This window comes from Pelophylax lessonae, assembly GCF_965119305.1.
Source record: "Pelophylax lessonae genome assembly, chromosome: 2".
Classification (NCBI taxonomy): domain Eukaryota; kingdom Metazoa; phylum Chordata; class Amphibia; order Anura; family Ranidae; genus Pelophylax; species Pelophylax lessonae.
The window spans coordinates 729,577,745-729,721,923 of record NC_138769.1 but is presented as its reverse complement, the minus strand read 5'-3'; the positions used below and the strand labels follow the sequence as shown (position 1 = coordinate 729,721,923).

General features: G+C 44.4%; 4 protein-coding genes across 5 annotated transcripts; 2 read left to right on the top strand and 2 right to left on the bottom strand.

Moving 5' to 3' along the window:
• Positions 1-57,448: 57,448 nt before the first annotated feature.
• On the top strand, positions 57,449-79,248 carry LOC309545661 (ecto-ADP-ribosyltransferase 5-like; the record flags this gene model as incomplete). Of its 2 annotated transcripts, XM_082244933.1 has the most annotated exons (3): positions 57,449-58,133; positions 70,641-70,673; positions 79,116-79,248. In XM_082244933.1, the coding sequence occupies 3 exons, from the start codon at positions 57,449-57,451 to the stop codon at positions 79,208-79,210; spliced, it is 813 nt and encodes a 270-aa protein (XP_082101059.1). In that variant the 3' UTR covers positions 79,211-79,248. The 2 variants fall into 2 exon arrangements, with proteins under 2 accessions (XP_082101059.1, XP_082101058.1); XM_082244932.1 differs by lacking the exon at positions 70,641-70,673 and having other exon boundaries at positions 57,476-58,133.
• A 16,434-nt stretch (positions 79,249-95,682) lies between these two features.
• LOC309546886 (ecto-ADP-ribosyltransferase 5-like) lies at positions 95,683-112,140 on the top strand. Its single transcript, XM_082246580.1, has 4 exons — positions 95,683-95,751; positions 97,650-98,340; positions 107,503-107,535; positions 111,844-112,140. Exons 1-4 carry the CDS (start codon positions 95,695-95,697, stop codon positions 111,936-111,938), a joined length of 876 nt encoding a protein of 291 aa, XP_082102706.1. The 5' UTR covers positions 95,683-95,694; the 3' UTR covers positions 111,939-112,140.
• A 9,793-nt stretch (positions 112,141-121,933) lies between these two features.
• On the bottom strand, positions 121,934-122,314 carry LOC309546581 (histone H4-like; the record flags this gene model as incomplete). Its single annotated transcript, XM_082246329.1, has 1 exon — positions 121,934-122,314. The coding sequence occupies exon 1, from the start codon at positions 122,243-122,245 to the stop codon at positions 121,934-121,936; it is 312 nt and encodes a 103-aa protein (XP_082102455.1). The 5' UTR covers positions 122,246-122,314.
• Positions 122,315-126,391: 4,077 nt separating this feature from the next.
• Positions 126,392-127,003, bottom strand: LOC309548321 (uncharacterized protein; the record flags this gene model as incomplete). The annotated part of the gene is made up of 1 exon (XM_082248260.1): positions 126,392-127,003. The coding sequence occupies one exon, from the start codon at positions 127,001-127,003 to the stop codon at positions 126,392-126,394; it is 612 nt and encodes a 203-aa protein (XP_082104386.1).
• Between the last annotated feature and the right edge of the window lie 17,176 nt (positions 127,004-144,179).

The following is a 144,179-nucleotide window of genomic DNA, read 5'->3' as shown; positions in this document are numbered from 1 at the left end:
ACAGCCTCTGACATCTCCTGTACCATGCCCGCAGTTCCTGCATCTCCTGTACCATGCCCACAGCCCCTGCATATCCTGTACTATGCCCGCAGCCCCTGCATGTCCTGTACCATGTCTGCAACCCCTGCATCTCCTGTACCATGCCCGAAGCCCCTGCATCTCCTGTACCATGTCTGCAGCCCCCGCATCTCCTGTACAGTGTCCGCAGCCCCTGCATCTCCTGTACTATGTCTGCAGCCTCTGACATGTCCTCCTGTACCATGTCCACACAGTCTATGACCACTTCCTGTACCATGTCTGCACTTTTACCACTTTTAACCAGAATGTGCTCTTATATATATATATATATATATATATATATATAAAGCCCTATGTGCTTTCATATCTGCCCTATCTATATATAATACACTCTTCAAATGTGCTTTAAAATGCATGGTTTTCCCTTTTATGAACAAGAAAATAATGATGTTATGCTGTTGGGCTGGTATAATAATGCTATGGGGCTGGTGTGAAATTATTTCCAGGGCTGAATTTTATTCCCAATCCGGCCCTACACATATCCTCCTACAACCTGAGTCCAGAATAAAAGGCCATGCGGCAAGAAGTATAACACAGATGATAACACAAACGATTATTCCTCAAGAAAAAATAGGTTAACTAATATTAATGAATATAGGAAAATGGTCCCTCTAGATCGCAGCTGACTTGGTGTCCATTGACAAAAAACAACATATAACTACACAATGCAGGAGACTCAGAGGTTCTTCTGAGAAAGTCAACTATGGGCACCAAGAGGATTGAGGAAAAAAAGTTAATTTTATTGAATCAAAAATTACACACATGGAAGACTCAAGATGTAACACACATCACAGTTAAAAAACATAAACCATAAAAACATAATGGGGTGAGCTGCAACAACCCGGGTTGTAGGAAGGTGCACACTGGTGGGATCTGCTGTAGGGAAGGGGGGGAGGGGGCAACACAGCCTTGCTCAAAGTGAAGAAACAGTCCCAGCAGCCAAAATAGCACCCAGGGCAGCAGTGCATGAGGAGAAGGGCTTCATCGCTGGAAGGGCACGTCCAGACAGGTCAGGAACAGGGAAAGCTAAATTGATTGCAAGTGGCCAGAATATGTGGCTGGCCAATATATGTCCCGAGGCGGCAGTCCTGGAGATGTATCGGTGCTGTAGGGAGGAGGCAAGTCGGGGCTTGCTAAGTAGGTTGCCCCGTTTAGAAGGGCATAGTAGGCAGCACCAAGACCTCTATGTGGCAGGGGAAAAGGACACAGTACCTCATGTATCGATGAAGGACAATCAGTTGTGCATGCCGGCTGGAAGGAGTCCCGGGTTATAGCAGCAAGTTGGCGGTGAGTGCTGCCCGGCCAAGCGTTCCCTCGTTACCTCCTTAGCTCATCCGAGCGTATCTGGGAGGGGGCGGGCTTGCAGTCTGCGACCCGACGTCACGCCGGGCGTGGGTGGCGACTTACGCTTGTCACCGCCGTTGGCCGCACGACCAGCATCCCATTTGGAAAGTCCGAATGACGCGGTGCTGACGCGTTTCACCAGCCTATTGCTGGTTTCCTCAGAGATTATTCCTCAAGCAACACCTGAGGTAGCATGCTAAACATAATCTGGCAGAGGAAATAACACTCTTTGCTTAGGGATAGTAATATCTAGGCTGACTGCAGCTCTGTCTACAACCTACCTACAAATCACTTGAAAATGTAAAAAGGGAATTGTTAACGATATATATACCCTATACTTCAAATCCCTCTTACTATAAAGGTAATCTGGGTTGTTCAATACTAGGAGTGAATTAGTTCTTACTGCCTCAAGGCTTAAGCAGCTGACTGTCAATAAGTTATTTTCCAACCATTTTTGTTGTTCACAGATGAGCCATCGACTAGTAGTTTTGGACATGATGCCAGATACATTTGATGACCAGTATATTGGCTGTGGAGAATTAATGGAGTTTGAAATGCCAAAAATACTAGAAGAAGAGCTGAAATACGATCAGTTTGCTGAAACGTGGAGAGAAGCTAGTGAGACATGGAAGAGAAAAAAAAAAGTTCTTCTAAATCAATATGATGACAAGTATGGCACAGCAGTCGTATTGTACACAATGGGAAAGCCATATAATATATACAAACAGTTTAACGGAAATGTATCAATTGCTGGAAAGTCTAGAGATTTCTACATGAACAATTTCCATTTTAAAGCTCTTCACTTTTACCTGACCCGAGCCTTACAGGTTCTGAGAACAGGCTGTGCCAAGGAGACTCGGGTCTACAGAGGTACACATATCGGTAATGTATCTGTAGCTAAGGAAATGCGTTTTGATCGGTTTACATATTCCTCTAAAAACATAACTTTTTTTTCAACATATCAACCTGCTATGGTGTGGACATTGAAGATCTATCAGTGTTTAAACAGAAGGAAATCCTTATTCCCATTGGAGAAAGGTTTAACTTGACAAACCAAATTGAAACCACGTATGAGCTGGAGAGCACCGGCAAACTCTGCAGCTACTTCAACTGTGCCTACTTAGGAGGTGAGGGCTACAAGATCTCTCTGTCTGCGGGCCTTCTGTTATTCTAAACTATTCCAATCTGTGCCTGTCAAGGGGTAGAACTTCACAAATTGGGTGTGGTGGAGTAAATTAGGACAATATGCATTTACTTTGAAGATGAAGCCAAAGATAACATTTTTTTCCTCATTTTGGATAAGGTAGGGAAGGGTGAGAACCATTGCAAGGTTTTATTTTCCGGGCTTGTAGAAATAGTGGATCCAGACCAATAGTTTTGGAGTCAAAAAGTATGACATCATAAAATCCAAGGTTGCAAACCAACACCATTCAGGGGCTGTCAAATTACCAAGGGTTCAAATGGCTGGATAGGAAGGAATGGTGGACACTGGAGGATGATTGGATTTAGTGGTGAAATTAACCACTTTACCACCGGAGGATTTTGCTGTCTTACGTCCAGGCCACTTTTTGCGATTCGGCACTGTGCGATTTTAACTGAAAATTGCGCGGTCGTGCGACGCCGTACCGAAAGGAAATTTACTCCTTTTTTTTCCCACAAAAAGAGCTTTCTTTTGGTGGTATTTGATCACCTGTGCGATTTTTACTTTTTGCGCTATAAACAATAAAAGAGCGACAATTTTGAAAAAATAACAATATTTTTCACATTTTTTTATATGAAAAAAATGTAAAAATCTAAATTTTTTAACATTTTAGGCCAATTCGTTTTCTACTACATATTTTTGGTAAAAAAAAACGCAATAAGCGTATTTTGATTGGTTTACGCAAAAGTTATTGCGTTTACTAACTAAGGGAAAGATTTCTGTCATTTTTGGTGTTTTTTTTTTAAACGAGTAATGGCGGCGATCTGCGATTTTTTTTGCGGGACTGCGACATTTCATTTTCATTTGCGACAGATCGGACCCTTGACTGACATTTTTGACACTTTTGGGGGTACCAGTGGCATTTCTACAGTAATCAGTGCTATACATATGCACTGTTACTGTAAAAATGACACTAGCAGGGAAGGGGTTAATTTTATTGGCGAGGGAGGGGTTAATGTATGCCTGGTGCTTACTAACGTGTGTGTGGGGGGAGGTGACTGAGTGACACAAGGACAGATCCAGGGTTCAGCTATGCTGAACCCTGCAATCTGACCCTGTCTGTCACTTACGAGATCCGCCCGCTTTGTTTACACAAGCGGGCGGATCTCCACACTTGATTCCCCGACGATCGGGGAAGAGCGGCGGTGATCATCGCCGCTCCTCCCCTGGCCCGACTCCCGCTGTGACTGAATAAAGTGGGAGCGAGCCTCCGGCGGCGAGCGCGCACCGCCTACAAGGGGAGGATTCCAGCGATGTAGGTCTACGTCGCTGGACGATAACTGACCACTTTGCCGCAGTACAGTCAACGTGACTGGTCGGCAAGTGGTTAATCATAGTATAATCCCTTACAAAAAGGTGGCCAAACCAAGCAGGGCTTGTTGCAATGCCCAAAGTGCAAAATAAAAAAAAATACAAAAATTAAAAAATTGAAGGCACTACATTACAATTCGTCATGTGGAGCTTTATTGTTCCAGACAAACAAGAAGCCCTGTCTGGGACCTCTTCTAATGTGTTTAATCAATAAACTGGGCTTAACACTATAGTGATCTCCAGGGCTTTTTTTCTCAGAGAAAAGGTGCAGGAACTCCCCTTTCTAAGTTACTTTGTGTCTCCGCCCCCTACCCACCTTCGAGCACTAACCCTTGGTTCCACCTCTGAGCACCGACACTTGGATCCACCCCCTACCCAGCTCCCAGTACAGCCCCTTAAACTTACCTTAAAACGAAGCCCTCCCATGCCGAGATCTCAGAGCTTCAGTGGGCTCCCATCTTCCCCTGTCTTGCTTCCAACATGTGTGCATGAGCCGCCGATCACGGCACAGGGCTCGGAAGAAACTTATACCACCCTATACTACCCAAACCTTCCACTATACCACCCTCTACTACTCAAACCTTCCACTATACCACCCTATACTACCCAAACCTTCCACTATACCACCCTATACTACCCAAACCTTCCACTATACCACCCTATACTACCCAAACCTTCCACTAAACCACCCTATACTACCCAAACCTGCCACTATACCACCCTATACTACCCAAACCTTCAACAATACCACCCTATACTACCCAAACCTGCCACTATACCACCCTATACTACCCAAACCTTCCACTATACCACCCTCTACTACCCAAACCTTCCACTATACCACCATTATACAGCCTTATATTATCCAAACCTGGAACTAAATTGCTTTATACCAGGGATCCTCAAACTATGGCCCTCCAGCTGTTACAGAACTACACAACCCATGAGGCATTGTAAAACTCTGACATTCACAGACATGACTAGGCATGATGGGAATTGTAGTTTCTGAACAACTGGAGGGCCATAGTTTGAAGACTCCTGCGCTATACTACTCAAACCTGGCACTTTACTGTGCTATACTACCCATACCTGCCACTATACCACCCTATACTACCCAAACCTGCCACTATACCACCCTATACTACCCGAACCTACCACTATACCACCCTATACTACCCAAACCTGGCCCTATACCACCCTATACTACCCCAACCTGCCACTATACCACCCTATACTACCAAAACCTGCCACTATACAACCCTATACTACCCAAACCTGCCACTATACCACCTTAACTACCCAAACCTGCCACTATACCACCCTATACTACCCAAACCTGCCACTATACGGCCTTATATTATCCAAACCTGGAACTATATTGCTCTATACTACTCAAACCTGGCACTTTACTGTCCTATACTACCCATACCTGCCACTATACCACCCTATACTACCCAAACCTGCCACTATACCACTCTATACTACCCAAACCCTCCACCATACCACCCTCTACTACCCAAACCTACCACTATACCAAAATCTGGCACTATACCACCCTATACTACCCAAACATGCCACTATACCACCGAAACCTGCTAAACAGTGCCTATAGTAGCCGATCATTATTTATCCTTATTCTATTTATCACAGGCAGTTTCAAGAAATATGCTTTATGCTAATATTGTTAAAGTGGTTGTTGTTAATGTTTAATATATAATATCACTTTATATTTACAGGTGAGAAGAGAGACAGTCCTGTGTGCAATTCTGGTAAGAGAACTGAAAATGTATTCATTGAAATCTATAGGGATATGTGCTAAAGAGGCAAATTGCTGTCCGGGCTAGCATGGGCGTCCGCAGAACATTTTTCAGGGGAGGGGGGGGGGGGGCATCATTTTAAGGTCACCCATGCTACACCCTTTTTCAAAAATGTCATGAAGGGGAGGGGCTTCCTCATTATACATATTTTGAGTCTTTATTTTAAAGCGCAAACAGCAGCATTTATTTTTAAAGCATTTGTTAACCTAAAAAAAAAAAAAAAAATGATCCTGTTCCCTTAAAGCATGTTATATAGCACAGTGCTTTGTTGTGTAATTTGGCCCCTTCTATCACCTAAAATACCTGGCTGATCCTGCCTGGCTATGTCCTCCCCTATGTAAACTGACCACGGTATACCATGAATGCTGAGTCCTGACAACGTGGTCAGTTTATGTGTCTCCATCCTTTGCAGCTCGCCTGTCCTCCTCTGTCCTCTCTCCCCCTCCCGCCCTGCCTGTCTGCTCCTGTGTTAGTGCCCCCCCCCCTCCCCTTCTGCTGCTGTAGTTTTATTTAAAGTTTTAAATCCTGTCTACAGTCTGTTTAATAACCCTGTGTGCCCCTTTGTCTGTGTTTTATAAAAATAAGCCATTCTTTACAAGTTTTCAGATGGTGGCGGAATTAATTAGAATGTAAGCTCCCTTGGTGCAGAGACTGATGTGACTGGCTCAGTGTTCTCTGTACAGCAGGGTGGTATATGCCAAAGCTATATAAAATTAATATAATATAATTATATTATTTTTATAATATTGTTTGACCAAATAAACACTATTATAATATTTAACAAGAATATGAACAGGGGCAGGGGATTTATTATATTATTATTAATAATATTATATCATATATATATATATATATATATATACACACACACATATATATATATATATATATATATATATATATATATATATATATATATATATACACATACACAGTGTATCCGGAAAGTATTCACAGCGCTTTACTTTTTGCACATTTTGATACAGCCTTATTCCAAAATGGATTAAATTCCTTATTTTATTATTTTCCTCAAATTCTACAAACAATACCCCATAATGACAACGTGAAAGAAGTTTATTCGCAATCTTTGCAAATTTATTAAAAATAACAAACCAAAAAAACTCCCATGTACATAAGTATCACATCCTTTGCTCAACACTTTGTTGAAGCACCTTTGCCACCAATTACAGCCTCAAGTCTTTTTGAGTATGATGCTACAAGCTTGGCACACCTATTTTTGGGCAGTTTCTCTCATTTTTCTTTACAGGACCTCTCGCTCTCCATCAAGTTGGATGGGGAGCGTCGGTGCACAGCGATTTTCAGATCTCTCCAGAGATGTTCAATCGGATTCAAGTCTGGGCTCTGGCTGGGTGCAATCAAGGACATTCACAGAGTTGTCCCATAGCCACTCTTTTGTTATCTTGGCCAGGTGATGAGCGGTGCCTGGTTTCCTCCAGACATGGCACTTGCCATTCATGCCAAAGAGTTCAATCTTTGTTTCATCAGACCAGAGAATTTTGTTTCTCATGGTCTGAGAGCCCTTCAGGTGCCTTTTGGCAAACTCCAGGCGGGCTGTCATGTGCCTTTTACTGAGAAGTGGCTTCCGTCTGGCCATTCTACCATGCAGGCCTAGTTGGTGGAGAGCTGCAAAGATGGTTGTTCTTCTAGAAGGTTCTCCTCTCTCCACAGAGAAATGCTGGAGCTCTGTCAGAGTGACCATCGGGTTCTTGGTTAACCCCCTGACTAAGTTCCTTCTTCCCCGATCGCTCAGTTTGGTCAGGCGGCCCACTCTAGGAAGAGTCTTGGTGGTTCCAAACATCTTCCATTTATGGATAATGGAGGCCACTGTGCTCATTGGGACCTTCAATGCTGCAGAAATGTTTCTGAAACCTCCCCCAGATCTGTGCCTCCATACAATCCTGTCTCGGAGGTCTACAGAAAATTCCTTGGACTTCATGGCTTGGTTTGTGCTCTTACATGCACTGTTAACCGTGGGACCTTATATAGACAGTTGTGTGCCTTTCCAAATCATGTCCAATCAACTGAACTTACCACAGGTTGACTCCAATCATGTTGTAGAAACATCTCAAGATGATTAATGGAAACAGGATGCACCTGAGTTCAATTTTGAGTGTCATGGCAAAGGCTGTGAAAACTTATTGTTTGTACATGGGACTTTTTCTTTTTTTTTTTTTCATATTTAATAAATTTGCAAAGATTTCAAACAAACTTCTTTCACATTGTCATTATGGGGGATTGTTTGTAGAATTTGGAAGAAAATAATGAATTTAATACATTTTGGAATAAGGCTGTAACATAACAAAATGTGGAAAAAGTGAAGCACTGTGAATACTTTCCAGATGCACTGTACATATATACATACAGGTGGCATATTTTGATCTTATGAATTATTATATCTCATCAGGTTCGGCAGGATTTCTGTTGACTGGGCCCAGGACTCCCTTCATCGTCACCGGACTGACTGTTCTACTTAATCTAAAGTTTGCCATCTTTTTCTGAGGTCACCCAATGCTAATGTATCTCAGCACTGCGTGAACTCCGCTATCACCACCCCATCTTGTGCTGATATGGTGCCCCTGTGAAACTCCATCCAAAACTTCAGTTCTAGTCTTGTATGGCGCTGAGAAGGGTTATGACCTCTGTTGTGTTTTTGTTGATATTTTCCAGCAGAGACAGATAGAGGAGCAAAAACCCTTTGTTATTAGATTGTGGATTGTGCATCATCCTCTCCCAGTGACTTCTGCCCCCCTCATTTCTTCTCTTGGACAATCATTTTATTTTTATTATTTAATCATATTTTATATTTGACTGTGACCAGCATATAAAGTTTTTACTGGTAATTATTATTATTATCAGGGCTTTTTTTCAGCGGGAACGTGGGGGAACGCAGTTCCGGCACCTCCAGTCTGAATGTATGCAATGGCAAAGGGGTGCTGGGGTCAGTGGGGTGAGCTGAATGGCCTATTGATGCTGGCTGCTGGGGGATCTATTGTTTCTGGGGTGAATCTATTGTTGCTGGGGGGCATTTTGTTGTGGGGGGGGCTATTGTTGCAGTGAAGGATTTATTGTTGCTTGGGGGAACTATTGTTGGGGGGGTTTCTGTTGTTGCTGATTCCAGGGGATCTATTTTACTGCTTTTCTAGTTATCATTAACAAATTCTATAAAAATTACCTAGAACCACAACATGATACTTCTTTCTTTATTCTCTAAAAGGGTGGGTACTGGGAGGTGGGTAGGGGGTGAAACCAAGGACAGCGCTCGGAGGTGGGTAGGGGATGGAGACAAGGAGTGACTCGGAAGAGGGGAGTACCTGCACCTATTCTCGGAGAAAAAAAGCCCTGATTATTATTATTATTATACAGGATTTATATAGCGCCAACAGTTTGCACAGCGCTTTGCAATATGAGGGAAGACAATACAGTTACAGCACAATTTAATACAGGAGGAATTGGAGGATCCTGGCCTTTAGAGCTTACAATCTAGAAGGGAGGGTGAAGCGAAACAAAAGGCAATAGCTGTGGGGGATGAGCTGATGGAGAAAATAAATTATATTACAAAACTGCCCATGCACACCACTTAAAGCGGTTGTATACTACCAAAAAAACAAAACAAAACAAAAAAACCTGCAAGACAAAGGCATAATGAGCTTAAAGTGGAGTTCCATCCTAAATTTATACTTACCTCCATCTTCTCGCTCCGGGTCACCTGAAAAACAAATGGATAATCGCAATTTTTTTTTTTTTTTACTTACCTTGTAGAGAAAATATACTTACCTTACTTCCTTCTTCCTCCCCTCGGCGGCCACGGCGATTCGTCACTTCCTGGCTTTTGCAATGATTCCTGGGAGCTGAACGTCATCGCTCCACAGGAATCATTGCGCCTGCACCGGCCCTGACGTCAGTTCCGGTGCAGGCACCGTCATACCTTGCAAAACAGCTTCCCAGAAGCTGTGGAGGGATGACGCTGCGGCACCGGAAGTGACCGCGGGGCCGGTGCAGTGCATCGTGGGACCGAAGAAGAAGGAAGAGGACGCAGAAGAGGATCGCGCTGGCTTCAAGCTGCCCACACCTGAGATGGCAGCGCTGGAGAATACTTTTTCAAGGTAAGTATTTCTACTAAAAGGTAAGTGCAACCCGGGACAGATCAGAGGCTAGCCATTGTGGAATGTACTAGCCCTGACTGTCCCGGGGGTATTTTTATTAAAAAAAGTATCCCCTGGGTGGAACTCCGCTTTAAATACTAGCTCATTATCAAATACTGACCTTAAAACGAAGCCCCAACACAGACGCCCGGACACCGCTGTGGGAGCTCTCATGCTCCCTCGGTGTCTCTTCCGGGTTCAGCGGCTCCGGCGCTGTGAGTGGCCGGAGCCGCGATGACGTCACTCCCACGCAGTGTTAATTTTGGCAGCAAATTTCAATTAAGTTTTAGTCTTAGTCTTAGGACTAAAATGGCATTTTAGTTTTAGTCCCATTTTAGTCTTCTGCAAGTGTTTTAGTTTTAGTCGTATTTAGTCGACTAAAACTCCAGTATATTTTAGTCGACTAAAACGCCCTACATTTTAGTCGACTAAAACTCATTTTAGTCATCTATAATCAAATGGGTGTAGTTCAATTGTAATTTGTAATGCATTATTTAAGCATTTCTCTACAATTTCCAAACTCATTATATACTACTGCTGGTCCTGGAGTAAAAAATCTAATATGTTATTATTTATCCTTTGAACATGCACCAGTGTTAATTTTTGGCAGCAAATTTCGATTTAGTTTTAGTTATAGTCTTTTGACTAAAATGCCATTTTAGTTTTAGTCGTATTTTAGTCATCTGAATTGTGTTAGTCGACGAAAACGTTTTAGTCAGTTTTAGTCGACGAAATTAACACTGCTCCCACGCATGCGCGCGGGAGTTCACTTTCCGGCAAGTGGCCGGCAAGGAACTCTGAAGGTCCGCCGGACCTTCAGAGCGCATGCACTGCTAGTGTCAGCGGCTGCATGCAGGGCGAATATCTCCTAAACCGTGTAGGTTTAGAAGATATTAATTGTACCTACAGGTAAGCCTTATTATAGGCCTTATTATAGGCTTACCTGTAGGTAAAAGTAAAAACATTGAGTATACTACCACTTTAAAAGTGAACACCACTAACAACTAAACTCAAGTTGCCAGCACAATAAAGTTTTCACACTCTTAAGATATATATATAAAAAAATGGGCTAGAGACCTAGCAATAAGCTGGAGCAGAATGCAGGATTTCTGTACAAGGGTATCGGGTCTGGAGAGGGAGAGTCTCACTCACTGGACCGTGTCTGGAGGAGGCTGGAAGGAGGAAACTGTCCTGGGGACTTGTGAGTAAAGACCCTAATGTTGTCCCTAACATTGCCCTAAAATCATAGCTCCCAACTGTCCCTGATTTCGAAGGAAAGTCCCTCATTCAGAACAATGTCCCTCTGTCCCTCTTTCTTCCTCATTTGTCCCTCATTTTTACCTGATCTATATAGTTAAATATCCAGTTGCCAACCACCCAGAGTATATATATTTGGCACCGCCCCCTAGAGGACTGCTGAGTATTACACTTTAGGGATTCCCCTGGGTTACCCGTGGTAACTGGTTGCAGAAACGTATCACTTTAAGTTCTTGGCTCAGTCAAGGATCAGTCTAGGGGTTGTTGTTTTTGTGGTTTTATTTAAATTCGGATGGGAGAAGGGATGAGTGGGATACTCCAACTGTTAACTATTCACAATGCTAGGGACTTCTGACTTGAGAATGGGGCAAGGCCGCTACTTCATCCTGCCACTTGAATGAAGATGAGGTAAGTGTTTCCATTACATCTCTCCTCTCTTCAGGGCACTCCCCTTGTACCCCCTCTCTCACTGGGCTAGCTGGCACCCCTCCAATGACTCTACACTCCGGAGTGGTCCCCTTCCTGGGCAGACCCCTGGGCAAGTTCCTCTGTACTCACGGACACTGTTTTTCCACATTCTGCTGTGCCCCAAATCCTGTAGTCAGCTTCTCCTGGACCTCTGGGTTCAGCCTCACACCCCTGGTACACCAGGCCGACTACCTGTGGCCACCACCAACTGTTGCAGAAGACGAGGCAGCCACCACCCTCCTTCTAGGACCTGGCTTCCCGCCCAAAGACCTCTACCTCATGTGCCCGTGGCTTTTTATACCCTGTCCCATAATGCACCACTCTCTGTGCCAACCCACTGGAACAGTACCAAAAGTCTGTGTACCATTGGTCAAGTTTCCTTCAGCATCCAACGTGCCTCCCCATTGGATCAGCTAGGGACACTCCCTAAGACCAAATGAATACACACTGCGCACACTGAGCAGACCTGACTACAAATCCTGCTCCCTGATAAGCAGAGTGCACATAGGTTTCGCCTGCTGCTCCTCTGATAGGCAGACAGAGCCAAAACTACACTCTATGACTATCACCTGACTAGGAGGGTGCTACATATATATCATTACTTTGATGTTTAAATACCGGGGCTATGGCAGCAGCTAGCTACATAACCCTGGAATCGTTTTAAACTGTGGGCGATTTGGCATCTAATGAAAGTGATCCCGGTATTCTGTCAGAAAACCGCTACCTATCAGATTCTGCTACGTGAAGTGACATATGGACTAGAACAACTTATTGCGCATATTACGCTATGCGTTCCAATAGGTTTTCTAATGTGACAGAACATGAAGCTGAGGTGGACATCTTCTTACTACCACGCAAGTCCTGAATTTTACATTTATTTTAGCAGTAAATTCACCTTATACACTGAATCACAGTATTACATTTGTACTATTATTGCATTCTAGTAAGTATAGCGAGAAACCTGCAGGTAGAAGGTGGTGACGGCCATCTTGCTACACCCCGCACTGCTCAGGGACAAACTGATTATATAGTGAAATAGTCTATTTCAGTCTATAAGGTGAGTTTACTGCTAAAATAAATGTAAAATTCAAGAGTTGTGTGGGTGTAAGAAGATGTCCGCCTCTGCTTCGTGTTCTGTCACATTAGGATACCTATTGGAACGCATAGCTGCCATGTTGGAACACATGGCGCATGCGCAGTAAGTTGTTCTAGTTTGTACGTCACTTCCGGTAGCAGAATCTGATAGGTAGCGCTATTCTGACAGAACACTGGCAGCAGATTCTCCACAGGACTACTTTTACATGTGGCGGCAGAGGTGCCCCCCTCCCTGTCATCCCTGGGCTTACCAGACCTGTCGGTTAGCCTGGAGCTGATCCTATCCTTTCAGTGGCTGGGCAGCATAGCCCTCCTTCAGCTCTATCCCCTTAGAGGACCAGAGAGACGTCCAATGTCACTTCTGCCTTCCGGCCTTAAAAGGATGATTTTTTTCATCTCTTAAAAGGCAAAATTACTTTTTTTTTTGCTTTTAAGAATAGATGTGAGATGTGAGGTCTTTTTGACCCCAGATCTCGGATTAAAGAGGCCCTGTCATGCTTATTTCTATTACAAGGGATGTTTATAATCCTTGTAATAGAAATAGAAGTAATCAAAACAAAAAAATTAAAAAAATGTTTACAGTGTAAAAATAAAATAATATACTGTAATAAATAAGAAAAAATAAAAACGAATTTAGTGCCCACATATGTAAATGGTGTTCAAAACCAGACAAGTGAGGAATTGCCGTGATTGTTAGAGTGAGAGCAATAATTCTAGCACTAGACCTCCTCTAAACTGGTAACCTGTAAAAAATGTTAAAGTGTCACCTACGAAGATTTTTAAGTACCGTAGTTTGTCGCCATTCCACGAGCGTGTGCAATTTTATAGCATGACATGTTAGGTATCTATTTACTCTTTCACATTATAGAAAAAAATTGGGCTAACTAATACTAATTGGGGTAGAAAAAACAGTGTGACAATAAATATTGCAATGACCGCCTTTTTATTCTCTAGGGCCTTTGCTAAAAAATTATATATAATGTTTTGGGGGTTCTAAATTTTCTAGCAAAAATACTGATTTTCACTTGTAAACAACAAGTGTCAGAAAAAGGCCTGGTCCTTAACCACTTGCCGACCGCCGCACGACTATCTACGTCGGCGGTCAGCCCCTCACAGGCAAACTAACGTAGGGCTACGTTGCTTGCTTGTGAGGGTCTAGGGAGCGAGCGCGCGCCCCCGGGGGCGCGCTCCCGCTCCCGCGTGGTCACGGACCCCCCCGCGCGTGTGACCAGCGGACCCGATGTCCGCCGGTCACTCGGCGATCGGCGGGGGAGAGGGAGAATGTCAGGCAGCTTGTGTAAACAAACTGCCTGTCATTCTCCTCGCTGCAAAGACACTGATAAAACGGATCTGGTATGTAGATCCGTTGATCAGTGTCCTTACAGCTAGAGCCACAGCCAATCACAGTAGAAACCACGCCCCTAGGGACACACACAGCCCCTCCCTTCCAAATAAAGTTAACCCCTTCACTACCAGTGTATTTTTACAGTAACAGTGCATATGTATAGCACTGATTACTGTAGAAATGTCACTGGTAACCCCAAAAGTGTCAAAAATGTCAGTCAAGGGTCCGATCTGTCCGCCGCAATGTCGCAGTACCGCAAAAAAAATCGCAGATCACCGCCATTACGCGTTAAAAAAAAAAACAACAAAAATGACAAAAATCTTTCCCTTTGTTAGTAAACGCGATAACTTTTGCGCAAACCAATCAAAATACGCTTTTTGCGATTTTTTTTACCAAACATAGGTAGCATAAAACAAATTGGCCGAAAATTTTTAAAAATTTTGATTTTTACATTTTTTTTTTGGGGGAATTTCATATAAAAAAATGTGAAAAATATTGCTATTTTTGCAAAATTGACGCTCTTTTTTTGTTTATAGCGCGTGATCAAAAAATCGCACAGGTGATCAAATACCACCAAAAGAAAGCTCTGTTTGTGGGAAAAAAAGGACGTCAAATTCGTTTAGGTACAGCGTCGCACGACCGCGCAATTGTGCGTTAAATTCACGCAGTGCCGAATCGCAAAATACCCCCTGGTCGGAATGGGGGTAAAATCTTCCGGGGCTTAAGTGGTTAAAGGGATTGTAGAAGCAGAAGATTTTTTATCGTTATGCATTCTATACATTAGGATAAAAAAACCTTCTGTGTGCAGCAGCCCCCCTAACACTTACCTGAACCCCATCTCTATCCAGTGATGTTGCAGGAGTTTCTCAGCTGCCCTTGCCTCCCCTCCTCATTGGCTGAGACAGCAGTGTGGCGCGATTGGCTCCTGCTGCTGTCAATTAAAGTCAGTCAGCCAATCAGGAGAGAGAGGGAGAAGGGCTGCGTCGTGGCTCTGTGTCTAAACAGACACAGGGAGCTGTGACTCGGCTCGGTTGCCCCCATAGCAAGCTGCTTGCTGTGGGGGCACTCAACAGGAGGCAGGGGCCAGGAGCTGGAAAGAGGGACCTGAGAATAGGAGGATCTGGGCTGCTCTGTGCAAAACCAACTGCACAGAGGAGGTAAGTATAACATGTTTGTTACCGTATATACTCGAGTATAAGCCGAGTTTTTCAGCACATTTTTTTGTGCTGAAAACGTCCCCTCGGCTTATACTCGAATCAAGGGGAAAAAAAAAATTCCCTGGCCGCTCCGACGGGCTTAAGCTTTAAAAATGGCGCCGCCCGTTGCATACATGGCACCGCGCACGCGCCGCCTCTCGGGAGAGGCCAGAAATAGCCGAAATTATACGAGCGGCGGCGGCACGTGCGCAATGACGTGTCGGCGCCGGGCGGCGCCATTTTTAAAATGAAGGCGCCGCTGGAACAGGTAAGTGAAACAGCTTCACTACCTGCCATTATGCAGGGCTGCGGGCACACTACAAGGGATGCAGTGCTGTGGGCATGGTCCACCTGTACCATGCCCACAGCACTGCATCTCCTGTAGTATGCCCACAACCCCCGGATCCTCTTGTACCATGCCAGTACCCTGCATTCTCCTGCACCATGCCAGTACCCTGCATTCTCCTGCACCATGCCAGTACCCTGCATTCTCCTGCACCATGCCAGTACCCTGCATTCTCCTGTACCATGCCAGTACCCTGCATTCTCCTGCACCATGCCAGTACCCTGCATTCTCCTGCACCATGCCAGTACCCTGCATTCTCCTGTACCATGCCAGTACCCTGCATTCTCCTGCACCATGCCAGTCACTCTGCATTCTCCTGTACCATGCCAGTCACCCTGCATTCTCCTGTACCATGCCCGCCGCCCTGCATTCTCACCCTAGGCTTATACTCGAGTCAATGATTTTTCCCATCTTTTTGTGGTAAAAGTAGGGGCCTCGGCTTATACTCGGGTCGGCTTATACTCGAGTATATACGGTATTAAAAAAAAGAAAATCACTCCCGACAAAAGGCCCCCACATCCATTATTTTATATAAATATAAAATGTAGAAAATATATATACTGTTATCTTCTTCCATAACTCACCACCGCACCGGTCCACCAAACACCCACTGTCTGTCCTCAGTCCTCCTGTCACTCCTGTGTCTGCCACGCCCACCCCCCTAGAAGATCCAGCCTGCCCTGCGTGAGATGGAGTACGCTGATGTCTGATGTCATTAAGCACACCACAATCACATGAGGGATGTTCCCCAGAGGAGACACCTCTACCACCTCAGACTCATCAGTTTTCACTATGGGTGGCAGCATGAGATGGGGAAATGCCGCCAGTAATGTACCGCAAACTGATGACACACAAACTGCTGGAAAAAAAAAAAATCTTGGGAGTCAATTTGCTGCCCCTCTCCAAGTTCTGTCTGGGTCCAATGGACCCTGCGGGACCCATGGTAGGGCCGGCCCTGCTTATCTATCAAAAAGTGTTTCCCAGTGCCAAACCTTTCATCTAATTTCTAAATTGCTGCATCTGTAAATATCAAAAGCCGATATAAAGGAATAGTAGTGGTAAAAAGCACTTGTGGGTTTAACCAATCAATTTTTTTGTACAATTCTCCTTTTTTTTTCTTTTTGATCCAAGAAAGTTTAATTGAAAGAAGTAAAATAATAATCAGCATAAAGGAAATAAAAATTAATTGAACACAAGAAAGGTTCACATTGTGGGTATAACAATTACCACTTGTGTTACACCGTGTTTCCCCCAAAAAATAAGAATGGGTCTTATATTAATTTTGGCTATAAAAAACATGCTAGGGCTAATTTTCAGGGGATGTCTTATTTATTTATGGTATGTACAATGACGATCTTAAAGTGATTGTAACAAAAAAATTTAAAAAATATATATATATGTGTATATATATATATATATATATGTAATGTGTGATAAATGGTGCGCTTTATCTGCGTGATGATGTACAATAAAATGTGCAAGTGACTCACATATACAAATCAAATTAAACAAATTGATACAATGTGATTAAACAAAAGTCCCAAACACAATGTGTCTATATGCTGGAATGACAATCCAGTGATATAAATGATGACAGATGGTGATGAACTCAAATAGTGATATAAATTCCCTCCACCTGTTGGAATTCCTCCTTACCGGACGGAATGAAAGTAAGTGCTTTTCTTTGCAAAATTAAACAATCCCTGTGCTCAAACCAAGATAAGTGCTCTCCACCGTGCATGCAAGGTAGCCCGCTGGGCCTCTTACCAGATCAGCGCACTCTGCCACAATACACTAAGGAGAGTATATCTCTTTATCCAGATGATAGTGGTAGCCACTTAGTGAGATTCTCCAGAAGGTTGTATGACTCCAGCGTCACATGTAAAGGAAGGACCACTAATAGTGTATTATCCTCGATACATCATTTTATTATATTAAAATTGCACTTACATGGTATGCTGACAGAATTCGCAAGTTGATGTAAAAGCGGTGAGGGATTCCTATATTGCCCGGGTTCGGCTGCAGCCCAGATCCCGAGCGACGTGGTGACGGCACGCCTCCTATCTGACGCGTTTCCACCGATTGGTTATCTTCAGAGAAAGGAGGTTCTCACGCGCCGTCACTTCCGTCCTATTTATTCTAAAGGGAGCCGCGTCACTTCCGGTGTCAGCAGAAAAAGGCTCCGGAAGTCTCTCGTGGGTCCCTTTGGCTTAAGTTTTCTAATGCATCTTTTCAATTACGGCCAAATATCAGACTTATCTACTGTATGATGTTAAAGATGGAGCAGTATATTTACGGTATTGTAATAAATCACACGGAATTAAATGTCCGCCCCTCATCTATCGACTCCTTCTTATCGGCCTCCAATATCAAAATTACGGTATTGCTAACTCAAAAACGGGGGATAAATCATCCCGCTTCTACTCCAATGCATCAATTGGGATTAAAATTGAGACCTTTATATTGGACCCATATAAAAATGTAAAATTCCAACCTTGACACCGGAAGTGACTGGCATGGTACTTCCTGTTTATGGTGACACCTATATAGCAAATGGCAATACTATTCATGCATTATATAAGCAAAACCTTTTAGCTAAGAATGTATATGTCACCTTAAAAATATACTACACCAGCTAAAATGTATAAAATTAATAAAATACTTAAAATATTAAAATAACATTTAAATCGATTATACAAAGTAAAATATATACATTATCACAATATTATGAAATTGTCAAGATGTGTATATATGGTGAATAAATATACTATAAATCTTGTGCTAATTGTTACTTGTGAGGGGATATACTGGCTATATGTTTAGCTGTTATTAATGTGTGAGTTGATATCCCAATCTATGTTATGGCCTCTCGGCCTATAACATTTGAGCTCGTAGATCCAAAAAGTCTCACGTCTCGAGATCGACCTTTCCAAGTTACTACCTCTCCAATGAGGGACATGTTTCTCGATAACCGTGATTTTCAATTTCCTGGAACCTTTATGATGGCATGTGGCATAGTGTTGGGAAACACTGTGCCCTGGAAATCCATTATGGATATTGGTTAAGTGCTCTCCTACGCGAATGCTTGCTGTTCTTATTGTTCTCCCTACATACTGGAGGTTGCACTCACATTGTAGCAGGTAAATGACCCCTTTGGTGTAACACGAGATAAACTCTCTAATGGGGTATTCTTTCCCTGTCACAGTGGAGATAAATTTGTTGGTTCTCACTGTAGTGGCTTCTGTGCATATCCAACACCTTTTACAAGGATAGAAGCCTTTAAGGTTTGGGAACATCCCTGTCCTAAATGGTCTTTCGACTGGATTTCTGGCTATTAATTCCTTTAAATTAGTCGCCTTCCTGAAGATTATTTTTGGTTGGGTAGGTATAACTGGTCCTAGGATTTTGTCTTCCTGTAGGACCCCCCAGTATTTCTTAACGACATAGTTGAGCCATTTGTAATTACTGGAAAACCTAGTGGTGAATGCATGCTCAAAGTGAGGAGTTGTTTCTTTAGATTTGTTTTTTGGTTCCACAAGATTCTTCTGTTCCATGGGGGTGACATTTTCAATCTCTCTGTCTAATTCCGAAATGTCATACCCCTTTTCAACAAATCTCTGTTTTAGAGTTCCCACTTGTTGTTGAAAATCTTCCTGTTCGGTGCAGTTCCTTCTGATCCTCCTAAATTGGCTTCTGGGTACCGATCTGAGCCAATTGGGATGGTGACAGCTGTCTGTGGCTATAAAGCCATTTCTATCTGTTGGCTTAAAAAAGGATCGTGTTGCAAAGCCCGAATTCTTTCGATAGATCACCAAATCCAAGGAATTGATGGAGGTTTTGCTGTATTGATAAGTGAACCTGATGCCCCAATTGTTGCAATTCAGGTTTTCCATGAAATTCTTTAATGAATTTTCATCTCCTTGCCACACCAGCAATGTGTCATCAATATACCTCCTCCAAATGACCAATTCCTTAGCTCGATTGGTGAAAATATTTCGGTCCTCCCAGAGAGCCATGAACAGGTTGGCTAAACTGCGGGCAAACTTTTCCCCCATAGCCACACCTGTTCACTGGCGATAGAAATTCTGATTATAGTAGAAATAATTATGATCCATCCCAAAAATCAAGAGATCTAAGATGAACTGCTTTTGTTTGAATGGAATGTCATGGTTAGCATCAAGGAATATACTGACGGCTTCGTACCCCATTTCATGCGGTATGATAGTATACAATGAGGTCACGTCTGCCGTAACAAGTAGTACATCCCCTTGAACCTCTACGTCAGTGATATCTTTGATGCATTGGGATGTATCTTTGAGGAAGGCAGGTGTTTCTTGTACCAACGGTTGGAGGAAGTAATCAACGTATTTTCCTATCCTCAAAGTTATAGATTTGACTCCACTAACTATAGGCCTTCCCGGTGGATTATTCAAACATTTGTGCACCTTCGGGAGGTAGTATATAGTGGGTATTCTAGGTGAGACTGGGACCAAGAACTCTCTTTCTTTCTCATTCAAAATCCCCATGCTGAAACCTTTATGTATTAATTTTTCCAGCTTTTTCTTATAAGTGAAAGTGGGTTAACAGATGAAGTTTGATAGGATACATAATTCCTCTCTCCTGCTTTTGACAAAAAAATGTCTCTTCACGTTGAGCTTCCTCACATATTAGCGTTTCTTGAGAAATATGTCCAGGAGAAAATGGTCCCTAGGAGTCTGAGGTGGAGCATATACCCAGACCAAGGTGACCAAGACCTCAAAGAATGGTTTCATTTTTTCAATGGAGCAGGCATGGGCCTATTGAATTTTCTCATTGATAGAAAGAGAAAGAAAGTTTTAAAACTGAATTAAGAGATACTAGAAATAAAGGAGAAATTATTACCATCCATGCAGGAAGAAGCATACAAAGTATACAATCAGGAATTAAGGGAGATACTGGCTATGGAAGATGAAGAACAAAAGGCCAAAAAAAGGAGAAAATACCTGAGGGACTTGGAGGATTACCAAGTTTCAAAGGTATTCAAATGGCAACTAAATCTTATAGTAGAGGAAGAAAACAATATGGAAATCCAAAATTCACCAGGAGAAGGGACTTCCCAGAAGAGTCTGGAACCGTTTGGTTTCAAAGAACCGAAGGATGTACCCAAGAAAGAGGTGAAAATACATGAACCCTCTAAGAAAGGGGTGGAACAACAAGGGTATAAAGGATCTGAAAAATTCAAACCCCTAAAAGAAAATGTCTCTGGTCAGAATACGAAACATCAGAATGGGGGAGATAATTACAGCAATAAAAAAGAGAGAGTGAGACCTGCAAGACATGACTCTCATAGAAGAGAACATGAGTATCGAATGAATTCGAGGGAGAGACATTCTAGAAGATCGAGATCTCGGTCACCAAGAAGAGTCCCTATGGACTACTTGGGAAATTACAATGATTCTCCCCATACTCCCAGGGTCTATTCTCAGTACACCCAAAACAAATTCGAACCCTTACAACATAATGGGTACGATGAGAGGGAAGAGGTCTTTGAACCCCCACAGATAAGAACGCCTATTAAAGCCAATAAGAAGAGTTTTTTAGGGCAGGGCCCAAAGAAGGGCAAAAAAAGAAGAAAATAACCAGAGGATGTAGAGGAGGCTCAAAGAAAAGAACAAAGAGCCATGAGACTCAAGGAATTTTCAACCTTAGTAAGGTGGATCTTTCCGATTCTGAGAAACACACACTGGGTAAAGGGTTAAAATACACCCCAAGAAAACCCTTACATAAATTTGAGACCTTTGTGGACATCCATAAATATGTGAGGAAGCTCAACGTGAGGAGACATATTTTGTCAAAAGCAGGAGAGAGGAATTATGTATCCTATCAAACTTCATCTGTTATTCCTTCTGGCTTGAGAAACGCTTCATTATTTAATCCTCCAGGAGCCCCAAGCCATCACGTTACTGTTTTTAGGGACCTAGTTCTGAAAGAGCTGGAGGAGAAAAAGCTGGAATTTAAACCTCAAGGTGATCTACAAAAAGGTATAAAATCCCTATGTGAGAAGAAGAACCTAGTAATTAGGCCAGCGGACAAAGGTGGGGGGATTGTGCTATTGAAAAGGATGACTACATCCAGGAAATGGACCGTCTAGCAGCAGATCCAACCACATATGAAGTCCTGAAGAGTGACCCCACTTTCACTTATAAGAAAAAGTTGGAAAAATTAATACATAAAGGTTTCAGCATGGGGATTTTGAATGAGAAAGAAAGAGAGTTCTTGGTCCCAGTCTCACCTAGAATACCCACTATATACTACCTCCCAAAGGTGCACAAATGTTTGAATAATCCACCGGGAAGGCCTATAGTTAGTGGAGTCGAATCTATAACTTCGAGGACAGGAAAATACGTTGATTACTTCCTCCAACCGTTGGTACAAGAAACACCTGCCTTCCTCAAAGATACATCCCAATGCATCAAAGATATCACTGACGTAGAGGTTCAAGGGGATGTACTACTTGTTACGGCGGACGTGACCTCATTGTATACTATCATACCGCATGAAATGGGGTACGAAGCCGTCAGTATATTCCTTGATGCTAACCATGACATTCCATTCAAACAAAAGCAGTTCATCTTAGATCTCTTGATTTTTGGGATGGATCATAATTATTTCTACTATAATCAGAATTTCTATCACCAGTGAACAGGTGTGGCTATGGGGGCAAAATTTGCCCCCAGTTTAGCCAACCTGTTCATGGCTCTCTGGGAGGACCGAAATATTTTCACCAATCGAGCTAAGGAATTGGTCATTTGGAGGAGGTATATTAATGACACATTGCTGGTGTGGCAAGGAGATGAAAATTAATTAAAGAATTTCATGGAAAACCTGAATTGCAACAATTGGGGCATCAGGTTCACTTATCAATACAGCAAAACCTCCATCAATTTCTTGGATTTGGTGATCTATCGAAAGAATTCGGGCTTTGCAACACGATCCTTTTTTAAGCCAACAGATAGAAATGGCTTTATAGCCACAGACAGCTGTCACCATCCCAATTGGCTCAGATCGGTACCCAGAAGCCAATTTAGGAGGATCAGAAGGAACTGCACCGAACAGGAAGATTCTCAACAACAAGTGGGAACTCTAAAACAGAGATTTGTTGAAAAGGGGTATGACATTTCGGAATTAGACAGAGAGATTGAAAATGTCACCCCCATAGAACAGAAGAATCTTGTGGAACCAAAAAACAAATCTAAAGAAACAACTCCTCACTTTGAGTATGCATTCACCACTAGGTTTTCCAGTAATTACAAATGGCTCAACTATGTCTTTAACCACTTGCCGACCGCCGCACGACTATCTACGGCGGCGGTCAGCCCCTCACAGGCAAAGTGACGTAGGTCTACGTCGCTCGCCTGTGAGGGTTTAGGGAGCGAGCGCGCGCCGCCGGAGGCGCGCTCCCGCTCCCGCGTGGTCACGGACCCCCCCGCGCGCGTGACCGGCGGACCCGATCGCCGCCGGCCACTCTGCGATCGGCGGGGGAGAGGGAGATAGTCAGGCAGCTTGTGTAAACAAGCTGCCTGTCATTCTCCTCTCTGTATGAGAGCTGATCACATGGATCTACTATGTAGATCCATTGATCACTCTGCATACAGTTGAAGCCACAGCCAATCACAGTTAGAATCACGCCCCTAGGGACACACACAGCCCCTCCCTCTCAAATAAAGTTAACCCCTTCACTACCAGTGCATTTTTACAGTAACAGTGCATATGTATAGCACTGATTACTGTAGAAATGTCACTGGTAACCCCAAAAGTGTCAAAAATGTCAGTCAAGGGTCCGATCTGTCCGCCGCAATGTCGCAGTACCGCAAAAAAAAACGCAGATCGCCGCCATTACGCGTTAAAAAAAAAAACAACAAAAATGACAAAAATCTTTCCCTTTGTTAGTAAACGCAATAACTTTTGCGCAAACCAATCAAAATACGCTTTTTGCGATTTTTTTTACCAAACATAGGTAGCATAAAACAAATTGGCCGAAAATATTAAAAAATTTTGATTTTTACATTTTTTTTTGGGGGAATTTCATATAAAAAAAAGGGAAAAATATTGCTATTTTTGCAAAATTTACGCTCTTTTTTTGTTTATAGCGCGTGATCAAAAAATCGCACAGGTGATCAAATACCACCAAAAGAAAGCTCTGTTTGTGGGAAAAAAAGGACGCCAAATTCGTTTCGGTACAGCGTCGCACGACCGCGCAATTGTCCGTTAAAGTCACGCAGTGCCGAATCGCAAAATGCCCTCTGGTCGTTTAGCAGCCAAATCCTCCGGGGCTTAAGTGGTTAAGAAATACTGGGGGGTCCTACAGGAAGACAAAATCCTAGGACCAGTTATACCTACCCAACCAAAAATAATCTTCAGGAAGGCGACTAATTTAAAGGAATTAATAGCCAGAAATCCAGTCGAAAGACCATTTAGGACAGGGATGTTCCCAAACCTTAAAGGCTTCTATCCTTGTAAAAGGTGTCGGATATGCACAGAAGCCACTACAGTGAGAACCAACAAATTTATCTCCACTGTGACAGGGAAAGAATACCCCATTAGAGAGTTTATCTCGTGTTACACCAAAGGGGTCATTTACCTGCTACAATGTGAGTGCAACCTCCAGTATGTAGGGAGAACAATAAGAACAGCAAGCATTCGCGTAGGAGAGCACTTAACCAACATCCATAATGGATTTCCAGGGCACAGTGTTTCCCAACACTATGCCACATGCCATCATAAAGATTCCAGGAAATTGAAAATCACGGTTATCGAGAAACATGTCCCTCATTGGAGAGGTAGTAACTTGGAAAGGTCGATCTCGAGACGTGAGACTTTTTGGATCTACGAGCTCAAATGTTATAGGCCGAGAGGCCATAACATAGATTGGGATATCAACTCACACATTAATAACAGCTAAACATATAGCCAGTATATCCCCTCACAAGTACCAATTAGCACAAGATTTATAGTATATTTATTCACCATATATACACATCTTGACAATTTCATAATATTGTGATAATGTATATATTTTACTTTGTATAATCGATTTAAATGTTATTTTAATATTTTTAGTATTTTATTAATTTTATACATTTTAGCTGGTGTAGTATATTTTTAAGGTGACATATACATTCTTAGCTAAAAGGTTTTGCTTATATAATGCATGAATAGTATTGCCATTTGCTATATAGGTGTCACCATAAACAGGAAGTACCATGCCAGTCACTTCCGGTGTGAAGGTTGGAATTTTACATTTTTATATGGGTCCAATATAAAGGTCTCAATTTTAATCCCAATTGATGCATTGGAGTAGAAGTGGGATGATTTATCCCCCGTTTTTGAGTTAGCAATACCGTCATTTTGATATTGGAGGCCGATAAGAAGGAGTCGATAGATGAGGGGCGGACATTTAATTCCGTGTGATTTATTACAATACCGTGAAAATACTGCTCCATCTTTAACATCATACAGTAGATAAGTCTGATATTTGGCCGTAATTAAAAAGATGCATTAGAAAATTTAAGCCGAGGGACCCACGAGAGACTTCCGGAGCCTTTTTCTGCTGACACCGGAAGTGACGCGGCTCCCTTTTGAATAAATAGGACCAAAGTGACGGCGCGCAAGAACCTCCTTTCTCTGAAGATAACCAATCGGTGGAAACGCGTCAGATAGGAGGCGTGCCGTCACCACGTCGCTCGGGATCTGGGCTGCAGCCGGACGCGGGCAATATAGGAATCCCTCACCGCTTTTACATCAACTTGCGAATTCTGTCAGCATACCATGTAAGTGCAATTTTAATATAATAAAATGATGTATCGAGGATAATACACTATTAGTGGTCCTTCCTTTACATGTGACGCTGGAGTCATACAACCTTCTGGAGAATCTCACTAAGTGGCTACCACTATCATCTGGATAAAGAGATATACTCTCCTTAGAGTATTGTGGCAGAGTGCGCTGATCTGGTAAGAGGCCCAGCGGGCTACCTTGCATGCACGGTGGAGAGCACTTATCTTGGTTTGAGCACAGGGATTGTTTAATTTTGCAAAGAAAAGCACTTACTTTCATTCCGTCTGGTAAGGAGGAATTCCAACAGGTGGAGGGAATTTATATCACTATTTGAGTTCATCACCATCTGTCATCATTTATATCACTGGATTGTCATTCCAGCATATAGACACGTTGTGTTTGGGACTTTTGTTTAATCACATTGTATCAATTTGTTTAATTTGATTTGTATATGTGAGTCACTTGCACATTTTATTGTACATCATCACGCAGATAAAGCGCACCATTTATCACACATTACATATTATTTTTCATTCGGGAGCAGCTTATCACGGACCAGCGCACTTTAATTTTCAACACATATATATATATATATATTACAGGATCAGGATAAATATATATATATATATATATATATATATATCCTGATCCTTTAAAGCACGATAGACAGCACAATGCTTCTGCTGTGTCATTTACCCCTCTCTATGTTCCAAAAAACATGGAATAAAATAAAAAAGGTTTTAAAAAAAGTTCCTGTGTCCCCTGTTGTGACGGTACTAACCCGTCACTATGAGTAAAAGACAAATACTTAATAGTTTGGATTGCTTCAAGTGGGACAGTAATATTTGTCAGCAATATCTCTCCTGAACTATGGAGATTTAATCCCACTTTACACTGTGACACCTAGATGTGTATTCCATGTATTTCAAGGAAGGAGACACACAGACTGTCCTTGGCAGTTTTGTCCCATTGTCTGTTTTGAGATGGAATGTGGATTGTGCCTGTCCCATTGTTCAATGTTAATAACCTCACATTGTTCTGTCCAGATGGCCAGCAAATGAGTTCAGGTTAATTCTGTTTCTGTATACAATTTCATCTGCATATGATAATGTAATCATTTAACCCCTGACCTGTGTGTAGTAATTTGATCGGGGGGGGGGGGGGTGTGCTCATGTGTATATAAATTCTGTGTAACTGTTCAATAAAGAGTTCTACTTCACCCTCAATCTAGAGTCCTGTCTCTTATTGGGGGAATCTGCTACAAGGGACTGCTATGCTCTTCATACTCCCTTGAATAATCACTAAGCTCTTGTAAGAGCTTGTTCCTGTTCCTGCCGCACTCTCTGGGGAAAGAGAGGTTCACCCACTGGAACCTTGTTATAGGTCCAGGGTGGGTAGGAGATGGCGAGACCCCAACCAAGCTGCGGCGGTTCGTGGGGTCTAAGGTGGTTATGGTGGAGTCCTTGGAGCCCTCGGGAAGCACTAGGAGCATCCGTCAATGGAGGTACCCAGTTGGGGTGCCGGTTGATCCGTTACAACTGTCTTCTCTCCCCCTGTCAGCTCAGGAGTCAGCAGTATGACATTCTGTAATCCCAAAAATAAACCTTGGTTAAAGTCATTGTAAAATGATGTAATTGATATTGTAAAAAAGATTATGTAATGTCCAGTGTGTCTCCTTTTGCAACTTTATTGCGGAAAATACCTTATTTACAGCGCCGCTGAGCGCTCAAGTGATCCGCCGTAGCTCTTCTTCCCCACTCAGAGCACTGCAGAGTAAAGGGCCACTGCCATCAGCCGGGAGGAGAGGAGAAGATCTCCAGCGGGTCACGTGAGCGCCCAGCGGCGCTATAAATAAGGTGTTTTCCACAATAAAGTTACAAAAGGAGACACACTGCACATTATATAATCTTTTTTTTTCAAAACGAATTACATGATTTTACAAGGACTTTAACTAGGTCTTATTTTTAGGGTAGGGCTTATTTTGAGGGAAACAGGGTAGTGAAGCAATTTAAACAGCCAACAGTTCTAACAAAGAATTGGAAGAAAAAGAAGATGGGGTTTGAGGGCCCTAATGAGATGATCAAAATATATTGCAACACAACATATTTATTAAAAACACGTTTAATGAGTTTCCATACATAAAAGCAGCATGCTCTCTAGACGTACATACATTTAACATATAACATAACAAAATATAAAAACACAAATTGGATAACCAAGTGGTGGGTCTCAATAAAGAAGGATGGAATTGGTCCCTGTGTAGCCAACGCGTTTCGCTTGGTTTTGCTTCTTCAGGGCTAAGAGACCAGAGAACCAGCTAGTGTTCCACTAAGTACAGGACCGTATGGTAGACAGATTTCTCATCAGCAGGCTGGTGGTGTAGCAAATACCAGTAGTGCGTTAATTGGCAGTGATGGTGCAATAATATATTTGTATCCTTATGCAGTGTATACAGTGGGTACGGAAAGTATTCAGACCCCCTTAAATTTTTCACTCTTTGTTATATTGCAGCCATTTGCTAAAATCATTTAAGTTCATTCTTCTTCCTCATGAATGTACACATAGCACCCCATACTGACAGAAAAACACAGAATTGTTGACATTGTTGCAGATTTATTAAAAAAGAAAAACTGAAATATCACATGGTTCTAAGTATTCAGACCCTTTGCTGTGACACTCATATATTTAACTCAGGTGCTTTCCATTTCTTCTGATCATCCTTGAGATGGTTCTACACCTTCATTTGAGTCCAGCTATGTTTGATTATACTGATTGGACTTGATTTGGAAAGCCACACACCTGTCTATATAAGACCTTCCAGATCACAATGCATGTCAGAGCAAATGAGAATCATGAGGTCAAAGGAACTGCCTGAAGAGCTCAGAGACAGAATTGTGGCAAGGCACAGATCTGGCCAAGGTTACAAAAAGATTTCTGCTGCACTTAAGGTTCCTAAGAGCACAGTGGCCTCCATAATCCTCAAATGGAAGACGTTTGGGACGACCAGAACCCTTCCTAGAGCTGGCCGTCCGGCCAAACTGAGCTATCGGGGGAGAAGAGCCTTGGTGAGAGAGGTAAAGAAGAACCCAAAGATCACTGTGGCTGAGCTCCAGAGATGCAGTCAGGAGATGGGAGAAAGTTGTAGAAAGTCAACCATCACTGCAGCCCTCCACCAGTCGGGGCTTTATGGCAGAGTGGCGCGACGGAAGCCTCTCCTCAGTGTAAGACACATGAAAGCCCGCATGGAGTTTGCTAAAAAACACCTGAAGGACTCCAAGATGGTGAGAAATAAGATTCTCTGGTCTGATGAGACCAAAATAGAACTTTTTGGCCCTAATTCTAAGCGGTATGTGTGGAGAAAACCAGGCACTGCTCATCACCTGTCCAATACAGTCCCAACAGTGAAGCATGGTGGTGGCAGCATCATGCTGTGGGGGTGTTTTTCAGCTGCAGGGACAGGACGACTGGTTGCAATCGAGGGAAAGATGAATGCAGCCAAGTACAGGGATATCCTGGACGAAAACCTTCTCCAGAGTGCTCTGGACCTCAGACTGGGCCGAAGGTTTACCTTCCAACAAGACAATGACCCTAAGCACACAGCTAAAATAACGAAGGAGTGGCTTCACAACAACTCCGTGACTGTTCTTGAATGGCCCAGCCAGAGCCCTGACTTAAACCCAATTGAGCATCTCTGGAGAGACCTAAAAATGGCTGTCCACCAACGTTTACCATCCAACCTGACAGAACTGGAGAGGATCTGCAAGGAGGAATGGCAGAGGATCCCCAAATCCAGGTGTGAAAGACTTGTTGCATCTTTCCCAAAAAGACTCCTGGCTGTATTAGATCAAAAGGGGGCTTCTACTAAATACTGAGCAAAGGGTCTGAATACTTAGGACCATGTGATATTTCAGTTTTTCTTTTTTAATAAATCTGCAACAATATCAACAATTCTGTGTTTTTCTGTCAGTATGGGGTGCTATGTGTACATTCATGAGGAAGAAGAATGAACTTAAATGATTTTAGCAAATGGCTGCAATATAACAAAGAGTGAAAAATTTAAGGGGGTCTGAATACTTTCCGTACCCACTGTATATCAAAATTGGAGCACTGAGGTGTCTGTACGACCATATACAACACACACACTATATCAATGTGCATGTACAGTGCCCCAATATTCCATTAGTATTGGTTTTAATTGAACAATTTACTGCTGTGGTGAAAGGATACGGACATGGGGTCTGCACAGTAACCAGGCAGGTAATTATTTGGATGGTATTCCCGAGTAGGCAACAAGCCTCTTGATCATGGTGAGAAGGGTAGAGGGCCCAGAGGGTATTAACAATGTTAATCACAAGTTTCCTTTTAAGGGGACCATCTCTGTATGCCCGTCTTATTCTTATCCTGCCTGTAAGTATGACTTGCAGCAGACCCCCTATATACAGTATAGTGCGGTTAATACCGCTTGTTGTATACAAACAGCCCAATATATAATAGTTACTTTGGAGAGTCCAGTATTTACATAATTGTGTCATCTCTGAGCCACCATTACAGTCTAGAAAGTAGATTGTGACCTTGATTCCTGAACAAAGATGGTGCTGTCCTTCTGGAGATAAAAGCAAATGAAGGCACTGTCAGGGGGAGTACAATGATCTTGGTGAGAGGTAAAAAATACCTAGCAGTGTAACACGAAAACATTCCTGAGTATGCCGCACTTATGTCAAATATCTCTAAGGCTGGGTCCACTTGATAACTGTTTTTAATTCTCTGCAGGTATGCTGATAAATTCACTTTGAAAAATCTTAATGGGTAATGCAAACAAAGAAAGTCATAGGGAAAAAGATAAAATGTCCTAACTCATTACTCATAATCGTAATTTGCAGCCACACCCTAATCTTGCCACCTTCCCTTCCTCCTGGCCATAGAAGTTCCCTCCTCTATTGGCTGGTGTTGCCTTGCTCTTCCCATTGCATTGTGGAAGGTTGGGTAGCCTATGGCCATAGGATTTCCCCCTGCACTTGTGCCTCCAGCGCCAGTGACTATAATGAAATAAATAAAAATGCATCGTAGTGCCTGGGAGGAGAAATATTTTGCTGGCAAAGCAGAGGATTTATAAATATGACTAATACCAAAAAATACAAAAAATATAATATAAATACAAAAATAAAAAGTAGCATATGTAAAAAAAAAAAAAAAAAAAAAAAAAGAATCACAGAGAGAATTAGCCACTGAGGCAACCTTGGCAATTTTCACTTGATTATATAGAGCAGTGGTCTCCAAACTGTGACTCGGGGGCCAGATGCGGCCCTTTGCTTTTATTATCAATATGCAATTAGCGCAACCCGACTTAACCACCTACTTCCCAATCCTATTCTGACACTTCGCTCCTACATGTAAAAATCTACTTTTTTTTTTTGCTAGAAAATTACTTAGAACTAGGGATCGACCGATATCAGTTTTTCGTTGCCGATAACGATACCGATATTTTGGCCAATTCATATCGGTATCGGCTGATATTAGTCAATATTTGTACATTTAAAAAAAAAAAAGGTATTATTTTTTTTTTCACTGGTACTCTTGTGGAGGGATCTGGGGTTCTAAAAGACCCCAAACCCCTCCTCTGCACTTAAAAGCATTCAAAACGCCAAGTTAGGCTCATACTCATTCATGAATAAAAAAAAAAAAAAAAACACTAAAGTTAACCTAATTGTCTTGTATAATGTGAAAGATAATGTTACGCCGAGTAAATAGATACCTAACATGTCATGCTTTAAATTTGCGTCTGCCCGTGGAATGGTGGCAAATTACGGTGCTTACAATTCTCCATAGATGACGCTTTAAACGCCTTTACAGGTTACCAGTTTAGAGTGGCACAGGAGGTCCGGTGCTAGAATTATTGCTCTCGCTTTGACGTTTGCGAGAATACCTCACATGTGTGATGCAATCACTATTTACTGAGTGCGGGAGTAACCTATGCGTTCGCATTTGCACGTAAACAGGGTGGGACGGGGGCGATTCAAATTTTTTTTATTATTTATTTATTTATTTTATTTAAAAAAAAATTGGGGTTTTTGACACTTTTTTTTTCAATTTTTTTTTTTTTTTGTACAAACTTTATTGCTATCACAAGGGATGAACAACATCCCTTGTGATAGCATGGTCTGTGACAGGTCCTCTTTAGGGAGAGATTTGGGGTCTATTAGACCCCAAATCTCTCCTCTGGCCCCCCATGCAGCCGATCAGACCGAGATCGATCCGATCGGCTGCTTCTCTGGTGGCCTGGTAAACAAGGGGGTGGAACCGGAAGTGAGGAATACTCGTCGCTCCTGGTTTCCAGGGTTTCAGAGAGAGGGAAATAATGTCAGTTCCACTCTCTATGTCCTAGGCAGCCATCGCCGCCAGCCGCATCGCTCCCGGGCACCACGATGAGACTGGAGAGCCCGGGAAAGGCGGCCAGAGGGGGGTGGGACCTCCTTTCGTCACCCGCAGAAGCTCTGCCTACTCTGCATAATTAATCTCCGCCTACTTATAATCAGAGTTGGAATTACAGTCAGGTCCATAAATATTGGGACATCGACACAATTCTAATCTTTTTGGCTCTATACACCACCACAATGGATTTGAAATGAAACAAACAAGATGTGTTTTAACTGCCGACTTTCAGCTTTAATTTGAGGGTATTTACATCCAAATCAGGTGAAAGGTGTAGGAATTACAACAGTTTGTATATGTGCCTCCCACTTTTCAAGCGACCAAAAGTAATGGGACAATTGGCTGCTCAGCTGTTCCATGGCCAGATGTGTGTTATTCCCTCATTATCCCATTTACAAGGAGCAGATAAAAGGTCCAGAATTAATTTCAAGTGTACTATTTGCATTTGGAATCTGTTGCTGTCAACTCTCAATATGAGATCCAAAGAGCTGTCACAATCAGTGAAGCAAGCCATCATTAGGCTGAAAAAAACCAAACAAACCCATCAGAGAGATAGCAAAAACATTAGGTGTGGCCAAATCAACTGTTTGGAACATCCTTAAAAAGAGAGAACGAATCGGTGAGCTCAGCAACACCAAAACTCCTGGAAGACCACGGAAAACAACTGTGGTGGATGACTGAAAAATTCTTTCCCTGGTGAAGAAAACACCCATCACAACAGTTGGCCAGATCAAGATCACTCTCCAGGAGGTAGGTGTATGTGTGTCAAAGTCAACAATCAAGAGAAGACTTCACCAGAGTGAATACAGAGGGTTCACCACAAGATGTAAACCATTGGTGAGCCTCAAAAACAGGAAGGCCAGATTAGAGTTTGCCAAACAACATCTAAAAAAGCCTTCACAGTTCTGGAACAACATCCTATGGACAGATGAGACCAAGATCAACTTGTACCAGAGTGATGGGAAGAGAAGAGTATGGAGAAGGAAAGGAACTGCTCATGATCCAAAGCATACCACCTCATCAGTGAAGCATGGTGGTGGTAGTGTCATGGCGTGGGCATGTATGGCTGCCAATGGAACTGGTTCTCTTGTATTTATTGATGATGTGACTGCTGACAAAAGCAGCAGGATGAATTCTGAAGTGTTTCGGGGAATATTATCGGCTCATATTCAGCCAAATGCTTCAAAACTCATTAGACGGCACTTCACAGTGCAGATGGTCAATGACCCGAAGCATATTGCGAAAGCAACCAAAGAGTTTAAGGGAAAGGAGTGGAATGTTATGCAATGGCCAAGTCAATCACCTGACCTGAATCCAATTGGGCATGCATTTCACTTGCTGAAGACAAAACTGAAGGGAAAATGCCCCAAGAACAAGCAGAAACTGAAGACCGTTGCAGTAGAGGCCTGGCAGAGCATCACCAGGGATGAAACCCAGCGTCTGGTGATGTCTATGCGTTCCAGACTTCAGGCTGTAATTGACTGCAAAGGATTTGCAACCAAGTATTAAAAAGTGAAAGTTTGATTTATGATTGTTAATCTGTCCCATTACTTTTGGTCCCTTAAAAAGTGGGAGGCACATATACAAACTGTTGTAATTCCTACACCGTTCACCTGATTTGGATGTAAATATCCTCAAATTAAAGCTGAAAGTCTGCAGGTAAAGCACATCTTGTTTGTTTCATTTCAAATCCATTGTGTTGGTGTATAGAGCCAAAAAGATTAGAATTGTGTCCATGTCCCAATATTTATGGACCTGACTATATTTTCCCATTCAGCTGCACTACTTCTGCCTGAAGTTTAAAATTCTCATCACAATTCCCTGCAATTCTAACGTGTGCTCAGGTGTGACCATACAAAAATGTAATATGTAAATATAAATAAAGTGCAAGGTGTAAATAAGTACGATAAAACCTAATAATACTATCTGGTACAATTAAGTTTTATTGGCGCCAGGTCCCATCCAGGCGGCGCCATTACGTAACTGTGCATGACCCTGCCCAGGCTGAGCTTGTACGAGCTTTCCTGAGCCCAGCAGGTGTCGGAATGGCGCATGCGCAGTTCCGATGTTGGCCCGCAACCATTTTTTTACGGGCACTGGCTACCCGTAACGAGCATTTACGGGCAGCCCGATTAACGGGCGCTTGCCGGGACAATGTAAATTAGCCGGGACAGATTCCTATTTGCTGGAACTGCAAAAACGGGACAGTTGGCAAGTATGGGGGGGGGGGCACTTTTCCCAATGACCACTGCTGTAAAGGGGGGCAGTCTAAAGACCACTGTAAAAGGAGCATTCTTCCCACTGACCACCACTGTAAAGGAAGCATTCTTTCCATTGACCACAATATATGGGGGGGATTTTCCCAACTCACCCCTGATTTGGTAATTTTTGCAGGGGTTCCATAAGACCAAAAAAATTTTTTAAGGGTACCTCTGATTAAAAAGGTTGGGAAAGGCTGCCTTAGAGGGTCGAGAATTGACATGATTGCTATTTCGAAGCATTCTAAGCAGCCAGTAAGCAATTGGGGACTTTGATTCCTGAACAAAGATGGCACTGTCCTGTTGAAGTTAAAAAAAAAAAAAAAAAATGATAAATGCATTGTCAGAGGAGTACTGTGAACTCTATGACAGATAATACATACAGTATGTGCAGGTGTTACACTGAGACATTATTTAACTTGCCACGTATCTCTAAGGCTGGTATCACTATATATCTTATTTACACTCACACTGATTAATGCACTGTGAGAAATCTGAATACGTGCTGCAAAGGAAGAAAATCACAGAGGTGTAAGAGCAAACTGATAAAAGGTACCTATTCATTATTAATAATAGTAAATGAAACTGAAAGGATTGCCATTCTGTATATATATATATCTTAGAGGAGGGATATTGGGCACACAAGACCTGCAGACTGGTAAGATACAACTTCACATTACTCCTCTGCCCATCATAAAGAATCTTTATCTACAACGGAAATATTTTGTTCTCAGCTATGTTAGTCTTTTTGTCTTGCAGGCTAGGTTCAAACTTTTTGCTTGTCGGGAATGCAAGTAAAATCAACATGCACAGAAACGCGCTGGCCTTTAGCAGATGCGGTTTGGTGAGGCGCAGTGCTTTAAGTGGCCCAAAAGAGGTGCCGGTACTCTATTATAGCCTATAAATTTTGTCACCCCCCCCCCACCCCACAACAGGGTCCCCACAGAGCACCCCCCCCTGGCCTGGGCTAGGACTCCAGAGCAGGGGGACTCACTGGTGGTGACTGGTCTGACTCTGGAGTGGGAAATATTCTTGGGGGGGGGGGCAATTGAGGGCGTAGATGTCCAAAATGAGTGTACTGGTACGCTAAGGTGCATGGAGAGGTGGCGGTATGCTCAACAGCCATATTTGGAAGTGGCGTTACTGAGTACCAGTGCATACCGGCCCACTTAAAGCACTGGTGAGGCACCATTTTACAAAAGGGTCAGGGACTTTTTTTGCACCTTTCTTGTGTTTAGGGAAGCCCATTGAAATAAATAGGCTGCTCTACATGCGAAGCACATGGAAAATACACAGAAAGGTGTGCACACTCAAAGGGTGAACCTAGCCTTAAACAGAAGGTGCCATACTATGTCCTCATTGTAAAATGTGAGTAAAAATCATTAACCATGCCATTGTCACATTCCTATATCCTTGCTGTTCCATGTTTTCATGACTGTATTTGATGGATAGAAAATATGATAAGCACTCCACCTTAAAGTAGAACTATAGCCAAAACCTTTTTTTCATTTTGGATAGAGTCTGTGTCCCATTCAGGACCATCTTAACGAATGGGCACGCTAGGCAGTTGCCCGGGTGTCCCACTTGCCTGGGGGGCCCCACCTGCCCAGCAACCCAGCCAAGCATTAGTCTTGATTCCCGTGTGCATCCCGCCGCCGAACTTAGCAGGTGGCAAGCGCCTGTCGGTCCTGCGCTGCTGTCAGGCCACTTGGGCCGTGGAGGGGGAGCCCACAACTGCAGGAATGCCTGTCTGCCTCCACTGGAACAGACACACACAGGACAGTTGAGTCTGACTCCCTGTTTGTGTTTACCGGACCCAGCGGCCAAATTTGGAAGCTGTCATTAGCCTGGTCCTGCTGTACCAATAAATATTGTCTTATCGATAATTTGCATTTTTATTCTCGTGGGTGATTGTGTAGGCGGTGCCCCAGTGCACTGCATTGCCCGGGGCCCTTTAATGCATTTAAGATGTCACTGGTCCCATTACAGAGATTTCCCTTCACTTCCTGTCCCATATCCAAACAGGAAGTGAGAGGAGATCCCTGCAATCTAAGGGGATTCCTTGGGGACTCCAAAGTCACCAGAACTAGTGTCCCCCGTTGAAATATTTCCCCTCTATTACTTTCTGGGGACAACCCACATTTTGGGTAATTTCTTTGTCTTTCACTTTCAATGATAATGGTAAACAGGACAAATAGAGAGGGGGAAAACAGCAATAAAAATTGACAGGGGCTCTAATCCCTCGTCGCTCCATCCAAAACTAAAATAAAATTGCCTTTAGTTATACTTTAACCATTTAAGGATCAGGCCTATTTCTGACGCTTGTTGTTTACAAGTTAAAATCAGTATTTTTGCTAGAAAATTACTTAGAACCCCCAAACATTATATATTTTTTTCAGCAGAGACCCTAGAGAATAAAATGGAGATCATTGCAATGCTTTATGTCACACTGTATTTGCACAGCGGCCTTACAAATGCAATTTTTTTTTGGAACAAATACAAATTTTTGATTAAAAAAAATAAGAAAACAGTAAATTAATAATGTGAAAGATAATGTTACGCCGAGTAAATAGATACCCAACATGTCATGCTTCAAAATTGCGCACGCTCATGGAATGGCGAAAAACATTGGTACTTAAAAATCTCCATAGGCTACGCTTTAAAAATTTTTACAGGTCACCAGTTTAGAGTTACAGAGGAGGTCTAGGGCTAGAATTATTGCTCTCACTCTAACAATCGCAGCGATGTCTCACATGTGTGGTTTAAACACCATTACATATGTGAGCGCAACTTGCGTATACATTAGCTTCTGCTCGCAAGCTCGGAGGGGCTTTAATTTTTTTTTTCTTATTTATTTTACTTTTTATTTTTATGCTGTCCTTAAAAAAAAAAAAAAAAAAAACAATTTATGATCACTTTTATTTATTTAACCACTTAAGCCCCGGAGGATTTGGCTGCTAAAGGACCAGGGGTTTTTTTGCGATTTTTTACTGCGTGACTTTAACGGACAATTGCGCGGTCGTGCGACGCTGTACCTAAACGAATTTGACGTCCTTTTTTTCCCACAAACAGAGCTTTCTTTTGGTGGTATTTGATCACCTGTGCGATTTTTTGATCACGCGCTATAAACAAAAAAAGAGCGTAAATTTTGCAAAAATAACAATATTTTTCACATTTTTTTATATGAAATTCCCCCCAAAAAAAAGTAAAAATCAAAATTTTTTAACATTTTTCGGCCAATTTCTTTTATGCTACCTATGTTTGGTAAAAAAAATCGCAAAAAGCGTATTTTGATTGGTTTGCGCAAAAGTTATCGCGTTTACTAACAAAGGGAAAGATTTTTGTCATTTTTGGTGGTTTTTTTTTTAACGCGTAATGGCGGCGATCTGCGATTTTTTTTCGGTACTGCGACATTGCGGCGGACAGATCGGACCCTTGACTGACATTTTTGACACTTTTGGGGGTACCAGTGACATTACTGCAGTAATCAGTGCTATACATATGCACTGTTACTGCAAAAATGACACTGGCAGAGAAGGGGTTAACTTTATTGGACAGGGAGGGGTTAAGTGTGTCCTAGGGGCGTGATTCTAACTGTGTAGGGACATTCCTATTGGTGTAAAAGCAAAGATCAACCGTTCTACATAGTAGAACGGACAGATCTTCACTTTTACACAGGGAGAACTGACAGGCAGCTTGTTTACACAAGCTGCTCTGTCTTTCTCCCTTCACAGGAGCGATCGCAGTGTGACTGGCGGACATCGAGTCCGCCGGTCACACGCACTGACTTGTCTGTGAACGAGCCGCGGCGGGCGCGCGCCTCGGCGGGCGCGCCCGCCCGCGATAGGCTCGCAAGTCAGTGACAGGCGAGTGACGTACCGATACGTCACTCTGCCTGGCCGGGGCTGACCGCCGCAGTATATAGTCGTGCGGCGGTCGGCAACCGGTTAATGTAACCATCCCTTGTAATAGAAATAAGCAGGACAGGTCCTCTTTAATGTGAGATCTGGGGTCAAAAAGACCTCACATCTGACATCTACACTTAAAAGCAAAAAGACATAAAAAATGTCATTTTTTTTCAGCATGAAAAAAATGGGCCCTTTAAGGCTGTTGGGAGGAAGCGAGGCATGACGTCGCTCTGGTCCTCCAAGGCCATAGAATCGAGTAGGGGGCCATCTTGCCCTCACTCTACTTCCTGCCTGGGACCTGAAAGGACAGTTTTCCCTGCTACCGACGGCTCCGGTAAATGGTGAAAATGACAGGGAAGCAGCAGGAGGGGGGGGGGGGGGAGCACCCCTACCGCCGCCCATAAAAGTGATCCCACAGCAAATCCGCCGCTGGAACTACTTTTATGAAAGGGGACTGCCCACCCTGTAAGAAAATACAGAGGTATCTGCTGCTATAACACCGGTATTTATCTTCAAAGTTGCGACGTAAAACTGCGGCGGGTGATCCGGAAGTGGTTAAAGCATAGCTCCCAACTGTCCCTGATTTTGAGGGACTGTCCCTGATTTGGAACAAGGTCCCTCTGTCCCTCTTTCCTCCTCATGTGTCCCTCATTTTGGTCTGATCTATACAGTTGTATATAAAATGCACTATTTATCTTTCAAAAATGTTTACCAGTGCTGAACCTTTCATCCAATTCCTAAATTGCTGCATTTTGAAATGTCAAAAGTCAATATAAAGGAATAGTAGTGGAAAAAAAGCACTTGTGGGTTTAAGTAATCATTTTTTTGTATAAATCTAATTTAAGGGGGCGTGGCAGGGGGTGTGTCCTATGCCTAAATAAGTTTGCTAGTAGGTGTCCCTCGTTCCCATCTCCAAAAGTTGGGGGGTATGTTTAAAGTGCATCTAAAGCCACAGCCTTTTTTTGTTGTTGTGGAAGGATAGAGTGTGGAAGGGTTAGACCCTCTAGTTGAGAAAAGTAGAAGAGCCGTAAGGTTATCCTTTTGGTTTTGCTATCTTTGCTATGTGCCCCGGTGACCATTGTCATTGCAATTGAAAGTGAAGAAAAATTACAATATTCTGGATAATTTTGCATTGGCACCTGTTCCATTGACTATAGGGGTATTTTCCTAACTTTAAGGGGTTGTTCACATTAGCGTTGTGGGGAGGGGGTTCAAAATCCTGTGCTTAAGCTGCACTTTTACCTCCCCTAACCCCTGCCCCAGGGGTACCCAACCTCTTTAAGAGTAATGGCCACTTGAGTGAATTGATAATTGGTTGCGGGCCTCAATCAGTGGAGGGGGCGGATGAAAGGTCTGTCTCCACTCTGCATGTGCAGAGCGGACACAGACACAGACACAACCCGCTCTACTCTATAGGCCCCTGTGACGGAACCAACCCACACTGTGCTTGTGTGCTTCCGTCAGTATACCGCTTCTTTCAGTCTTGAACATAGATATCAGATATATTATAGCCACATAATATACAAGACTAGCCGACAATAGCTTGTATGAGATCTGGAACTCTTTATTGAACAAACTCACACGGAATATATACCCCATCAGGTGCCTTATTACATTATCATATGCAGATGAAATTGAATACAGAAATATAATTAACATATCTAAGGAACAACCAACACAAACAGTATACTACTTTCCCACTAACAACTAATAGCTGACAGTGGATTAATTAACTTTAGCTAATTGATTAGTTACTTAAACCAAAATACTAGCAGACAGGCTAACAATAGGTGACACAATTAACCATGGAATCCACACCCGGGCCATGCTTTAAATCCTTAAAGTGGGATTAAATCTTAAGGATATTGCGGATAAATACTGTCCCATTTGAAGTAATCTAAACCACATTCTCAGTGTTCATTAAGTAGTTCTCTATCATTTTCTCGGTCACCCTGTACCCCTAATAGACACAGGGTGACTTACACATAAGAGGGGCCTAGGGAGCTGAGAGGGGGATTTCACAACCTCTCTAAGGTAAGCTGGGTTCCACGGGCCCCCAATCCAAAGTGACTCCCATCATATGCCCTCCAATCTGATCTACCCAGATGGAAGGGGACGGATCCCCTTCTGTTTTTTTTTTTTTTTTTTTTTTTAGCGAATCAGATTGGAAGTAGGCGTTGGTAAACGGACACAAGTCCACCATACAAGTGAATGGAGGGTCTGATTGGGTCCTTCTGAAAAACGGACAGGTGGACCCAATAGGACCAATCGTGTGAAAGTGTCCTAAGGCTCCTTTCACACTGATACGCTGTGGTTTACCTGCAGCGCAGGGCACCTGTTGCTTTCCTGCAGGTTATATAAATGTGGTAGTAGCGCACTGCCACCTAGTGATAGAAATGAGGAAATTACAGAGTGCAACTGCTGCAATCATAAAATATGTTCCCACATCTGCAATAAATCAATAATAAAATGTGTGATTGCGCTGCCTCTAAATCAAGGTAAAAATAATAACTATAAAGTGACAAAAAAAAAGGACTAAATAGGTAAGTGTTTCAAATACACAGTATCTCACAAAAGTGAGTACACCCCTCACATTTTTGTAAATATTTTATTCTATTCTGAAGAAATGACGCTTTGTAGTGAATGCACAGCTTGTATAACAGTGTAAATTTGCTGTCCCCTCAAAATAACTCAACACACAGCCATTAATGTCCAAACCGCTGGCAACAAAAGTGAGTACACCTCTAAGTCAAAATGTCCAAATTGGGTCCAATTAGCCATTTTCCCTCCCTGGTGTCATGTGACTTGTTAGTGTTACAAGGTCTCAGGTGTGAATGGGGAGCGGGTGTGTTAAATTTGGTGTTATCGCTCTCACTCTCTCATACTGGTCACTGGAAGTTCAACATGGCACCTCATGGCAAAGAACTCTCTGAGGATCTGAAAAAAGAATTGTTGCTCTACATAAAGATGGCCTAGGCTATAAGAAGATTTTCAAGACCCTGAAACCGAGCTGCAGCACGGTGACCAAGACCATACAGCGGTTTAACAGGACAGGTTCCACTCAGAACAGACCTCGCCATGGTCGACCAAAGGAGCTGAGTGCATGTGCTCAGCGTCATATCCAGAGGTTGTCTTTGGGAAATAAACATATGAGTGCTGCCAGCATTGCTACAGAGGTTGAAGGGGTGGGGGGTCAACCTGCCAGTGCTCAGACCATACGCCGCACACTGCATCAAATTGGTCTGCATGGCTGTCGTCCCAGAAGGAAGCCTCTTCTAAAGATGTTGCACAAGAAAGCCTGCAAACAGTTTGCTGAAGACAAGCAGACTAAGGACATGGATTATTGGAACCATGTCCTGTGGTCTGAGGAGACCAAGATAAACGTATTTGGTTCAGATGGTGTCAATCGTGTGTGGCGGTGAGGAGTAAAAAGACAAGTGTGTCTTACCTACAGTCAAGCATGGTGGTGGGAGTGTCATGGTCTGGGGCTACATGAGTGCTGCCGGCACTGGGAAGCTACAATTCATTGAGGGAACTATGAATGCCAACATGTACTGTGACATACTGAAGCAAAGCATGATCCCTTCCCTTGGGAGACTGGGCCGCAGGGCAATATTTCAACATGATAACGACCCCAAACACACCTCCAAGACGACCACTGCCTTGCTAAAGAAGCTGAGGGTAAAGGTGATGGACTGGCCAAGCATGTCTCCAGACCTAAACCCTATTGAGCATCTGTGGGGAATCCTCAAATGGAAGGTGGAGAAGCCCAAGGTCTCTAACATCCACCAGCTCCGTGATGTCGTTATGGAGGATGGAAGAGGACTCCAGTGGAAACCTGTGAAGCTCTGGTGAACTCCATGGCCAAGAGGGTTAAGGCAGTGTGTTAGGTACGCTCCCTGAGCACATTGATGTGCTGTCATGAGTCTGCCATCCAAAGGGTTAACCCAGTGTAGGCTTAATTGCAGTAATTGGCAACAGGTTGCCTTATTTAAACTCCTCAGCAGCTCTGTGTCTTTGCTGTCTTGTCTACATCTCTTGCCGTTGTTCCTGAACCTGTGACCTGTTTCCTGCTGATTTCCTGTTGACCTTTTGGCTCGTCCCTGACTCCGCTTGTCTGCTGCCCGTCCTGACCCCGGCTTGTTTGAATATTCTCTCGGATCTTCCTTGTCTGTTTAATCTGCCTTCAGACCTTGACAGGTTCACTCTTGGTAGGGCGACCATGAGGACCGCGACCTGGTATTCACACGCAGCGAAGTCCATCCTCACCACCAGAGGCTCTGGCGAAAAACCGGTGGATACTTAGATTCCGCACCTCAGGCTAGCCTGTGTCACTTACCTTGGGGGTTCCCATCCAAGCTCCGCCCTCTAGCGAACATCGGGGCCTTCCTCTGCCGTCAGGTTACCACCAGCAACCTAACACAGTGCTGGAAAATAATGGTGACCTCATAAAATATTGACACTTTGGGCCCAATTTGGACATTTCCACTTAGGGGTGTACTCACTTTTGTTGCCAGCGGTTTAGACATTAATGGCTGTGTGTTGAGTTGTTTTGAGGGGACAGCAAATTGACACTGTTATACAAGCTGTACACTCACTACTTTAAATTGTAGCAAAGTGTAATTTCTTCAGTGTTGTCACATAAAAAGATGTGAGGGGTGTACTCACTTTCGTGAGATACTGTATATAAAGTGCCAGTGCAAATTAAATCCATGAACAAACATATAATGCAAAAAAGGCGAATGCAATACATAATAAAGTTTCTATTAGATTGTGCATTCAAAAAAGGTGCTTCATAGAGATGACACCACAGTGTAATGACAATTTTCCACTCGTGCTCCTTTCACCAGGTGAAGTGTAAGCTCACCTGCGTTATAGACCCCTAAGGGTCAACAAAGCAAAATGCGTGGAAAAAAAAAAATTAAATTACTTTTGAAATGACCTTAACATGTCAAAGCTTATATGAGGTTTTGGTGATTTGGTTTACATCTACATAAATTGTCTTTACAGATAAAGATGCCGTTGGAATTGGGAACAACGCTGTGTGTTTTACACTTGTTCTTCTCTATACAGGTAACCCTTATACCCTAAAATGTTCACTCCTTTCCTATAAATGTATAGATTATTACACATGAGGTCAGGTCACAGAGATCGAAGGCCTGGTGACCTGAGGGTGAAGGAATGTTACATAACACTGAACCACCAATGGGAAAAACAACTGCTTTTCACGATCCAACGATAGCAGGGCTAGCCCAAGACATTGTGCTGCCTGGGTCCAAGAATGAAATGCTAAAATCAATCAAATGACCAGGCGCTCCTGGGGTGCCTGTTAAGTAAAGGATGGGAAACGGCCAGTAAGCCACCAGGGAAGTCGCTATGCTGCCGGCCAATGTAGCATGGGATGAATCCTGGAGCAGGGAAAAACACACATGATGGCAGCACATAGGGACAACCCAAGGGAAGACAAGAGAGATGTCCAAAATGGTTGAGTTTATTGATAAAAAACAGAAGGGGGAAATCACCAATGTGCATACATCACCCTGGGTCAGGAGTCAGGAATGGGCACCGTCAACGTGGATGACTGGAAGGCCAAACGCCAAATGCCACTGTGTGCTGTGATGGAGATCCTAGCCAGAAACCAGCCAGGGCGAGGGTGAGCCGTCTCCGCTCTGCTACGATGCGATGGCGATAACCGGAAAGACTTACGTCACTCGCCTAGCAGGAACCAGGGTGGAACGCAATTTTCCTCCATTGCCGTGACTATGCGTTTTGCACGCATGCGCTTTGTCAAGTCCATCATGTTTATCAATAAACTGAACCATTTTGTATTGGACATCTCTCTTGTCTTCCCTTGGATTCCGTTGGGTTATCCCAATGCGCTGCCATCATATGTGTTTTTCCAAGAATGAAATGCTGCCTCCCCTACCCCAAAAAAAATAAAAAAATCACACCCACCAAAAAGCCCCCCACATCCATTATTTTTATATTTTGTTATATCATGATAATTAAAACTAAAATTAAATGTATCAGGAAGTCAGATTTACATGCAACAGCACCTTGTCTATATGCAAAATGATATGACATACCATTATGTTCAATTCCAAACTACAAACTCCATATCACTCCCCTCATTATAGACCACCCCATCACAGATCCACCCCATCATAGACTCCTCTCCATCACAGATCCACCCCATCATAGACTCCTCTCCATCACAGATCACCCCATCACAGACCTCCCTCATCACAGACCCCCCTCATCACAGACCCCCCTCATCACAGACCCCCCTCATCACAGACCTCCCTCATCACAGACCCCCCTCATCACAGACCCCCCTCATCACAGACCTCCCTCATCACAGACCTCCCTCATCACAGACCCCCCTCATCACAGACCCCCCTCATCACAGACCCCCCTCATCACAGACCCCCCTCATCACAGACCCCCCTCATCACAGACCCCCCTCATCACAGACCTCCCTCATTACAGACCCCCCTCATCACAGACCCCCCTCATCACAGATCACCCCATCACAGACCTCCCTCATCACAGACCCTCCTCATCACAGACCCCCATCAAAGTCCTCCATCGATATCACAGACTGCCCCTTCCATAAGATGGCAGCACTCCCCCTCCCATACCATATTTACACAAGATGGGAAGCATTGGAGGTCCGGACAAAGGGAGGGACTTTTCATATGAAAGGCAGGTGATTGATTGCTGGGACCTCCCCGCTGTCTAGTAACCAATCAAGTGCTTCTGAACTTAAAAACTCTTGCCCTTTGACTGGACCTGCCATGCTTCCCATCTTGTGTAAATAAGATAGGGGAGGGGGAGTGCTGTGATTCTATGGAAGGGACAGACCTGGCACGCCACTGGGACAGGTAGAGGAAAGCTGTACATCTGATCTGGTGCCGGCGGTGAGCACCAAACTGCTGGGAAAAAAAAAAAAATCTTCTTGGGTGGCAATTTCCTGCCCCTTTCAAACTTCTGCCAGTGGGACCCATGGTAGGGCCGGTGTTCTAAAATTTTGTCGGACCCATGAAAATTCCGGACCTCGTCACTTCCGGCTGGTGCGAGCCCCGGTGCGCATGCGCACAAGACATTTTCAAGGTCCGATGAAATTCTAAGACTTAGCGAACAGCTGATTGAGAGGAGGAGGGGCTGAGGTGGGACGCACACACCGCCGCGGGAAAATTGCTGTCACGGGCAAACCAAAGGTGCTGGAGAACCCAAAATTGTATCGCAGGTAGCCAACACGCTCCCCTACAGCTGATAAAAACTTGGGGTCTCGGGGATGAAAGGGCGCGGATCAGAGACCCCAAATTTTTATCATCTGTAGGGGAGCATCTTGGCTACCTGCGATTTTTTTTCCTTTTTTCGTCCTTTTTTTCCCACAAATAGAGCTTTCTTTTGGTGGTATTTGATCACCTGTGCGATTTTTATTTTTTGCGCTATAAACAAAACAGAGCGACAATTTTGAAAAAATAATATTTTTCACATTTTTTACATGAAATTCTCAAAAAAATGTAAAAATCAAAATTCTTTAACATTTTAGGCCAATTTGTTTTCTGCTACATATTTTTGGTTAAAAAAATCGCAATAAGCGTATTTTGATTGGTTTGTGCAAAAGTTATTGCGTTTACTAACTACGGGAAAGATTTTTGTCATTTTTATTGTTTTTTTTTTTTTTTACTAGTAATGGCAGCGATCTGCGATTTTTTTTTGCGGGACTGCGACATTGCGGCGGACAGATCGGACCCCTAACTGACGTTTTTGACACTTTTGGGGGTACCAGTGACATTACTACAGTAATCAGTGCTATAAATATGCACTGTTACTGTCAAAATGACACTGGCGGGGAAGGGGGTTAACTTTATTGGTGACGAGCGGGGGCGGGAGCGTGCCTCCGGCGGCGGCGCGATCGCCCCCTAGCTCCTCCCAGGCTAGCCCCGTACATGTACGACGCTTTGCCTGTGAGATCCGACCTGCCACCGTACAACTGCGGCGGCTGGTCGGCAAGTGGTTAACCGGCGGGAGCGGCAAATTCAAACAGTAAAACACACCAAACACACTGATACATTACAAAATAAAATAAATTCACATTAGATCGCCCCCCAGTGCCCTTTCCTGCAGTTTTACTGTACTTTTTATGTATATATATATGTGTGTGTGTGTATATATATAGATATATATACAGTGGGTACGGAAAGTATTCAGACCCCCTTAAATTTTTCACTCTTTGTTATATTACAGCCATTTGCTAAAATCATTTAAGTTCATTCTTCTTCCTCATGAATGTACACATAGCACCCCATACTGACAGAAAAACACAGAATTGTTGACATTGTTGCAGATTTATTAAAAAAGTAAAACTGAAATATCACATGGTCCTAAGTATTCAGACCCTTTGCTGTGACACTCATATATTTAACTCAGGTGCTTTCCATTTCTTCTGATCATCCTTGAGATGGTTCTACACCTTCATTTGAGTCCAGCTGTGTTTGATTATACTGATTGGACTTGATTAGGAAAGCCACACACCTGTCTATATAAGACCTTCCAGATCACAATGCATGTCAGAGCAAATGAGAATCGTGAGGTCAAAGGAACTGCCTGAAGAGCTCATAGACAGAATTGTGGCAAGGCACAGATCTGGCCAAGGTTACAAAAAGATTTCTGCTGCACTTAAGGTTCCTAAGAGCACAGTGGCCTCCATAATCCTCAAATGGAAGACGTTTGGGACGACCAGAACCCTTCCTAGAGCTGGCCGTCCGGCCAAACTGAGCTATCGGGGGAGAAGAGCCTTGGTGAGAGAGGTAAAGAAGAACCCAAAGATCACTGTGGCTGAGCTCCAGAGATGCAGTCAGGAGATGGGAGAAAGTTGTAGAAAGTCAACCATCACTGCAGCCCTCCACCAGTCGGGGCTTTATGGCAGAGTGGCCCGACGGAAGCCTCTCCTCAGTGTAAGACACATGAAAGCCCGCATGGAGTTTGCTAAAAAACACCTGAAGGACTCCAAGATGGTGAGAAATAAGATTCTCTGGTCTGATGAGACCAAAATAGAACTTTTTGGCCTTAATTCTAAGCGGTATGTGTGGAGAAAACCAGGCACTGCTCATCACCTGTCCAATACAGTCCCAACAGTGAAGCATGGTGGTGGCAGCATCAAGCTGTGGGGGTGTTTTTCAGCTGCAGGGACAGGACGACTGGTTGCAATCGAGGGAAAGATGAATGCAGCCAAGTACAGGGATATCCTGGACAAAAACCTTCTCCAGAGTGCTCTGGACCTCAGACTGGGCCGAAGGTTTACCTTCTAACAAGACAATGACCCTAAGCACACAGCTAAAATAACGAAGGAGTGGCTTCACAACAACTCCGTGACTGTTCTTGAATGGCCCAGCCAGAGCCCTGACTTAAACCCAATTGAGCATCTCTGGAGAGACCTAAAAATGGCTGTCCACCAACGTTTACCATCCAACCTGACAGAACTGGAGAGGATCTGCAAGGAGGAATGGCAGAGGATCCCCAAATCCAGGTGTGAAAGACTTGTTGCATCTTTCCCAAAAAGACTCCTGGCTGTATTAGATCAAAAGGGGGCTTCTACTAAATACTGAGCAAAGGGTCTGAATACTTAGGACCATGTGATATTTCAGTTTTTCTTTTTTAATAAATCTGCAACAATGTCAACAATTCTGTGTTTTTCTGTCAGTATGGGGTGCTATGTGTACATTCATGAGGAAGAAGAATGAACTTAAATGATTTTAACAAATGGCTGCAATATAACAAAGAGTGAAAAATTTAAGGGGGTCTGAATACTTTCCGTACCCACTGTATATCAATATATATATATATATATATATATATATTGTGGCAGGGCACATGGATCCGTGGTCGACGGAAGATACGTGTCACCGAGGTTCCTGGCCTCGGTGAGATGAGAGCCGGTAATTCTGTGTCAGCAGCAGCTAGTGCTGTTTGACATTTTTTTATTTTAGTGTGGCTGCAAAGCCGAATCCGGGCCGGCTCTTATTGGGAGCAGTTAAGGTATGGGTGGGTGGCTGCTCCCCACGCTCCAGGCCAGGTCTTGCCTGGGGTTTATAAGGCAGACAGCCTAACAGGTGTTTGAGATTTGTCTCCAGGCACCAGAAGGCTGTGGAAGTCAGTGCTGAGGCTGGAAAAGTTACAAGCAGGTGAACTGATCCTTTGCTGTGTGTGAACAGCACCAAAGATACACAGGTGAATGGACTTGTTGCTGTGTTTAAAACCTGCCTTTAAGACTGTCGTTTTCCTTTTTGTTGGGTGTGAGTTAAACACCAAGAAAGAATGTTACTTTTGTGTTCCTGAAGTGTAAATAAAACACTCCTGATTTACTTGAAGAACCATCTGTTTTGCCTCTATACTGCACCCGCAAATCCTACCTACCAGAGCAAATCCCCACATTTGGTGCTCGGATGCGGGCAAGCGCAGTGAGGCTGGCGTAAGACGCCAAAATATTTTTGATCTGCTGAACGTGACTGTACATGTCCTATATTAAGCCTGCTAAGCTGCAGCCACAGGAAAAGATGGAGGAGTTGATAAGGCAGCTTACCCAGGCCAGTTTAGGACAACAGCAGGCCATAGAGCTACAGCGGGAAACTAACCTGCAACAGCAGAAAAGACATGAGGAGGCTATGCGTGCACAGCAGGAGACTAATCAACGGCTGCTGCAACATGTGTTGGCGTTGGAAAAGTCTGGGGTGCCTCGGGGAGTGCATGATGCCCGGAAAGCGGTCCGTGCAGCGATACCCAAGATGGCTCCCACAAATGACGTCGAGACGTACCTCGCCATATTTGAAAAAGTGGCGGTCCGGGAGAAGCTACCCCGTGACCAGTGGGCTGAGGTGGTCGCTCCGTTCCTGGCATCTGGACCCCAGCAGGTGTTTTTCGATTTGACAGATGACCAAGCTGCCGACTACCCGACCGTAAAAGGTGAGATCCTGGCGAGACTGGGCGTAAATGTCTTAGTCCGCGCTCAGCGAGTGCATCAGTGGGGCTACAAAGCGGCCGAACAGGCCAGGCCACAATATTACGATTTACTGCACAGATTGCAAAAATGGCTGCAGCCTGATCTGTTAAAGCCCACTGATATGCTGGACCGCTTATTGGCTGACATGTTTTGGAGGGCCTTGCCTTATCCCCTCCAGCACTGGATCGGCCAGGCTTCTCCTGACAATGCTCTGGATATGGTTGACCTGGTGGAGCGCTATGAGGCCACCAAGAACTTACAGGGATGTACAGGGGGGAGGGGGCCAGTCAAACCCCGGAAATCTCCGCCACAGACCCAACGCTTGGTGGCAATGAGACACACTCAAGACGTACTCCCTGTACGCCCGGCCCCAATAGTCTGCTGGCGGTGTCAGGAGCCAGGTCACGTGAGGGCTGAGTGTCCCCAACAGGACGAGCCTATGGAGACTAACTATGGACACCGCCACTCGTTGTATGCACGAAAGCTATGCGCCACAGGCACTGGTGAGGTGATAGACAGTAACCATCTGTGTCAGGTGGAAGTGGGAGACACTTTGGCGGTGGCTCTGCTGGACTCAGGAAGTCTGGTGTCCCTGGTGAGAACGGCGTTAATACGGCCTGCTGAATATACCGGCCGCAGAGTCGGGGTCGTATGTATTCATGGAGACTTAAAGGACTATCCCACAGCGCTGGTAACTTTGTCTACAGCGGCCGGCAAATGGACCCATGAGGTGGCTGTCGCTACCAAGTTGCCACATGAACTAATAATCGGAAGGGACTTTCCAGGTTTTCCGGCACTGTGGCCTACGGTTAAAGGGTCTGACAAGCCTGAGACAGGGACAACCCTAGCAGAATGGCCTGGTTCCAGTGTGAGGCCAGAGCCCTGGGAGCCTGAGTCCGAAGGGCCCTCGGTAGGGGTGACCACAGCTTCTGTGATAGAGGGGGACACGACCCCACTAAATGTAATGGTGGGAGACGTGGAGGACTTGCCATCCGGCCCTGAGTTGGCAGACCTCAATGTCTCCGGGGAAAATTTCGGGACTGCACAACACCGGGATACGTCCCTAAGCAAGGCCTGGGAACAACAACCCACCCCCTACAAAAGTGTTGTTGACTATGTCACCCAGATGCAGGAACGGATGGAAAAGGTGATGCCCTTGGTCCGGGAACACATGGAGGCAGCCCAACGAGCCCAGAGTAGGATCTACAATCGACAGGCTAGGGTCCGGAACTTTAACCCGGGTGATCGGGTAGTGGTACTAGTACCAACAGTAGATAGCAAGTTCCTAGCTAGGTGGCAAGGTCCCTATGAGGTGCTCGAAAAGATAGAAGTAAATTACAAAGTACACCAGCCAGGGCGGCGGAAGCCGGAGCAGGTGTACCACATAAATTTACTAAAGCCGTGGAAAGATAGGGACTTGTCCGAGAACGACAGCCCCCAGCCAGGGTTTCTAGGTGAAAAGGGTCCAGCCCCTCCTCTGGAAGCCTGTGAAGCAGTAACCTCGGTAAAAGCTGCAGATAGCCTGTCCTCCAAACAGGTCCAGGAAGTCAGGGAGTTCATTAGTCGGAACACAGATGTGTTCTCAGACCTCCCTGGACGCACATCTCTAATCCTACATGATATCGTCACTGAGCCCCGGGTCAAGGTCCGGGTAAAGCCATATCGGGTACCCGAGGCTCGGCGACATGCTATTGAGGAAGAAGTACAACTCATGTTAAAACTCGATGTTATTGAAGAGTCTAAAAGTGAATGGGCCAGTCCTATAGTCTTAGTACCCAAACCAGATGGGACGTTGCGGTTCTGCAACGATTTTCGTAAGCTAAACGAGGTCTCCAAGTTTGACGCGTACCCTATGCCCCGAGTAGACGAGCTGATTGAGAAATTAGGCCAAGCCCGATATTTTTCAGTGCTAGACCTCACCAAAGTACCCTTAACGGAGTCTGCCAAGGAAAAAACGGCTTTTGTTACTCCTCAGGGCCTATATCATTATAAGGTGTTACCCTTTGGCCTGCATGGCGCCCCTGCCACCTTCCAAAGACTAATGGACATAGTGTTGCGACCTCATCGTCAGTACGCCTCGGCTTACCTGGACGATGTCGTCATCCACAGCCGGGATTGGGAAAGTCATCTGCCCAAAGTGCAGGCGGTAGTGGATGCCCTTAGGAAGGCCGGGTTGACCGCTAATCCAAAAAAGTGTTCAATAGGATTAGAAGAGACTAAATACCTGGGGTATGTGGTTGGGCGAGGAGTCATCAAACCCCAAGTAAACAAAATAGAAGCCATACGTAGTTGGCCCCGACCAGTCACCACTAAGCAGGTCAGATCATTCCTGGGAATGCTGGGATATTATATGAGGTTCATTCCCCATTTTGCCACCTTAGCTGCTCCACTGACAGGGCTACTAAAGGGACGAAAGTCCGTCATGATTCACTGGAATGATAAGGCGGAAGAGGCCTTTTCCGCTTTGAAGTCGGCACTATGTGGGTCCCCAGTCTTGGTCACCCCAGACTTCAAGAAGGGATTTATAGTACAGACCGATGCCTCGGAAGTAGGTCTAGGGGCTGTACTATCACAGGAGGTCAATGGGGAGGAGCATCCTGTCGTGTACCTCAGCCGGAAGCTCACCCCAGCAGAGACCCGATACAGTATAGTGGAGAGAGAGTGCCTGGCTATCAAATGGGCACTCGAGTCTCTTTGCTATTATCTGTTGGGGAGGAAATTTCGTCTGGTGACCGACCATTCCCCTCTCCAATGGATGAGCCAGGCCAAGGAGAGAAATGCCCGGGTCACCAGATGGTTCCTGTCCCTTCAGAACTTCAAGTTCTCAGTGGAACACAGGGCAGGCCGCCTACAGGGAAATGCGGATGCCCTGTCTCGCGCACACTGTATGACATGTGTTCACCCCCTGAGGGTTGAACAAAGGGGGGAGGTATGTGACAGGGCACATGGATCCGTGGTCGACGGAAGATACGTGTCACCGAGGTTCCTGGCCTCGGTGAGATAAGAGCCGGTAATTCTGTGTCAGCAGCAGCTAGTGCTGTTTGACATTTTTTTATTTTAGTGTGGCTGCAAAGCCGAATCCGGGCCGGCTCTTATTGGGAGCAGTTAAGGTATGGGTGGGTGGCTGCTCCCCACGCTCCAGGCCAGGTCTTGCCTGGGGTTTATAAGGCAGACAGTCTAACAGGTGTTTGAGAATGATCTCCATACACCAGAAGGCTGTGGAAGTCAGTGCTGAGGCTGGAAAAGTTACAAGCAGGTGAACTGATCCTTTGCTGTGTGTGAACAGCACCAAAGATACACAGGTGAATGGACTTGTTGCTGTGTTTAAAACCTGCCTTAAAAGACTGTCAGTTTTCCTTTTTGTTGGGTGTGAGTTAAACACCAAGAAAGAATGTTACTTTTGTGTTCCTGAAGTGTAAATAAAACACTCCTGATTTACTTGAAGAACCATCTGTTTTGCCTCTATACTGCACCCGCAAATCCTACCTACCAGAGCAAATCCCCACATTATATATATATATATATATATATATATATATATATATATATATATACACACATACTTTAACTTATTTATAGTTATTTATTATATTATAATTTATGATTTTGTGTTTCAAACTTTATCATACCATCGATGTTATAAAGAAGAACGCACTGTAAAGAAAAAATCATATGTAAACAGTTGGTTTGGGCTGCTCATTCTTAAGAATTACATGCAAAATAATGGTACCGCTTTCAGCACCTAAAATCGGAAAGAATCATACCGCCAGGGAGGTTAAATCAATAAAAATATGTTTTTATATATGGCTGTACTAATTATTGGATGTTAAGGTCGCCCTTATAGTCCCACAATCTCAGGGGAATTTCCTTCTTTACAAGTACAGTGTGGGTTGAGGTTCCGTTAAAGTGGTATCAGCAGGAGGCATCAATAGTTTAAAAAAAATCTATTAGATGGGCACCTTAACCACTTAAGCCCCGGAAGATTTTACCCCCTTTCTGACCAGGGGTTTTTTTTGCGATTTTTTTTTTTTTTTTTTTTTTTTTTTTTTTTTTTTTTTTTTTTTTTTTTTTTTACTGCGTGAATTTAACGGACGCTGTACCTAAACGAATTTGACGTCCTTTTTTTCCCACAAACAGAGCTTTCTTTTGGTGGTATTTGATCACCTGTGCGATTTTTTTTGATCATGTGCTATAACCAAAAAAATATTTTTGCAAAAATAACAATATTTTTCACTTTTTTTTATATGAAATTCCCCCCCAAAAAAAGTAAAAATCAAACTTTTTTTAACATTTTCGGCCAATTTGTTTTATACTACATATGTTTGGTAAAAAAATCGCAAAAAGCGTATTTTGATTGGTTTGCACAAAAGTTATCGCGTTTACTAACAAAGGGAAAGATTTTTGTCATTTTTGGTGTTTTTTTTTTTTTAACGAGTAATGGCGGCGATCTGCAATTTTTTTTGCGGGACTGCGACATTGCGGCGGACAAATCGGACCCTTGACTGACATTTTTTACACTTTTAGGGTTACCAGTGACATTACTGCAGTAATCAGTGCTATACATATGCACTGTTATTGTAAAAATGACACTGGCAGGGAAGAGTTAACTGTATTGGAGAGGGAGGGGTTAAGTGTGTCCTAGGGGCGTGCTTCTAACTGTGATTGGCTGTGGCTACTAGTGTAAAAACAGAGATCAACGGTCCTACATAGTAGAACCGTCTGATCTCCATTTTTACACAGGGGAGAATGACAGGCGGCTTGTTTACATTAGCCGCCTGCCTTTCTCCCTTCCCGGCGGACGATCGCGAGTAGACAGCGGACATCGGGTCCACCGGTTTACACGCACTGACTTGTTAGGGAACGAGCCGGGGCGGGCGCGCGCTCGCCCGCTATTGGCTCACAAGCCAGTGACAGGCTAGTGACGTACCGGTACGTCACTTTGCCTGGCCGGGGCTGACCACCGCAGTATATGTACTTGCGGCGGTCGGCAAGTGGTTAAAGACCACAACATACAGGGGTATACAATGTACTGTTAATAGCACACGCACACATCATAGGTTGAACTGGATGGACTGATGTCTTTTTTCAACCTCACTAACTATGTACCTATGTGAGGAATTAAGTTTTTGGTGAGTCATTGAGTTTTCAATGAGGAAGTGGTGGTTAAGAGCGCCGCATGAAGAAGGAAATTATTTGAATATCTGGGGACCCTTTGGGTGATTCATAATACGCACTGTTGTGGAAGATTTTTTGGACCTTAATGTGCTTCTGCTTTTTACTCTCTTATAAAAGGTTGTTATTTGGGTATAGTTTGATCCAATTGTATTTATATTGGAGGTATGAGGATTTGCAGCGCCACCTAATGTCTGTTTATTTTATTTTTTCTCAGAGACTAATTTGTTTGATTTGATTTTTAAAAGTGCAGCAGCACTACACATTATTTTTAGTTAAAATTGATTTTTTTTTTTTTTTTTGTGTCTAATATTTTACACATAGTAAGGGTTATCCTTGTAAACATTATATTTCTACATGTTTGCACATGTAAGTGTTTAGTTGGTGGTACAGTGTAAGTGGGATCTATATATATATAATATATATATATATATACATATATATATAGGAACATTTGCACAGTGCAGGTATTATTCACACTTATAATATTATTTATCATCATTATAGTTTATAAAAATTGTTGAAATATAACAGTACATGTGCTGGACCCCAAACAGCTTGAAGCTATTTATGAAATACCACTACATTCTTCTATCGGAAATTATGGCGGCAACTTAATGCATTGTGTAAAAATCGTGTAATTATTATTACTAACAATTAACCCGGAGGATTTGGCTGCTCAAAGACCAGGGCCTATTTTGCAATTCGGCACTGCGTGACTTTAACGGACAATTGCGCGGTCGTGCCAAGCTGTACCTAAACGAAATTGACGTCCTTTTTTTCCCACAAACAGAGCTTTCTTTTGGTGGTATTTGATCACCTGTGCGATTTTTATTTTTTGCGCTATAAACAAATAAAAATAGCGACAATTTTGAAAAAAATAACAATATTTTTCACATTTTGTTATATGAAATTCTCAAAAAAAATGTAAAAATCTAAATTTTTTAACATTTTAGGCCAATTTGTTTTCTGCTACATATTTTTGGTAAAAAAAAAAATCGCAATAAGCGTATTTTGATTGGTTTGCGCAAAAGTTATTGTGTTTAATAACTAAGGGAAAGATTTATGTCATTTTTATTGTTTTTTTTTTTAATGAGTAATGGCGGCGATCTGCGACTTTTTTTTTGCAGGACTGCGACATTGCGGCGGCCAGATTGGACCCCTGACTGACATTTTTGACACTTTTGGGAGTACCAGTGACATTACTACAGTAATCAGTGCTATAAATATGCACTGTTACTGTAAAAATGACACTGGCAGGGAAGGGGTTAACTTTATTGGTGATCAGTGGGTTAAATATATCCCTAGGGGCGTGATTCTAACTGTGGGGGGCGTGGCTTGTGATGTAACCACAGAGACATACGATCCTACATAGCAGGATCCTATAGTCTCTGCAGTTACACCAGGGAGAATGACAGACGGCTTTGTTTACATCACCCGCCTGCCTTTCTCCCTCTCCTGCGGGAGATCGCAAGTGACCGGCAGACATCAGAGCCGCCGGTCACTCGCGCGGGGATGTCAGGGAACGAGCGGGGGCGGGAGCGCCCTTCCGGCGGTGCGCGCTCGCCCCCTACAGGCTGCTGGGCAGGCGACGTAGTACTACGTCGGTTTGCCCAGGGGCGCCAGACTGCCGCAGTAAATGTACTTACGGCGGTCGGCAAGTGGTTAAAGGAGTTGTAAAATCAGAAGGTTTTTTTTATCTTAATGCATTCTATGCATTAAGATAAAAAGCGTTCTGTGTGTAGCAGCCTCCCCAGCACCCCCTAATACACACCTGAGCCCAGGGCCATCTTATCGAATGGGCATGCGGGGCACTTGCCCGGGGGGGGCCCACCTGCCCAGCCCGAGCCAAGCATCTGTCCCGATTCCCGTGTGCATCCTGCCGCCAAACTTAGCAGGTGGCATGCGCCTGTTGGACCTGCGCTGCTGTCAGGCCACTTGGACCATGGAGGGGGAGCCCACAACTGCAGGAATGCCTGTCCTCCTCCACTGGAACAGGCACACACAGGACAGTCAAGTCTGACTACCGTCCGTGTGTGTGTTGATCAGACCCAGGCACCGAACTTGGAAGCTGTCATAAGCCTCGCACTGCTGTACCAATAAATATTGCCTTATCGATAATTTGCATTTTTATTCTCGTGGGTGATTGTGTAGGTGGTGCCCCAGTGGTGCCCCAGTGCGGGGTTCTCTGCTGACAGCTGAATGTAAAAAAAAAGATTTGCCAGCTAAAAGAATTGTGAGAAGAACGGCGTTTCCCCCCCACATGGGCTGGTATGGATTTGGAGGGTAACCCCACACCAAAATAAAAAGAAAATGGTATGGGGTCCCCATAAAATCTATTTAAGACCCTTATCTGAGCATGCAGCCTGGCAGGTCAGGAAAGGGAGGGGACGAGCTAGCGCCTCCCCCTCCTGAACCATAACAGGCTGCATGCCCCCAACATGCGGCAGTGGGACCCCCCCCCCCCCACTCCAAAGCACCTTGTCTCCATGTTAATGGAGACAAGGGCCTCTTCCCCACAACCTTGGGATGTGTCTGTGGGGGGTCTGCAGGCAGGGGGCTTATCAGAATCTGGAAGCCCCCTTTAACAAGGGGGTCCCCAAATTCTGTTCCCCCATGTACCAAAAGAATTCACCCAAAAAAGTGTCACATAGAAATAAAAAACACAAACACCGTTTTTGACAATTTCTTTATTAAAAATAAAAAATAATGTCCCCCGATGTAGATCCAATGTCAATTATGATTCCTGTCACACTGCCAAACCCGAAAAAAAAAAAAAGCTCAACACTCGGAGACTAACTTCCGTCTGCCCGCTCCTCTGACTGACAGTTCTTAAATAGGTAAGAGGCGGGGCAATCTGGTAACATCATTTGGTGGCCCCGCCACCTTGTGGCATCACCAACCCAGCATGCAATCATGCCTGAAAAACACATCAACTGCATCCGCATAGATGCCAACCTAGACAAAAAGTCCCCAACCCTTTCCAAAAACTCACCGGCTGAGAAACGCATAGATGTGAACGTGTACCATAGGAAACCATGTTAAATGGACTGTAGTGCATTTCTGCAAACTGCAAAATGCACTAAAAAGCTCATAGGTGTGAACGTAGGGTCAATCCATCTTACTATGAAGATAATCTGAGTTGTCTACTACTAGAGGTCACTAAGTTTTGACTACCTCTCAGGCTTAACCAGCTGAATCTTAGTAAGTGTTTTTCCAATCCATTTTTTTCACAGATGAGCCATCAAGTGGTAGTTTTGAACATGATGCCGAATACATTTGATGACCAGTACATCGGCTGTGCAGAGGAGATGGAGCGTGAGATGCCGAAAATTCTAGCGGAAGAGCTGAAATACAACCAGTTTGCTGTAATGTGGGAAAAAGCAAGCCAGGCCTGGAATAGGGAAGGTCTGGCCCTCCCAAGCAAGTTTGATGACAAGTATGGCATAGCAGTTGTATTGTACACAATGGAAAGGCCATACCCTATATATAGACAGCTAAACGGAAATGTCTCAATCGCAGGAAAGTCTAGAGAGTTCTACATGAATAATTTCCATTTTAAAGCTCTTCACTTTTACCTGACCCGAGCCTTACAGGTGCTGAGAACAGGCTGTGCCAAGGAGACTCGGGTCTACAGGGGAACAGAGATCGGTGCTGTAAGCGTAGCTAAGGAAATGCGTTTTAATCGGTTTACATCTTCCTCTGCCAGCATAAAAATTGCTATAAAGTTTGGGAAAAAGCCCTTTTTCATCATATCAACTTGCTATGGTGTGGACATAGCTGACTTATCTGAGTATGAGGAACAAGAATATCTCATTCCCGTTGCAGAAACATTTAACGTGATAAACCAGACTGGAACCACGTATGAGTTGGAGAGCACCGGAAAACTCTGCAGCTATTTCAACTGTGCTTACTTAGGAGGTGAGGACTACATTTCACTGTACGTCTGTCTGTTCACATGCATTCTATTCTTCCAAATGGTTCCAAATCTGTGGCTACTGAGCGGCAGAAACAAAATAGAAATGGGTGTGGTGGAGTAAACCAGGACCATACTTGTTTGCTTTGAAGGTGACGCTAAAGATAACATTTTTTTCTGGTTTTGAATGGAGCGGGGAAAGGCTAGAACCACCACCAGGTTTTATTTGCTCGGCTTGTAGGTAAAGTAACAGAGCCAGATTAATTGCTTTGGAGTTTAAGTGTATTTATTGCATCATAAACATCCAAGGTTACAAACCAGGGCTTTTATTCAGCTGGAACTCGGTGGAACTCAGTTCCACCACCTTTGGCTCAGGCTCCCTGCTCACCACTATCACTCATAAACACAGAGGTCTGACTTCCTGTGTTTTCCAAGTGCAGAATGAGGACAAAGGAGATGCCGGAGCCTGGGGTGCAGTGCGGATGCTGACACCCCCATTGGATGATCTCTCTGCAAGAGAGAGGTGAAGCCACCTACAGTGTGAGGGGAAGAAGGGTGAAAGTGAGATGTGGATGGGGGATGCAGAGCTAAGCAGCTATGGAAGAAGGATGAACTCAGCACTCTGTGTGTTGTCTATCCCTGAACTCTGTATGCAGCACACCCCTGAACTCTGCACTATGTACATAGCACACTCCCGAACTCTGCACTATGTACGTAGCACACTCCCGAACTCTGCGCATAGCACACCCCTGAACTTTGCACTATGTACGTAGCACACTCCCGAACTCTGTGCATAGCAAATCCCTTAACTCTGCACTATGTACGTAGCACACTCCCGAACTCTGCGCATAGCACACCCCTGAACTCTGCACTATATACTTAGCACACTCCCAAACTCTGCCCATAGCACACCCCTGAACTCTGCACTATGTACGTAGCACACTCCCAAACTCTGTGCATAGCACACCCCTGAACTCTGCACTATAAATGTAGCACACTCCCGAACTCTGCGCATAGCACACCCCTGAACTCTGCACTATGTACGTAGCACACTCCCAAACTCTGTGCATAGCACACCCCTGAATTCTGCACTATGTATGTAGCACACTCCCGAACTCTGCGCATAGAAAACCCCTGAACTCTTCACTATGTATGTAGCAGACTCCCGAACTCTGTGCATAGCACACCCCTGAACTTAGCACTATGTACGTAGCACACTCCCGAACTCTGTGCATAGCAAATCCCTTAACTCTGCACTATGTACGTAGCACACTCCCGAACTCTGCGCATAGCACACCCCTGAACTCTGCACTATATAGTTAGCACACTCCCAAACTCTGCGCATAGCACACCCCTGAACTCTGCACTATGTACGTAGCACACTCCCAAACTCTGTGCATAGCACACCCCTGAACTCTGCACTATGTACGTAGCACACTCCCAAACTCTGTGCATAGCACACCCCTGAACTCTGCACTATATACGTAGCACACTCCCGAACTCTGCGCATAGCACACCCCTGAACTCTGCACTATGTACGTAGCACACTCCCAAACTCTGCGCATAGCACACCCCTGAGCTCTGCACTATGTACATAGCACACTCCCGAACTCTGCACTATGTACGTAGCACACTCCCAAACTCTGTGCATAGCACACCCCTGAATTCTGCACTATGTATGTAGCACACTCCCGAACTCTGCGCATAGAAAACCCCTGAACTCTTCACTATGTATGTAGCAGACTCCCGAACTCTGTGCATAGCACACCCCTGAACTTAGCACTATGTACGTAGCACACTCCCGAACTCTGTGCATAGCAAATCCCTTAACTCTGCACTATGTACGTAGCACACTCCCGAACTCTGCGCATAGCACACCCCTGAACTCTGCACTATATAGTTAGCACACTCCCAAACTCTGCGCATAGCACACCCCTGAACTCTGCACTATGTACGTAGCACACTCCCAAACTCTGTGCATAGCACACCCCTGAACTCTGCACTATGTACGTAGCACACTCCCAAACTCTGTGCATAGCACACCCCTGAACTCTGCACTATATACGTAGCACACTCCCGAACTCTGCGCATAGCACACCCCTGAACTCTGCACTATGTACGTAGCACACTCCCAAACTCTGCGCATAGCACACCCCTGAGCTCTGCACTATGTACATAGCACACTCCCGAACTCTGCGCATAGCACACCCCTGAATTCTGCACTTTGTACGTAGCACGCTCCCGAACTCTTCGCATAGCACACCCCTGAACTCTGCACTATGTACGTAGCACACTCTCAAACTCTGTGCATAGCACACCCCTGAACTCTGCACTTTGTATGTAGCACACTCCCCAACTTTGCACATAGCACACCCCTGAACTCTGCACTATGTATGTAGCACACTCCCCAACTCTGCACATAGCACACCCCTGAACTCTGCACTATGTATGTAGCAGACTCCCGAACTCTGTGCATAGCACACCCCTGAACTTAGCACTATGTACGTAGCACACTCCCGAACTCTGTGCATAGCAAATCCCTTAACTCTGCACTATGTACGTAGCACACTCCCGAACCCTGCGCATAGCACACCCCTGAACTCTGCACTATATAGTTAGCACACTCCCAAACTCTGCACATAGCACACCCCTGAACTCTGCACTATGTACGTAGCACACTCCCAAACTCTGTGCATAGCACACCCCTGAACTCTGCACTATGTACGTAGCACACTCCCAAACTCTGTGCATAGCACACCCCTGAACTCTGCACTATGTACGTAGCACACTCCCAAACTCTGTGCATAGCACACCCCTGAACTCTGCACTATATACGTAGCACACTCCCGAACTCTGCGCATAGCACACCCCTGAATTCTGCACTCTGTGTGTAGCCCCTCCAAACTCTGCACCCTGTACATTATACATTCCTGGTATTTAATTCCCCTTTAAGGCCCTCCCACTGTTAGTGAAATTTTGACCAATTTGGGGAGGGGGTTTTGGAGAGGGGGGGGGGGGTCATGGTTGGGTTCCTGCACCAATTTTCGGGGAAAAAAAGTCCTGTTACAAACCAGCACATTTCCACTACTTCACTAGTCAATATGTGTTAGCTAACGTCCCCCGCAGGTGCCTCTCTCCCCCCTATAAAAGTTCTTCCACTACAACTCTTCCCTCCACACCGCAAATGATTCCCTGACCATAACATAGAGTTTTCCTAGGTTTGATCTTTAGATTGCTTTACATATGAGTACAGTAATACTGGATGTTACATGTGTTATACTGTTTATGCCATTGGCATACCACTGGAAAGTTATGTAACTGTTGAGAATACTGTTATATGTTATATACCTTCCCAATTTCTTTAACAAAAAAAAACTATGCACAACAAAGTGAGTAAGAGATGGCGTATACTTTGAAACAACCCCTCCTCCGCTGGGTAGATGGTCTGTCACTTCCACCCCCATCATGGCGGGTTCCTCTAGCCAAAGAGAGAGACTAGTAAGGGGCTTGCCTCTCGGGTGTGGGTGGGCGTGACCCTCTCTGCCTAGATGAGTTTATAATAGCCCGTCTCACTATTGTGCAAGCTCTATAAGGACAAGTATGATATAGATTGAATGTATTACCATTGTATCTTTTTGTAACCAATAAAAAGGATTGAAACACAAACCAACATATTTCAGGGGCTGTAAAATATATACAATAGATCTGGATAGGAAGGAATAGATGCCGAAAGATAATTGGATTCAGTTCTGGACCGGAAGGATTTGCCCCCTTAACGACCAGACCATTTTTTTGCGATTCGGCACTGCGTTACTTGAACGGACAATTGCGCGATCGTGCGACACTGTACCAAAATAAAATTGATGTCCTTTTTTTCCCCACAAATAGAGCGTTCTTTTTGTGGTATTTGATCACCTGTGAGATTTTTATTTTTTCGCTATAAACAAAAAAAAGGGCGACAAATCTGGAAAAAAAAATATATATATTTTTCACATTCTGCTATATAACATCCCCCAAAAAATAAAACTAAAAATCAAAATTTTCCATCGTTTTAGGCCAATTTGCATTCTGCTACATATTTCTTGTTAACAAAAATAGCAATAAGCGTATTTTGATTGGTTTGCGCAAAAGTTATCGCGTCTACCAACTAGAGGAAAGATTTATGTCATTACTATTTATTTATTTATTTTTACTAGTAATGGTGGCGATCTGCGATTTTTAGCGGGACTGCGACATTGTGGCGGACAGATCGGGCCCCTAACTGACATTTTTGACACTTTTGGGAGGACCAGTGACATTACTACAGTAATCAGTGCTAAAAATATGCACTGTTACTGTATTAATGACACTGGCAGGGAAGGGGTTAACCCAGGGGCAATCAAAGGGTTAAATGTGAGCCTAGGGGAGTGTTTTCTAACTGTGGGGGGATGGGCTTGTGAAATGACCACAGAGATCTGTGATCCTATATAGAAGGATCACAGGCGCTCTGTGATCATTTCAGAGAGAAGAACGGTCAGCTGTGCTTACAACTGCTGACCGTCCTTCTCTCTCAGCGGGGAGCGATGGCGGGTGCCCGGCGGCAATCACGGCCACTGGTCCCGTGGCATCCCTGCTGCCTAGTGGGAGCGGGAGCAAACTCGCCCCCAGCACCTCGTGCGCGACCGACGTACAGTTACGTTGTTTCGCGCAGCCGAGCCAGCCTGCCGCAGTAAATCTGAAACCTCAGACCATGATAGGAGTATTGGGTGGATACACCTGCAGGACCAAGAGAACACACTGGCTGACCGCTCACGGATTACATACAAAAAGTGCCTTTTCTTCTTCCCATGTGAGTTGCTATTTTACAAGTAGTCTCAGTATTATTAACCACTTTACCACCGGAGGATTTTGCTGTCTTCCGTCCAGGCCACTTTTTGCGATTCGGCGCTGTGCGACTTCAACTGACAATTGCGCGGTCGTGCGACGCCGTACCCAAACGAAATTTACGTCCTTTTTTTCCCCACAAACAGAGCTTTCTTTTGGTGGTATTTGATCACCTGTGCGATTTTTACTTTTTGCGCTATAAACAAAAAAAGAGCGTTTATTTTGAAAAAATAACAATATTTTTAACATTTTTTTATATGAAATTCCCCCCAAAAAAGATGTAAAAACCAATTTTTTAAAAAATTTTTGGCCAATTTGTTTTCTGCTACCTATGTTTGGTAAAAAAAAAATCGCAATAAGCGTATTTTGATTGGTTTGCGCAAAAGTTATTGCGTTTACTAACAAAGGGAAAGATTTCTGTCATTTTTGGTGTTTTTTTTTTTAACGCGTAATGGCGGCGATCTGCGATTTTTTTTGCGGGACTGCGACATTGCGGCGGACAGATCGGACCCTTGACTGACATTTTTGACACTTTTGGGGGTACCAGTGACATTTCTACAGTAATCAGTGCTATATATATATATGCACTGTTACTGTAAAAATGACACTAGCAGGGAAGGGGTTAATTTTATTGGAGAGGGAGGGGTTAATGTATGCCTGGTGCTTACTGACGTGTAGGGGGGGAGGTGACTGAGTGACACAAGGACAGATCGGATGTCCAGCTATGCTGAACAGTCCGATCTGTCACTCCCTGTCACTATGGAGATCCGTCCGCTTGTGTTTACACAGGCGGGCGGATCTCCGCACTAGATCCCCGGCGATCGGGGCAGAGCAGCGGTGATCGCCGCTGCTCCTCCCCTGGCCCGACTCCCGCTGTGAATGAAAACAGCGGGAGCGAGCCCCCGGCGGCGCGCAAGCGCCGCCCAGAAGGGGGAGTGTCTGACGACGTTAATACTACGTCGTCAGACGATAACGAGCCACTCTGCCGCAGTAGTATTACTGTGAGCGGACGTAAAGTGGTTAAAGTTGCACTTAGTTTTGTGCCCTAAGGGTATGTTCTCTTGGTCCTGCAGGTGTATCCACCCGGTACTCCTATTCTAAGTTTCCCTATTCTCCTGTTCCATTAGTCTGAGGATCCCCGCTGTAGTGAGATTGTCCATCTGAAGCCCCTACTATGTGATGAGCATGATTTTATTTGTCACAATGTGAGTTGCCATTTGTCTTTTCACCACAACAAATCTGTTTATAGACAGTGCATCCGAAAAGTATTCACGTCGCTTAACTTTTGTTCACATTTTGCTATCCTTATTCCAAATTTATTAAATTTATTATTTTCCTCGAAATTCTACAAGCGATAACCAATAATGACAATGTAAATTAAGTTTAGTTTGAAATCACTGAAACGTTTTAAAAAATAAAAAACAAAACAAATTACATGTACATAAGGATTCACAGCCTTTGCTCAATACTTTTAACCACTTAAGCCCCGGAGGATTTGGCTGCTAAACGACCAGGGGGTATTTTGCGATTCGGCACTGCGTAACTTTAACGGACAATTGCGCGGTCGTGCGACGCTGTACCTAAACGAATTTGGCATCCTTTTTTTCCCACAAACAAAGCTTTCTTTTGGCGGTATTTGATCACCTGTGCGATTTTTTGATCACGCGCTATAAACAAAAAAAGAGCGTCAATTTTGCAAAAATAGCAATATTTTTCCCTTTTTTTTATATGAAATTCCCCCCAAAAAAATGTAAAAATCTAAATTTTTTAACATTTTCGGCCAATTTGTTTTATGCTACCTATGTTTGGTAAAAAAAATCGCAAAAAGCGTATTTTGATTGGTTTGCGCAAAAGTTATTGCGTTTACTGACTAAGGGAAAGATTTTTGTCATTTTTGTTGTTTTTTTTTTAACGCGTAATGGCGTCGATCTGCGATTTTTTTGCGGTACTGCGACATTGCGGCGGACAGATCGGACCCTTGACTGACATTTTTGACACTTTTGGGGTTACCAGTGACATTTCTACAGTAATCAGTGCTATATATATGCACTGTTACTGTAAAAATACACTGGTAGTGAAGGGGTTAACTTTATTTGAGAGGGAGGGGCTGTGTGTGTCCCTAGGGGCGTGATTCTTACTGTGATTGGCTGTGGCTTCAGCTGTATGCAGAGTGATCAACGGATCTACATAGTAGATCCATATGATCAGCTCTCATACAGAGGGGAGAATGACAGGCAGCTTGTTTACACAAGCTGCCTGACTTTCTCCCTCTCCCCCGCCGATCGCAGAGTGGCCGGCGGACATCGGGTCCGCTGGTCACACGCGCGGGGGGGTCCGTGACCACGCGGGAGCGGGAGCGTGCCTCCGGCAGCGCGCGCTCGCTCCCTAGACCCTCACAAGCTAGTGACGTAGCCCTACGTCACTTTGCCTGTGAGGGGCTGACCGCCAACGTAGATCGGCGTGCGGCGGTCGGCAAGTGGTTAAGCACCTTTGAAACCAATTACAGCCCTAAGACTTTTTAGGTATGATACTACAAGCTTGGCACACCTATTTTTGGGCAACTTCTCCCATTCCTCTTTGCAGGACCTCTTAAGCTTCATCAGGTTGGATGGGGAGCGTCGGTGCACAGCCATTTTCAGATCTCTCCAGAGATGTTCAATAAGTAGTACATGGATTGCAGGAAAAAACTTACCAGGAAAGGTTAAAGGACCTTAACATGTATAGCTTGGAAGAAAGAAGAGACAGAGGGGATATGATAGAAACTTTTAAATACATAAAGGGAATCAACTCGGTAAAGGAGGTGAGCATATTTAAAAGAAGAAAAACTACCACAAGAGGACACAGTTTTAAATTAGAGGGGCAAAGGTTTAAAAGTAATATGAGGAAGTATTACTTCACTGAGAGAGTAGTGGATGCATGGAATAACCTTCCTGCAGAAGTGGTAGCTGCAAATACAGTGAAGGAGTTTAAGCATGCATGGGATAGGCATAAGGCTATCCTTCATATAAGATAGGGCCAGGGACTATTCATAGGATTCAGATATATTGGGCAGACTAGATGGGCCAAATGGTTCTTATCTGCCGACACATTCTATGTTTCTATGTTTCTAAGGTTCAAGTCTGGGCTCTGGATGGGCTACTCAAGGACAAAGTTGTCCCATAGCCACTCCTTTGATATCTTGGCTGTGTGCTTAGGGTCGTTGTCCGGTTGGAAGATTAACCTTCACCTCAGTCTGAGGTCCAGAGCTCTCTGGAGCAGGTTTTCATCAAGGATGTCCTGTACATTGCTCCATTCATATTTCCCTCGATCTTTACTAGTCTCCCAATTCCTGCCACTGAAAAACATCCCCAGAGCATGATGCTGCCACCACCATGCTTCACTGTAGGGATGGTATTGGCAAGGTGATGTGCGGTCCCTGGTTTCCTCCAGACATGACACTTGCCATTCAGGCCAGAGAGTTCAATCTTTGTTTCATCAGACCAGAGAATTTTGTTTCTCATGGACTGAGAGTCCTTCAGGTGACTTTACTGACTTTACTGAGGAGTGGCTTCTGTCTAGCCACTCTACCACACAGGCCTGATTGGTGGAGTGCTGCAGAGATGATTGTTTTTCTGGAAGGTTCTCCTCTCTCCACCGAAGAATGCTTTAGCTCTGTCAGAGTGACCATCAGGTTCTTGGTCACCTCCTTAAGGCCCTTCTTCTCAGATCACTCAGTTTGGCACTGAGGCCCACTCTAGGAAGAGTCCTGGTGGTTTCAAAATTCCATTTATGGATGATGGAGGCCACTGTGCTCATTGGGACTTTCAATGCTGCGGTCATTTTTCTGTACTCTTCCCCAGATCTGTGCCTCAATACAATCCTGTCTCGGAGTTCTATAGACAATTCCTTGGACTTCATGCCTTGGTTTCGGCTCCCACATGCACTGTTAAAGCGGAGTTCCGGGCACAAAATCTGTATTTTTTTTTTTTGTGCCCCTCCGCTAGCTACACATAACCTGAAAAGGAATTGGATAGTTATTTTTTTTTTTTTGTACACTCACCTTGTAATCGAAGATCGTAAATACTCACCTCAGGGTACTACCTCCTCCAGCGCCGAGGCTCACCCCGTCACTTCCTGCCTCGCGATGATTCCTGGGAGCTGAACGTCATCGCTCCCAGGAATCAATGCGACGGCACCGGCCCCGCACGTCACTTCCGGGCGACGCCGCATTCCCCTGCTAAACAGCTTCTGGGCATGCCCAGAAGCTGTTTAGGAATGCGGCGCCGCACCGGAAGTGACGAGAGGGGCCGGTGCGGCGCATTCTGGGAGAAGAAGACGCGGAAGAAGACACTGAAGAGGACCGCGCCGGCTTCAGCTGCCCACAAGAGAGATGGAAACGCTGTGGAAGAAATTTTCAAAGTAAGTATTTCTTCTTGCAGGTAAGTGCGAACCGGGACAGATCAGAGGCTAGCCATTGTGGAATGTGCTAGCCCTGACTGTCCCGGGGGTATGTTCATCAAAAAATGAGATCTGTGCCCGGAACTCCGCTTTAACTGTGGGACGTTATACAGAAAGGTGTGTGCCTTTCCAAATCATGTCCAATCAACTGAATTTACCACAGGTGGACTCCAATGAAGTTGTGGAAACATCTCAAGGATGATCAGTGGAAACATGATGCACCTGAGCTCAATTTTGACTGCCATGGCAAAGTCTGTGAATACTTATAGTATGTACATTTTTTCATTTTTTATTTTTAATAAATTTGCAAAGATTTCAAACAAACTTCTTTCACGTTGTCATTATGGGGTATTGTTTGTATCATTTTGAGGAAAATAATGAATTTATTCAATTTAGGAATAAAGCTGTAACATAACAAAATGTGAAAAAAGTGAAGCTCTGTCAATACTTTCCGGATGAACTGTGCAACACTCAGATTGTGCACTGCTGTTCTTCTTATCTGTTTGTCTAGAGATACTTCAGTCTGTTTGTCTAGAGATACTTCAGTCTCTTCAGAGGTGCTGCATTTGGTGCATTGAGATCAGCAGAAAGGTGCCCTAAACACTCCTATTGGACTCTATGAACTTTTTGCTGTTCTGCATAGAACTTTATGTACACACAGCACTTATTGCGCCATATACCCCATTACTACTGTACTGAGAACCCAAACATCTGTGATGGATGACAATGCTAATGTTGGGTCTCCATTCAAGGCTGGTAAGCTATGCCAATGCCACCCTCTTCAGATTGGGAGATGTTAAAAAACACATACTATACTTCATATACAGCTTTGAAGCACAGGCAATCTCAAAGGGGCATGTGTTGTGGAATATTGAGCAGATCATGGCTAGCAAGTGCAAGATTTATTTACACCTGAACTCTGGGGGATGGCCTCTGTGACTGTAGTGCATTGGTCCCTCTCCCCCCTCATATGGCAGGGGCTATAGATGAGTACTTTATTTTAGAGGAGAGAAAGTTCACAGACTAGCTTTGCTCTGAAGAATGTTGTTGGCCAATGCATTAGCCTCTAGGCCTTGCGCCTTTTTGTTTTCTTTATAGAGCTTCATACTTCTCAGGAACAATTAAGTTACCTATGTTGGATTGTGATGGGCTGCCAGCATTTTTTATATTCCTAAAAAAATGCTTTAGCTGGTTTGTGCACCATTAGTGTGTTCTTCCCCTACACCTCCCAATCCCAGCTTCAAGTTAACCTTTCGATGACCTTTCATGTACTGTATGAGGTTTGACAAGATCATTGCACTCTACATCACCAATTTTACTCCACACTGCCAAACTAAATTGTGTTTGGATCTACTTTTGCCCTTCTCCCCCCAAGGTTTTTTATTGGTGTATCCCTACAAAGAAAGATTCAGCTTATCTGTTTTAGTGACTATTATCACCAAGACAGAAAGTGATGGGAAACCCAACACTTTACAGTTGCCACCAGCAATGCTAGGACAAGGTTCTTTAGCAGTAGCACCCAACGCAAAAATGCCACAGTGCGCTCTCCCATGGACTGTGGACTTGCTTAACACCATAGGTTGAAGGTCCTGCCTTTTTTGAACCCCTCTCCTGTTGAAGTGCCCAAGGCAGCCACATTTTGTGTCACCCCCTCGCCCTGGCCTATATCATCATATTAGGAAAAGAGTGGAGGACACCTGTAAAAAATCTGGATTTTATATAATTTTGGGAAGATTTCCTCTCACTCCTGTTATCCTGTTGCGTTTGGCTTTAAATGTATTTCCATTAGAACAGCCTTTCTCAACCTTTTTAACATAAAGTAACTCTTAAAATTAAAATTTGGTCTCATGGAACCCTTGCTAATAATCAATATAGCTCACAGTATATTAGTGTGATGGTCAGTGGGAATATTGCTTCTTACAGATTGCAGACACTGGAAATAATCCCCCTTATATATAGCTTAAAAGATAACTGATGCCAGAAGTTGCTCCATGCTTATGGAACCCCTAGCATCCTCTGGCGGAACCCTAGGGTTGAGAGACTTCATTAGAGTATTGAACAAATTTTAGTGGTGTGGCTATGGGAGTGAACACCTGGCTGACACCCGCCAGAGGGGTGCCACCATCAAGTACAGGGGCTTAGTATAAGGGGGGTCAGGAGGGTTCAACTCCTCCAGAGAAACCATCCACAGTGGCACAGTCTGTCTTCTCCACGCAGTAATATGCACTGCAATAAGAAAGCATACTTTCTACTTTTCCAGCTGTCCAGCAGCTATGTCCAAGGATCTGAGCCATGGGGACAACAGCAGTGATGTCTACCATTATCCCTTGTGCCCAGAACATACCGAGAATGTAGCAAGATGCTGGGCACTGGAACGCACTGCATTCCAGCAACCCAGCAATGAAAGGAACACTGTACTGTGGGAGGAGATATCTCTGCCCACAGTATAAGCAAAGTCCCAGCCTGGAGGGAGAGAGAGCAGCACGGGAACCTCTAATCAGGTAAGGGATCAACAATTGGGCAGTGGAGGAGGCTAGAATTGAATGGCATTTAAATTTAACCCCTCCCCATGACCACCAAGGCTGGGGAGAGGTGAGTTATCTTTCACTGTATGACCACAAATGCACATGGGGTGGGGGGGGGTGAGGGGTTGGTGGGATAAAATACAAACGCCTTGCCCAGCAATGCAGGATGGGGAAATAAGCACAGTTCTTTAAAGTTTTTAAATTTTAAGTTCTTTTATTTTCATATGATATTGTTCAGATGTGCTAGTTGCTTGGTAGTAGCTAACGCCACTGTTGCCATTATATGCAGTGTTATATCAGAAAAAAAAAATATTTTGGAGGGGTTGACACCGTGTTTTACTGCACCAGGCGGCACTAAGCCTAATGACGCCACTGACAATTTCAACAAACTATGGCATGGTTGTATTATGCTGTATCTTTGAAATTTAACAGCTTGAAAATGTTTTTGCATATATCAGGGTGGAGTTTGGACCAGCAGGGGGTTACATTTGTAAAGAAATGGTCAGGAATCTGCAAACTTACAAGGGTAATTTTTTTGTCTGAGGGTGGGATTTCAGTATAAATGGGGCAGGGTTCAAAGTTAACCCAGTTTTACATTTGGAGGGTTTGCAAAGTATGGTGTGTGGGTTTGGTAATGGTGCTTTTCATTATTCTGTTTAATAACTTTCTTATTTCATATTTTTACAGGCGAGAAGAGAGACAGTCCCGTGTGCAATACTGGTAAGAGAACTGAAAATGTATTAATTGATATATACAGGGATATGTGCTAAAGAGGCAGATCAGTGTCCAGGCTGACCAATCCTCCCCTTTAGAAGGGATCATGTGACCAGATGCCTAGGCGTTAGGGGTACAATTACATTATGACACTGTGGGGTTGATTTAAATGTATTTTCATTAGAACAGCCTTTCTCAACCTTTTTAAGCCAATCAGCTTCTACTTTCAGTTTGTTCAATTAAGATTTGACAAAAAATAACAAAAAAAACTGGAAGCTGATTGGTTTCTATGCAGAGCTTCACCAGATTTTGCACTCTCCAGTTTTAATAAATCAACCCCACTGTTTTGAGTGGACCTCAAAGCGGAGTTCCACCCTCAAAATCAACTTTACCCCATCCGCTTGCTCTAAATTACCTGAAAAAGAATTGGATAATTACATTTTGTTTTTATTCACTTACCTTGTTTGTAAAGAAAATATACCTACCTTCCTTCCTCTTCCTCTCTCTGTGGACATGACCGCCGTCGTCACTTCCTCCTTGCATTGACTCCTGGGAGATGAGCGTCATCGATCCCAGGAGTCAATGCGCCTGCACCGGCCCTGCTCATCACTTCCGGTGCAGGCGCGTCATTCCCTGCTGAACAGCTTCTGGGCATGCCCAGAAGCTGTGCAGGGATGGCGCGCCTGCACCGGAAGTGACAAGCAGGGCCGGTGCAGGGAATTCTGGGACTACAACGTCACTGAAGAGGACACCGAAGAGGACACTCCGGCTTCAGCTGCCCACACCTGAGATGGCAGCGCTGGAGAAGACATTTTCAAGGTAAGTATTTCTTCTAAAAGGTAAGTGAAACAGGGGACAGTTCAGAGGCTATCGTTGCTTAAATGCACTAGCCCTGACTGTCCCGGGGGTATTTTTATCTAAAAATTTTCTTTCAGGGTGGAACTCCGCTTTAAGGATTCCAACTAGCTTGAATAAGACTCGCTGTGCTGTACATCCAAAAACTCTGCATATTGCATTTCTTTTTCCACACACATTTATATACAATATGAGAACGTACTAGAGATTAAAGTATTATTATCATGATCATTGTTACAGCAAGCAGAGAGGCGTACAGATTGTAAACAAGCTATAAGGGGAAAGAATAGAATAGAATTTGCAAAAAAGGAAAAAATTTCTAGGAAATGCATTTCCTATTTTTTTTTTTTTTACTTTTTTGTTCTGCTTTCTAAGTGCACTTGGCTGACACAAACGTGTATCAGAAAATCACCAATAAAAGGAAGTACTGTGTACAAATGGGGAGAAGGATTCACTTCCCCGAAATGTTCTCTATGAACTGTTCTGCTTTCTAAGTACAGAGAAGGATTCACTTCCCCGAAATGTTCTCTGAACTGTGCATGTGGAAATGGCTCAGTGATCTCTGTACAGCACTGCGGTATATGTCAGAGATATATAAATGAATTATAATAATAATAGTGTGTGACTGTGGAGATACATTAGAGCAGCCTTTCTCAACCAGTGTGCCGCGGCACACTGGTGTGCCGCCAGAGGTTCTAAGGTGTGCCACAGGGTCATGGGAGAGAAGGGCTATCAGATGAGCCCTATCTCCCGATCCCCTGCCAAACTGTACATCAGCACTGATAGAGAGCTTGGTCAGCCTCAAAAGTGAAAGTAAAGGGGGGGGAGTGTGCTGTGCTCTCTGCTTCCCCCTACAGTGCCAAGAATTTATGGCGCGATTTTGCGTGTGTTCCGCAACAACCAGTAACGTGACTCAAGCCTTGGACAGGGGTACCTCAAGACTGAAAATACTTTTTAAGGGTGCCCCAACTGGAAAAAGGTTGAGAAACACTGTATTAGAGTGTACATTTTCGTTTATTAAAAAATCTTACAAACATACAACATAATAAAAACATATTTCCATATATACAGAATAAATAAATGATATATAAACAAACAAAAAGTAGCTTACTTCAGCATAAAAAAGCAAACTAGCTTTTTTGCCAGAAAACATAAACAGAACCAAATATACAAACCAAGATAAATGGTTTTATTATTATTATAATGCACAACAAAGCCCTAACCTCCACCTAAACACCCCCTCAGGCTAAGAAACGATTCCACATTTATCCCATGCATGCCGCCTTTATCCAAAAATCTGATCTTATAAAAAATCTAAGGAACGTGAAAGGACAAAAAGAAAAGCCGCACACCCAGAGACTGACAGACAGCAGCTTCGGTGACCTGACATTCCTCCACGCCTTTGTCCAGGCTCCCGGCCGACAACTGTCCTTCTCAAGACCCCAAATCTTCCCAACCTCACCCAGAATGTTGTGCACCACCACCACCTCGACAGGAAGGGCATTTTTCCGAGTGGAATCCTGACACCGTGCATTCCATGTAAAGTAACAGACTACTAAGCTAACTATTAAAAGTGTCTCAAAATCAAAATCCCGATGCGTCTCATACGGCCCGTACGGCCACTCCACATAACTCAAGCGGGAAAGGAAAGGGATACCCAAAGCCCCACCCACCCATCTATAGCCTTCTATATTGAAGGGGCAAGAAGCAAGAAATGGTCCATCGTCTCCTCCACATCACCACACTCCAATCTTGGATAACCAAGGTTCCTTGCTGAGCGATGCTTCAAGTTGCCCTTCACGCAGAGTCTGCTATGGAACGAGAGCCAGACCCTCCCTCATAACAGGACCTGGGCAATTCCCAAGGCCAGTGGCTGGCTAAAGGCAGATTCCACAACCCTCCTCTCCAGGGCCTTCCTAGGAAGAGACTTATTTTCCACTGGCCCTATTAATGAGGTTCAGTTTGTTCCCCCATAACAGCTAGAAGAAGAAGGTGTAGATCTTCACATAGAGACACTGGGGAAACACAGACAAAGCTGAAATACAGAAATACTGAGATCAGGTAAGTTTTAACCGCCTTAGCGGTAATCCCGAGCGTGACTCGGGGTTGATTTTTCATTGCAGGAACGGTAACCCCGAGTCACGCTCGGGGTGGATTGCAGAGAGCGCAGCGGAGCTTCTCTTACCTTATCCTGGCGATCCAGCGATGATCTCTCATTGCTGCGACCGCCAGCCGAGAGTCCCGCCGCTCCTCCGTCCCTCCGTCGGTACGATCACTTCCTAGTTCCGTTCCCTGCAGCAGCAATGCTGCATGGGAGCGGAACTAGGGAGGGAAATTCAAAAAAAAAAAAAAAAAACGTTACACAAAACACACTTTATATTATATTATATATATATATGCATATATATATATATATATATATATATATATATATATATATGCATATATATATATATATATATATATATATATATATATATATATATATATACATGCATATATATATATATATATATATATATATATATATATATATATAATATGCACACACACACACACACATATATATATATATATATATATATATATATATATATATATATATATATATATATATATATAAATTATATTATTGATTCAATTATAATTCATGCGTTATATATTATATATATATATGTGTGTGTATATATATATATATATATATATACACACACACATATCTGTATATAATATATAATGCATGAATTATAATCTAATCAATAATATAATTTTATTATATATATTATATATTAAATAATAAAATAATATTATTGATTTGATTATAATTCATGCGTTTGTGTTTCAAATTTATCACATCTGGGATGTCTACTAGAGTCTTGTTTTGGTCAGGTTTAAGTCAGTAATTACTAAGAATTGTAGGCCTATAATACATAACGCCAAATTTCCATGAAAAGAATTGTACCGCTTTTGGTATGTAATTCCAGACATAATCATACCGCCAGGGAGGTTAATCAGGTCAATCCTTTCCCTGTAAGAGAGTTTCTATTCCTTCCAGCTGGCAACCTTGGCATTGGCATCTTGTAGCCTGCTTTCCCAATTTTCAAGGCCGTAATCGGCAGGAAAAAAAATTGATGCCTAAAACTTTAATCTCCTGCCGGGGCTCTGAGAAGGTGTCCGGAAGCTCGAAGCTATCGCCTTCCTCTCCCATCCAGAAAACATTACTCTTATCCTGATTGATCTTTGAGCTTGATACTTCAGCACACTGCTCCATCACCAAGACCACCTGCTCCGCCTCTTCTGTCCCAGAGATGAAAACAGATACGTCATCAGGATAGGCCACAACCCTCAAAGGGGGCTCACCAGGAATATCCAAACGCACTCCGCACAACAGTAAGTTCCCTTACTGTTCCCTAGATGACGGGATTGATTGCGAACGCGTATAGCAGAGGACTCAAATGACACCCCTGATGCACACCCAAGCCAACCTCAAAGGGCCATCCAATCCAATCATTCACAAGCATGAAGTTGTCCGCCCCTCTGTACAAAGTCTTCAGCCAACTGATAAAGCCCCCATCCAGGCCATACATGCCAAGAAGCAGCCATAGGTACTCATGATTGACCCGATCAAAAGCTTTAGCCTAATCCAATGCCTTCAGGTACTTTCTCCAGCCTGCAGCCCTGCACCGTTGCAGGGCCACCCAGGCAGCTAACACCGCTGAAAAAGTGCTTCTATCCTGAACCGAACAGTGCTGGTGGTGAGAAAGTAGATTGCCCACTACAGACGATAATCGCCAGAAAATTATTTTTGCCAGTATCTTCCTATCAATATTGAGAAGGCTAATGGGCCGCCAATTCTCAATTCTTGAAGAATCTTTACCCTTTGACAGAAGAATCACTGCAGATTGTTGCATGGAGGGAGAGATCGCACCCCTCTCTCAGACAGCCATTAAAAATCTCCACCAAATACGGGGCCAGAGTAACCTTAAAGTGCTTATAAAACTCGGCTGTCAGTCCATCTGGCCCGGGTGACTTCCTTATGGCAAGCTTATCAATCGCCATAACCACCTCATCTGCAGGGATGTCCTTTGTCAAACTCACCAGAGAACTGCCGTTTCCCAGTCCTGGAATAGAATCCAGAAAACTTGACATGCCAGCCCGATCAAGGTCTCTACTAACCAGGAGGTCAGCATAATATGACCTGGCGGTATATAATATTTTTAAATATACAGTATCTCACAAAAGTGAGTACACCCCTCACATTTTTGTAAATATTTTAATATATCTTTTCATGTGACAACACTGAAGAAATGACACTTTGCTAGTCTCTGAAGAGAGGGGATCATGCTCTACTTCAGTATGTCCCAATATGTAAGGCACACTTGTCTTTGTACTCCTCACCTGGTTGCCCCACACACGCTTGACACCATCTAAGCCAAAAAAGTTTATCTTGGTCTCATCAGACCACAGGTCATGGTTCCAGTAATCCATGTCCTTAGTCTGCTCATCTTCAAAAAATTGTCTTTAGAAGAGGCTTCCTTCCTGGACAACAGCCATGCAGACCAATTTGATGCAGTGTGCGACGTATGGTCTGAGCACTGACAGGCTGACCCCCCCGCACCCTTTCAGCCTCTGCAGCAACGCTGGCAGCACTCATACGTCTATTTCCCAAAGACAATCTCTGGATATAACGCTGAGCACATGCACTCAACTTCTTTGGTCGACCATGGTGAGGCTTGTTCTGAGTGGAACCTGTCCTGTTAAACTGCAGTATGGTCTTGGCCACCGTGCTGCAGCTCAGTTTCAGGGTCTTGGCAATCTTCTTATAGCCTAGGCCATCTTTATGTAGAGCAACAATTCTTTTTTTTAGATCCTCAGAGAGTTCCTTGCCATGAGGTGCCATGTTTAACTTCCAGTGACCAGTATGAGAGAATGAGAGCGATAACACCAAATTTAACACACCTGCTCCCCATTCACACCTGAGACCTTGTAACACTAACGAGTCACATGACACCGGGGAGGTAAAGTGGCTAATTGGGCCTAATTTGCACATTTTTACTTAGGGGTGTACTCACTTTTGTTGCCAGCTGTTTAGACATTAATGTCTGTGTTGAGTTATTTTTAGGGGACAGCAAATTTACACTGTTATACAAGCTGTACACTCGCTACTTTGTAGCAAAGTGTAATTTCTTCAGTGTTGTCACATGAAGAGATATAATAAAATATTTACAAAAATGTGAGGGGTGTACTCACTTTTGTGAGATACTGTATATTAATAATAGTGTGTGACTGATGTGACTGGCACAGTGTTCTCTGTACAGCACTGTGGTATATATCAGAGCTATTTAAATGTATAATAATAGTGTATGATTGGGGAGACAGTGGAGTGTAAGCTCTGCTGGTGCAGAGACCGATGTGACTGGCTCAGTGTTCTCTGTACAGCACTGCAGTATATGTCAGAGCTATATAACTGTATTTTTATAATAATAGTTTTTTTAACTAAATGAACACAATTATAATAATGAACAAGAATATAAACAGTCAGGTAATTATAAAATAATTTATTATTATGCCTATTTATCTATCTAATCTATCTATCTATCTATCTATCTATCTATCTATCTATCTATCTATCTATCTATCTATCTATCTATCTATCTATCTATCTATCTATCTATCGTGCCTTGCGAAAGTATTCGGCCCCCTTGAACTTTGCGACCCTTTGCCACATTTCAGGCTTCAAACATAAAGATATAAAACTATAATTTTTTGTGAAGAATCAACAACAAGTGGGACACAATCATGAAGTGGAACGAAATTTATTGTATATTTTAAACTTTATTAACAAATAAAAAACTGAAAAATTGGGAGTTCAAAATTATTCAGCCCCCTTAAGTTAATACTTTGTAGCGCCACCTTTTGCTGCGATTACAGCTGTAAGTCGCTTGGGGTATGTCTCTATCAGTTTTGCACATCGAGAAAATGAAATTTTTGCCCATTCCTCCTTGCAAAACAGCTCGAGCTCAGTGAGGTTGGATGGAGAGCGTTTGTGAACTGCAGTTTTCAGTTCTTTCCACAGATTCTCGATTGGATTCAGGTCTGGACTTTGACTTGGCCATTCTAACACCTGGATATGTTTATTTGTGAACCATTCCATTGTAGATTTTGCTTTATGTTTTGGATCATTGTCTTGTTGGAAGACAAATCTCTGTCCCAGTCTCAGGTCTTTTGCAGACTCCATCAGGTTTTCTTCCAGAATGGTCCTGTATTTGGCTCCATCCATCTTCCCATCAATTTTAACCATCTTCCCTGTCCCTGCTGAAGAAAAGCAGGCCCAAACCATGATGCTGCCACCACCATGTTTGACAGTGGGGATGGTGTGTTCAGGGTGATGAGCTGTGTTGCTTTTACGCCAAACATAACCTTTTGCATTGTTGCCAAAAAGTTTGATTTTGGTTTCATCTGACCAGAGCACCTTCTTCCACATGTTTGGTGTCTCCCAGGTGGCTTGTGGCAAACTTTAAACGACACTTTTTATGGATATCTTTAAGAAATGGCTTTCTTCTTGCCACTCTTCCATAAAGGCCAGATTTGTGCAGTATGCGACTGATTGTTGTCCTATGGACAGAGTCTCCCACCTCAGCTGTAGATCTCTGCAGTTCATCCAGAGTATAGAAAAATATAAAAAAGAAATATACCCGCGCCCTTAAATGAAGCAGCAAGCTCAAAAACGCCTGGAATGTATGGTAGAGATATAAAATACAAGGAGTAGTGCGACTCCTTGTATTTTATAGTTCATCCAGAGTGATCATGGGCCTCTTGGCTGCATCTCTGATCAGTCTTCTCCTTGTATGAGCTGAAAGTTTAGAGGGACGGCCAGGTCTTCGTAGATTTGCAGTGGTCTGATACTCCTTCCATTTCAATATTATTGCTTGCACAGTGCTCCTTGGGATGTTTAAAGCTTGGGAAATCTTTTTGTATCCAAATCCAGCTTTAAACTTCTCCACAACAGTATCTCGGACCTGCCTGGTGTGTTCCTTGTTCTTCATGATGCTCTCTGCGCTTTAAACGGACCTCTGAGACTATCACAGTGCAGGTGCATTTATACGGAGACTTGATTACACACAGGTGGATTCTATTTATCATCATTAGTCATTTAGGTCAACATTGGATCATTCAGAGATCCTCACTGAACTTCTGGAGAGAGTTTGCTGCACTGAAAGCAAAGGGGCTGAATAATTTTGCACGCCCAATTTTTCAGTTTTTTATTTGTTAACAAAGTTTGAAATATCCAATAAATTTCGTTCCACTTCATGATTGTGTCCCACTTGTTTATTCTTCACAAAAAATTACAGTTTTAAATCTTTATGTTTGAAGCCTGAAATGTGGCAAAAGGTTGCAAAGTTCAAGGGGGCCGAATACTTTCGCAAGGCACTGTATCTATCTATCTATCTATCTATCTATCTATCTATCTATCTATCTATCTATCTATCTATCTATCTATCTATCTATCTATCTATTATATATATATGTATAACTTTAATTAACTAAACGGGTGGAATATGGATCTCAGGTATTATCATTTCTCATCTTCAGGTTCGGCAGGATTTCTGTTGTCTGGGCCCAGGACTCACTTCATCATCACTGGACTGATGGTTATACTTAATCTAAAGTTTGCCATCTTTTTCTGAGGTCACCCTATGCTAATGTATCTCAGCACTGCGTGAACTCCACTATCACCACCCCATCTTGATAAATGTGCTGATAAGTTGGCCTTGCGAAACTCCATCCAAAACTTCAGTTCTGGGTTTAGATGGAGCTGGGAAAGGTTATAACCTCTGTTGTGTTTTTGTTGATATTTTCGCACACTTACTACTCTGGTAACAGGGGATCAGAGGGATAGGAATCAATCAGATGGATACAAGAGCAAAAAAAATTTGGGGACGATTTACAAGAAATGGAAAGTTCAAAATCCAGTGCAGCTTTTCAACCAGCATCCATTTTTTTTTTTTTGTCAAAGCTTAATTGAACAAACTGAGTTATAAGCTGATTGGTTTCTATGCAGAGCTGCACCAGATTTAGCGCTCTCCAATTTTACTAAATCAACCCCTTTGTTATTAGATTGTGGGTTGTACGTCTTCCCATACCAGTGACTTCTGCCTTCCTCACTTCTTCTCTTATACAGTCATTTTATTGTTTTATTATTTAATCTTGAAAGAGAAGTAAAGGATTCTTTTTTATCTTCCAGTTATACTTACCTAGGTGGATGCAGCATTGGTCCGATGCTGCATTTGTCCCCTGGAGCCTTTGCACTAAGAACTGAGCGATCAAACACCACCGATCGCTCGGTTCTGACAGCTCCCTGAACAGAGAGCTGCTAACTGTCAGTCACAGCTCTCTGCTCTGCCCCCTCCTTTCTCACTGGAGTGCTGAGCTGTGGAGGGGCGGCTCGCTAAGAGGCTGAGCCAGGTTTCGGTCCTGGCACCTGGCGGATCCCATCTTCCATTGTCGCGATGACGCAGTGCCTGGACCAACATTTGTGACGTCAGCAGACAGCGGACTTCAGTCGGCTGTCTGCTGAAAACGGGTCACAGGAGTGCAGAATGGCCTGCACTTCTGTGATCCAGAGGAGATGTAAAGCCAAACGAGTTTTGGCTGTACATCTACTTTAACCACTTTAATACAGGGCACTTCCCTCCCTTCCCGCCCAGGCCAATTTTCCCCTTTTAGCGCTGTTGCATTTTGAATGACAATTGCGCGGTCATGCAACACTGTACTTACACCAAATTTATATCATTTTCCCCCCACAAATAGAGCTTTCTTTTGGTGGTATTTGATCACCTGTGCGATTTTTACTTTTTGCTAAACAAATAAAAAAAGACAGAAAAGTTTGAAAAAAAAAAAAAGTTTTTTTGTTTATGTTATACAATTTTGTAAAAGTTTTTTCCTGCACTGATGAGCACTGATGAGACTGCACTGACAGGCACTGATGAGGAGGCAATGATGGGGTGGCACTGATGGGGTGGCACTGATGGGGTGGCACTGATAGGCGGCACTGATAGGCGGCACTGATAGGCGGCACTGATAGGCACTGATATGTGGCACTGATAGGTAGCACTGATATGCAGCATTGGTGGGCACTGATAGGCGGCACTGCTGGGCACTGATAGGCGGCATTGATGGGCACTGATAGGCGGCACTGACGGGCACTGATAGGTGGCACTGACGGGCACTAATGGGCACTGATAGGCAGCACTGGTGGGCACTGATGGGCACTGACGGGCGGCACTGATCGGCACTGACGGGCGGCACTGATGGGCACTAATGGGCACTGATAGGCGGCACTGGTGGGCAATAATGGGCACTGGTGGGCGACACTAAAGGATGGCAATGGTGGGCAGCACTGATAGGGAGGACACTGGTGGGCATCACTGATGGGGAGGGCAATGGGGGGCTCCCTGAGCCCTGATTGCCATCCCTGGTGGCCATAGTGGGCATCCCTGGGGTCATAGTGGGCATCCCTGGGGTCATAGTGGGCATCCCTGGGGTCATAGTGGGCATCCCTGGTGGATCTAGTGGCAGATCCCCCCCCTGAGGGTCTGCACTGGTAATCAATGATCTGATTACCAGTGCCGACCCCCCCCCTGTCAGGGGAGCCGCCGATCGGCGCTCCTTTACTCGTGCCTGTCAGGCACGAACTAAGGAAAGCCGATCAACGGCTGTTCCTGTTTTACTATGTGACCAGCCGTGATTGGACACGGCTGATCACATGGTAAAGAGCCTCCGTCAGAGGCTCTTTACCGAGATCGGAGATGCAGGGTGTCAGACTGACACCTCGCATCACCGATCGCCGCTCTGCGCGCCCCCGGGGGGCGCCCAGAGCGGTGTTATCCTGCCGCCGTCATATGACGTCCGGTCAGGATAACTCAACCACATTCCCGCCGTCATTTTGTAATAGGGCGGGCGGGAAGTGGTTAACTGGTTGCCGACTGTGCATAGTATATTTACTGTGGCAGTCAACCCCGGCCAGGCAGAGTGACGTAGATCTACGTCGCTAGCCTGTCACCGGGTTTTTAGCCAATAGCGGGCGGGCGCGCGCCCGCCTCGCCTCTTTCACAGAGGAGTGCGGGAGTGTGACTGGCGGACCCGTTGTCCGCCAGTCACACTACGATCATCGGTACAGCGGGAGAAAGGCAGGCGGCTTATGTAAACAAGCCGCCTGTCATTCTCCCCTGTGCAAAAATGGAGATCAGACGGTTTTACTATGTAGAACCATTGATCTCTGTTTTTACACTAGTAGCCATGTCCCACTACAGTTAGAAACACGCCCCTAGGACACACTTAACCCCTCCCTCTCCAATACAGTTAACCCCTTCCCTGCCAGTGTCATTTTTACAGTAACAGTGCATATGTATAGCACTGATTACTGCAGTAATGTCACTGGAACCCCCAAAAGTGTCAAAAATGTCAGTCAAGGGTCCGATCTGTCCGCCGCAATGTCGCAGTACCGCAAAAAAAATCGCAGATCGCCGCCATTACTCGTTAAAAAAAAACACCAAAAATGACAAAAATCTTTCCCTTTGTTAGTAAACGCGATAACTTTTGCACAAACCAATCAAAATACGCTTTTTGCGATTTTTTTTTTTTACCAAACATATGTAGCATAAAACAAATTGGCCGAAAATGTTAAAAAATTTTGATTTTTACATTTTTTTGGGGGGGAATTTCATATAAAAAAATGGGAAAATATTGTTATTTTTTCAAAATTGACGCTCTTTTTTTGTTTATAGCGCGTGATCAAAAAATCGCACAGGTGATCAAATACCACCAAAAGAAAGCTCTGTTTGTGGGAAAAAAAAGACGTGAAATTCGTTTAGGTACAGCGTCGCACGACCGTGCAATTGTCCGTTAAAGTCACGCAGTGCCGAATCGCAAAATACCCCCTGGTCGGAATGGGGGTAAAATCTTCCGGGGCTTAAGTGGTTAAATACTTATGTGATCATGACCAGCATACAAAGTTTTTACTTGTCATTTATATTCATCCAAAGTCTATATTATAATATTAGAAATGTGATTTTATACTTTCCATTTCATATACTATTAAATTAATAAAAAAATTACATTTAATTACATTTAATACATTGATACCTTTTAATGTTTTATTGTTTCTTGTATGTTTATTATTCATTGTTTTATACATTATGGTTGTTATCATTATTATTTTACCTTAATCGCCAACATTACCAATAATTTTGTCACTAACATCAATTTCACATGCTATTGTCAATACTAACCTTATTATTTTTCTACGATCAATTTAATTGATATCAGCATTGTCATTGGATATGATTATTATCATTATGATTTCTATTTCTACTATCAATAATATTTCCAATGTAGTATCTATTTTTGCTAATATGCCCTTACTGGTGTTTGATTTTGTTCTTTAATTTTTATAATCATTTATTGTAGAAATGAATGTAAGGTAATTTTTTTATTTTTTGTTATCTATGTTGTTTTGTGTGGTATCCTAGCCTTGATGAAGGGGGGTGGTGAACTACAACCCCCAAAAGGCATTGACTTTGTAAATTTTTTATCTTTGGAATAAACTTATTTCTGGACTTGAATATTATGGAGTGGTCATCATTCCTAGATTCATTCACCTATAAAACCACCAGCAGAGGTTTGAATTTTTCACACTCTACCAAATAAATAAATACAAATTTTGATTGGATTTGGGCTTTATAATGTAACTTACATTTTTAGGGATATTTTTAAAAAATCCCCCTATGCAATTCTAGATCTTCACCATAAAGTTGTCATGCTGCGCTAGATACTGTGAAACAAGATGAGCAGTGATCCTGCTGATCGCAGTTTATCTCGGATCATTATCGGTTTATGAAACAGAGATGATCGGGGTAGAACATGTTCTCCGCTGATCATCTCCGCCAGGGCTTTTTTTCTCAGAGAATAGGTGCAGGAACTCCCCCCTCCTTTCCGAGTCACCCATTTTCTCTGCCCCCACCCACCTCTGAGAACCATTCCTTGGGTCCAATCCCCCTACCCACCTCCCAGTACTGCCCTTTTAGAGAATACAGAACTACGTATCATTTTGTGGTGCTGAATAATCTGTATAGAATTTGGTAAGGATAACACAAAAAGCAGTAAAATAGATCCCCTGCAACCAGTAACAATAGAGCCCCCGCTAGCAACAATAGATCCCCCTAACAACAACAGACCACCAGCAACACTATTTTCCCCCTAGCATCAACAGACTCTCTGTTAGAGTCGGTTCACACTAGCGCGACTTGTCAGCCTGACAAGTTGCGCTCCCTCGCGGTCCATTGTCCGCTACAGGACCCGTTCTAATAGGAGCGACACAAGTCGCTCCAACTTAGAAAAAGGGTCCTGTACTACTTCGGGGCGACCTCGCAGCGACTTGCATAGACTTCCATTATGTGAAGTCCCTGCAAGTCGCTCCGAAGTCGTGGTGCATGGTAATGCACAAGTCGCCCCCAAAGTAGTACAGAGTCGTGTCGCCCCAGTGTGAACCGACTCTTAGCCAGCAACAATAGACCTCTCTCTCAAAAGTAGATCTCTCCCAGCAACAACTGATCCGCAATATAAGACCTACCCCCAGCAACAGTAGGTCCCCCACCAGCAATAATAGACCTCCTCAGCAAAAAACCCCCCTGAAAAAATAGATCCCCTCCAGCTAGAATGGATTCCCCCAATCAATAGACCCTGCAACACACCCCAGCACCCCTTGCGACTACAAACAGTCAGTACTGGAGGTGCTGAAACTGCGTTCCCGCTGAAAAAAAAGCCCTGATCTCCGCACACGGAGCATCTGTCATTGACTGACACAGAAACGGGCAGTTTATGAAGCTGCGATCTCCGCACTTCCCTGGCCATCTGTGGCAGAATTCACACTCCCAGGGTCACCAGCCTGGGGGAGAACTGAGGGGGAAGAAGAAAGATTATTGACTTCCTACTTCTTCGATCAGACCCCCCCCCCCCATAATTATAAAAAGGCTGACCCGTGTTAACCTATCTCTACCCCATCACAATAAAAGAAATGTTTGTGTCTTTAGGTAGATTTTTAATGGCTTGTAAATTGCGCCCCCTTATGGCAGCAGCTGAAAAATTGCATCAAATTAATGGACAATTGTGGTGTCAGAGAATGAATGTATTGTATCACATTTTTCACATAGCTGTGAGCGGACAGAGGCAATCTGTGCCTGACAATCTCCCATTTTATTTAACCTTCATACAACAATGGAACATTTCATGGTATTGATCTTGTGCATACATTGTATCCAGAATAACATTTCCCCAGCAGGAAGGATACATTTGTATCTACAGATAAAGATTGGAGCACGGGACTCGGGTGAGATATTTATTTGTATTATATTATTACTGTTTTTTATTTGGAATCATTGAAAGGGTTTTGCTGTAATTATAAAGGAGGGGGCACATTAAAGCTGAAGTTTTAACCACTTAAGCCCCAGCCCTATTTCGGACACTTTTTGTTTACAAGTTAAAACTAGTATTTTTTCCTAGAAAACTACTTAGAACCCCCAACCATTATATATATATATATTTTTTAGCAAAGACTCTGGAGAATAAAATGTCGGTCATTGCAAAATTTTTTTGTATATTGTGAAAGATGATGTCACGCCGAGTAAATAGATACCCAACATGCTACAGTTTAAAATTGCGCCCTCCCGTGGGATGGCGACAAACTACGGTCAATAGAGATCTCAATCTGCGACGCTTTAAATTTATTTAACGGTTACCAGTTTAGAGTTAGAGTGTAGCTCTTTTTTTTAAATTATTGCCCACGCTCTGGCGATCGCGGCGATATCTCACATGTGGGGTTTGAACAGCCATTTCATTCTCGGCTCGACTTGCGCATACGTTTTTTTTCGCGCGCGAGCTAACGGTGACGGGGGCGGCTAAATTTTTTTTTTCCTATTTATTTTTTATTTTTTTTAAACTTTATTACAGTTTTTTTAAAAAAAAAAAAAAAATCTGATCACTTTTATTGCTGTCACAAGCAATGTAAACATCCCTTGTGACACCAATATGTAGTGACAGGTACACTTTATGGAGGGATCGAGGGTCTAAAAGACCCTAGACCCCTCCACTACACTTCCCTGTATGCAAAACGCCGAAAACGGCATTTTTGCATACAGCCGTTTTTCAAAACTGCCGCCTTTTGCAGCACAGTAACCCGGAAGTGACGTCATGGACGCCGCCTCCGGGTTACGTCATCGGAGACCCGATCGATGCCGTTTCCGGCATTCATCGGGACTCCATCCAGCCGGCGGACGCGCCGGCTGGGTGCTCGGGGCTCCCGGGGGGACGGGAGCCCCGAGCAAAGCCACAGAAGGCGGCGGGAGGGGGGGGGGACGTCCCCTCCCGCCCCCCCAGTTAACGTTCGAGCGGCTCCCGAGCCGCATCGGTCGTTACCGACGGAAAGCCGACCGTCGGCTTCAAACCACGGTACCGAGATGATGCCTCTAGCTAGAGGCATCACCCCGGTATAACCCCGCAAAGTCTGCTGACGTTAATTTACGTCAGTTTGCGGTAAGTGGTTAAATTTTTTCTTCCCTGGGTACTCTCCCCCCCCCCTCCACCCATCAAAATCTTGATGGCATTTTTAAATAAAACTTTTCTATTTTTATTAAATACCTTATTTTAGACCCAATGTCATCCTTACTGGGTTTCTGTGCTTCTCTCTGCAATACCGACAAATCCGGGCTTGTGGGTGGGGCCAGCAGGGTTCTGTACATAGCTTCCTGAAATCATCACAGCCCCCGGCCTCAGTCCTCCTCTCAGGAGCCCTCATCCCTGATGCAAGCAGTGGGCTTGTTCTTGGGAGGAGTTATGCAAATATCAAAATGCCTTGACGGATGGATGAATGTCAGTCTGGAGGAGTGGACATTTCTAGGCAGGCTGTATTTGCATGCAGGCCACCCTAGGTAACGCCCACATGTGATGATCCAATGAATGAAAGAGGTGGGCCAAGGACAGTCAGGCTGGGAAGGAAACGGCTGAATGATGCTGAAATCTATTCCCCAGAATAAGTAAAGTTTCTTTGTGATAGGTGGTTGCATACCCCACGGGGGCATAACTACAGGGGTTGCAGGGGTTGCAATTGCAACCAGGCCCCATGCTCCAGAGTTCAAAGAGAAAGTTTTACCGCACTCAGGAGTAAATAAACTGAAAGTGTTTATTCCCATAAACTTGAAAACATAGGTGCATCACACAGACTTGGAACAGGTTGACGCGTTTCACGATTCTACTGAACGCTTACTCATAACCAATAGTTGGAAATCGGTGAGAGAGCCGTATAAATGGGCTGGGAACATATCAGAAACAGATTCAGGGAAATGATCCAACACACCCAGAATCTGATATTAAAATGCCCAGCACCTGCGGATCAGTCACCTCAAACCAACTAATAATGAAAGACAAAACAAAAAAACACGCACTGTGTGTCCATAGCAAGAAAACATTCTTAATAAAATCACAAATATATGAAGAGTGTCCAACAATGAAATCCCCTGTGGAACATATCAATTTAAATACACAAATGAGTGTGTATATAGGTAAATAAATATATAAATGCAGAAAAAACGCTGAATAAAAAATACTCATTTGTATAAAGGATGATAGTTGTGAAAAAGCCTTTGAACGTATATATAAAATATAAATGTGTATATATACATAATAAATAAAAAATGAATAAAAAATGAAATGAAAAAAGAAGTACATCAGCGAGTGTACGAATATGTATATATAAATACGGACACTCGAAATGTAAAAAAGGAACAAATATTGTGTGAATGTGATGTGTGAAACCCAAAAAGTGTAAAAAAAATTGTAAAAAATTGTAAATATATGAAATTTATTCTAAACTGAAAATATAAGATCATTGATGACAATTGATGACAAATTGTCATCAATGATCGGCAGAGAGCGGCACAGGCTCCAGGGACAGCCAAGCTAGCCCCCCTCCCCACTATTTGATACCCTGCTGACCCCCCCTCCCCACTAAAACACTGCTGACCCCCCCACTATCTGACACACTGCTGACCCCCCTCCCCACTAATACACTGCTGACCCCCCTCCCCACTATCTAATACACTGCTGACCCCCCCTTCCCGCTATCTAATACACTGCAGACCCCCCTCCCCACTAATACACTGCTGACCCCCCTCCCCGCTATCTAATACACTGCTGACCCCTCCTCCCCACTATCTAATACACTGCTGACCCCCCTCCCTGCTATCTAATACACTGCAGACCCCCCTCCCCACTATCTGATACACTGCTGACCCCTCCCCTCCCCGCAATATAATACACTGCAGCCCCCCCTCCCCGCTATCTAATACACTGCTGAGCCCCCTTCCCCGCTATTGAATGCACTGCAGACCCCCCTCCCTGCTATGTAATACACTGTTAACCCCACTTCCCGCTATGTAATACACTGCTAACCCCCCTCCCCATTATCTAATACACTGCAGACCCCCCCCTCCCCACTAATACACTGCTGACCCCCCTCCCCGCTTTCGTATACACTGCTGACCCCCCCTCCCCGCTATCTAATACACTGCTGACCCCCCTCCCTGCTATCTAATACACTGCAGACCCCCCTCCCCACTATCTGATACACTGCTGACCCCTCCCCTCCCCGCAATATAATACACTGCTGACCCCCCCTCCCCGCTATCTAATACACTGCTGACCCCCCTCCCCGCTTTCGAATACACTGCTGACCCCCCCTCCCCGCTATCTAATACACTGCTGACCCCCCTCCCTGCTATCTAATACACTGCAGACCCCCCTCCCCACTATCTGATACACTGCTGACCCCTCCCCTCCCCGCTATCTAATACACTGCAGACCCCCCTCCCCGCTATCTAATACACTGCTGAGCCCCCCTCCCCGCTATCTAATACACTGCAGACCCCCCTCCCTGCTATGTAATACACTGCAGACCCCCCTCCCCATTATCTAATATACTGCAGACCCCCCTCCCCACTAATACACTGCTGACCCCCCTCCCTGCTATCTAATATACTGCTGACCCCTCCTCCCCGCTATCTAATACACTGCTGACCCCCCTCCCTGCTATCTAATACACTGCAGACCCCCCTCCTCACCATCTGATACACTGCTGACCCCTGCCCTCCCTGCTATATAATACACTGCTGACCCCCCCTCCCCGTTATCTAATACACTGCTGAGCCCCCTTCCCCTCTATCGAATGCACTGCAGACCCCCCTCCCTGCTATGTAATACACTGTTAACCCCCCTTCCCGCTATGTAATACACTGCTAACCCCCTCCCCATTATCTAATACACTGCAGACCCCCCCTCCCCACTAATACACTGCTGACCCCCCTCCCCGCTATCTAATACACTGCTGACCCCTCCTCCCCGCTATCTAATACACTGCTGACCCCCCTCCCTGCTATCTAATACACTGCAGACCCCCCTCCCCACTATCTGATACACTGCTGACCCCTCCCCTCCCCGCTATATAATACACTGCTGACCCCCCCCCTCCCCACTATCTAATACACTGCTGACCCCCCTCCCCGCTATCTAATACACTGCTGAACCCCCTCCCCACTATCTAATACACTGCTAACCCCCTCCCCACTATCTAATACACTCCTGACCCCCCCCCTCCCCGCTATCTAATACACTGCTGAGCCCCCCTCCCCGCTATCTAATACACTGCAGACCCCCCTCCCTGCTATGTAATACACTGTTAACCCCCCTTCTCGCTATGTAATACACTGCTAACCCCCCTCCCCACTATCTAATACACTGCCGACCCCCCTGCTATCTAATACACTGCTGTCCCCCCCTCTCCACCATCTGATACACTGTTGAACCCCCCTTGCTATCTAATACACTGCAGACCCCCCTCCCCGCTATCTAATACACTGCTGACCTCCCCTCCCCGCTATCTAATACACTGCAGACCCCCCTCCCCCTAATACAATGCTGCTCCCCCCGGCCCCCTCCCCTTAATACAATGCTGTCTCCCTCCTCCCCCTAATACAATGCTGACCCCCCCTAATACAATGCTGTCCCCCCCCTGACCGTCTCCCCCTATTACAATGCTGATACCCCTTCTCCCTATTACAATGCTGATCCCCCCTTCCCCTAATACAATGCTGATCCCCCCCTGCACCTAATACAATGTTGTCCCCCCCGGCCCCCTCCCCCTAATACAATGCTGAGCCCCCAAGCCCCTCCCCTAATTCAATGCCGTTCCCCTCCTGCCCCCTCCCCCTAATACGATGCTGATCCCCCCTCTCCCTAATACTATGTGAATCCCTCCTCCCCTAATACAATAATGCCCCTCCTCACCCTAATACAATGCTTTTCCCCCCTCCCCCTAATACAATGCTGTCCCCCCTCCCCCTAATACAATGCTGTCCCCCCCTGACCCCCTCCCCCTATTACAATGCTGATCCCCTACCTCCCCCTAATACAATGCTGATCCTCCCCCTGCACCTAATACAATGCTGATCTCCAGCCCCCTCCTCCTAATACAATGTTGCTCCCCCCGGCCCCCTCCCCCTAATACAATGCTGTTCCCCCTGGCCCCCTCCCCCTAATACAATGCTGTCCCCCTCCCCCTAATACAATGTTGTTCCCCCCTCCCCCTAATACAATGCTGCCCCCCCTGGACCCCTCCCCCTAATACAATGGTGATCCCCCTCTCCCTAATACAATGCTGATCTCCCCCCCAACACAATGCAGTTCCCCCCTTGGCCCCCTCCCCCTAATGCAATGCTGACTCCTCCTCCCCCTAATACAATGCTGTCCCCCCCTCCCCCTAATACAATGCTGCCCCCCCTGGACCCCTCCCCCTAATACAATGGTGATCCCCCCTCTCCCTAATACAATGCTGATCCCCCCCAACACAATGCTGTTCCCCCCCTTGGACCCCTCCCCCTCCCCCTAATACAATGGTTCGCCCTCCCCCTAATACAATGCTGATCCCCCCTCCCCTAATACAATGCTGACCCCCTACCCCTAATACAATGTTGTTTCCCCCTGGCCCCTTCCCCCTAATACAATGCTGTTCCCCCTCCCCCTAATACAATGCTGATCCCCCCTGGCCCCCTCTCCCTAATACAATGCTGATCCCCCCTCCCCCTAATACAATGCTGATTCCCCCCTCCCCCTATTACAATGCTGTTCCCCCCGGCTCCCTCCCTCTAATACAATGCTGTTCCCCCCAACCCCTCCCCCTAATACAATGCTGTTCCCCCTGGCCCCCTTCCCCTAATACAATGCGGTTCTCATCTGGCCCCCTCCCCCTAATACAATGCAGCCCCCTCCCCCTAATACAATGCTGTCCTCACCTGGCCCCCTCCCCCTAATACAATGCTGCCCCCTCCCCCTAATACAATGCTGTCCCCCCCTTGTCCCCTCCCCCTAATACAATGATGCCCCCCTTGCCCCCTCCCCCTAATACAATGCTGCCCCCCTGGCTCCCTCCCCCTAATACAATGCTGACCCCCCCTCCCTGCTAAACAGCATTTTAGTAGGGGGGCAGCATTGTATTAGGGGGAGGGGGGTCAGCATTGTATTAGGGGGAGGGGGGAACATCATTGTATTAGGGGCCCTAATACAATGCTGCCTGCCCCCCCCCCCCCCAATGCAATACACAAGGTCAAGGTCCCTTTTCCAAGACTCTTACCTGTGCACTACAGGGCAGCTCAGCGATATCACCGGTGTCTGGGAGGGAACTTCAGGGAAGAGATGCCACCATGCTTTGCAGCCAGCCAGTGAGAGATCCGCCGACCGCCGCCGCTGGATATGATATTATGCCGCTCACATCCGGCGGCCGCAGCTAGCTCGACTCTGCATACACTGCGGGGTGGGCCGGCGGCCGCAAATACAGAGGGGAGCCTGGGGCCACGTCTCAAAGCGGCCCCAGGGCCGTCGGCCTACCGGGAAATTTCCCAGTATCCCGGTAGGCCAGTCTGGCCCTGGGACAGAGTCATAGTCAGTCACATTGTAAAAAAATAAACTAAAAGGATAAAAAATAATACAATTTAAAATACCTAAAAATAAAAAAAATTGACACCAGTGGATGAACCCCTAGGATCGCAAAGGTCACACTTGCCACCGGCCCCTGGCAATCCACCACCGTGGGGAGGCCCCAAGATGGCAATAAGGGAACCCACTGCAGAACTTGTGAAAGGGTCCCACAATGGGAGTAAAGGGCCCCAGGATCAGTGGGAAAAGCCCCAGGTTTGAAGGGAAGGGCCCCGGCCAGTGGTCCAGGGGGCCCTTCATGGTTTCTTGCACTGGGGCAATGAAGGTTCTAGTTATGCCTCTGATACCCCATACTCATAGGCGTGCACACAGGGTGTACCGGGTGTGCCTGGGCACAACCTAATCACCTATTGCATATTATCATTATCACTCTGTGTAGCAGCGGGGAGATAAGAAAGATCTCCCTCTTACTGGCTCTACCATAAGAGTAGAGCTTAGGTACTTCTCTTTTCACAGTGCTGGCAGGGAGATCAATACACCAGGGACATATAAACAATATAGACATACACATGCATGTGTGTTTGAGTTTTGGGGTGCACTCTAATGCAATAGGCTACAAACAACTACTGTATGCCTATACTAACTACTAAAAGTAGAGATACTAATGGTAATACACAACGAGGGATGAGCCAACAGTTCAGTCTGAACCTAGGTTCATACGAATGGCCAAACTTTTGCCTTTTTGGTTGCTAAGGAAGTAGAGGGTGCTGGGGATTACCAAGTGCAAGGCAGACAGCTTGTGATTATTCTATATGCGTGGAAGAGTTAGATTTACACCTTTGCGGTTTACAGTAGGTGTGGTATATTTTATGTGCGTATTCCATACATTACTATTGAACTCTGTGAGATTGTATAGTCCCAATGGTTATGGTGAGAAGGGGCTAAAGGGATCAAAAAGCCCTCCAGCCCAAAAATTAGAGGATTATTCCTTATTTCAGGACAGTGAGCAGAGTCATACAAATCATTCCTTTATGCCCCAACACATTCAGAACCACTGGTGTATAGTGGAAATACAGTATAACATTATAAAGATGTAGGGTAGGTATCAGGGGACTAACCAAGGCCAAATTCCAGCATGGGCGTGCTAATGTGCGCAAAGATGTGTGCAGGCGTACACTGGTATGTGGTGCGGACTAGCGCAACTGCATGCGCGATGCTGTGCACTGGTAAAACTGCTTGAGTGACAGCACATGTAATGCGCGATAGTTACTGGTGCCCAATGACCTTTATAAGGACAGCAGTTATGCTCATTAGTTGCTGGATGATTGTCAGCCTCTTGTATCCTTTGTTCCTGTGTTGGCTGTATTATTGGATTACCCTTTACTGACTTGGCTTCTCTCCTGGCTCTGACCTCAGCTTGTTTACGTGGACTTGCTACTGCCTGCTTTCCTGTGCATGACCCTGGCTTGATCTTGACCATGCTTCTGCTTCTATACCTGATTGACCTTTCTGTGTTTAATCACGGCTCTGGCTTCTGACTCTGCTTCCTGCTTAGATCTGCTGTCACTACAGGGCACATCCAGAGTGGCTACTGCCCTATTGGCATCCCTGCTCTTCAGGTGTCTCTTAATCTGGAATCACCAGACAACTACATCACTGGCAACCCATGTTTCTTTGGGTGTAGCTCTCCCTGTCACCACTCTGAAGGGTGCTCTGCATGCAACCACAAGGTGAGCCCTCTCACTACTTTAACCTCCAGTCAGGCTTGTGAAAGTAGGGTGATGGGAGTGCTCCTTGTAGTTCCCTGGTTTGGCCACAAGGTATTGCCATATTTAGTTTTTAGAGTAGGTTCAGGGACCCCTTGTCATGATTAGGTAGTGTTATTAGCTGTATAGCCACTAGAGGACCTCAGAGTAGTAGTGGGGTGCGACCTTGCGTACTGCTAACACCCTGCTCATGACAGGAAGGGGCATTTGGGAGGTAGGGCTCAGATGAAGTCCACTGGTGGTAATCATGGGAGTTGTTTGGAGGACCAAGCCACAGAATAAATGTAGTTTGTGAGGCTCTATATCAAGGTTTCTCAAACAGGGTTCTGTGGAACTCTAGGGTTCCTCCAGAGGTTGGTAGGGGTTCCTTGAGCAATGAGCAATTTCTGCCTTTTCAGATAAGTTCCTACTAACAACATTGATACTTTAAAGGGCCATACACACGTGCAGATTATCTGCAGACTTTTGTCTGCAGACTTACCAAAACCATATAATATGAGGTCAAACCTAAACACTTTCAATTTGTATGCAATCCGGCAGGCCCTTGCACTACATAGAAAAGGTAAGTCTGTAGACAAAAGTCTGCAGATAATCTGCACGTGTGTATGGGGCATTAGTTATCAATAAGGCGGAACTAATCCCAATGACCACTAATGTAAGGAGCATTCTTCCCACTAATGTTTTTTTTTCACACTAATGTATCATGAGTTGTAGATATAGTAATTTTTAGCAGGGGTTCCCTGGGACCAGAAAATTATTTCAAGGGTTCCCCTATATTGAAAATGTTGAGAAAGGCTGCTCTATATATCTTGGCTTCCCTTTAGGTGGAAAGCAGGGGAGGAAGGTGAAGGACTATTGGGACTACTCATATGCTCTTTGCATGGGATGTTGTACTCTGGCCAAAGGTACGAACCCTTCAACTCAGCTCTCCTTTTACATCTACGTTCTCTCTGCTTTTTGTAACATTAAAAATGTGCTATCACTGCTGGGCTGACTGAAGGATTTATATATGTAAATAACTGTGCTCAGGAAATGATGGGCTTTTGTTGTATAGACAGTTCCTTTTCCTAAAGTCGAGATGGCGATGTCCCTTGGAAATGGAAGGAGCATGGTGAGGTTGCAACTGGGGTTGCAACTGGGGTCCAGTGAGTGTCCTTGGGGGGGGGGGGGGGGGAGTCTTCCATGTCCATAGCACCCTGGTGGGTCTATGGAATCATCCTATGCTTGGGAAAGATTGAGTGAAAGAGCACATGTGAGTGAAAGAGCACTACCAGATGGATAGATGTACATCTGGACGACATGCAGCGCAGCTCACGGGTTACCATTACATTACAGAGCCATTTATTCCAAACCTGTATGGTTATACAGTCTTGTTGGGTCCCGAGTCCTACTCCATAGAGGCCATTGTTTCCCTACACAGCAGCACTGATGATGACCATGCAGTTTTTTTTTTTAAATTGGCTTGAGAATATTAGGCTACAATATATTTGCACTATACACCCGTGGTTATAGAATACATCTGGCTGTTGGGGCACAGAGGGATGATTTTCATGGCTAAGCCCACTGCCCTGAAAGGAGGAATAATCCTCTTATTCATTAAATGCTATGTGATGCACATTTTGGTAAAAGCACATTAAAGATGTATCAAAAGTGTTTTCTTTTTTTTTTAATGTGCGAAGCCTTAATGAGTGGCCATAGATGACTCCTTTTTTTCTGATCAGCCGGCAGGCTGAATGATGAAGAAAAAAGAAACAGATTTCCCTATCCACAAGATGGAGGTGGATGGGGAAATCCTCCCCACAGCACTATTGTATTCTGACAGCAAGGACCCCTCTGCCATCAAAATACACCTGACACCTTGTAACACTAATAAGTCACATGACACCGGGGAGGGAAAATGGCTAATTGGGCCCAATCTGGGCATTTTCACTTATGGGTGTACTCACTTTTGTTGCCAGTGGTTTAGACATTAATGGCTGTGTGTTGAGTTATTTTGAGGGGACAGAACATTTACACTGTCATACAAGCTGTACACTCAATACTTTACATTGTAGCAAAGTGTCATTTCTTCAGTGTTGTCCCATGAAAAGATAGAATAAAATATTTACAAAAATGTGAGGGGTGTACTCACTTTTGTGAGATACTGTATATATATATATATATATATATATATATATACAGTATCTCACAAAAGTGAGTACACCCCATATATATATATATATATATATATATATATATATATATATATATGTATATGTGGATCATTGTAAAACCCACCATTGTTTCTAATCTGTGTTTACTGACTCCAATTGTAGATGGAAAAATAAAAGGATAATTCCAATTATTTCCTTATCAGAGCCGACACCATCATGGCATTGAAATATCTGGAAGTACTGCATACCCTACAATTACTATTATCACTGCAGGTAACAATATCTATCTATCTATCTATCTATCTATCTATCTATCTATCTATCTATCTATCTATCTATCTATCTATCTATCTATCTATCTATCTATCTATCTATCTATCTATCTATCTATCTATCTATCTATCTATCTATCTATCTATCTATTTATCTATCTATCCAGGGCTTTTTTTCTCAGAGAACAGGTTCAGGAGGAACTCCTCCCTTTTGAGTCACCCTTTGACTCCGCCCCTTACCCACCTTCAAGCACCGTTCCTTGGTTCCACCCCCTACCCACCTCACAATACCACCCCTTTTAGAGAATACAGTCCCATGTATTATTTTGTGGTGATAAGTAATTTGTATGGAATTTGTTAATGATAACAAGAAATACAGTAAAATAGATCTAGCAACAATGGACACTCCAACAAAAGTAGATCCACCCCAGCAACAATAGACTCCCAACAGCCAGCATCAATAGACCCTCCAGCAGCCAGCAACAAAGACCCCTCCCTCAACAGTACATCCCTCCCAGCAACAACTGACCCTCTACAACATAAGCCCCACCCCCAGCAACAATAGATCCCTACCAGCAACAATAGAGACCCCCCTACAAACATAGATCCCTTCCAGCAACAAAAGGTTCCTCAGTAGCCAGCATCAATATACCCTACAGCAGCCAGCAACAAGGACAACAGTACATCCCTCCCAGCAACAACAGACCCCCAGCAACTATAGACACCTCGTGAGCAACAGTAGAACTCCCCAGCAACAATAGATCCCCTCCAGCAACAATAGATCCCTCAGCAGCCAGCATAAATAGACCCCCCAGCACACCCCAGCACCTGCTATTACATACATTGAGTTCCGGAGGTGCCGGAACTGCGTTCCCCCGCGTTCCCCCTGAAAAAAAGCCCTGTATCTATCTATCTATCTATCTATCTATCTATCTATCTATCTATCTATCTATCTATCTATCTATCTAAATACTGGCTTTTTGGAAAACTGTGTTAGAATTCAAAATATGTTAAAGTAACCCAATACAAGCCTACATGAGTATACAGAAACAGTATCATTTCTCAGAAAAGCTCCACCCTCTATCATTAAAAAGCCATCCTTGAGCTCCAATCAGTGCCTTTGCCTAACCTGAGATGACATCATCAGTGTGCTGCAGGCAGCATTTCCTCAGTCACCTCTCCCCCGGTGATTCGACTGCAATATTGTAACAGTGAAACAGGTGAGAGGCTGCAGCGAGGGCTGATCTGTGTCCGAAATTTTTTGAACACAGACACCAGGAATTATATTATTGTGTCATCTCTGAGCCGCCATATCTGTCCAGGAAGCAGATGGTGACTCTAATTGATGCCTGAACAAAGACGGCACCATTCTTCTGGAGAGAAAAGCAGATGGGGGGAAGTACTGTGATCTCTACAAGATGGTTGCACTGATATATTCCTTAGCGTGCTGCATTAATCATGAGTAATTATATTTGATGCTAGGTCTATGTTATTGCTAATACAGTACACTGGGGTTGATTTACTAAAGGCAAATAGACTGAGCACTTTGCAAGTGCAGTTACTCCAGATCTAAGCATATGAGTAGAAGCTCTGCTGACTTCCATTATCCAATCATGTGCAAGCAAAAATGCATTTTTTTTTTTTCTTGCATGTGATTGGGTATTTCTTTTTTTTTTTTTTTGTGCATTAGCCAGGAATCGAACCCGGGGCTCCCCTAATGGCAAGCGGTTACACTACCATAGAACCAGCGTACTAATGCTAAATGGGTATTTTTTGAAAAGTGAAGCTTCATCTCATTTACTAAACTCCCGGGCACCTGCACTTGCAGAATACACAGTCTACTTGCCTTTAGTAAATCCACTCCTTGCATTTGTCTGTCTCTGATTTTGTCTTTTGCAGATTGTTTGCCAGGCAGTGGATCTCACCATGATGGGCAATGCCTTCGATGATCAGTACCTCGGCTGTGCGCGGCAGATGGAGCGGGAAATGGTGAAGGTTCTGGAGCAGGAGAAAAAATACAAGCCATTGGCTATAATGTGGTACTTGGCAGAGCAGAGGTGGGCAATCGTAAAACAATCCAACATTTTCCCACCCGACTTCAAGGATGAGTATGGGATATCACTCATTCTGTACACCAGAGAGAGCCCCTTCCCCATCTACCAACAGCTGAACCGCAACGTGTCCATCGCCGGCCGATCGCGGCAGCACTACATGGACCGATTCCATTTCAAGGCTATTCATTTCTATCTCACCAGGGCGCTACAAGTGCTCGGAGGTGGTTGTGATGATGGCTCACAGGCTTATCGCGGATCTTGGATGAAGTACAAGAATGTGTCATCGGAACTGCGGTTCGGGCAGTTTGCATCATCATCTCTGAACCGAAAGACCGCCCAGAGGTTTGGCATCAACACCATGTTCACCATATTCACCTGTTTTGGGGTAAGCGTGGAGGCTTTCTCTGACTTTATGGAGGAGGAGGTTCTGATTCCGGTGGCGGAGACGTTCCATGCTATAAAAAAGTCAGAAACATTGTATGTCCTGAGAAGCAGCGGGCAGCAGTGCAGCTACTACAACTGTGCGTATCTAGGAGGTAAGTAGAGCCGGATGTCACTTTCCTGCCCTGATGTGTCAACCACTACTTCCCATTACTATAGTGAACCAAGTCTTATTGCTCCCTATTTTACTTGTACTAGCCCTATATGCATCTACTTTCCATTACTATAGTGGTTCCTGTCCCATTGCTCCTTACTTTAGAGATACTAGCCCTATATGCCACTACTTCCCATTACGACGGTTGTTCCAGTCTCATTGCTCCTTACTTTAGAGATACTAGCCCTATATCCCACTACTTCCCATTACTATGGTGGTTCCAGTCCCATTGCTCTTTACTTAAGAGATACTAGCCCTATATGCATCTACTTTCCATTACTATAGTGGTTCCTGTCCCATTGCTCCTTACTTTAGAGATACTAGCCCTATATGCCACTACTTCCCATTACGACGGTTATTCCAGTCTCATTGCTCCTTACTTTAGAGATACTAGCCCTATATGCCACTACTTCCCATTGCAATGGTGGTTCCAGTCCCATTGCTCCTTACTTTAGAGATACTAGCCCTATATGCCACTACTTCCCATTACGACGGTTATTCCAGTCTCATTGCTCCTTACTTTAGAGATACTAGCCCTATATGCCACTACTTCCCATTACGACGGTGGTTGCAGTCCCATTGCTCCATACTTTAACCACTTAAGCCCCGGAGGATTTTCCTGCTAAAAGACCAGGGGGTATTTTGCGATTCGGCACTGCGTGACTTTAACGGACAATTGCGCGGTACCTTAACGAATTTGATGTCCTTTTTTTCCCACAAACAGAGCTTTCTTTTGGTGGTATTTGATCACCTGTGCGATTTTTTAATCACGCGCTATAAACAAAAAAAGAGCGTCAATTTTGCAAAAATAGCAATATTTTTCACATTTTTTTATATGAAATTCCCCCCAAAAAATGTAAAAATCTAAATTTTTTAACATTTTCGGCCAATTTGTTTTATGCTACATATGTTTGGTAAAAAAAAATCGCAAAAAGCGTATTTTGATTGGTTTGCGCAAAAGTTATCGCGTTTACTAACAAAGGGAAAGATTTTTGTCATTTTTGTTGTTTTTTTTTTTAACGCGTAATGGCGGCGATCTGCGATTTTTTTTGCGGTACTGCGACATTGGGGCGGACAGATCGGACCCTTGACTGACATTTTTGACACTTTTGGGGTTACCAGTGACATTTCTACAGTAATCAGTGCTATACATATGCACTGTTACTGTAAAAATACACTGGTAGTGAAGGGGTTAACTTTATTTGGGAGGGAGGGGCTGTGTGTGTCCCTAGGGGCGTGCTTTCTACTGTGATTGGCTGTGGCTTGAGCTGTAAGGACCCTGATCAACGGATCTACATAGTAGATCCGTGTGATCAGTGTTTTTACACCGAGGAGAATGACAGGTGGCTTGTTTACACAAGCTGCCTGACATTCTCCCTCTCCCCCACCGATCGCCGAGTGACCGACGGACATCGGGTCCGCCAGTCACACGCGCGGGGGGGGTCCGTGACCGCGCGCTCGCTCCCCAGACCCTCCCAGGCTAGTGACGTTAATTAACGTCACTCTGCCTGGCAGGGGCTGACCGCCGCAGTAAATCTACTTGCGGCGGTCGGCAAGCGGTTAAAGATACTAGCCCTATATGCCAATACTTCCCATCACTATGGTGGTTCCAGTCCCATTGCTCCTTACTTTAGAGATAATGATAGGTCTCTGTTCATGTCAGGAGTATGGTGCACTTATAATTGCACCATACTCCTAACTCACTCTAATCTACAGTACTATATTTTCCAGGATGCGGCTCAGGTTCTCGCTGTTCTAAAGGGATACCATAATCACACATGGAATAAAAAATAGATGTATGTATAATTTCTTATGTACCACATTGAATAAAATCAGTGGTATTTACTACAAGATTACTAATGAATGTATCTGTATAATTATTACAGAATTGTTGACTACTACCCTTGATAAATGCTCAACTGGGAGCCGAAACACGTTGGAAATAAACGCAGGAGAAACTCTCTGACATGAACAGAGACCTATCCTTAAATAGTCACAGAAATAAACACTTGTCACAAAATCTCTAAAAACTTTTCACACTTCTCACCTGGGTCTATAACCCATCACAATCAAATACGTTTTATGTACACTGTTTGATACAAGACATTAAATATTATCTTATATTATTTTATAATTGTGTATTACCATTACTATCATTACCTGCCTTTAAAGTCCCCCCCCCCCCCCAGAGAAATTTGGCTTGAGGTACCAACCCATATTTAGAATTGAATAGGGACGACGGCAAGACCCATACTCCGCATAAGCTGATAGAGATCAAAAATCGTCTATACTTTACTTGTACTAGCCCTATATGCCACTACTTCCCATTACTATGGTGGTTCCAGTCCCATTGCACCTTACTTTAGAGATACTAGCCCTATATGCCACTACTTCCCATTACTATGGTGGTTCCAGTCCCATTGCACCTTACTTTAGAGATACTAGCCCTGTATGGCACTACTTCTCATTACGACGGTGGTTCCAGTCCCATTGCTCCTTACTTTAGAGATACTAGCCCTATATGCCACTACTTCCCAATACTATGGTGGTTCCAGTCCCATTGCACCTTACTTTAGAGATACTAGCCCTATATGCCACTACTTCCCAATACTATGGTGGTTCCAGTTCCATTGCTCCTTACTTTAGAGATACTAGCCCTATATGCCACTACTTCCCAATACTATGGTGGTTCCAGTCCCATTGCACCTTACTTTAGAGATACTAGCCCTATATGCCACTACTTCCCATGATTATGATGGCTCCAGTCCCATTGCTTCCTTGCTTCCTTCTTTTGAGATACTAGCTCTATTTATGTACATAGTAAGTCTGGCTAACAAAAAGACACAAATCCAAGTAGTTCAACCAATAGAGGAAAAAATATATATATATATACATATACATACACACACACACACACAATCCTATATATATACACAATCTTATACCCACAGTTGATCCAGAGGAAGGCAAAAAAACCCAATAAAGCATGAAACAATTTGTTCCAGCAGAGGAAAAATGTCTTCCTGATCTCCCAAGAGACAATCGGATATTCCCTGGATCAGCTTTGCCTATAAACATCAGTATCCAATTATATTATGTGTATCTAGGAAAGAATACATAACATGATTTCATTTAATGTTAGCTGTAAACAAAAAATGCATACAGGAAATACAAAAACAATTAACTTTAAGAGAGCAAATTTTCCAAGGATGAGGGCTGCTCTCCAGGATTTAGACTGGGAGGGAATATTGGCATCGATGAACACAGAACAGAAATGAGAATTTTTCAAAAAGACTTTATGCAAACTCACTGCAAAGTATATTCTCATGGGTAATAAGTTTAAAAGGCTAAAAATAAAACCTATGTGGCTCACTGCCAAAGTTAAAAAAGCTATAGATAAAAAGAAAAGAGCTTTTAAAAAATATAAAAATGAATGAACACTATCATTGTTTAATTGTTACAAAGAATATAACAGAATATGTAAAAAGGAAATCAGGGATGCAAAAATTCAAAATGAACGACAGATTGCAAAAGATAGTAGGAGAAACCCCCAAAAAATCTTCAAATATATTAACAGTAAAAAGGTTAGGTCTGAGCATGTTGGCCCTTTACAAAATAATCTGGAGTGGGTGACTGGGGACAAAGAGAAGGCAAATTTATTAAATACTTTCTTCAGCTCTGTATATACAAAGGAGCATGAGGGAGCTCATGACCATAATGAGGACGGTATTGACACAGCCCCAAATGATCCACAATGGCTCAAAAGTGATATGGTCCAGAAATATTTAGACAGAATAAGGGTGTATAAAGCGCCTGGACCAGATAGCATCCACCCACGCATCCTAAAAGAATTGAGCTCTGTCATTTCAAAGCCTTTGTTTCTAATTTTTAGGGACTCGTTAAGTACTGGAATAGTACCACTGGATTGGGGTAGGTCCAATGTGCTGCCTATGTTTAAAAAGGGATCAAAGTCTTTGCCAAGTAACTATAGACCTGTTAGTTTAACTTCTATATTCGGGAAGATATTGGAGAGTTTAATAAAAGACCACATAGATGAGTTCTTGCTGGAAAAAAAAAATATTTTAAGCAACAGACAGAATGGATTCATGAGAGACAGAAGTTGTCAAACAAATCTGATTTCTTTTTATGAGGAGGTAAGTAAAACCTTGGACAGAGGGGTGACTGTGGATGTGGTATACTTGGACAGAGGGGTGGCTGTGGACGTAGTATACTTGGACAGAGGGGTGGCTGTGGATGTAGTATACTTGGACAGAGGAGTGGCTGTGGATGTAGTATACTTGGGCTGAGGGGTGGCTGTGGATGTGGTATACTTGGATTTTGCAAAAGCGTTTGACACAGTTCCCCACACACGGCTAATTTGTAAGGCAAAGTCTACAGGCTTGGAAAGATCGGTTTGTAATTGGATAGAAAATTGGCTAAAAGATAGAATTCAGAGAGTAGTGGTTAATGATTCTTACTCTGAATGGTGTAAGATTATCAGTGGTGTACCCCAAGGTTCAGTGCTGGGACCCTTACTTTTTAATATCTTTATAAATGATATCAGGTCTGGGATTAAAAGTAGCATTTCAGTCTTTGCAGATGACACCAAGCTTTGCAGTGGAATAACTTCTTTACAGGATGTCTCCAACTTACAAGATGACCTCAATGCACTGCTTTATAGGGCAACTATGTGGCAAATTAGGTTTAATGTTGATAAATGTAAAGTTATGCACTTGGGGGCTAAGAATATAAATGTATCATACATACTAGATGGAGTAGAACTGGGGGAATCCATAGCGGAGAAGGATCTGGGTTTTCTGGTAGATCATAAGCTTAATAATAGCATGCAATGCCAAGCTGCAGTTTCCAAAACAAGCAAAGTCCTCTATGGTATTAACAGAGGCATGGACTCCAGAGAGAGAGATATAATTTTGCCCCTGTACAAATCATTAGTAAGACCTCATCTGAAATATGCAGTTCAGTTTTGGGCACCAGTTCTTAACCTTCCTAGCGGTATTCCCGAGCGTGGCTTGGGGTTAAATTTCAGAGCCAAAAGCGGTAACCCCGAGCCACACTCGGGGGACCGCCAGAAGCATCGCTGGATCCTGTAAGCAGGGTTACTTACCTTGTCACCAGGATCCAGCGATGCATCCCGGCGGTGTCTAGCGGCGGATCTTCCTCCCGATCGTCTCCGTGCCCCGGCTTCCATCTCCTGCAACGTGACGTTAGCAGGGGGGTGGAACCGGCGGCAAATTCAAATGTAAAAACACACCAAACACACTGATACTATTCAAAATAAAAAAAATCACATTAGTTTGCCCCCCAGTACCCTTTCCTGCAGTTTTACTGTACTTTTTATGTATATATATATATATATATATATATATATATATATATATATATATACACATGTATATAGATACGTATGTATATATATATATATATATTATATATATATATATATATATATATATATATATATATAATAAATGTATACAGTTGGTTTGGGCTCTTCATTCACAAGAATTACATGCAAAATAATGGTACTGCTTTCAGCACCTAAAATCAAAAAGAATCATACCGCCGGGGAGGTTGAAAAGGATATCGGGGAACTGGAGAAAGTGCAGAGAAGGGCAACCAAACTGATAAGAGGCATGGAAGAGAAAAGATTAGAGGAACTGAATTTATTCTCTCTTGAGAAGAGGAGATTAAGGGGGGGATATGATCAACATGTATAAATACATAAGGGGTCCATATAGTGAACTTGGTGTTGAGTTGTTCACTTTAAGGTCATCACAGAGGACAAGGGGGCACTCTTTACGTCTAGAGGAAAACAGATTTCACCTCCAAATATGGAAAGGTTTCTTCACCGTAAGAGCTGTGAAAATGTAGATAAGACTCCCTTCAGAGGTGGTTCTAGCCAGCTCACTAGATTGCTTTAAAAAAGGCCTGGATTCTTTCCTAGGTGTACATAATATAAATGGGTACTAAAATTCTTTTAGGTAAAGTTGATCAATAGAATATCAGATTGCCTCTCGGGGGATCAGGAAGGAATTTTTTTCTCCTGCTGTAGCAAATTGGATCATGCTTTGCTGTGGTTTTTTCGCCTTCCTTTGGATCAACTGCAGGTATAGGATTGTGAATATGGGATGGTATGGTTGGGTTTTTGTTTTTTTTGGTTGAACCAGATGGACTTGTGTCTTTTTTCAACCTGACTAACTATGTAACTATGTAATCCAGGCCTTTCTTAAAACAATCTACTGAGCTGACCAGAACCACCTTTGGAGGAAGTGTATTCCACATTTTCACAGCTCTTACTGTGAAGAAACCTTTCCATATTTGGAGATGAAATCTCTTTTTCTCCCGACGTAAAGAGTGCCCCCTTGTCCTCTGTGATGACTTTAAAGTAAATTACTCTACACCAAGTTCCCTATATGGACCCCTTATGTATTTTTATACATGTTAATCATATCTCCCTTTAATCTCCTCTTCTCAAGACAGAATACATTCAGTTCCTATAATCTTTCCTCATAGCCGAGCTCCTCCATGCCTCTTATCAGTTTGGTTGCCCTTACTCCAGTTCCCCGATATCCTTTTTGAGAACTGGTGCCCAAAACTAAACTGCATATTCCAGATGAGGTCTTACTAATGATTTGTACAGGGGGAAAATTATATCTCTCTCACCGCAGTCCAGTGGCAGCTGGTGCATGATAATTTGAGGGGGGCGGAAAGTCTACCACCCTCCCAGCGTTCGGCCGGACAGCCAGCGTTCTTACCTCCTCCGGCCGAGCGTCTCCTCCCTTTTCCTGGCCAATGGCCAATAAAATCACTTCTCTTTTAGCCTCTCACGGCCCGCTTCCTGATTGCTGGGAGCAGAATCAGTGTGATAATAGTGAATATTCATTCGCTATTGTGATAAAACTGGGTGGGCTCAGGGCGCAGTGCTCAAATGGTGTAGTATCGACATGTACAGGAGGCATAAAACAGATCCCAGTGACACTTCCCGCCCGCCGTCGGACTCAGCGAGAAGGAGCAGGTAAGTGAAGAAGCCGCGGTGGCCTGGCGATGGCGCTGTAAGGACCTGTCACCTGCTGCCTAGGAGCTCCGTGACCAGCGGCCTTGAGGGATCCAAGAAATCAGTGGTGGCCGGCGGCAGAGGAGACTGTAAGTAGCGGTTGGCTTCTTCACTTACCTGCTCCTGGCTGAGACGTCTCACTGCTGCTCCTCCTCACTGAGTCTGACGCCGGCCGGGAACCGGGAAGGTGAGTGCGTCAGAGTGACTGACGCACGCACCGCCCCCACGATGATGTCAGACGGGAGTCCTGAATGATTGGTCCAGGCTGGAGTCTGTACCAATCACAGGACTAGGAGCGTAGAAGTGGGAGTATCGGGGCGCATTGCTCTGCGCCCCTATGACACCCACAACGGCCGCCAATCGGCACCTCTGCCTGGCAGTACGTGGGATGCCAAACCCCACCCCCCCATAGACTTCAATAGGTCCGGCGCCCCTAGTGGGCTTTAAATGGTAATTTTTTCATTATTTTTTCCTTGAAGATGCTGATAGATGCTGATTGGGGGGGCGGCACCCCTGCGGCCGCCACTGCTTACAATGCCATACACACTGTCTGCCATCTGCCCTGTACAGTGAAAACCGGGGTTCATTCGTGAAGAGAACATCTCTCCAAAGTGCCAGATGCCATAGAATGTGAGCATTTTCCCACTCAAGTCGGTTACGGCGAGGAACTGCAGTCAGGTGGAGACCCCAAGGAGGACGATGAGCATGCAGATGAGCTTCTCTGAGACGGTTTCTGACAGTTTGTGCAGAAATTCTTTGGTTATGCAAACCGATTGTTGCAGCAGCTGTCCAGGTGGCTGGTCTCAGACCATCTTGGAGGTGAAGATGCTGGATGTGGAGGTCCTAGGCTGGTCTCAGATGATCTTGGAGGTGAAGATGCTGGATGTGGAGGTCCTGGGCTGGTCTCAGATGATCTTGGAGGTGAAGATGCTGGATGTGGAGGTCCTGGGCTGGTGTGGTTACACGTGGTCTGCGGTTGTGAGGCCGGTTGGGTGTACTGCCAAATTCTCTGAAACACATTTGGAGATGGCAACAGCTCTGGTGGACATTCCTGCAGTCAGCATGCCAATTGCACGCTCCCTCAAAACTTGAGACATCTGTGGCATTGTGCTGTGTGATAAAACTGCACATTTTAGAGTGACCTTTTATTGTGGCCGGCCTAAGGCACACCTGTGCAATAATCATACTGTCCAATCAGCATCTTGATATGCCACACCTGTGAGGTGGATGGATTATATCAGCAAAGGAGAAGCGCTCACTAACACAGATTTACACAGATTTGTGAACAATATTGGAGAGAAATCGGCCTTTTGTGTACATAGAAAAAGTCTTAGATCTTTGAGTTCAGCTCACGAAAAATGGGGGCAAAAACAAAAGTGTTGCGTTTGTAATTTTGCTCAGTGTATTTTTATCGAACAAAAATTAAGTAAAAAAACTATTTCTTTAGCCCTGAATATAAGGAATATGAGGAAAAATCCTAACAAATTTCCTTTAATGCAACATTTTTAAGCTGAACTCCAGGCAGATATGTAAGTCCCAAATGCATGCAGCTCTGCAATCATTAATGCATCCATAAATGTATTTTTTTTAAATACTACAGAGTATGTACCTGACATGCTATCAAGCCTTTGTAGTCTACATTACAGCAGAGCTCAGACTGAGGAATGGAGAAGCCACACAAGAAGCCAGTAAGGTGTGCTACACTGCAAAGAATATGCTGATAGGAGGACAGGGCAGAGTGATAGAAAGATGAACTCATCTGTCTGCTGCTTTTTCTTTCCATGCCTAGACACAGGTAGGGGTTGGACCTGTAAGTGAAACCACCATTAAAAAAAAAAAAAAATGAGGCCCCCTCCCCTGCTAGACAGCTCTGTGTAAATATCAGAGCTGGATGGACATGAATTTACCTCCTTATTAATCTCTGTATTTAGCTGTTTGCCTGGAATTCAGATTTCAATTTTATTCAGTCAACAAAGACATGACTGCCCTGTTGTACCTTTTTGAATCACGGTTTGTTTCTTTCTGCAGGTGAAAAAAGAAAAAAGCCGATTTGTAGCTCAGGTAAGAGAGAGAGAGAGAGGAGCGAGGGGTGTAATCAGGGCCGCTGATAGGGGGGGACCGCCGGGCCCGGGCACACGGGGGGGGGGGGGTGCAACAGCACGGGGAATCAGTGTGGTCGGGCGGAGGGGCAATTACAGAAAGAAGCCCTGTGTGACTCTCTGCAGCAGCTGAGAGCCAGTTTCTCCCCCCCCCTCCTGGTAGCTTTCAGCTGCTGCAGAGAGAGACACAGACAAAGGGCATCGTTCCCCGACATCGATCCCCCTCCCTGCTCTGCCTGCTTCTGTCCACCCCCCTCCCCGTGTGGCTCCCTTTCACTGTGCCCCCCACAGGCTTCCCTGTCCTGTAAAGAGATAACACATTGTAAAAAAATAAATAATTAAACAAGTAATACATAATAAAAAAAAAAAGAAAAAAAATATTGCAACATTTTTAACATTAAAAATAAATAAATAAATAAATAAATAAGTTCTTGTCTTTTTTTTTTATGTAAAAAACAATCAAAAAAGGGCTAACTCACACAGGTTTTCTGTTATGTTTGTGCCTGCTAAAAATGATTGTAGTGTATTTGTTAGTAAAACTATTGTCTTGATAAATTCAGGGGAGGGGGACTGCCAGGTCGGCTGTATGGGGCCCAGCAGAGGCGTAACTAGAACCTTCAGGGCCCCGGTGCAAGAAACCATGAAGGGCCCCCCCGGACCCCTGGCCGGGGCCCTTACCTTCAAGCCCGGGGCTCTTCCCACTGATCCTGGGGCCCTTTACTCCGCTTGCGGGGCCCTTTATTGTGGTCCCAAGTGTGACCTTTGCGATCCTGGAAGTTCACCCACTGGTGTCAGTAGTTTTTATTTTTTGGTATTTTAATTGTATTATTTTTTATCATTTTATTTTATTTTTTTACAATGTCACTGACTATGACTCTGTCCATTTAGAGAAGCAAGGAGCTGGTAAATTACATATTTACCGACCCCTTCTTGGTTCTCTATTGTTAAACATCCCCTGCAGCAGCCGGCAGGAAAGGGGAGGGATCACAGTGGGGGGGGGGGGGAGACCAGAGGAGCACACAGGGGCCCAGAGACAGCAGAACACAAGTGAACTGGATAGGAGGAGTGGCGGGGGCAGCAAACAGAGGATCCAATCTCCTCCATTTTCTTTCTGCTACAGGAGGAAAAAGGAGGACAGTGATTTCTCTACATGCTGCCCCCGCCTCCCCTCCTATCCAATGCTGGGCCCCCTGGAGCATTGGGCCCGGTTGCAATCGCAACCCCTGCAACCCCTGTAGTTACGCCCCTGGGGCCCAGTGATTTCTAACAGCAGCCCTGGGTGTAAATACAAATCATGGGGTGCAACTACAAAAATGTGATGGTCCCCTGACAAACCTTCTCTCTGACACCTGACAGTGTCCCTTATGGGATTTGTCTAGTACTTAGTAGTAGTAGTGAATGGTCCTGCACACAATCACCGGAGCAATTTTTATATTTCTGCTATGGGCAGTTTATTTCAACATTACTTAACACATATATCATTTTTTTTTTTTTGGGCCAAACAAGGCTTTCTTTTATTGTCTTGCAAAAAAATAATTTTGCTTTTTTTTATCTTTTTTTTTTTAATGCAATTAATTAATTTTCTATGCAATTCATAGAAAAAAAAATCTAACAAAGTTAAAGTGGTAGTAAACAACTGCAAGACAAAGGCATAATGAGCTAGTATGCATTACATACTAGCTCATTATGAATTACTTACCTTAGAACGAAGCCCCGACACGGACCCCCGGACACCGCAGTGGGAGCGGACATGATCCCACGGCATCTCTTCCGGGTTCCGCGGCTCCGGCGCTGTGGGTGGCCGGAGCCGCCATGACGTCACTCCCGGGAGTAATTTTCCAGCAATTCTGGCAAGGAACTCTGAAGGTCCGCCGGACCTTCAGAACGCATGCGCCACACTTGCCAGCGGCTGCATGCAGTGGTAATATCTCCTAAACCATGTAGGTTTAGGAGATATTAATTGTACCTTCAGGTAAGCCTTATTATCGGCTTACCTGTAGTTAAAAGTAAAAAAGAAGCGGTATACTACCGCTTTAAAAGCAACATTTCTATTTTGATCAATTAAAGAGGTTGTACATCCTGAAAGAGAAACCCATAATGAGCTAGTATGCATCGCATACTAGCTCATTATGAAATACTTACCTTAGAACGAGCCCCCGCCGTGCCGTCCGCTTACCTGTATGACGGGCGACATGTATAGTCGTCCGTCTTCCGGGATCGCGGCATCCGGCCATCTGATTGGCCGGAGTCGCGGCGACGGTCACGGCACGGGGCTCTGAAGGAACGGCACGATCTGCCGTTCTTTCAGAGCGCATGCGCCAGTGACGTCACTGGCTGCATTAAAGGTAAATATCTCCTAAACGGTACATGTTTAGGAGATATTTACAGTACCTATAGGTAAGCCTTAATATATGCTTACCTATAGGTACAACTTCCTGAGGAGGGTTTACTTCCTCTTTAAAGATTTAAAAAAAAAAAAGTGTTACTATAAATAAAAGTAGAAGAGCTGTAGGAGATCTTTAGTATTCAGTTAAAACATTTGTTACTCCAACACTTCGTTTTCCTGATTTGTGCCAGCTGTACCATGTACTTACAGTATATGAGAAAGTATCCTTTTGTCTTTGCGGTAGAGAATTCCACAATCTTGTAGCCCTAATAGTAAAGAACCCCCCCACGTTGCCTGAGGTTAAAACGCTTCTCCTCTAATCACATTGTATGCCCTCGAGTCCTCATGCAATCCCTTTGACTGAACAGCTGTTTTCCTATGCCGAGATCACCATTGAGATATTTATAAATTGCTATCATGTCCCCTCTCAGGCGTCTCTTCTCCAGGAAGAATAAATCAAGCGATTGCAGACGCTCTTCATAATTAAGGTCCTCCAATCCCCTAATTAGTTTATTTGCCCTTCTCTGGACTCTCTCCAGCTCCAACACATCCCTCCTGAGGGCTGGCGACCAGAACTGGACAGAATACTGACCACACTAAAGCAAAAGTAAAGCAAAAGGAAAGCACAGTGTGGTCAGTTCTCTAGCCAAGCTGTGAACTTTGTGTACTCTCCTCCAATGATCAGACTTGTCCTGACACGTCCCCACTGCACAGTCATTTACTGGGAAGCTCAGTGTGCTACTGCTTCTCCTACCTCAGCTCTCATTCAGAGAACAGAAGGAATTTGATCATTTATAAAAAAAAAAAAAAGGGGAAAAGGTTATTTATGTTTTTTTGGGTTTTTTTTAATATCTATACAAAAATGTTTTGCCTTACATTTCTATTTTAAACTGAATGGTTTGTTTTACAAGGTGATCGTTTACTATCACTTGAAAAGATGAAAAAAAAAAAGAAAAAAAAAAGATTTTATGAAAAAAGGCAAGGTGTGTGATGATTGGCTCAACTCTTGTTAATTGTTACTTTGGTTTAATGTAAAAAAATATATATTTTAGAATAATTGAATTTAATTAAGTTTATAGCTTAAAACAAAAACTAGATTGTGTTAGTCCCCGTTCACACTAAGGCGACCTGTGAGGCGACCTGGTCGCCTCACAGGTCGCCATAGGTCGCCTTCTATAGGGAAGCTGCGGACCCGTTCTAATAGGAGCGACACAAGTCGCTCCGACTTAGAAAAAGGGTCCGGAGCTTCTTTGGGGCGACCCGGAGGCCACCGCCATAGACTTCAATGTTATGAAGTCCGTGCCGGCCGCTCCGAGGTCGCGGCGCGCTGCTCGCACCGCAACCTCGGAGGTCGCCTGGGGAAGTCGGATCGCCCCTATGTGAACGGGGCCTAAACCTGATTCAGCTTAACAAGATCAACTTAATGTAAATAACTTAAGTTTACTGAAATAGACCATGTTACTTAACTTCAACGTCACCCAGTTAGTCCCCGTTCACACTGGGGCGACCTGTCAGGCGACCTGTCAGGCGACCTGGTCGCCTGACAGGTCGCCGTAGGTCGCCTTCCATAGGGAAGCTGCGGACCCGTTCTAATAGGAGCGACACAAGTCGCTCCGACTTAGAAAAAGGGTCCGGAGCTTCTTTGGGGCGACCCGGAGCGACCGTCATAGACTTCAATGTTATGAAGTCCGTGCCGGCCGCTCCGAGGTCGCGGCGCGCTGCTCGCACCGCGACCTCTGAGGTCGCCCCAGGAAGTCGGATCGCCCCGGTGTGAACGGGGCCTTACTGTATGTGCAACTTGTTGACATAAAAAAGTTTATTAAATCCAACATATCATTTTTTTGAGTGTATTATATCTAATATTAATTACATTTATTTTTCTAGCTGCGGGACTCTTGTACACTGACCACAGAATTCTGCTAATCCAAGTTCCTGCACTGACCCTCATCCTGAGCATCCTATTGGTCAGTTCCTTCTGAGGCCATGGGACAATATGGAATCCCAACGTGGGACCAACTATGTCCAGCATATAAAGGGCCTGGCACCAGGCTCTGCCGTCAGCTCTTCTCATGTTACCTACTGGATTGTTTTTATATATGACAGAAAAATTGGGCATTTTTTGTACATATTTTGGGGCTTATTTACATCAGGACCATGTTTTATTTGGGCAAATTCATATTGTTTTAAATTCCCTTAAGCCCCGGTTCACACTACTGCGTGTGCGGGGTTCGCATGTCATGTTGGAGCGCACTGCTCCGACATGACATGCGATCAGCTGTGCGGTGCGAGTCTAGCCATACAGTTTGTATGGCTAAATTCGCATCGCACCCGCAGCAAACATGCACAGGAGGCATTTTTGCTGCCGCATCAGGATCGGATCGCACAGCGGTTCACACTTGTGCGATCCGATCCTGTGCGAACTGCACGATCGCACTGCGATATGCGATCAAACTGGGGGTGTCGTTAAGATTACATTGACACCCCCAGCGGATCGCATATGGCAGTGTGAACTGCCGGGGGTGCGTGTGCGATGCGGGAACAGGCTGCGAATTCGCAGCCTTCCCGCATCGCATCAGTGTGAACCGAGCCTTAAAGTGTCTACATACCATAATAGGAAGCTGCACACTGCTCTCCTGTTAGTCATAAAAACAACTTTATTGTTCCACCTATGTTGAGGACACTACACCCCCCCCCCCCCCCCCTGCTTCACAGAGCTCTACCCCAGTAGGGGTTGAAACATGTCAGTGAGTAGAGCTGGGTGGAGCGTCCTCAACAATGCTGAAACACTAAAGTTGTTTCTATGACTAACAGAACAGCGGGATGCAGCCCAAACATTTTTATTCTGGTACAAAGCAATGCAAATTATATTAAATGCTTTTTTTTCCCTCAATTTTTTGCCTTTTATGAAAAAAAAAAAAAAAAACAAATACAAAAAAAAAAAAAAATGAATATCATCACTAATTAGAAAAACAAACAAAAAGAAAAAAAAAAAAAACAGGAAAATAATAGTTAAGGGGAGAAGGGAAAGAAGGAAAAGAAGGAGTTTATTATGGCTGATTATGATAAACTAAGGGTTAATAAGGCATTAGAAAAGATCATAGTATATGGTACTTACTTGTCAGGTAATTTCACAGTTTATGCAGCAATAAGCATGACCTGTAGATGAATGAAACAGAGTAGATACTAATATAACAATGTTGTATCTCTCTATCTCCTGTCTGATCAATGTTTATAAACAATGTTACTTTGTATCTCTTCGTATAGAAGATATAAAAAGATACAAAGTATAGCATTAAAGGTATTGTAAAGGTAGAAGGTTTTTTTTTTTTTTTTATCTTAATGCATTCTATGCATTAACTACTTGCCTAGAAGACACTTAAACCCCCTTCCTGCCGAGGACAATTTTCAGCTTTCAATGCTGTCGCACTTTGAATGACAATTGCGCGATCATGCAACGCTGTACCCAAATTATTTGTTTGAAAAAAAAAAAAAGATAACAATTTAGAGTTTCTTTTGGTGGTATTTAATAACCACTGGGGTTTTATATTTTTTGCTGAACAAACAAAAAAGACCACAAATTAAAAACAAAAGAAAACGGTTTTTAAAGTTTGTTGTAAAATTTTGCAAACAGGTAATTTTTCACCTTCATTGATGTGCGCTGATGAGGCAGCACTGATAGGCACTGATAGGCAGCACTTATGGGTACCGATTGGCTGCACTGATAGGCACTGATGGGCACTGGTATGTGGCACTAATGGGTGGCACCAATAGGTGGCATGGAAGGACATTGATAGGTGGCACTGATGAGCACTGACAAGTGGAACTGATAGGTAGCACCCACACTTATGGGCAGCACTGATGATGGGGGCACTAGTTGGCACTGATAGGTGGCACTGGTGGGCACTGATAGGTGGCACTGACCTGCACAGGTAGGTGGCACAGGTGCGCACACATGAGGCAGCAGTGACTTTTCATCTTCGGGACCGATATTCCTCTGACAGCAGCCGGCGATCAGCTTTTTTTTTCTCCTCATGCTGTTAGTGTGAGGGGAAAAAAAAGCCAATTACTGGCTCTGTTAACATCACATGGCTGACAGCTGATCACATGGTAAGGGGCCGGGACTGGCCCCTTACTCCGATCTGTGATCAGCCGCGTCTCATGGACTTGATGATTACAGAGCGAGTCAGGAGCACCCCTCAGGGAGCTCACTGGCAGCTGATGCACGGGAGGACGAAAATGGACACCCTCCCTTCCGCCAATTTAGGCCCATGCTGTTGCCGTCTTTCGGCTATAGCGTGGGCAGGGACAGGTTAAGATACAAAACCTTCTATGTATAGCAGCCTCCCCAGCCCCCGTAATACTTTCCTGAGCCCTTCTCTGTCCAGCGATGTGTATGAGTCTCTCGGCCCTCAGGGACTCTCCCTCCTGATAGGTTGAGACACAGCCATGGTGCCATTTGCTGCCGTGGCTGTCGATCAAAGTCAGTTAGCCAATCAGAGGAGAAAGGGGGTGGGGGCCCAACAGCGGCTCCGTGTCTGAATGGACAGATGGAGCTGCAGCTCGGCTCAGGTGCCCCCATAGCAGCTGCTTGCTGTGGGGGCACTCCATAGGAGGGAGGGGTCAGTAGCAGCGAAGAGGAACCAGAGAAGAGGAGGATCCGGGCTGCTCTGTGAAAAGCCACAAAGCCAACTGCACAGAGGAGGTAAGTATGACATGTTTGTTATGTTAGGAGAAAATAAAAAAAAACTTTAAAGAGGTGAACCCCAGACAGATAAACAAGGCAGACATGAATGCAGGTCTGTTTCTAGTGTTGAGAAAAGGTCAGGGCAAAGATATGAAAGTTCCCCTCTCCCACCTATCAGACACCCTCCTTTTCCCCTTGGGAGGGGATGGGACCAATAGTGGTGAGCGCCAAAATATTTGCGGCATTCCATAAAATAGTACCACTGAAGAGTCTAAAATCAGATCACAAATATGGGACTAACAATGGCAAAGAAAAAATGTATTTAGGTTGGTGGTATCACTGGAAGGAAAAAGTGCCCCTGAGTCAGTGGTGTCACTTAAAGGAAAAATGTCCTTGCATAGGTGGTATCACTGAAATAAAAGTAGCCCTTGTATCAGTGGTGTCCCTGGAAATAGAAAATGTCTCTGCATAGGTGGTGTCACTGAAATAAAAAAAAAAAAGTCCCTGCATCGGTGGTGTCACTGACAAAAACACCACTACAAAGCTCCCTACCCTCTTGTACAGAGCTCTTCTCTCAACCTTGACCCTACTACTAAATCTCACCCCATCCTCTCCCAGTACAGAGCTCAACACTTCTACACACTGATACAAATCTGCATCCAATCAAATTAGTCATCCTGTCCCTTTGTCAGCCAACTGCTACAATTACAAAGAACACAAGGGTTTAGACACACAATGAAGTCTCTCACAGATTAGCAGTAAACTAATAGCGATCGGCCGAACACCCCCTGTTCGGTTCAAGCCAGAACTCCCAAACAAGGGAAATGTTCTAACCCAAATGACAAACCCAATTAAAGTCTATGGAACCTGAACTTTAAAAATCAGAAGTCCCCATTTTGAAGACTTATATGAAAGTTATTGGCCATAAAAAAGGGTATGGGAGCCTGGGTACTGCCCTGAAGGGACATGTATCAATGCAAATAATTTATTTATTTTTTTATGTTTTTTTTTTTTTCCAGGAGCAGTGATTTTAATGATGCTTTAAGTGAAACAATAAAAATAAAAACAATTCCTTTTAACTATAGTTCCTGTGGGGTCCCCTTAGCCTGCCTGTAAAGTGGTGCATCTGTACCATGTATAGAACCTGCTGCAGCAAAACTAAAAATTTAAAGAGAAAAAAAAAAGACATTTATATTGACGGCAATACAACAGCATTCCCAGCAATAACAAAATGTTAGAAAATGTGTGGGGGTCCCCCCAATCCATACAAGGCCCTTTGGCAAAAAAAAAAAAAATACTATAAAAAATAAAAAGTAAAATAAATGCGAAAAAAAGGAAAGCTCCTCATTCCTCTGCATTTGCCCGCAGGAGCGAAAGCATACGGACAGAAGTCACGCCCCCATATATAAACCGTGTTCAAACCACACGTGAGGTATCACCGCAATCGTTAGCATGAGAGAATTAATTCTAGCACAAGACCTCCTCTGTAACTCTTTTTTTTTTTTTCAGGTAACCTATAAAACTTTGTACAGCGTTGCCTATTTTTAAAGCATGACATGTTGGGTATCTATTTACTTGGCGTAGCATCATCTTTCATATTATACAAAAAAACTGGGGTAACTATTGTGTTTTTTTTTTTTTTTTAATTCATTAAAAAATATTAAAAAAAAATGAGTTTAAAAAAAAACATTGCACAAATACAGTGTGACATAAAATATTGTAACAACCAACATTTTATTCTCTAGGGTCTCTGCTAAAAAATATTTGTAATGTATAATGTTTGGGGGTTTCTAAGAAATTTTCTAGCAAAAAAATACTGATTTTAACTTGTAAGCAACAAAAGCCAGAAACATGCTGGGTCAGCAAGTGGTTAATCATGAATGTTGTCCTTGCTGTGTGCAATGTCATATCTGTTGTGCCCAGGGTCATTAGGAACCCAAGCAATGTACCTGAATGAAGCTTATAAAACACACATATCTGTCCTTGCTTTGGCTGTATTGTTTATTTGAAAAATAAAGACTATTTCAATTCAAATAATACAAGTAATCCATTTACTTTTCTTTTTAATGTTAAAGCCTAATGCCAGGACTTAGAATAAAAAAATAAAAAAATAAATGTCCGGTTTTCAGTCAAAAGAGCCAACTCATCAAAATCTCCAATTGCGTCACTTCCGGTCACTCTCCAGCAGCAGTGATTGGAGATTTGGATGACTTGGCTGTTCTCACAGAACACTGGCTGCCTATACACAATATAATGAGTGGATATTGTTAGTCCGCCCGCTACTAACTAACAACATGGCCGCCTCAAAGGCGGGGACAACCCTTTTTCCTCCTTACCCGCTCTGTCATAACCGCCAACTCATTGTGTACTGGTGTTCCGTGAAAATTCCCTACCCTCGTCACTTCCGGTGAGGGTACGTCATACATCAGCTGAGCAGCTTCCCAGTGCGCATGCTCACAGCTGCGGAGGGTAAGGAATTTTCACAGGGTAGTGTTTTTTCATGGAACACCGCGTCATTCATCAGCTGTTGCCGCGTAAAATCATCTCGGCTCCAACCTGTCACACTTCCCTCATCTCTGCTCCAGGAGAATTCAATCGGCAGCGGGTCTATGAAAATACAAATCACGGCTACAGTGTTTTATACCGTAACAGTCACTCATTTGGGACGCCGCACCTGCTGATGAGGGAAGTCTCCAAGATGATTTCATTTAGCGGCTGGGCATGCGCAGTGGGACGCGCTGCAACAGCTGATAAATTATGTGGTGTAAGGTTAAAAACACTACCCCATGAAAATTCCCTACCCGCCGCAGCTGTGAGCATGCGCACTGGGAAGCTGCTCAGCTGTTGAATAATGTACCCTCACAGGAAGTGACGAGGGTAGGGAATTTTCACAGGGTAGAGTTTAACGTTACACAGGAATGTATACGCTGCTGCTGTTCTGTGAAAACAGCCAACTTGTCAAAAATGTCCAATTACTGATGCTGGAGAGTCATCGGAAGTGATGTAGTTGGAGATTTTTACAAGTTGGCTCTTTTAACAGAACACAAGAACTGCTACGGTGAATGGATGGAGCCACAGAGCTTGAATGATATCTTAATAGGCAATGCTATACACAAACTTGTCCAGAGGATGGCACCAGAGAAGTGACTAAAAAAAAAAAAAGGTGATGTTATACCCAAACTTGACCACAGGATGGAGCCAAAGAGTGAAATCATTTTACTCTCTTGCTCAAGCCTGTGGTCAAATACGGGAATAACATCAACCATTGAGAAATCATTACACACCCAAAGCTTAAAAAAGTCATGATTAAGAAAAATAACAAAACTCCATATAAAAGAAATGAAAAGCCTAAAACACCCCTTGGAATAAAAGCCCAATTTCAGACAATGGATCAGTAAATCGCAGGACATGACTGTAGAGGCAGGGATCGAGGTTTGTAATAAGAAGACAGTCCTCTGTCACCTGGGTGTCCATGGAGGTTCCCGGATGTAGGGGGCGTGGCCTGAAGACCCATGTGAGCGGACGGGTTCTAGCGAGGCTCTCCCGGCGGATCTCCGATTAAGTAATCCTGCGGCTCCAAACTCGAGCGTTACCTCCACCCCCAGACACCGATCGACACCGCCATCCAGCCCTGGACATGTCTCTGCCAAAACGGCCATCCGAGGCGGCGGCTAAATTGGAGAAGTTCCGGCGCCAAGAGGGGAGCGGGGTGGCCCAAAATGGCGGACCGTCCCAGCCTGCTCCCGCTGCAGCTACGCAGGCTGCGGACCAAGAGGTCATCCTGGCCGCCATCACGGACTGCAAGGCGTCCCTGACCACCAAAATAGAAGAGATCAAGGTAGACATCTCCTTGCTTAAAAAGGACTTTCAGAAACTGCGGGGCAGGATGTCTGAGGTGGAGGGACGGATATCCAGGGTGGAGGATGATTTACCCCCCATACAGAACGCTGCAGAGCAGGCTGCCAGGGACATTCAGTATTTGCTACATAAACAGGACGACCTGAAGAACAGAGCCAGGCGTAATAACATTCGCTTTGTTGGATTGCCGGAGGCAGCGGAGGGGGCATCCCCTGCTACGTTCTTGGAGGACCTCCTGGTCAAATCGTACGGCAGGGAGGCGTTCTCACAGGCCTTTGTTGTGGAAAGGGCACATCGCATGCCAGCGAAGAAGCCGCCTCCAGGTGCCCCACCCCGGGTCTTTATTGCCCGATTTATGAACTTTCGGGACCGGGATGCGGTTCTCCGGCTTTCCAGAGAGCGTGGGAACATCCCGCTGGATAATCATCACGTCATGGCGTTCCCGGACTTCTCAGCGGAGGTCCAGAAACAGCGCAGCCAGTTTGGGGAAGTCAAGCAACGCCTTAGGACCCGCAACCTCAAATATGCAATGCTGTACCCTGCCAGGCTACGAGTGGTCGGAGAAGATAGGGTGCATTTTTTTGAGGACCCTGACGCTGCGATAGCCTGGCTGGACCGTCTGCCGTGAGTGTTGAGTCTGCTGCTCCTTCCCTGCCCCTGTGTCCATCGGATAACTGTACGTACTTTAGCCTGAACTATCCTTGTGGTTTCCCCCCCCCCCCCTCCCCCCTCCTCACCTGTCCCTCATGCCTTGGAAGCTCGTGCTGGCGCTCCTACCGTCCCCTGCTAATCCAGTATCTATGGACTGTACTCCTCCTAGGGGTGCCCGGGTATGTGTCCCAGTCTCCTGGCTCCCCCTGGTCGGACAATCCCCCCCCCCTTCCCCCCCAAAAACCTTTTTTCTTTTTCTCTTATATCTGCTTTGCCGATACGGACCCTGTCTTATTTTTGCCTTCTAGCCGGGAGGCCTCTATGCCCACCATGGGTAATATGAACCTTCAATACCATGACTTATGCTCACTGTTATGTCCCAGAAATGGGACCCCTCTTCGGAGATTGTTCACCCTCATGGGCGTGCAGTGCTCTAGTTGGTTCTGGGGGGCTTCGCCATTTGGTGGAACTGCCCGGGGCTGCTGGACACTGCTGCCTGTGGACTGTTTGGTTTTGGGATTGATGCTCACACAAGTTGGGGTGTGTGTTGGGCTGGGTGGGGGGTGGGGGTTTATGTTTATTGAGTTTTGCTATGTGTATTGTGTACAGCCATGTGTTTGCACTGCCCTATCTTTTCACACTGTTTGGTTAGGCTTCTGGGTTCCGGGCCATGGGCGGCGGGCGCGGTCTGAGCCTGTCCCGGGGCTCCGTCGCGATCCTGTGCCGGGAAATGCTCTCTCCTCCTTGATGATATGGCGGGGCTGACCTTTATTACGTGGAACGTGCGAGGCATCCGAGACGGGGTCAAGCGAACCGTTATCCTGTCTTATCTGAAGGAACAGAGGGCGGATGTAATTGCGCTGGTCGAGATGCATGCTGAGGGCACCCTGCTTGGGGCCCTCCGCAGACCGTGGGTCGGTTGGTCTTTCCATGCTTCGCACTCCTCTCATTCGAGGGGTGTGTCGTTGCTGGTCTCTCAGGCTGTGGCTTTCGCGGTGAGGGAGGTGGTGACGGACCCCCTGGGTAGATATGTGTTTGTTGCTGGAGCCATAGGGGGGCATGAAATACTCTTACTAGCATGGTACTTTCCTCCCCCTTTTAGTGCCACCCTCCTGACTGAAGGTGTGGCGTTTCTGGCAAGATACCCCTCAGTTCCCGCAGTATGGATGGGGGACTTTAACACGGTCTCCAATCCGTTCCTGGATAGGGTAGGCGCACCAGGCTCCCCGCCTTACCCGGATAGACCCACCCGCTTCCATAGAATGCTCGCTAGCTGTCACCTCCTTGACTCGTGGAGGTGTCTGAATCCCACTGCACGGGCCTACTCGTGCTTCTCAACATCCCACTCCACCATGTCTAGGATTGATGGTATATGGATCTCCCAGGCCCTCCTGCCCAGGCTTTTAGGTGCCCGTTTTGGCCCGAGACTGCTCTCGGATCACGCCCCATACATGGTTACTATGTCCTTGTTTACTTGACTCTTTGACGAAGGAATGGGACTTTTTTTTTCAGCTCCAACTCTGACACTGCTTCCGTGCTGACTGTATGGGAGGCCTTCAAGGGCCATGCATGTTTACTTTTGTCGTCGCGCATAGCTCGACATCGGAGGGCGTCGCGGACCGACCTGTATACTGCTGAACAACAATTGGCTGATCTGGAGGCTGAGTATGCCAGCTCTCCGACACCGGACGCGCTTTCCCAACTTAAACTGAGGTCTAGGGCCCTAGACCATATGTTCCAGGAACGTGCCAATCACAAACTGTTTTTTAGTAAGCAGCGTATATTTGAGCATGGGGAACGATCAGGCAAATTGCTGGCCTATTTGGCACATATGGACGCTAGACCGCCTGTGGTGATCACACTCCATCCTTCGGTGCTGGGCGACTCCTCGGACCCCGCGGCTGTGGCGGAGCTGTTTGCTTCGTACTTTAGCGAGGTCTATTCCTCCAAGGTGGATTATGATCCTTTGGATCTAGCTGGTCTGCTGGATGCCCTGGAGTTTCCCACACTGACCCTTGAACAGGTCACGGCGCTCGAGGCTCCGATTTCTCGGGATGAAATAGCTCCCGCCATTTCCTGTTTTACTAGGGCTAAAGCGCCTGGATCTGATGGCCTTCCCGTCGAGTTTTACTCGCAATATTCCTGCTCGCGGTGTTTGAGGCGGCATTTGAGTCGGGCTCTCTCCCTGCCTCGATGTGTGAGGCGTTGATCATTTTACTTCCCAAGCCTGGTAAGGATCCCAAATTTCCGGAATCCTACAGGCCCATCTCACTGTTACAGTGTGATGATAAAATCTTGGCTAAAGTGCTTGCCCTCAGACTCAATACGGTGATCCTTTCTCTTGTAAAAAAAAAAAAAGAAAGGAAAAAAGCGCCAATCATGTGGTTTTTTTGGTGGCGACCATATATATATATATATATATACATATACATATATATATATATATATATATATATATATATATATATATATATATATATATATATATATACAGTATATATATACACAATGTTCTTGGCTTACAAAATAGTCATCCCAAATTCTACCTACCTAAAAGATAGATAGTATTTGGAATGACTATATTTGTGTATGTATGTGTATATATATATAAATATATATATATATATATGGTAGTTTGGATCTGTCGTTTTATGTATAAGGAAAATTATGTATGTTACAGGAGCAATGTATAAATATCCATAGACAGCTCTTTGTATGAGAAGGTGGGTGGCCCTGAGAAGGGCCTTTGTTGGGGTGAAGTGGGTAGGTGGATGTTGGGGTTTATCCTCCGAATCCGTAGAGAGTGCAGCCCTGGCGTTTGAGCGCATAGACGACATCCATGGCGGTGACGGTCTTCCTCTTGGCGTGCTCGGTGTAGGTGACGGCATCGCGGATGACATTCTCCAGGAAGACTTTGAGCACTCTGCGGGTCTCCTCATAGATGAGTCCGGAGATGCGCTTGACACCCCCTCTGCGGGCCAAACGTCGGATGGCGGGTTTGGTGATGCCCTGGATGTTGTCCCGGAGCACCTTCCTGTGGCGCTTAGCGCCTCCTTTCCCCAGACCCTTCCCTCCTTTACCGCGACAAGACATGGCGACACTTCTCTGTTACAAACAACAACTGAGATAAGCTGACTGTCCGCCCGCCTTCCTTTTATAGAGCCTGAGCGGACCTGATGGGAAACACCCTGGGAGAAGGCGGAGTCACACCCATTCATTACACAGAATAGATTTTTTTTTCCCATTTCTAAGACTTCTAAACATTCTGCTGTTTTAAAAAATATTAGGGCAACAGAAATACATCCGGAGAAGACCAATATACATATATTCTTCCTTCTCAATGGTTTTCACCGAAAATATTGTTGACACTTTATAATAGAAAATACAATCACTAGATATTATTGTCAAAAATAATGTCATATCTATAGAATATTACTCTAAAAAAGAAAATAAATATACGAATAACACCGCTTCCCTGTTTAAACCTGAGCGGACCTGATAGGAGACTAATCGAAAGGGGCGTGGCCACAACATATTCGTATTCTGTAGAGAATTTTACGTTCTTAGAACCTTGTAACATTTGGCGGATTGTGTGTTACAAAGAGGAAACCGATCTGGTTCTTCGGACATTAAATCTTTTCTTTATTCATTCATTGTACATATTTATGTGTCATGGTTACTACCAGACATTTCTTGTTATACATATTCTGCTTGTGATATGAGGACAATCTTTCACTGATAAATGTCTGAAAGAGACATAAATAAATTGATGATCAGATCTGTATGTGATGATTTCCTCATCATATATAGAAAAGTAGAGATCTATAATAGAAGACATTTCTCTATCATGCTGTGTGTGTAGCAGTGGTGAGATCCTGGATTCTGAGAAGTTACATATAGAATTGTTTTCTCATGGTTCAGTAACACAGAGAATCCTTCCGGACGAATGACATTGGAGTAATAATGAGATTTCTCCGATAAATGTCTGATCTGATGATCTCCTCCGTGTCGGATTTGGCGGTATAAAAGGGCTGAATGTTTCTCTGTAACAATCTAAACAATTCTGGCGGGCAATTTTGAAAACTGCAATTTGAAATCTGAGCCAATCACAGCTGTGGGCGTCTCCTTCGTCAGCCAGTAATAATGTCTTCTTATGGGGAGTCCAAAGAAATGTATTGTGAGATCTCTGTGTTCTCAGCCCAGAAAATACTTGTTCTGTAGACTTTCTATTGATCTCTATAGCAGGGCGGATTCTGTATTGTGAAATGAAACATCCTGAAATGATTTCCAACGTATTTCTTATTCTCGGTTTATGAATCCCCTGAGATGAAGGGGACCGTTGATCAATGGTCCCGGAAAGGTCGGCTGTGTGGATCGGAGATCACTGTAACGGTCATGGAATTCCTGGGATCCATTTAGAGGAAGGAATTGGAAAGTTGATCCAATCGCAGTTGTGGGAGATTCCTTCAGATAGGATTTTGTCTTTGAGTGTGAAGGAGGTGATGAGATTTGTGTTCCTTTTCAGTTGGAAGGATTCTTGTTTGGAATGTATAGAATATGTAATCATCCATCAGAAGTAAAGGATGGAGAGCAATGAGGATCAGTCCCTGTAATCAGATCACTTTGTTGTACAATAAGAAGATCAAATCCCCGTTCCCCAACAACAATGATGATATATTGTAATGAGAAGAGATGAGAAATGTCCGGTCATTACTATTCACCTGTATTACAAGTCAGTAAATAAGAAGACAAAGTGTTTGCCTGTAGAGTGCGCTTTACCTGACAGTAATAATACAATTTATCACATTAATAATAAAGGATGAGAATCGGATTCAGCGTATATGTGTGGCTCTTTGTATGGTTGGGTGGGTGGCTCTGAAAAGAGCCGTTGTTGTGTTGGGTGAAACGGTGGGGGGATTACTTGGTCTTGGCGGCCTTGTGGCTCCCGGTCTTCTTGGGCAGCAGCATGGCCTGGATGTTGGGCAGGACTCCTCCCTGGGCGATGGTACCAGCATTTGAAAAGCACAAAAGTGAGCCGAACCATTCGGTTCCATGCAGTGGAAAAGCGCCATAAGACTACCAGGTGCATCTTACCAATGTGGATTTAGCATCACCAAATCTTGGTTATATGGTCTCCTGAGAAAGCCAGTTAACAGTGAAACCCGTAGAGACCAGCGCCTAATTGTTTTCTACATTCTGGACTAAATATAGTTATTATACTAACACATGTACATTGAACATCATTTCATCATTTTCTATATGTATACAGTGCCTTGCGAAAGTATTCGGCCCCCTTGAACTTTGCGACCTTTTGCCACATTTCAGGCTTCAAACATAAAGATATAAAACTGTAATTTTATGTGAAGAATCAACAACAAGTGGGACACAATCATGAAGTGGAACGAAATTTATTGTATATTTTAAACTTTATTAACAAATAAAAAACTGAAAAATTGGGAGTTCAAAATTATTCAGCCCCTTTACTTTCAGTGCAGCAAACTCTCTCCAGAAGTTCAGTGAGGATCTCTGAATGATCCAATGTTGACCTAAATGACTAATGATGATAAATAGAATCCACCTGTGTGTAATCAAGTCTCCGTATAAATGCACCTGCACTGTGATAGTCTCAGAGGTCCGTTTAAAGCGCAGAGAGCATCATGAAGAACAAGGAACACACCAGGCAGGTCCGAGATACTGTTGTGGAGAAGTTTAAAGCCGGATTTGGATACAAAAAGATTTCCCAAGCTTTAAACATCCCAAGGAGCACTGTGCAAGCGATAATATTGAAATGGAAGGAGTATCAGACCACTGCAAATCTACGAAGACCTGGCCGTCCCTCTAAACTTTCAGCTCATACAAGGAGAAGACTGATCAGAGATGCAGCCAAGAGGCCCATGATCACTCTGGATGAACTGCAGAGATCTACAGCTGAGGTGGGAGACTCTGTCCATAGGACAACAATCAGTTGTATACTGCACAAATCTGGCCTTTATGGAAGAGTGGCAAGAAGAAAGCCATTTCTTAAAGATATCCATACAAAGTGTCCTTTAAAGTTTGCCACAATCCACCTGGGAGACACCAAACATGTGGAAGAAGGTGCTCTGGTCAGATGAAACCAAAATCGAACTTTTTGGCAACAATGCAAAACGTTATATTTGGCGTAAAAGCAACACAGCTCATCACCCTGAACACACCATCCCCACTATCAAACATGGTGGTGGCAGCATCATGGTTTGGGCCTGCTTTTCTTCAGCAGGGACAGGGAAGATGGTTAAAATTGATGGGAAGATGGATGGAGCCAAACACAGGACCATTCTGGAAGAAAACCTGATGGAGTCTGCAAAAGACCTGAGACTGGGACGGAGGTTTGTCTTCCAACAAGACAATGATCCAAAACATAAAGCAAAATCTACAATGGAATGGTTCACAAATAAACATATCCAGGTGTTAGAATGTCAAAGTCCAGACCTAAATCCAATCGAGAATTTGTGGAAAGAACTGAAAACTGCTGTTCACAAACGCTCTCCATCCAACCTCACTGAGCTCGAGCTGTTTTGCAAGGAGGAATGGGCAAAAATTTCAGTCTCTCGATATGCAAAACTGATAATGACTTACCCCAAGCGACTTACAGCTGTAATCACAGCAAAAGGTGGCGCTACAAAGTATTAACTTAAGGGGGCTGAATCATTTTGCACGCCCAATTTTTCAGTTTTTTATTTGTTAAAAAAGTTTGAAATATCCAATAAATTTCGTTTCACTTCATGATTGTGTCCCACTTGTTGATTCTTCACAAAAAATTACAGTTTTATATCTTTATGTTTGTAGCCTAAAATGTGGCAAAAGGTCGCAAAGTTCAAGGGGGCCGAATACTTTCGCAAGGCACTGTATTTATACACACACTGTCCTGTGATCGGATCTCCCGCTCTATGATGGAATTATTCTATAGAGGGGATTGTGTAGGGTTGAGATGTGTGAGGAGGAGGTAGGTGGGTGGCTGTGAGAAGATGAGGTGTAAGTAGTCAGTGTAGAATGTGATGAGGATGTAGAGTGGAGGTAGGAGGTATAATGTGGCTCCTGGTCGGTGTTCGGTATGTAGAGCTCTGTGAGGAGGAGGAGGAGTGTGGGTCTAAAAAGAGCCTTTGGTGTGTGTAGATGAAAGGAGGTCTCCGGTTGGGGTGGGGATTATTTCTTCTTCGGAGCGGCCTTCTTGGGCTTGGGTGCTGTCTTGGGTTTAGCCGCCTACTTAGCCGGACTCTTGGCGACTTTTTTGGGCTTGGCTGCGTCTTTGGGCTTCTTGGTGCTCTTAGTCACCTTCTTGGCGGCAGCAGCTTTGGGCTTTTTTGCGGCCTTCTTGGGGCTCTTGGCTGCGGTGGGGGCTTTGGTGGTCTTCATCTTGGGGGACTTGGCTGCCTTCTTGGTGCTTGCCGGTTTCTTGGGTTTGGCGGCAGCCGATGGTTTCTTCTTCTTGCTGTCAGCATTTTTCTTGGCACTTGCCACCTTGTCGTCATGCTGCTTCATGTTGATCTTGAAGGATCCGGAGGCGCCATGTCCTTTGACCTGGACGAGGCTCCCCTTAGTCACCAGCGCCCTGATGGCGATCTTGAGGCGGCTGTTGTTCTTTTCCACATTGTATTCTGAGGCGGCCAGGAGCTTCTTGAGGGCGGCCAGGGAGACCCCGCTGCGCTCTTTGGAAGCGGCCACGGCTGTGACGATGAGCTCGGACACGCTGGGACCGGACGGCTTCTTGCTGCCTTTCTTGGCTCCTCCGGCTGCCGCCTTCTTAGCCGGCTTCTTCTTGGCGGCGGGCTCCGCTGGAGGAGCGGCGGCTGGGGCGCTCTCAGTCTCAGTCATGATTCTGCAAATATTATCACGGCAACAGATGAATGAAATTCCATTAGTCGCTCTGGTTTACGTAGAGACGTTCTGCTCTGATATTGGTAGCTACAGAGTTTCAGTATGTACAGCTATTGGTTGCAAATTCGACACGCCCACTGACTATCACTCCAGAATTGGAGAATCTTCTCTCTCTTGTTGTGTTTCCCCGGTAGATAGAAAACCGACTTTTATCTGAAATAGAACGCTGCCCGATCTTCATCGGGGACCCGATCTGCTCACTGGACTGTCACTTATCGGGGGTCACTTACAGCTGTCAGGAGCTGCTGAGGAGGCTGAACACAGAGGCTGCAAAAACCTCCATCATCCTGAGTGTGTGTCCCATTCTTCCTTCTATCTTCTTTTCTACACAGAAAACAATCTTCTCACATCTCCCTCTAGAATGATCTTCACATTAGATGAGTGAAGAGTGACCATCAGGAAACATTTCCCTCTAATACAGAACTCTGCTCATCTATAGCTGAGTAGAAGGAGCCTGGAAGAAAAACATCAGCCGGTGACATGAGATCCTTGTGTGATGGGATGGGAGAGATTGTTATACATACAAATGTCTCAGCTGATTACACAATGTCATGTTTAATATGCAATGTATCATTATCTGCTCACCATGATAAACATGTTTTTTATACAAATACTATAAGTTTATAGATCTGTATTGCTACACAGCTATGTAGCCTACTCAGGTAAAATGTTTCCTTTGAATCCTTCTATCTAGAATATACATTTAGGCTGCATTCACATGTCAGCTTATAATCGCGGGCAGAACCGACGCGGTTCCGCCCGCGATTCGGAGATTTATTGCAAATCGCGGGACGCCTAGCGTTGCCCGTTGATTTGCAATAGCCCCCCAAACGCCGAGCGATGTTGCCGCGATTTACGCCCGCCGAATTGCGGCAACATCGCGCAAACAAAATCGCGGGACGCAATACGCTCCAAAAAAGTACAAGAGCTTCTTTGGAGCGTATTGCGTCCCGCGATTTTGTTTGCGCGATGTTGCCGCGATTCGGCGGGCGTAAATCGCGGCAACATCGCTCGGCGTTTGGGGGGCTATTGCAAATCAACGGGCAACGCTAGGCGTCCCGCGATTTGCAATGAATCTCCGAATCACGGGCGGAACCGCGGCGGTTCTGCCCGCGATTATAAGCTGACATGTGAATGCAGCCTTATTGTTTTGGTGATCAATAGAGCCAATCCACCAACATTTGATTCCCCAAGAAATCATTTCAAGAACTTTGCTGAAAATCCTAATATTGTGCAACTTGTGGTGAATATTGATAGGAAATACTGCTTATTGGTAGGTTAGTGAGTGGTGGATATATTTCTAGGCCATGAAAAAAATAAAATAAATCTGCATACTGACCATGATACTTTATTTGCATTAACATATCATTTTGTCAGGACAAACCTTTAGGCTCCGTTCACATGTTAGCGTATGGATCGCGGGCAGAACCGCCGCGATTCCACCCGCGATCCGGAGATTATTGCAAATCGCGGGACGCCTGTGCGTTGCCCGTTGATTTGCAATAGCCCCCCAAACGCTGAGCGATGTTGCCGCGATTTCCGCCTGCCGTATCGCGGTAACATCGCGCAAAAAAAATCGCGGGACGCAATACGCTCCAAAGAAGCTCTTGTACTTTTTTGGGCGTAATGCGTCCCGCGATTTTTTTTTACGCGATGTTACCGTGATTCGGCAGGCGGAAATCGCGGCAACATTGCTCAGCGTTTGGGGGGCTATTGCAAATCAACGGGCAACGCACAGGCGTCCCACGATTTGCAATAATCTCCGGATCGCGGGCGGAATCGCGGCGGTTCTGCCCGCGATCCATACGCTAACATGTGAACGGAGCCTTAGGGTGTTCCTTTCTTCTCAGTCCAAAAATAACTAAACAATGGGAATAAAACAAATGTTTGAACCTGGGAATTGTATTAAATGTTGTTGCAAATAAAAATGTATCCCTGACATTATTCAGTTGTTTTTATAGCGAGTGTTCTATTATGGCTGCAATCTCCTCTCTGGACCACATAAGCCATGGCCTAGTGCACTATAACTGAAAGGGAAGACATAGAAAGAGAAGAAAGATTTGACCCCCTTTATCCCAATTATTACCTCCCCTCTGTATCCCGGTTAGGACCGTTCCTCCCTTTCCTAGATAGAACCTATCCTCTGTATCCTCAATAGTTCTGATGTTTTGCATCCTCACATAGGTGTGCACAGCCTATTGCATTAGGGCAGGCATGTCCAACCTGCAGATACAAAACAAAGAAAGGGCGCACCAGCCTAGCGCATTATCCTCGGCGAGTTTATTAAATCAAAATAAAAATCAGCTACTCAACAAACATTCGTGAAATTCAGGCACATCAATTCCATAAAGCCGCCTCATAGCAGAGGTCCGATATCTCACTGGAAGCAGAGGACTGACGCGTTTCCAGGCCATGCCTCTTCCTCAGAGCCTGGAGACCATGGCCAAATCCGTTGCTTAAATATGGTATGGAAGACCAGGCCTCCACATGACCCTTAGGGATGTGGGAGGAGATATCGCCCAAATGGGCGTGGCTACACAACTAATTGCCCAAAACATTACAGATTTCAATTTCAATTTGCTAGCCCTATACGACCACTCACTCTACTGGTAAGCTGGCCAGTCCACAACAACTTCCCGACTCATCATAGATTTTTCATCAAAAATCATACATTTCAAGTAATACATTTTGGATAGTGCAATAAGACAAACCAGTGCATGACTCAGTCCATACTGTACAGGACGTCTCGTCCTCCTCTTGCGGTGATGTAAGACCAATCTGGCGCATGATGATAATCAGACTAATGCTTGTGTACATCCAAAAAAAATTATATATATATATATACACAGTTCCTGCAGGCAAGCGATATATAAGACTAATGTACCAGACTGTAAAATGTCAAGGGTAATCTAGTGAATCCCTTGTTGATACGTGCAAAAAGAAAGTAGTACTAGGCACATTACCTGGTGATCTAGCGATGTCTACTGTTAGCTTGATATCTCTGAATATTGTACCGATCGTATCATAACGGCGGAACGGCGGTGGAACGCAGGCAATGCGGCCCACTGCCCCCTGAAATTTTTTTTTTTTACTGGGGAGGAAGGAAGTCGGTTTGGAGGCATGGCCACAGCAACTTCCAACTAACGGTGTTCCTTTATTATCTCTCAGAAGAAGTAAGCCTCTATATACTGATTCCATTTCATTTCATCATCCTCTAGTTTTGTTAAATTAGTGCGGGGGGTGCGGCGGCGCGGGAAGGGCGCGGCGGCATTTTATTACTTATATACCTTAACTATAGTATATATTTTATATGCGGCCCGAGAAAATTTCTCTGCACTCATTGTGGCCCAGAGAAGCCAAAAGGTTGGACACCCATGGTTTAGGGTGTGCACCCCAAAGCTCAAGCACACATGCATGCGTGTGTGTGTATTTATGTATGTATATATAGTATATGAGTGTGTATATATATATATATATACACACACACACTCATAAATACATGTAAAAAAACATTTAAAAATATATTAAAACATGGACAGTCAGTAGTTTTTCATTTTTATTATTTTTATATTTGTAATATTTTTTACAATTGTATTTTTTAATTATCTTTTTACATTTTTTTTTTAAGGAGCCTCGTTGGAGGGCTTTGGTGAAATATCAGCAGGGAAGAATCTGCGCCGCACGGGGTGATTAGGGTGTGCCCAGGCACACTCGGCACACCCCCTGCGCACGCCTATGCACCCTCACTACCTTCACCACTCTGTATTCCAAATAGCACTATTCCTTTATCTTCACTAACCCCCCCCCCCCCCCCACATCCCCAATAGCACCTCTGTATCCTCTCTCCCCCCATAGCACCTCTAGATAGATAGATAGACAGACAGACAGACAGACAGACAGACAGACAGACAGACAGACAGACAGACAGAGTAGATAATGGGGAATATTCCCAAAGGGTCTCCAAGGCACAAGCCCAAGGTGTGGGGGCATGGGTCTGGATAGGAAGAATGGAAAGAAAAGAAAAAATAAAGAAAGGAAGGGGAAGGAATGGGAAAGAAAGAAGAAGGAATGGGGGAAGGGAGAAAAAAAGGAGAGGGAAAGGTCAGGAAAGAGGGAAGAGAAGGGGAGGGAAGGGGAAGGCAAGGGAAGAGGAGAGAGAAGACGGGGGAAGAGAGGAAGAAAAGGCAAAGGGGAAAAGTGGGAAAGGAGGGCCGACGGAAGGTAGGAAAGAAAAAATATAGAAATGGAGAAACAGAGACAGTAGGAAAAAATGTTGAGGGCTGGTGGGACTTTAAAGGTACCAGGTAGAGCAATAAAGGGGAAAAATGTGTTATAAAAACTAAAAAAGTTTATTGGTACATGTTAAAAACAGGGTATATCAAGCAAAATCATAATTTACATAAACATAAACATACATAAACATATATGAGATAAAGTATGAGCTAAGGCATATAGGCGTAAGGCAGCAATTTGTTGTAAATTGGGTCCGATGAGGAGCATCAGACCATTCCCGACATGTTTCGCGGGCACAAGAGGTCCGCTTCTTCAGGGGTGTAAGTCACATAGGATGTAATGTGCCTTGTATAGCCTGTATGGTATAACAACATCGACAGTTATTAGAGTATACATATATATCTGTAGTTATTCGTACATGCGAGTGTAAACCACCAGGTGCATCCAAAGCCTCCACCGTGCAAGTGACAGACTAAGTCAGGAAAAGGGAAGGTGCCATCCAAGAAAAGAGTCTCCCCAGCGGATGTGGAGGGGTGATCAGGACAATGAGCTATCCCACATAGAGGTTATAAGATAAAATGAGAAGGTTGTATGTATAGGTCTGCAGTAAATAAAGAAAATGAATATATTTACCGTCACCATAAAGGATATAAATTTATATATAAATGCTTAGTACCTATTCGTGTTTCCAAAAGAGGACACACATATCTCATATAGTGGGGAGATCAGCCAAGATAAAAATGCAGCTGGAACTTGGATCCTAAGATCATTGTTAGTCCTACATGGGCAGTAAAAAGCATATCAGCACCCTAAGAATATGCATACAGTAAGAGTATAACCTATATTCAGGAGGGTAGATCTGAGAGAGAAAGAGATTACCTTATACGAATCTGCCCAATGGATAAGACCAAATGGTGTAGGGATGGTAGAGCAGATAAGGCAATAGACTGGCTGTATCATTGAAAAGATTTCATGGGTCCAATGTTAGGCCCAGACAATAGATAATCTAAAGAGGCAGAAACAAAGGTGGCAAATCTTAGAGGGGTACGTCAGTAAAGGAAAATAAATCCGTAGAAAAAAGGCCTTCCTGGAGCTTACCTGTACCATGCTGCAATGGCGCTGAACGCCGTCTCCTGAGAGACAGTGTAGTGAAGCTCCGCCTGATATGGCCCTCAACCCGACGCCACATGCGCATGACGTCACGCGCAATGTGGGCGGGTCAGGTCCTCAACGGCGGTGCGCGCGCAGTGCCGCTCTTGTGTGGGCCACAAACGGCAGCCCAGAGTGGCCGCAGCGAAGACAGAGCGGAAACAATGTCCGGTCATCTACGAGCCCGAGGACCACACATCCGCTGGAGAGTCTATGGAGGCACGCCCCCGTCCGGACAGAAAGCATACTGCAACCGGGGACATGAATAGGATGCACAGATGGGGAGTGTACACTCGCATGTCACAATGTAATAGGAATACAGAAAAAATCAGAAATGCATATATACACATATATAAACATTGTACATTGGTAGAACAACTTTTAATACATCAAAATCCATGGATAAAACAGAAATAAAGCAATGAAGGAAGAAGAACAGGGGGGAAAGTAAGAGTCGATCCCACTTGTTCTAATAGAGTAAAATCCGGTGGGCTACATGGGAGAGCCAAGTAATGGATATATCCCAGGAGCCGACCGGATTTGGAGAAAGAATTTATAAATCTTTTATGGACACTGCTGCTATTTAGGAGGATGGATATAGAGTCCAGGAGAGTTATTAATCAGAAAAATAAATAAAGAAATATAACAGAGAATAAAGATAAATGTCACGTGATTGGATGTGACAAGAGACCTGTTCAAAATACATGAAGGTCTTTAACTTACCCAGCCAGGGATCAGGGTGTAAGACGCCGCTAGCACGGACGGGACAAGAATGGACGCAACCATGTGTTTAGAGGTCCTTTGTAACCGGGAGTGGTATCTTCCTATCACTCCCGATTGCATAGCTGACTTCATAATGGAATACAAGTCTCTGTGTGGGGAGGCCTTTAGTCAGGGCCTCATAGACAGAGACACGTATAACTTCCTTAACATCAAATTTCCCAAAACCCCGACCTTCTATACCTTACCCAAGGTACACAAAAACCTTGAACACCCCCCTGGCAGACCTATCGTCTCCGGCAACGAGTCGCTCACGGAACACGCTAGCAAATTTGTTGACTCTTTTTTGTTGCCCCATGTCTTGGCACTTCCCTCCTATATAAAGGACACCACTGATCTCCTAAAACACCTTGAGGAGGTTCAGATTCCTCCGGATGCCCTGCTCGTAGCAATTGATATTGAGGCTTTGTACTCAAGTATCGCGCACAACCAGGGCATCCGGATGACTGAATCATTCCTCAGGGAACAAGACCGTAAGACTTGGCCACTGATGGACTTTGTCCTCAAGCTTCTCAGGTTTATCCTAAATAGGAATTATTTCACCTTTATGGAACAAACATACTTGCAGATCCAGGGGGTTGCGATGGGCACTTGCTGCGCACCCTCATATGCCAACCTATATTTAGGTGCTTGGGAGAGACTGGTGTTCTCGGACGATGAAATGGAACGTTGGATGAATCAGGTTCTAATATGGTACAGGTTCATTGACGACTTGTTTGTCATATGGACAGGTACACATGACGAACTTCTTTCATTTCTTACAGCTCTTAACATCAATAATTTGAACCTAAAATTTACCTACACCATTGATAGACATCATGTTTCCTTTCTCGACCTAGACATCAGCCTCTCCCCGGATGGACGAATCAATACTGATTTATATCGTAAACCCAGTGCCGGTAACACCATTTTGAGCGCAGCAAGTGCCCATCCCACCCCCCTGGTCGCAAGTATCCCCTATGCCCAGTATCTCAGGCTCCGCAGGAATTGTTCTGCGGATTCTGATTTCAAAAACCAAGCGGATCAGCTGCGTGAGCGACTCCTTGCCAGAGGATACTCCAAAACGTTGTTGAGGAAATCATACAACAGAGCTAGAGCTCATTCTCGAGCCAATCTGTTGTATAAAACCACCACCAAGAAAAATGACACCAATGTCAGATTCATTACCACCTATTCCGCACACGAGGACATTCTTCGCAAAACCTTGAGCCGCCATTGGCCCATACTCACCCAAGATCACACTTTAAATAAGTATCTTAAAGCCAAACCCAGCTTGGTATTCAGACGAGCCACTTCCCTTCGGGATTGTTTGACTCGCAGTCATTATACCAATTCTATTCCCACACATAATCTAAAACATGGGACTTACCAATGCGGCTCGTGCGACAAATGTCCTTGGGTAAAGACTGGTACAGGAATACGCCTTCCTAATGGAAAATGGTTCCATTCCAAACACCATGCTGACTGCAACACACAGGGACTGATTTATCTCATGACTTGTTGTTGCGGAGCTTTTTATGTCGGCAAAACGATTAGAAAGCTCAGCAAACGGATAGGAGATCATATTTACCATTCCGAGGGGGGTACCATGCAGACTAGTGTCACACGTCATATTGCCTTTCGGCATAAATATGACAATTCTGCGGTCACTTTCTTTGTGTTGGAGGTCATCCCCCAGGACCCTCGAGGGGGCAATTGGGACAAACGTATATTACAAAAGGAGTCCTATTGGATTGAATTACTGGAGGCCACGACACCTCCAGGAATCAACGAGGTTTTGACATATAAGCCTTTTTTGGGCTAAGCTCCCATTTATCTTCTATTCCTTATTTCATTCCTTGCCTAGCACATCCGGCCCTCGGTCGACTGCGTCCATTCTTGTCCCGTCCGTGCTAGCGGCGTCTTACACCCTGATCCCTGGCTGGGTAAGTTAAAGACCTTCATGTATTTTGAACAGGTCTCTTGTCACATCCAATCACGTGACATTTATCTTTATTCTCTGTTATATTTCTTTATTTATTTTTCTGATTAATAACTCTCCTGGACTCTATATCCATCCTCCTAAATAGCAGCAGTGTCCATAAAAGATTTATAAATTCTTTCTCCAAATCCGGTCGGCTCCTGGGATATATCCATTACTTGGCTCTCCCATGTAGCCCACCGGATTTTACTCTATTAGAACAAGTGGGATCGACTCTTACTTTCCCCCCTGTTCTTCTTCCTTCATTGCTTTATTTCTGTTTTATCCATGGATTTTGATGTATTAAAAGGTGTTCTACCAATGTACAATGTTTATATATGTGTATATATGCATTTCTGATTTTTTCTGTATTCCTATTACATTGTGACATGCGAGTGTACACTCCCCATCTGTGCATCCTATTCATGTCCCCGGTTGCAGTATGCTTTCTGTCCGGACGGGGGCGTGCCTCCATAGACTCTCCAGCGGATGTGTGGTCCTCGGGCTCGTAGATGACCGGACATTGTTTCCGCTCTGTCTTCGCTGCGGCCACTCTGGGCTGCCGTTTGTGGCCCACACAAGAGCGGCACTGCGCGCGCACCTTACGGTGCGCGCGCCGTTGAGGACCTGACCCGCCCACATTGCGCGTGACGTCATGCGCATGTGGCGTCGGGTTGAGGGCCATATCAGGCGGAGCTTCACTACACTGTCTCTCAGGAGACGGCGTTCAGCGCCATTGCAGCATGGTACAGGTAAGCTCCAGGAAGGCCTTTTTTCTACGGATTTATTTTCCTTTACTGACGTACCCCTCTAAGATTTGCCACCTTTGTTTCTGCCTCTTTAGATTATCTATTGTCTGGGCCTAACATTGGACCCATGAAATCTTTTCAATGATACAGCCAGTCTATTGCCTTATCTGCTCTACCATCCCTACACCATTTGGTCTTATCCATTGGGCAGATTCGTATAAGGTAATCTCTTTCTCTCTCAGATCTACCCTCCTGAATATAGGTTATACTCTTACTGTATGCATATTCTTAGGGTGCTGATATGCTTTTTACTGCCCATGTAGGACTAACAATGATCTTAGGATCCAAGTTCCAGCTGCATTTTTATCTTGGCTGATCTCCCCACTATATGAGATATGTGTGTCCTCTTTTGGAAACACGAATAGGTACTAAGCATTTATATATAAATTTATATCCTTTATGGTGACGGTAAATATATTCATTTTCTTTATTTACTGCAGACCTATACATACAACCTTCTCATTTTATCTTATAACCTCTATGTGGGATAGCTCATTGTCCTGATCACCCCTCCACATCCGCTGGGGAGACTCTTTTCTTGGATGGCACCTTCCCTTTTCCTGACTTAGTCTGTCACTTGCACGGTGGAGGCTTTGGATGCACCTGGTGGTTTACACTCGCATGTACGAATAACTACAGATATATATGTATACTCTAATAACTGTCGATGTTGTTATACCATACAGGCTATACAAGGCACATTACATCCTATGTGACTTACACCCCTGAAGAAGCGGACCTCTTGTGCCCGCGAAACATGTCGGGAATGGTCTGATGCTCCTCATCGGACCCAATTTACAACAAATTGCTGCCTTACGCCTATATGCCTTAGCTCATACTTTATCTCATATATGTTTATGTATGTTTATGTTTATGTAAATTATGATTTTGCTTGATATACCCTGTTTTTAACATGTACCAATAAACTTTTTTAGTTTTTATAACACATTTTTCCCCTTTATTGCTCTACCTGGTACCTTTAAAGTCCCACCAGCCCTCAACATTTTTTCCTACTGTCTCTGTTTCACCATTTCTATATTTTTTCTTTCCTACCTTCCGTCGGCCCTCCTTTCCCACTTTTCCCCTTTGCCTTTTCTTCCTCTCTTCCCCCGTCTTCTCTCTCCTCTTCCCTTGCCTTCCCCTTCCCTCCCCTTCTCTTCCCTCTTTCCTGACCTTTCCCTCTCCTTTTTTTTTCTCCCTTCCCCCATTCCTTCTTCTTTCTTTCCCATTCCTTCCCCTTCCTTTCTTTATTTTTTCTTTTCTTTCCATTCTTCCTATCCAGACCCATGCCCCCACACCTTGGGCTTGTGCCTTGGAGACCCTTTGGGAATATTCCCCATTATCTACAGTATACAATTTAGGGATGTGGTACCATTTTTCTACTGATCTATTACAAACATAATTTTGAATTTGAAATTTTGGGTGGATAACACACCTGAGGGCTTCTCTTCGCTTTGGCTTTTAGCCATATGTTTGTATATCTATTACTTAACCCAATATATTATTCTTCTAAGATATACTGACTGCTTAGGTTCTTCTTTTTGTTTTGGAGAGACGATTATCATTATATTTTTTAATAATACACACTCCCCAACAGGAGTGTGTGTTTTTTGTTTTCCCTTCCTTCGGTTTCAGGTCTGTGGACTTCGTTGGCACGGACGGGATTGGACGCAGGGCTGAGTCATGGATCTCCAGGGTACAGCATGGACTGGTTTCATGTCAGGTATACAGCTGGCTTGTGGGTCCCAAACCAAAGTCGAAGAGGACCTTAGAGCCTATCTCAGCAAAATGCAGAATCTTTTGAAACGTAAATCCCACTTGTATTGGCACATAGAGTATTTCCAGAAGTACATCGATGAGAACATCAGCCCTCAAGGCCTGAGAATACACACCCTCCCTACCCTGAGGGACCCCTCAGATACCTTTAAAAAGGTTTGGGAGGATATCCTTAATAATTGTAGCCGCGATCTCATGAAATCTCTGGTGACCCAATACAAGAGGGATATGACATCTCTAGATACTGAAATAGATCTAGTTAACACCAAGTTCAAACATGTCTTTGAGGCACCGACCTTCGCTCCTGCATGGACGGAGGCCAAAGCGAAATTAGAAATCATGAATAAGGAAATTGTTCATAAAAAACAATGTAAATTCTTGAAAGATAGACAGGCCTTCAATGAAGGCTATGCCTACAGATGGAATTCCAAACCCCACACCTCACGCACATTTAGATCACGCACAGGTGATCCTGCCGATATCACGTATGACCACATAGAATCAGATTCCAGCACTGCCAGTTCTCTCTCACAGCAATCACGGTCATCTAGACAAGGACCACCTATTCCTAACAAACGAACAAAAGCACAAAAACGTGGACGAGGCAGTGCCGGTCCCTCACCCACCCAACCTCACAGTCACAATAAGAAAAAACCTGATACACAAGCTCACATGAACACTTCCACACATTTGGCGAATATAGCACCCACACTACAAAAAGTTCTGGCCAAAAACACTACACCTTCTTTGAATACAAGTGATTCCACATCTGCCACTTCAGACGACGGTTTTTTAGAACTACCAACCTCACAAACACCCAGGAATACCAAACAGGGCAACCTGAACATATACATAAAACCCAAAACCAATTAACCATAACAAACTCTTCAAATAAGTTAAATATCATTAATTTGACTACTGTCGACTTAACTCAGGCCCAGGCAGAAGTGCTTGGTTTAGGTTTGGGCTTTTGCCCATCAAGGGCTCTTGATATATCAGAAACCATAAAAGATTTACATTTATTCGCGAGAAATCTCACCTTTAAGTTTATGTTTGATGATGAGAGAAAACAAAAAAATTTAGAAAAACAAATAGCCGAACAAACCAAGCACTTCACCATGGCTGAAAGTCGTGCCCTCAAGGACCTAGTCCTCCTATACGAGGAGGGCAATACTGACGTCGTTGCAGTCATCGACTCTACGGATTCGTCACAAGGAGATGTTCCTCCTATTTCTGTAGTTGCCCCAAGAAAGAACTTTAAACCTAAATCTGAAAAATTTCCGGATCTATCAACAAACCCCAATATCTGGACCTTTGTTCAAAGGGTATCCAGAGAACTTAAAACCAAATCTTGGCCTTCCATATCTAACAACCTAACACAGGAACAAACCGCAGCTTTAACGTCCCTCAAAAACAACGAAAACATCTTGATAAAACCTTCAGACAAGGGGGGCAATATTGTAGTTATGTCCCCCCCTCAATATGAAACCATGTGTTTAGAGGTCCTTTGTAACCGGGAGTGGTATCTTCCTATCACTCCCGATTGCATAGCTGACTTCATAATGGAATACAAGTCTCTGTGTGGGGAGGCCTTTAGTCAGGGCCTCATAGACAGAGATACGTATAACTTCCTTAACATCAAATTTCCCAAAACCCCGACCTTCTATACCTTACCCAAGGTACACAAAAACCTTGAACACCCCCCTGGCAGACCTATCGTCTCCGGCAACGAGTCGCTCACGGAACACGCTAGCAAATTTGTTGACTCTTTTTTGTTGCCCCATGTCTTGGCACTTCCCTCCTATATAAAGGACACCACTGATCTCCTAAAACACCTTGAGGAGGTTCAGATTCCTCCGGATGCCCTGCTCGTAGCAATTGATATTGAGGCTTTGTACTCAAGTATCCCGCACGACCAGGGCATCCGGATGACTGAATCATTCCTCAGGGAACAAGACCGTAAGACTTGGCCACTGATGGACTTTGTCCTCAAGCTTCTCAGGTTTATCCTAAATAGGAATTATTTCACCTTTATGGAACAAACATACTTGCAGATCCAGGGGGTTGCGATGGGCACTTGCTGCGCACCCTCATATGCCAACCTATATTTAGGTGCTTGGGAGAGACTGGTGTTCTCGGACGATGAAATGGAACGTTGGATGAATCAGGTTCTAATATGGTACAGGTTCATTGACGACTTGTTTGTCATATGGACAGGTACACATGACGAACTTCTTTCATTTCTTACAGCTCTTAACATCAATAATTTGAACCTAAAATTTACCTACACCATTGATAGACATCATGTTTCCTTTCTCGACCTAGACATCAGCCTCTCCCCGGATGGACGAATCAATACTGATTTATATCGTAAACCCAGTGCCGGTAACACCATTTTGAGCGCAGCAAGTGCCCATCCCACCCCCCTGGTCGCAAGTATCCCCTATGCCCAGTATCTCAGGCTCCGCAGGAATTGTTCTGCGGATTCTGATTTCAAAAACCAAGCGGATCAGCTGCGTGAGCGACTCCTTGCCAGAGGATACTCCAAAACGTTGTTGAGGAAATCATACAACAGAGCTAGAGCTCATTCTCGAGCCAATCTGTTGTATAAAACCACCACCAAGAAAAATGACACCAATGTCAGATTCATTACCACCTATTCCGCACACGAGGACATTCTTCGCAAAACCTTGAGCCGCCATTGGCTCATACTCACCCAAGATCACACTTTAAATAAGTATCTTAAAGCCAAACCCAGCTTGGTATTCAGACGAGCCACTTCCCTTCGGGATTGTTTGACTCGCAGTCATTATACCAATTCTATTCCCACACATAATCTAAAACATGGGACTTACCAATGCGGCTCGTGCGACAAATGTCCTTGGGTAAAGACTGGTACAGGAATACGCCTTCCTAATGGAAAATGGTTCCATTCCAAACACCATGCTGACTGCAACACACAGGGACTGATTTATCTCATGACTTGTTGTTGCGGAGCTTTTTATGTCGGCAAAACGATTAGAAAGCTCAGCAAACGGATAGGAGATCATATTTACCATTCCGAGGGGGGTACCATGCAGACTAGTGTCACACGTCATATTGCCTTTCGGCATAAATATGACAATTCTGCGGTCACTTTCTTTGTGTTGGAGGTCATCCCCCAGGACCCTCGAGGGGGCAATTGGGACAAACGTATATTACAAAAGGAGTCCTATTGGATTGAATTACTGGAGGCCACGACACCTCCAGGAATCAACGAGGTTTTGACATATAAGCCTTTTTTGGGCTAAGCTCCCATTTATCTTCTATTCCTTATTTCATTCCTTGCCTAGCACATCCGGCCCTCGGTCGACTGCGTCCATTCTTGTCCCGTCCGTGCTAGCGGCGTCTTACACCCTGATCCCTGGCTGGGTAAGTTAAAGACCTTCATGTATTTTGAACAGGTCTCTTGTCACATCCAATCACGTGACATTTATCTTTATTCTCTGTTATATTTCTTTATTTATTTTTCTGATTAATAACTCTCCTGGACTCTATATCCATCCTCCTAAATAGCAGCAGTGTCCATAAAAGATTTATAAATTCTTTCTCCAAATCCGGTCGGCTCCTGGGATATATCCATTACTTGGCTCTCCCATGTAGCCCACCGGATTTTACTCTATTAGAACAAGTGGGATCGACTCTTACTTTCCCCCCTGTTCTTCTTCCTTCATTGCTTTATTTCTGTTTTATCCATGGATTTTGATGTATTAAAAGGTGTTCTACCAATGTACAATGTTTATATATGTGTATATATGCATTTCTGATTTTTTCTGTATTCCTATTACATTGTGACATGCGAGTGTACACTCCCCATCTGTGCATCCTATTCATGTCCCCGGTTGCAGTATGCTTTCTGTCCGGACGGGGGCGTGCCTCCATAGACTCTCCAGCGGATGTGTGGTCCTCGGGCTCGTAGATGACCGGACATTGTTTCCGCTCTGTCTTCGCTGCGGCCACTCTGGGCTGCCGTTTGTGGCCCACACAAGAGCGGCACTGCGCGCGCACCTTACGGTGCGCGCGCCGTTGAGGACCTGACCCGCCCACATTGCGCGTGACGTCATGCGCATGTGGCGTCGGGTTGAGGGCCATATCAGGCGGAGCTTCACTACACTGTCTCTCAGGAGACGGCGTTCAGCGCCATTGCAGCATGGTACAGGTAAGCTCCAGGAAGGCCTTTTTTCTACGGATTTATTTTCCTTTACTGACGTACCCCTCTAAGATTTGCCACCTTTGTTTCTGCCTCTTTAGATTATCTATTGTCTGGGCCTAACATTGGACCCATGAAATCTTTTCAATGATACAGCCAGTCTATTGCCTTATCTGCTCTACCATCCCTACACCATTTGGTCTTATCCATTGGGCAGATTCGTATAAGGTAATCTCTTTCTCTCTCAGATCTACCCTCCTGAATATAGGTTATACTCTTACTGTATGCATATTCTTAGGGTGCTGATATGCTTTTTACTGCCCATGTAGGACTAACAATGATCTTAGGATCCAAGTTCCAGCTGCATTTTTATCTTGGCTGATCTCCCCACTATATGAGATATGTGTGTCCTCTTTTGGAAACACGAATAGGTACTAAGCATTTATATATAAATTTATATCCTTTATGGTGACGGTAAATATATTCATTTTCTTTATTTACTGCAGACCTATACATACAACCTTCTCATTTTATCTTATAACCTCTATGTGGGATAGCTCATTGTCCTGATCACCCCTCCACATCCGCTGGGGAGACTCTTTTCTTGGATGGCACCTTCCCTTTTCCTGACTTAGTCTGTCACTTGCACGGTGGAGGCTTTGGATGCACCTGGTGGTTTACACTCGCATGTACGAATAACTACAGATATATATGTATACTCTAATAACTGTCGATGTTGTTATACCATACAGGCTATACAAGGCACATTACATCCTATGTGACTTACACCCCTGAAGAAGCGGACCTCTTGTGCCCGCGAAACATGTCGGGAATGGTCTGATGCTCCTCATCGGACCCAATTTACAACAAATTGCTGCCTTACGCCTATATGCCTTAGCTCATACTTTATCTCATATATGTTTATGTATGTTTATGTTTATGTAAATTATGATTTTGCTTGATATACCCTGTTTTTAACATGTACCAATAAACTTTTTTAGTTTTTATAACACATTTTTCCCCTTTATTGCTCTACCTGGTACCTTTAAAGTCCCACCAGCCCTCAACATTTTTTCCTACTGTCTCTGTTTCTCCATTTCTATATTTTTTCTTTCCTACCTTCCGTCGGCCCTCCTTTCCCACTTTTCCCCTTTGCCTTTTCTTCCTCTCTTCCCCCGTCTTCTCTCTCCTCTTCCCTTGCCTTCCCCTTCCCTCCCCTTCTCTTCCCTCTTTCCTGACCTTTCCCTCTCCTTTTTTTCTCCCTTCCCCCATTCCTTCTTCTTTCTTTCCCATTCCTTCCCCTTCCTTTCTTTATTTTTTCTTTTCTTTCCATTCTTCCTATCCAGACCCATGCCCCCACACCTTGGGCTTGTGCCTTGGAGACCCTTTGGGAATATTCCCCATTATCTACAGTATACAATTTAGGGATGTGGTACCATTTTTCTACTGATCTATTACAAACATAATTTTGAGATAGATAGATAGATAGATAGATAGATAGATAGATAGATAGATAGATAGATAGATAGATAGATAGATAGATAGATAGATAGATAGATAGATAGACAGACAGATAGACAGACAGACAGACAGATAGACAGATAGATAGACAGACAGACAGACAGACAGATAGATAGTTAGACAGATAGATCAGCTCTGTAACAGTCAAACCTCCGGCTCCCCAGAATTTTAACAATGTCCACCTCCTCCCCCAACTTTATTCTGATTTATACTCCATATATAGCACCCCGCTCCTTCCTATCATTAATAGCACCGCTCCACCGTATGTACAAAGCATCGCTCCTCTATATCCTGAATAGCCCCTCCCCATTGTGTCCTATTAAGCACGGCTCCTTCATATCCCCCAAAGTATCGTTCCTCTGTATGTACAACTGCAGGGTCAAATAGCAGGGTGTCAGATGTGTGTGGGCGGGGGGTTGTTGTGCCAGATGGGGGGGATGGGATTTGTGCTGGGGGGGTGCCAGATATTGGATCTGCCCCAGGTGGCACATGCTCTGGGTACCCCCTGACATTAGTAACAAGTGGCATACCTAGGGGGTGCAGGACTTGGAGGACAGCAGGCCTCGGGTGGAGCACACTGGGGATGCTGTAAAACGAGGATCCAATTGGCCTGCATGTAGAAGCAGCAGCACCTAGTGGCAGGAAGGGAGAAGTGCAGGTGTAGAGGGGAGTCGGGGCTCCATTGTATAAGGCTGG

Excerpts from the sequence above, each read along its gene's own strand:
- LOC309546886 (XM_082246580.1), top strand. The coding sequence starts at position 95,695 with ATGGCATTGAAATATCTGGAAGTACTGCATACCCTACAATTACTATTA. Across the intron at positions 95,752-97,649 it reads AATTACTATTATCACTGCAG|ATTGTTTGCCAGGCAGTGGA; the intron begins GTAACAATATCT and ends TGTCTTTTGCAG. Across the intron at positions 98,341-107,502 it reads CAACTGTGCGTATCTAGGAG|GTGAAAAAAGAAAAAAGCCG; the intron begins GTAAGTAGAGCC and ends TTCTTTCTGCAG.